General features: G+C 43.1%; 1 protein-coding gene across 1 annotated transcript; it reads right to left on the reverse strand.

Moving 5' to 3' along the window:
* Positions 1 to 27,674: 27,674 nt before the first annotated feature.
* Positions 27,675 to 111,636, reverse strand: LOC140694905 (trafficking protein particle complex subunit 9-like). The gene is made up of 14 exons (XM_072957921.1): positions 111,368 to 111,636; positions 109,824 to 109,993; positions 93,173 to 93,231; positions 92,823 to 92,975; positions 92,163 to 92,286; positions 87,533 to 87,592; positions 87,277 to 87,434; positions 86,878 to 86,998; positions 81,673 to 81,782; positions 80,209 to 80,332; positions 50,533 to 50,751; positions 45,198 to 45,343; positions 28,641 to 28,826; positions 27,675 to 27,880 (listed from the first exon to the last, which is right to left on the reverse strand). Exons 9-11 carry the CDS (start codon positions 81,726 to 81,728, stop codon positions 50,659 to 50,661), a joined length of 273 nt encoding a protein of 90 aa, XP_072814022.1. The 5' UTR covers positions 81,729 to 81,782; positions 86,878 to 86,998; positions 87,277 to 87,434; positions 87,533 to 87,592; positions 92,163 to 92,286; positions 92,823 to 92,975; positions 93,173 to 93,231; positions 109,824 to 109,993; positions 111,368 to 111,636; the 3' UTR covers positions 27,675 to 27,880; positions 28,641 to 28,826; positions 45,198 to 45,343; positions 50,533 to 50,658.
* Between the last annotated feature and the right edge of the window lie 32,543 nt (positions 111,637 to 144,179).

Raw genomic sequence — 144,179 nt, forward strand, 5'->3', positions numbered from 1 at the left:
AAAATTGGACACTGCTACACCTCGCAGCCACCCTACTCTGACTCATCACATCATCTCCTGCCAAGCCTTCTAAATGTTTCCAAACATTCTAGAAGACAAATATGAACTATGAGAGCACCCCACTCTCCTACTTAAAATCTGTCAATGATGGTTCACTCCCCTTAGGAGAAAGCCCAACCAGGCCTGAGCACAGCCTAAGGCCCCAGCATCCGCTTTCCCTGCACGGCCGCGCCGCCTCACCCACCACGCAGCTCTACACGTGCCGTGTCTAGGACAGGGATGCTGACTCCGCACAACCCAGGGCTTGTCTCACTCGAACAATGATCACCTTCTTCAGTGTTCATCTTCTTCATTGCTGACTCTCACAAAAATGTTTTCTCATGATGAATCAATATCTTTTTCCTTACAACTGCCCATCATTAATAATGAGCTCCTCCCAAAAGAGAGAAGACCTAATTCTCAGTCTCCTTATCTGTAAAGTGAGAATAACAAGGAAATATGTGAGGTTTCAAGAGAAATAATATTCATGTGAGGCTGAGGGACAATTCCATCATACAGTAAGCATTCAATATGTGCTTACTTAATATTAATAAGAATATATTGCATTCTAGCAACCTTCAATCAATGTTTTATGACTTTGTCCAACAGACTACTGACAAACTGTTGGACGAACCACTTTGAGCAGATCAGCACAAGCATACTGGGAGAGGTAAGTGCTGACTCCAGTTACAGCTGCAGCCACCCAGCACTACGGGGCGGGGGCAGTTTGCTCAAACTCTTACATGTTGCTTGAGCATTTAGTTCTCATTATAGAATAAAGACAGTTGTTCTTTAGTCAAAGCTCCTGAAACATAAATCTTCAAAGATTGATGCAAATTAGGTTTCAAGTACAACACTCTCACTAGAATTTATTTGAAAATTATAGTCTTAGCTACTCCGCACATCAAAAGGGCATAATCTTAATGTATCTGACTAAATACACTGAAAGGGTTGTTTAAAAGTAATTAAGAAGAAGCCATTCAGAATAAGCTCTCAGTATCATCTGCACAAAGACCCACCCAAGGGTCTCATTTCTCACTTCCACATAGGTGTTTTCAAGTAGCTTACCTTGGGTCTTGGTTTCTTATAACACGGGGCGGGGAATAGTTGTGGATAGATTTATGTAGCAAATATATACCAAGGGTATTTGTTGTGAAGGAATTCTACAAATAAGAAGATTGATACATAGTCCCACCCATAAGAAATTCAGCCTTTCCATTTACAACAGCATTAAAAATAAAGTGAGAGATACATTTAACAAAAATTTACAAGATTTGTACATTGAACTTTTTGAAGTATCACCAGAATAAATTTTAAAAGATCTACATATATGGAAGACATCCCATTTTCATGGAATGATTGACAATATTATTAAAAATGTTAAGAATCCTCAAAGTGAACTATATATTCAGTGGAATCCCTATCAAAATTCCAGCTGACTTCTATGCAAAATTGAAAAACTGATCCCAAAATTCACATGGACGTGCAAGGGGCCCAGGACAGCAAAAACAACCTTGAAAAAGAAGAGTAAAGTTGGAGGACTCACTTTAAAGTGTACTAAAATGCTATAGTACTAAGTCAGTATGATACTGGCATAAGTTTGGATAAATAAATCTAAAAGACACAATAAAAACCCACGGGGAAAAACTTACATTTACAGACACTTTTCCACTAGGGGGCCAAAAACACTCCATTGAAAGAATAGTCTATTCAACTAATGGTTCAGGGACAGCTGGTTATCTGCAGGCAAAACAATCAATCTGGAATCTGAACACCCATATTTTATATAACAAATAAAATTAATTGAAAATAGATCACAGACAGAAATGTAAGAATTAAACTTATAAACTTTCTAAAAGAAGACACAGTATAAATCTTTGAGGGCCTAGGATAGGCTTTGGTTTCCTAGATACAAAACCAAGAGCACAAGTGATAGAAGGAAAAAGCAGATAAACTGGACTTCATCAAAACTAAAACCTTTTTCTTACAAAGGACATCATCAAGAAAGTGAAATGACAGGGGAAAAGGGTATCTCAAGTCAGAGAGTGCGTGCTTTGCAAAAAAATAAAATAAATCTTTACATCTAACTACCTCCCTTGTAAAGAAATTGTTTTAATGTTTAAAAAAATATAGTCAAAGACAATGTGCAGAATAGAAGAAAAATTTTGCAAAGCATGTATCTAATAAGAGAGTAGTATCCAGGATATATAACGAATGCTTACAACTGAACAATACAAAAAAATACACCCAATTTTTACATTTACCACGAATTTAAATAGATATACAAATGGCCAATAATCATATGAAAAGATGCTCAGCATCACTAGGGAAGTCAAAAACAAAATGAGATCTCATTTTACACCCACTAGGATGGTTATAACCAAAACATGGACAATAACAAATGTCGTTCAGGAGGCAGAGAAACCTCATATGCGGCCAGGGGAAAGGAACAATGTTGCAGCTTCTTTGGAGAAGTCTGGTATTTCCTCAAAAGCTTAGAGTTATATGTCTCAGCAATTCCACTCCTACATATAGAGTCATCTCTCAATATCCTTGGGGGGTTGGTTTCAGGAACCCCACACCCTGGATACCATAATCCAAGGATGTTCGAGTCCCTTTACAATCAACCATCTGGATTCATGTAGTGGAAACTACAGATATGGCGGGGCAAATGTACAGCCAACAGAATGAAAACATATTCTCATAAAAAATTTCACATCAATATTCATAGCAGTATCATTCAGAGTAGCCAAAAGTTACTAACAATATCCATCCATCAATGAACGGATAAACAAAATTACCAAGAATAGGCCCACAAACTTTTGGTCATTGAAACTTTGACAAAGGAGGTGAGAAAATACAATGGAGTAAAGACAGCCTCTTCAGCAAATGGTGTAGGGAAAACTTAACAGCTGCATGTAAATCATTGAAGTTAGACTACTCCCTCACAGAATATACAAAAATGAATACAAAATGTGTTAAAGACTTAAACATGTAGACAAGACACTATAAACCTCTTAGAAGCAACCATAGGCAAAACATCTGACATACATCTCAGCAATGTTTTCCTAGAGCAGTCTACTCAAGCAATAGAAAAACAACCAAAAATATACAAGAGGGATCTAATTAAACTTACAAGCTTTTGCACAGCTATGGAAACAGTAAGCAAAACAAAAAGACAACCAACCTATGGAATGGGAGAAAATATTTACAATAAATGAAACTGCTAGGGGCTTAATTCCCAGAATATGTAAACAGTTTTTACACTTAATAAGAAAGAAAAACAAACAATTCAATTCAAAAATTGGCAGAAGTCCTAAAGAAACATTTCTCCAATGAAGACGTACAAATGGCCAGTAGCCACATGAAAAAATATTCAATATCATTATCAGAGAAATGCAAATCAAAACTGCAATCAAGTATCACCTCTCACCAGTCAGAATAGCCATCATTCAGAAGTTCACTGACAATAAATACTGGAAAGTCTGCGGAGAATTGGGAACACACCTACACTGTGGTGGGGATACAGTTTGGTGGAGCCATTGTGGAAAAGTGTATACATGTTCCTCTAAAGACATAAAATTGACCTCCCATATGAACCATCAATTCCACTCCTGGGCATATATCCAGAAGGAACCCTAATTGAAAAAGACACCTACACCCCAATGTACACAGCAGCACTATTTACAATATCAAGACATGGAAGCAACCGAAATGTCCACTGAGAGATGACTGGATAAAGAGGTTGTAGCATATTTGTCCAATAGACTACTATTCAGCCATAAAATAATAATAAAATAGTGACATTGGCAGCAACATCAATGGACCTGGAGAATGTCATTCTAAGTGAAGTAAGCCAGAAAGAGAAAGGAAAATACCATATGAGATTGCTCACATGTGGACTCTAAAAAAAAAAATAGAAAGAAACAAAAAAATAAACCTATCTACACAACAGAAACAGACACAGAGACATAGAAACCAAACTATGGTTACCAGTGGGGAGAAGGTGTGGGAAGGAATAAACTGGGAGTTCAAGATTTGCAGATACTGAGTATGTAAAGAATAAACAGCAAGTTTATACTGTATAGCACAGGAGAATATATTTAATATCTTATAGTAACTTATGTTTAAAAAGAGGATGAAAATGAATACAGGTAGGTTCCTATTTAGCTGAAGTGTTGTGCTGTACACAAGAAACTAACACAAAATTATAAACTAACAAGACTTCAATGAAAATATTTTTAAATAGACCAAAAACGAAAAAAAAAGGAAAAGGATATTATCAAGCAAAAAGAATAAAGTACTGATTCAGGCTACAATTATGGATGAACCTTGAAACTTTATGCTAAAATAAGCCAGACACAGAAAGCCAAATAGTGCCCTTTAAGGTGAACTGTATCTAAGCGTTTATTGTACTACTCCTGTAAATTTTCCGGAGGTTTGAAATCTATCAATATCAAAATAAAATGTATTATGCATTAAAAACTTAAAACGCTTCCTCACAGGAGGGCTTTAATTATTAAATGCAGAAACGCATATAAAGCTCTTGGAAAAACAATTTGCACGTCCACACACAGTCACTGCTGTCACTGCCACTCAGAGGGTGGTGACAGCGCTGATGAGAGCTGCCTCCACTCGCTCCCCTGCAGAAAGGAGTGAAGGCCTGAGCTCTGACAGGCAGGGTGAGCGTGAACCTGAGTCATACACAGCCACGTTCCAGACTCTGCGTTACCCAACTTTCTTATACAAACTGCAACATGTAATGTAAACACGCTAGAGAGATGTATCTTAAACACAGGGAATACAGACAATGTTTTACAGTAACTATAAATGGAGCATCTATTGTACACCTGAAACTAATATCATATTTTAAATCAGCTATATTTTTATGAAAAATTAAAAAATATTTTTAAAGTGTTATCACTTTAATATTCAATTCGGTTTTTAAGTTACTACTAAACAGCTCAGAATGTATAAAAGCATTTAATTGTGCTGTTTGCTTACATATTTATTTACATTCAGCCTCTTGCTAAAAGAGAATTTAAACAATTCTGTTAAACACAGCTTAACAACCATAACAACAAAAATGCAAAACGGAGAGTGAAGAGAAAATGGAGATTCAATACTTAAATGAAACCAGGGGGAGGTAAACTCATAAAAATGGATTCCATGAAGTCAGGGCAAGTGTTAAGGCTGACTAGAAATTCAGCTGTAGGATTCTTGGCAGCGAAACCAAAAAGAAAAGATGATGGGGCGGGTGGTAGAGCGTGTGCTTAGCGTGCACGGGGTCCTGGGTTGAAGCCCCAGGGCTTCCACTAACAGGTAAATACATCTAATTAACTGCCCCCCTAAAAGATCACCAAAGAAAAGAAAAAGAGAAATTTCTTTCCCAAAGAACCCTGATATTAAATTTGGATTAAATATTAAACAAAAGAAAAAAAGAAAAATTCAAAAGATAAGTGACACTGAAGGAAAACCACAGCTGGCCTAACAAGCTAAGTCACAAATCAAAGTGTGATAAGTGTCGGTTTCCTGATCTAAGTTTTGCTGGGCTACCTGGTAAATCTGAAGTTTAGTGTCAGTTTACTGGGCTAATAAGCTAACCCGAAAATCCAAGGTCAACAGTTGTCAGTAACGTGATCTGTTCCAAATTGATAAGCTTCAGTGTACTGATTCCTTGCTTTTTGTTGTTTGAGCCTTATTGGGTATTAGCCCCATACTTGTAATTAACCCTATAAAACCTCATGTGCACGTCTTGGAGGTGCTCAGAGCTTTGGAAAAGAAACCCCTCTGAGCCCGCCAGCGTAATAAATCTCAGTACTCCAACCCTCTGTGTGATTCTTATTTCTTGGCTGGCCTTTTGTTTCCATAACAACACAAGCGATAATGCCCGTGAGATAAATCTGGGGAGGCTGCTGGTAAGTCGCCATGTCTCACGTGGGAAAATCTGAAACATCCTTCTCACCACTCAGAGTCATCATAAGCCCACACCACACCTCCTGCCGTTAAATGCAGGAGCACGGTTAGGGCCCGGCCTTTGCTGTCTTTGTGTCATCACAGTGATACAGGATGGAAGGGGGAAGAGCACAGCCATTCAAGGAAGGCCGCAGCAATTGACATCAAAATGGTGAAGGATTCAACCCCCAATAGGCCTTGAGGCTCAGGATGAAGAGATTTAACTTCTAGCAGATCTTGAGATTCAGTAAACATCCATTGTAATAGTAACCTGGTGAATAACATGCCCCAGGCACCATGGCAGTCCCAATGATAGCCACAAAAGGTCAAAGGGTGGGAAATGGCCAACTCCCAGGGAATCCTAGCCCCTTGCCCTAAGGCTGGTCCTTCTACTTATTAGCATATGAAACCACCAAGCCCAAGAAAACAAGCAACACAGCGCCACCTCGCGGTCACCACTCTCTGTCCCTCTTTGGAGAAGACAGACCTTCTGTCTGTGGGGTGTGTACCTACTTCTAATCTGTGCATGAAGCCCCCACACCTCGTGACGTTTCTCTTGCATTTCAATGTATCTGTCTGAATATATATACCTTTACTCAACACTGGCTTGCTCTTGAATTCTTTACTGCATGAAGTCAAAGAACAAAATCTGGTGGGGCACATCCCAGGGGCTCAACGAAAGCCTGGGACACAGCCCTTCTCATGCCCAACGTTTTTTATTCTTGTATCAACAGGACTGGGCTGTGAAGTGACGTCTGAGGTCCCAGCTAAGGGACAGAACCAGCTTCCAGGGTTCCAATTTGCGGGCAGCCTCTCCCCCAGCTTGGGCCTTGGGGTCTGCCAGGTTCTCTGTGTTTCTCTGTTGTGCTGACTCCCCAGCCATACAGCGTACTCCTAGGCCTGTCCCCACAAAACCCTTCTCTCCAAAATACAAGCACGTCATGTCACAATCCTCTTGTTCAACCAGGAAATGTTCAGCCCACTTTTTTCCTCCCCAATAAATTACCCAACTGTCCTCCCTCCCATCACATCACTTCTTTCTTTGTGAGAACTCTGCACTCGCCACACCCCATCATGAACACAGGTGTCTTGCTGGCTGTGACCGAGATGTTTCTTTCTCACACAGCAAGCGTCCTTTCACTTTCCCCTTGTTACCTTAAAAAAGCCTTTCCTGAGTCACCCACCCCTCTGATTATGAACTCACAATGTGCTGAAGTTGCAGTCACTATGTGCATACATCCCAGTTTTGGCTAGGTTTCCATCACAAGATCTTCACTAAGGAGCTGCATCAAGAAGTTATACAGGGTATTCTAACATCAGAGTGGAGGAACCTGCAAAAAATTTAAACGGCTTTGAAGAGAGTGTTAACCAGGGACAGAGATGTCGCGGGTTCTAGTCAAAAGTGTCATGAGGAAAAATGTTCTCCCAAGGCTCAGAGTGGCTTCTGAACACAGGATCCTCAGGGAGGAGGTGACAGGCAGTGATTAGGGTGGGTGATACAGGTGACGCTCCCCCAGCTGGGGAAGAATAGGTTTTTTTCTTGTTTTCCAAACAATTTCTTACTACCTTTTTCTCTTATTGCCACATACCATTTCCTACGAATTAAGCATATCAATGTCAGTCATTTGGGCCACTTGGGAGAAGCTACACGATGCCATTCACAGGGATGGGGCATGACAGCCACACCAGTCTAGGTTGAAAGACCAGTGGGGGTATTTGCAAGGTAATCACGGGCATGCAGCAAACTCCCCAGCTTCAATGACCTCATCTCAAAGCTGGGGTCAATAAAACTACCAAGCAAATTGCGTGAAGATTATGGCCAATGTTTACTAGGTAAGTACCCGTGAAAACTGCCGCTTAATGGGGAATGAGTACGATCAATGAGGCCCTGTCTACCTGCCCACACGCGCCCTGCCTTCCTGCCTTGCTGCAACAGCAGAACTTGTTTAGCTGAGATGAACACCCCCAGAGCAGCCCAGACGGGAAAGCTCCCAGCTCTGCACGGCGAGACGTGTTCCTTTCCTTCTCAGAGCTGATCACAGTTTGCTGTCGTCTGTTTTTATGTTTATCCCTTTTGTAACTCCCTCTCCTCCGGAGTTTTTGCTCAAGCAGCACAGGGCCAGGTGTGTCTTGGGTCCTGCCGGATATTCTGGGCAGGGAAACAGCCAACTCCATATCTGGCTCTGGTGCTGAACGGAGAGAGCAGAAGGCCCAGGGGCCCATGCTGAACTGAGGCCCCTGCACCCAAAATTATGGTCTGACCTTGGGCAAATTACACAGTCTTCTTTACCCTGAGATACCTCATCTGTCCATGAAAATAACTGCCCATGTCACACAGAGTTACAAGTACTAAAGGAAATCAACAAATTCACAACCTAGCCAAGGGGCTACAAGTGCATCCTCAACAGACAAATGCTGCCTTTACGGCTCTGACGCACGCTAAGCGGGGCGGCCCCACACAGTGAACACTGCTACGTGCCAGGGTGTTAAATGCTTCATGTGTGCTATAATACTCTTTAGATCTTACAACAATCCCAGGAAGAAATGAATATTATCATGCCCATTTCACAGATTCACCAACAGGTTGAGAGTATGCATTCTATTCCAAGGCCCTATGGTGAAGAAATGGCAATTTAAACCGGAATCTGGGCCCAGGCCTTGGCTCCATCTCTCTCCCATCCACCTGACCACTTGCCTATGAATTCCACCTGTCCAATATAAAAGTTTGCAGCCGGCCATCTCTTAAAAGCAATGTGTGCCACCGTTTGTCAATGTTGTTTAATTACCATAAACTGTTCTCAGAAACCACTACAGTAAAGAAAGTTGGACTTAAGGAATTCTGCATTGCGTTCTCCTGCAATGTGCAGGATCCCTTTCCTACACCTCCAAATCCAAGTGTATGCTTCCTCCATGTTTATGTTTGCACACGGCTTATTAAAGCAGAAGGTACCTGCAGTAATTCCATCTCGGTTGCTTTCCAAGTTTGCAGATTATCCATATTCGGTCTGTGAACGAAAATACTACAATGTGAATGAGAATACTGCAACCATATCAGTAAACAAAGAATACTGATACCAATTCATTAAAGGCTTCCGCCACTCCCCGGCGAGGACAGGCCTGCAGCCCAGCCACTGCAGCAACTCACAATGGTGCCCTCTGAGCAGACTCAGAATAAGAAAGGACGGGCTACTGGCCCGAGATAGCTAGGTGCTTGTCTAAAAAATGAATTCAGTGAGTCCTAATATTTGTTTCCTCCCATTCATACAAAATCACTAAATTCTTGAACTTGAGATACCTGGCTTTCTTTAGATAACAAGTAATCTTTTATTGTTCCAACAACCTGGTCTTTGTTGTAAATCTCCTATATATCCTAGCTATTCCTCAACCTCTTGGGAGCAGTCCCTCAGAGAGTTCTGAGAGACGGTCATCCTGGCTCGAGTCCTCCCGCCAAATAAAACATAACTCTTAACTTTTAGGCTGCACGTTTATTTCAGTCAACAGTTTTGGACACCATGAAGCACCACAGCAGATTTCTCTCCACCTGAACTCTCCAAGTAACCAGAGCCTTGGTACCAGCAGTGGCCCTTTGTGCTCATCCGCCTCCTCGGGGGGTCCAGATGAATTTGGCTGAGTCTCTCCTGGTTCTCAGATCTCACATATTGGTTGATGATCCTAAGTTTTATCTGGCGGTGTATCCAGGTACGTGGCCCTCCAGTTGAAAGAAACTGAGGTGAATTACCCACCCAGTGGAGACATCCCGAGTGGGTCCAAGTTGAAAGACACTGGGTTCAGGACTGAGTGGTTAGGTAAGAGGCTGGTCTAATGTTTTCCTCAATTTGGTTACCTCCATTGAATTTTTCAGGATAAAAGTAAAACTCTTATGAGGAAACTTTCAACTCCAAATGTTGGACCATCCTCCTGGCTGGTAACAGCATTCTCGGGTGACAGGGAATCTTCCAGGAGTGGTAGACACAAAGACTTCATGCCACAGAGTTGTCCCTGTGGGAAATCTTACTAGCAAATTTATTCTGAGAACCCGACCTTACAATGGGGAATAGAACTTTCAAAAAAAAAAAAATAAAGAACAGAAAAGAAAAGAAAAAGAAATGACAGATTGCCAGTCTCCAAGTAAAACCCCAGCCAGAATTATGTACATACAAAACTTACAACATTAATCGGGAATAAGAAAAAAAAAACAAACTCACTCTGGAAATAACCAGGCCTAATAAAAACATTTTTTGGCATTCTGAACTTATAAAAACAAAATCCCCTTTAGTGGGAACTTGGATTTCTCTTCCTGTGTCCTTGAAATGTAAACGTTTTATCTTTCTCTGGATGTTTTAAGTGTGTGCATGTAAGTATATATATGTTTAGTTTAGTTTTTAAAGGAAACCTTGGACTCTGCCATACAAAAGGTTCAAGTATTGTGTACATACGGTGGCCACGCAAATAAATTGGGATTCCAAGCAATTCTTTGATTGTACCAATTTTCAGATATTTTGCCATCTTAAACTTTGTTGCATCAGCCTGGACCACGAAGGCTTTAAGCTTTTGGAGAGTAAACCTTTGAATTTTATTTAGGCAACACCCCGACTCTCATGTGGAAGGGCCTCTTCATCTTATTGGTTTAAAATCACTATATATATATATATATATATTTATATATATATAAATTGATGGCCATATGATGGATTTTTTAATTTGGAAAAACTTTTTAATTGGTGAAAGTTTAAAGAGATCTCATTATAAACGGCTGTTTTATTGGTACCTATTAAAATAAAGTTTAAATGCAGAAAAATATATCTAATGTTTAACCTAAGAACTCAGATATAAAAATATAACTGGTTTGAAAAGCTACATTTTTGTTTTTCCTTTCTGATAAATGTTTCTAGAGATGCTAATAAAAACTTAGTATAATTAATGTTAATTAGGTTGAATAACTGGAAAAAGGATTGTAAAAATGTCAAAAAAACAGATAAGTGGCTTATCCCAAAAGGATAAATATTTTTATATGGTTATTTTGAAAGAGATCAATAAAATGGACATTTTTGGAATTACATACAGGGTTTTGATACTACACTACGTAAAGTTAAAAAAAAAGGGCCAAAGAGTTCACCTACTCCCTCCCAACATTAAAGTTCAAACAAGTCCGTTTTATTTACCACAGTTTAAAATATATTTATATGTAGACTGAAATACTTGATCAAGGATTGGGACAACAGACCAATTAATGAAATTAAAAATCGAGAAGGGCCTAAGCTCTTTGGCTGAAACTTGGGCATCCTAGAGACTTCTATAAAATTATATACAATGTACACCCACAAAAAAAAGGTTTCTGTCACTCCTTCTAGAAATAAGAATTATTGATTAAACTTAATAAATATAAAAATTAAAGGTATAAGATTTAATAAAATTGAGATAAAAGTTTGTGAAATTGGTATATTTAGATGGTCTTTATATAAACCTTTTGCTTATGTTGTGGGATAGATATGTTTCAGTGGAAAAACGCTTCCCCTTCTTGGTATTATAAGGCTGGGCACATGTCTGTCCCTCTGAAAATATTAATTGAACAAATTAAAGGAAACCAATATAGTTACTTGAGACGTCCAATATAACGTAAATCTAAAAAGTAATTTGAGTAGCTAAAAAAAAAATACAGGTTTACCCTGGGTTTAACTTATAACTCAAGGAAAAGAGACCTTAATAAATGTCTTATGCAAGCTTTGGAAGACAAAATAAAGAAAACCTTAGTTTTAAAACATGGAATTCTTTGTTTACAGCTCTTCTCACTGATACAAAAATGCCAATTAAGGAGATAAAATTGGGTCTGGGTGACAGAGCAGTTATCTGGGGACCTGGAAGAGAGTGTCTTTGTCTTGCAGATCAGAAATATAAATACAACAAACAGTGACCTAGGACTGAGCCTAATTAGCTCAACGAAATAAAACTTGAGGCCATGAAATTTTTGGCATTTTAGAACTCAGAACTCTGACGGGTCCTTCAGACTTTGTGAGGAAATCTTAATTATCTGTTTCATAAATAGTAAGCCTTAGTGATTTGAGCAAGCAAATTCAGCTTACTCCAACTATTATTATAAATATAAGTAAGTTTTAAAGTGAAGCTATGAGATCTCTAGCTTTTGTCTGTTTATAAGCCTGCATACAGATTATAGAAGTGAGATATTTCTACTGCTAAAAAAAAAAAATTTCGAAGTCAAAGAGCTCTGCTTAATTGATGTAAAAATATAAGAGCTTAAAAATTAAGTATTTTTAAAATAAAAACTTAACAAATTGACTTTCAGTGTCATGTGAATTGGAAAATATTCAATATTAAGGTAATATTTGATATTGTTTAGTTTAAGTATGTTCTAATAAATATAGACATCTTTAAAGTCATCCATCTTAACTATAATACCTTTACTGTACCTAGGTTTAATGAAAGTCAAATAAGATCCTGTTATATCTGTTGCAGATTTGTCAAAAAAAAAATAACAGTAATGTGCTGTGGTAAAATTTTAAGTAAATTAAATGCAAATGAGATGAGAGCTTTGGGTAAATATTTAAAATATATTTTTAAAATGTATGCTTAAAATAATCTCTAAATGTTTGATATCTTTAAATTCTAGAGTTGTGCTAAATTAAGTTAAATGACAAGATTTTATTAAATATCTATGCCATTTTCAGATAAAATAAGATTGAAATATGAATTACTTAACATTTAACTTCCTCTTACAGTGAAACTAAAGGTGTTTAGAAATATTAATAAATGGTTGGTATCACACAGAAATAGTCTCTATTAGTAAGGGAATGATCTCAGTATCCTAGGAAAGTAATATAAATGCGTAAAGGAAGATGTAAGAATGGAATAATACTTTGTTAATGAAAAATAGTGACTTTCTCCTGAAGCTGGTTACCTCTGAATGGAAGACAAAATAAGGGACACACTAATATAAGTATAGAAAGCTGTGGAAGGCTTGTGGAAAAGGAACCCTGAGGAAAGTTTTGTACGTGGTCAGAATTGGCTAAGTTAAGAATCAAATTGGGCAACGTAAATGAATCTTAGAAGTTAGCTGGAACAAGATTAGATTTGGTTTTCTCTCTGTTAAGAGGAAAAAATTTTCTTAAAATATTAATCCACCTTCAGTAACAGATTGTAAAACTTCTTATACCACTTAGCTGATCTGTTCTGCCTTTACATTTGACATATTTTCTTGTTAATGAATTAGTACTACATTACAGTGATCTATATGTTTATCTGATCAAGTGTTCTGAAATCTTTCAAAAAGCTCCCCAAATATAAAATTCTAATTAATTAAATAAAAATTAATTTAATTAATTAAAATTCTTTTAATCTCCAGTTAAGTTTGGGATGCTACAGAAGGCCCCTGAAACATCCCAAAGAGAGATTTTTAACTATAAAGTTTCATTTGGCATTTTAAATAACATGGAATTGTCAAATGAATCATAAAACTTCTAAGGTTATATTGAATGAGAAATATTATTAATATAGGTATTGTAGAAATTATATGGACTCCCTAAAATTCTGGTTTATCTGAAATGTTACCAGTGATAATTATGGGTATAGTGAACAGGTTTCTTTATTGATTATAGTGTAATGGTGTTTAACCATGCTTTTAAATCTTTTGTCATTTATAGACAGTTAATTGTTTTCTTCTGATGGTTTTGCAAAATGCTTTCTCTTCAAGGAGATTTACTGATTTCTAATAAATTTCAAACTACAGCACTGAACTAAACTGGGTAAGAAATTTTAAAGTTCTAATGAAAACTCTCATTAAAAGAATTAGTTACATGGGACTGATTAACCAGCTGAATATGGTTATAATTTTTGATATTGTTTGAAATACTACTGCCTTTTAACCTGTTTCCCAGACATAAAGAATCTCTTCTCCTTAAGCTAGTTATGGTTCACAGCAATTTGATAAATTATAACTATGTATACAGACTTGGAACAGTTATCTTTTCTCTCTATCTGATCCCTCAAAAGACTAAAAATACTTAGGTCCCCAGTGGCTCTATCAGACAAATTATGGAGAGCATCTCCTAAGAGATATAGGAGTATAAAGGTATTTTAAGGATTTTAAAGAGAAAAGAATTTACCTAAATCTGTAAGGCAAAAATCCATGAAAAGCCTTGACGTGGCTTTCTTGGCCTTAGAAAAGCTTATTAACATTCTACCCTGAGACTCCGTATTAAAACTTCCAACACAGTCAATTTAAAAAGCCTATATGATCAAATAATCAGATTTAATTTGTAAAGAAATTAATCTTGATTTGGCTATATTTGAGAAAACTGAGGGTAACTTTAGAGAGAAAAAAATTATATTTTAGTCGATATTAAATTCTAGTTTTGTTAATTGAGGTCCATATTTACTAAGACACTTCCCAGATCATTCCTTGCTGTTATGTCACACTGCTGTACAGTTTAATTGAATTATGAAAAGAATACTCTAGGTTTGATTCTGAAGCTCAGTAATCTATCCTTGGGTAAAATTCCAATGCCCCATGACCTGCAGCCAGGGGATTATACATACTGCAACAGGCATGACTTAAAGAACTGTCTCCAACCTGAATGGAAAGACCCTTTTTCAGATACTCTTAACTAGACCATACACACCAAAGCTGAAGGAAACGGAGTCTCGGATTCATTTCCTATCTGAAACAGCCCCTGCAGTGCACTGGCCTATAGAGCGCTGCTCACCTTAAAACAATGCCCAAATGGAGAAAAAGCTTCCATACCAGGATGAGAAGAAGACGACATCTGAGCTAGACTGCTGACCCAAGACACCGGACCAGGACTGTATACCAATTACTTTGATAATTTCTCCAACCTTTGATTATGAACTACTCCAATTGTTAAGTTTATGATAAATTACCTATGTCTAGTACTTCTGTGTTACCTTGGTGGGTTTCCCTACTCCAAGGCTCTAACTAGATAGCCCTCAGAAACGTTATTCTAAAAAGAATTTATAGTTCTGTTTAGGCCACTGTTGATCTTACAAGGTGGGAGATTTCAACTGGCCAATTAATACCTGCTCTGACCCTGACCATAAATATGAACTTTCTCATAGGATCAAACTCAGAAACACAAGCAAAATTTTAACCCAAAAATACAACTTCTCGACTATTAAATTCTTACTCGTGACTTTATTAACGTTACTAGCTGTATTACTTATATCCTGTCTATTTTATAAAATTGTTGTCTGTTACATTTCCCAATGTGTAACTAGGCCCACAAGATTGATGATGGCTAAACAACTTGAAGAAACAGATAAAATTTATAACCCTGAATAAAATAAATATAATAGTGTGATTCTAGGTATGGGAATGAGCAAAGAAGGTTAAACACTTCCTGGATCATAATAGAGTAGTAAGACAGGTGATCCAGAGAACTTTTAGTATCAACAGGGCCTGATAAAAAAAAACTAACACCTTGAATGGCAACTCAGAAGATTCTTCACCTGAACTAGGAATGAGCCATCCTAGAAATGTGGGACAAAATTGGTCATGAAATGTCTCTCAAAATATTGGTCGAATTTAGGACCAAGGGGGAACACTGTGAATGAAAATACTACAATGTGCATGAAAATACTGCAACCATGACAGTAAACAAAGAATGCTGAATCCGAGTCATCAGTGGCTGCTGCCAACCCCCAGCGAGTACATGCCTACAGCCCGGCCTCTCAGCCACTCACAGTGGTGCCCTCTGAGCAAACTCAGTGCAAGAAAGGACAGAATACTGGCCCTAGATAGCCAGGGGCTTGCCAAAGGAATGAATTCAATGACCCAAATGTTTGCTTCCCACCATACATAGAAAACCACTAAATACTTGAACTTGAGATATCTGGTTTTCTTTAGATAACAAGCAATATTTTATTGTTCCAATTACCTGATCTTTGTTGTAAAGATTCTATTTATCCTAGCTCCTCCCCTACCTCTTGGGAGCAGTCCCTCAGAGTGATCTGAGAGGCTGTCATCCCGGCTTGAGTCCTCCAGCCAAATAAACCAAATCCCTTAACATTTAGGCTGAACGTTTATTTCAATGAAGTCCCAGAATAGACACAACTCATCAATTCTGTAATGGAACACACTGAATCAGGAACCAAAAGCGTGTTTTAGTCCAGAAAATCTCCAGGTTCCTATTTCTTCCTGTCATTATACAATCCCTCCAGAACTCATTACTTTGCTGTCTGCTCCTCTGGCAACCAAACTCAGAGAAGAGTCAACTCAGCAGACCACCATGCTGGGGAGAACACCCCGCAGAAGCACTGCAGGCTGCCTCCCTCCCGCACGCTCTGCTGACCCTTGGTGTCCTCCGTGGAGACCAGGCCAACAAAGCTCTTCCCAACAGCTGCAAAGTCGCTCACGTTAAATAAATCATTTTATTTTATATGATATTTTACGTATATACCCATCTCTGAAAACAGCTTTGCCAGAAGCCCAAATCTTCAACATTAATCTGCAAAGGCAAATCAGGTCCCCAAGGGAAAACAAGTCTTAAGACGACGCTAAGGCCTCCAAAGTCCTCTCCACGACCATGAACCAAACTGCCTGCAGGTCTGCAGCTGCAGGAGGCTACATGTCTGCTTTTAAAGCAACCCCTTTCTGCCCTCGGGTGCTACAATGCCCTTTTATGCCCTCCCATCACACGGCAAGAGCAGCCGCTGCAGAACCTTGCAGGGCAGCACTGACAGGACTGGACAAAGGGGATCAGAGCTAAACAAAGCATTCTGATGACACGAGCTTGTCACTGTGTCTCTTTACAGATGTAGATATATATAGAGAGAAGTGGGGTGATATTGCTCAAAGTCACACAGCTAATAAGTGGCAAAGTATATAACTCTGCTCCTCCCTCCTGTGTGACGCCCAACTGGGACAACCACAGGGTTCTCTCGTGGCTGCCTGAACAGTCTTTTCCTATCACTCATGACACACAATAGTGTCTGAACTTAGCCTGCATTTGCAGCATCTTTTCCCTCCAGTTTCTCAGGAACAAGGCTGTTCGGGCCTGTATGAATTCCGGCTTCCTGAAATCTCCGTGCTCAGGCTGGTCTTGCCTGTGCATCCGGCCCGCTGCTCAGAGGCTCTTCCTCCCCTGCAGGAGGACGTTTCTAATCTTCACAGGGACACAACCTCAGGGGAGCTCTCCTCTCGCCCTCAGCATGGCAGGTGTCCCAGGCCTCATCCCGAGCAGCCCCGTTAGGACGGTGTCTGCCCAGCTCTGCTAGTCAGATCAGCAGCCTCACTGCCAGGGATTATACCCAGGTCACACTGCAAACCTACTGCCCGCCTCACAGCCCCCAGCCAGCAGGTCACCTGGAAGTCACAGCAAGTGCCCCACCCAATCCAGCAGTCTCTTCTTTTGCCAGCACCACTGATGAATGGTTTCCAACCTTCGGTCAGTTTCGCACAAAACAGCACCTTCAACTGTGAAACGGGCGGTTTTTCTTCTGCACCTCATCCTTACTGGAAACGTAAAGGGAAACCAAAAGGCCTTTTCTCAACCCTTTTCTGATGAAACCCTCCCACCCACAATACTCATATGCTCAAGAGCTTTGGATCCACATGATTTTCTTTCTCTTAGGCTTAGTGGCTCAAAAAACTAAGGGATTCTTTCTCCTTTGAGGGTATTAGCACTCAGTTTCTCGGCTTTAATCTGTTTTTGTCTCTCTCTTCAGTGACCCTAGCAGTTGCCACCTCTTACTCCCTTCAGCAGCCTCCCTCCCAACATCTAGTCTAGGAAATCAGCTGTGATGAGGGGCACGGGGGCAGTCACAGAAGATGCAACTAAGGCACAGAGAGGCTACATAATTTGCCCAAGAAATCACCTTGAACCACCAACAGAGTGTGTCACGTCCCTCTGTTTAACTCTAATGCTAAGCAAGTTAACTTTTTGTAGATTATGTTTATAAACAGATGAGGTATGAAAATACATACAAGGACACACATCAACTCTAAGATATTCATTAACTCCACTATTTTGTTTCTATTTATTTTATTTCTATTAAAAAATTAAGAACCCCTGCAGTCAATATAGCAAAATGTTACTGGGTTTTAAATCCAGAATATACAGGGGTTGTGTCATTCCTCATTCTTGTATGTATTTTCACAAGACAAAATGATTTGAAAGTCTCTCTCCCCGCCCCCTACTCACTACTGGCTCTCACCAGAGCTCCCAGACCACACATCTAACAGCCTTTCACTTTACCCACAGCTGAACTCATCAGTTTTCCCCCAGAACTCCCTCTGCTGCTTTCCCTCCTCAGAACACAGCAGGACCATTATTTAACTCATTAATCCACCCAGAAACCTGGGCCTTACTCCATGCTACCTTCACAGAAATCATTGATCCTTTCCTCTTTACCATCTAAACATGCCTTCAATCTGTTCGCTTTTACCCACTGACCGTCCCACCGCTCAAGTGGAAGCCAACAACACTGCCCACCTGGACTCATGAGTCTCCCAAGTGGCCCCACAGCCACTCTCCCCTACTTGAGACAAATGTGATTGTGTCTCTCCCACGCTTTTGGACTCATTTCAGACCCACTGTTCTTAGAAGAAACTTCAATTTCTTCACCTGGTGGAGGTCTTTGCCATGAAACTGTCAGCTCAGGAAGGGCAGGACACACCCTCGTCCCTCGGCTCCACCATCTGGCAGAGCATCAGCTTGGGAGGATTGAGTTCTTAGCAAACTACTTCACTTATCCATACAAATCCATGGTAGATTAGAAAGATTTTAGATGTTGAGCTCGAATATTAATTTGGGGATTTTGCACTGGCAACCTGCAACTATATATTCTAATTATTGTGTCTTCTTAAAACCATACCCAGATTAAAGGAGTATTTGTGGAATGTCTTCGGAGTAAAAGGGACTGTACTTTTACAGATTTTATGTTTTAAAATATGAACAACCCGGACAGGGTCAAAAATAGTACCGCCTCACAAGTGACAGAAGACAGGTGAGACGCATATAGCAACAGGTCACAAAGATGGTAAGAGCAAAGTTGTTTCTCCAACCCCCGAAAAAATTCCTCCAAGAACTGAAAACTCAGAAATTTGAAAGTAAAATACTATCATATAAAGAAAGAAAATAAATAATCCTCTTCATCAGGGTTTCTAGATCTGACTGCAGAGTTATTAGCAGGCCATACTGAATCCTAGCACAGAAAAATCAGATGGACTAGTGGTGAGTAAGTTCCAGGAAAATGGCAGTAACTCCTCCACTTGAAAGAGGACACACACTCACTTGTTCAAGGTGATTGTAAACCACATTCTGCAGAAATTCAGAAGATTCAGGCACCGCTTCTAGATGGTGATGACACGGAAGGACGGCTTGGATGCATGCTTCTAACTGAGTCACCGGCATTCTTACACTGCAGGGGGAAATGGAGGCCCTCAGCCAAGAGCACAGTTGTTCCTGTCATGTATCCCAGGCCGTGCCTCGGGGACTCAGTGTACTGTAGCAGTCCGGCCCCAGGTGAGGACCCGCAGCGTGGCCCAAGCAAGCAGGAGGGGCACTGTGCTTGAGAAATCCCATCCCCCATGGGGGCAAGAGGGGCTGGTGGGGTTGTGTGAACCTATAAATGCTCATAGAAATACACCTGCATACATTGAAGTGATAAAATTAAAAGTAGCAGGCTATTTAACAAAATTTCAATTGTCAGTGTTAATTTTACCATTCCATTCCGCTTGTCCCCTGCACTCTGAGACAGGCTTAGGCTCTCTCACAACTGCAGCTCTGATGCAATAGTTGTGAGGTTATTTTACTTTGCTGCAAGTGTCTTCGCTCCCAGTGTCACTGTGACTGTCGTCTCTTAACACAGTCAGATATCTTCCTGGATCTCTCCCTGAGTTCCTTGCTCCTGCTTCTCAGATCCTGAGATAAAGAACAGGTGAAGGCACATGACTGGAAAAGTCAATGTGGACTTGACCAAAGTCCTCAGTGACCCCCTAGGTGAGTGCTGCCCACCCCTTACCTTCGATTCTCAAGGTTCTGCCCAGGGTGACATCCAGCCAGGAGAGAGTCCTGGGCCCTATTAAAAGCTGTGTGGCTTGGGTGCAGGGAAAGCTGCAGGAGCTGGTTCCGTAGCCGGTCCCATCCACACCTCTGCTCCTCTCTCTCCCGAGGCAGCGCTGCCAAGCCCCCAGGCTCCCTGAGCTTCTGTCTTTCTCTTCTACTCTACTTCAAGCCCTTTTCCTCTTCCTTTATTCCCTGATTATCCCTAGCTGGAGTGATTTTTCTATCATAGAATCTGAAAAAATTTCCTGCAGCTGAAAAAGAGGTGCCAGAGGTCAACGCGCATATGGTGGTTCCTGAATAGAGCCCCTGGTTAGGGGGACCCTCACCAACACTCACGGGGCATCAGGCATGTTGCAGGGTCGACCACCACCAACAAGAGTTTGCTGTGACACCAAGGCACGCACAGCATCCCTGCTCACTAAATTGTAGTTGTAGTCCTTTATTAAGAAGCAAAAATAAAAAAAATTGCTCATGTTTCTTACTAAAATTATTTATGAGGGAGAAAAAGAAATTGTAATAGAAAGAACAAATTTCACTCCATGTTAGATGTGTTCATTTGGCTTTAATCCTGTACCTTGTTTTCTAGGCTCAGACTTGCTATCTCTGCACCTTTTGTAAAAGAAAGTTGCCTTTAGCCTGAAATATCCAGGAGGGCCTATTCTCCGGGCTCTGATCTTTAAGGATATTTGCTCTTCTACACTTATGTATAGATGGCAAGTTGTAAAATAGTGAATAACCTTTCTTTTTTTTTTGGAGGTTTTACAGGGGCACCATAATTTGACCCACATGGACAGCTGCAGGAACAAAGGATTTCAAGGACAAACAATTCATACAGCAAGAAGTTTGCAACAACCAGCCACATCCCCGCCGCTTTTTAGTATAAAAGGAGACTGAATTCTGCCCTGGGGAAGAGAGTTCTACTGGATAACAATATGCCATTTTCTGGGTCTGCCAGCTTTACAAATAAAGTCTCTTTTCCTTACTCCAACATCTCATCTCCCGATTAATCGGCCTGTCATGCAGCAAGCAGAGCGAGTTTGGACTTGGTAACAAATTGACTGCCTTAGAGGTAGTATGTCTCCACTGTTTCCTCATTTCCAGTATTTCACCACCTATCAATTTTATATGCTTTTTAACAACATGAACAAAAAACCTATTACAAGGAATTGATTCCACAGAAATAAAATTATTTCTACTCCTTCAAAACTTTTTTCTTTTCTATTTTATTTTGTTTTGCTTATTGAAAAGAAAATAAATTCAAATCTTTTTATTTCACGTATTTTTATAACTAGATATTGTAAATACTACAAAGATATTTAAATTGCAATAAAAATTGTTCATATATTAGTATAAAGATATATACACAATCAATGCAGATTAGGAAAGGAGTAGATATTTACTAAAAATCCACTGCACATCCAGTCTTTTACAAGCATATCCTGGAATATAAGCTCTATTATCCAGGGTCCCCCACCCCCAATCTCACTGCGGAGTCCCTTAGTAATCAACTACCAAGGCACCAGCATAGAACCATGAGATCACTATTTTAGGTATAAATGAGAGTATTAGCTCATTCAATTCTAAAACAGAAACCTTAAAATAAATACTGAACTTACTTACAGATAAACAAATTTGGACACAAAAAAGTACAGTTTCTCCCCAAATTCACAAAGATAATAACTGGTAAAGGCAAGATTTGAACTCATCTGCCTTGAATATAAAGCTAAGTTGGAAATCCCCTTCAACTGTGGAGGACCAGCAGCACAGCCTGTCACCCTATCTTTGTTCAGATCTGGCTTTAGACAGCCTGAGACAGCACCCCTTCCTATGGAACTCGAGGGCAAACAATAACAATAAGGATTTTATATTCAGTAGTTTCTTAGGTCTCAATTATATAAAGTGTCAGCAGGTCAGCAGAAAACTCTGGGAAATATGAGTGGGTCCAGAGCTTTTTGCTGATAAGAAACTCAATCTATCAGGACAGAGTGACCTTCCCATGAGAGGCCTCATGGACATAAACTAAAGGCAACTGAGCAATGAAAACTAGCAAGAACATGGAACTCAAGCAAGAAGGATCCCTACCATCCCCTGCCCAGTTGCCTCTTCACCTTTGTGGACAAGACGGCAGAAGGTCCATGTTCTTGTCCAAGTTACAACATCATGGATTCTCACCCATATAATATTACGACTCTATGCTGTCTTAAGTCCTTTCCAACTAAAATATGATGACACCAATATCTCAGCGGAATGTCTATGTCTCCACTTTCTCTCTTCTATTAGGAGACTATATCTATGGCCACCAAGCCGAAATTCAATTAAAAACACCATGCACGAAGCCTGGTGAAAGTCTGTGTAAGAGACATTGTTCTCAAGCTCAGTGAGTGAAAACTCAGAAAAAGTGGTCCTTATCCCTCTGCAAGTGGAAGGTAGCCTGATTGTGTGTGTGTATGTGTGCACACGTGTGTGTGTAAATCAAATACAATGTATTGTGGGATGTGCACAGATTTTTTTTATGTTACTATCATTTCATGAGGATGAGCCAACCTTTAAAGTAATTTGAATCTACTATTCTGAGAGAGTCTCAGGATCTTTTGGTGGAGGATGGGAAAGGGGAAAGGAAAGGAGGAAAGAAGTAAATGAAGCAAAGCTGTAAGTATACTGCTAGGGAAAGGCAAGACATTAATTTTGTTCCTACTTGCATCACACACAAATTAGGGACTGGCTTTCCCACATGTCTTGTCAAGCACTGAGTTGCAGAAGAACAGGTGACAGCCCATTTCTCACTGAGCTTGTGACTGTACGTGGCATCTTATAGACACTAATTATTTAACCTGATCAAACAATCTGGCAGCAGGCTGTAATTCTCCTATTTTGAGAGATAAGAAAACAGGAAGTGAAAGAGGGTATATAGCTTGACAAAAGTCAGAGGACAAGTAAACTAAAGAGGATGAATTCAAACTCAGATCTGAATGCAGAGTCTGATCTTCCCACTCCGAGGGCTGGAAATTCCTTAACACACAGGGTCCCCAGCTCCTCTGCTTTGTTCCTGGCACCAAGCATTTCCCATGGCGATATTCTCCAGTTCTCAGACACAGCGCTCTGTGCAGCCAATAACCTCCATTCGACCTTGATCATCTACCTGTCACGCCCACCAGGCTTCACCAGGCAAGAAAGCTGGCTTTCAACTGCATACAAAGCCACCCCTGTTTTATCCTGGACTCTTCAGCGGCTTTTCCAGCGTAAACGCAGCCATGAAAGTGCTCACAGTTTGTACATGAGCCACACTACCTCTCTCCATCTCTGTCCCCACCTATACTACTTTGCTATGACCATTTTGAGAATCTTGGAAACAAATTTTTAAAAACAGAAAAGAAAGGATTCTGTAACAAGTACTTAATACTTACAATTTTAAATGAGAAGTTACAAAGTGAGTATTTACAAACCGAATCTGCCTTCCTAGGTGTCAGTTGTAACAGTTAAAATATACAATAGCAAAAAATTCTGACTTAAATAATTAACAAAAACATCAACAATAATCTGGAATAAACTCAAAAACAATGCCCATGTTGTACATGGAGGAAGTACAGGACTGTACTGTGGGGTAAAGTAAGAGGTGTGAAAGTAGAGACATCAACATTTTGTATGCAGGAAAGCAGTTTTGTAAAAATGTACGTTCTCCTAAAGATAATTCAAAAGTACTAAAAAATCCCACGAGAGCACTTCTTTTTTTTTTTAACTTGAAAAATTATATTAGAATTCTTCAGGAATAATAAAGTCATAATACTAACCAAGAAAATTTGGGATCGAAAAGAGAATCAAAAAATCGCACTGTCAGATATTAAATAAATGTTTACAATATGTAAGATATAGTGCTAGTGTAAGAAAGTAAGATTGATAAAAATAAACCATGAGCTCAAAAAGAGACTCTAGTGTACATAAGTATTCTTTACAGGTGGGATTTCAAGTTAAAAAGCAAAGTAGGAATTCAATAATTGTCTTGGGACAATCAGAGAATCCCCTGGAAAAAACAAATTCTATTCCAGTCATAATGACCGCAAGAAAAATTACAGAATGTGATGTGAATATTAGAAAGTACTAATAACAGCGAATATAATTCTTTGCTCATATTAATTCAACTTCTCTTCACTATAACAAGTACCATCATCATCTCCATCTTAGAGATTAAAAAAACCTACAGAAGAAATTTATACCATTATAAGAAAGTATTTCTAAGAATAATATCAGGAATAAAACCCAAAAAGAAGACATTTACAATCTTAAGATTATTTTGGGCCACAACAAAAATGAACCTACTGAACAAAATGAAAGGCAAAAAATGACAAGGAAAAGCTCTCTGATACATGTTGATGAAGACAAGGGGTTAATGTTCATAATATACATAGAGCTGTCACAAAGCAACAAGAAGCTGCCTCACTTAAATGTGTGCAAAGGACAAAAGAGATCATTCACTTTTTAAAAGTCAGATGGCTAATGAGTGAAAAATGCTCAATACCTCACTGGTCATCAAGTGCAAATTAAAACAATGAAAAAGTACTTTTGCTCATCATATTGGCACATATTTTTAAAAGATATTCTAGCTAGTGTCCATCTTTGAGAGAACAAACTGTGAGCGATCTTTTGGAGGATGACATGTCAATGGATATGTAAACTCTGAAAAACGTGTGTACACACAGGCTGAACTCCACATTTTGGAATCGTTTCATTTAGAAAAATTCAGTTCAAAAAGATGTACTTATCAGAGCATTTACACAGCACTGTTTACAATGGTGAGAAGAAAAGCTGAAGTGAAATCATATCCAGCGATAGAGAATTGGTTACATAAGTTATTCTACATCTTTTCATGCCCCACAGGAGAAGGAATTTCTTGATTCACTTGAAAGGAGCCTGTGATTTATGTAGTTGTCACATCCAAGGACTAAATTTCCAGAAAACTTAACGAAAATAATACTCATACAAGATCACAGGAATGTTTGTATAAGAAGTATGCCAGTCAAACACCCTTTCTGACAGTGGAAAATGGAGAAAACTTAAGTGTCCACCATCAAGACAATGATGCGGTAAATCACGGTGAGCTGTGGGCACTAAAGTTCCGGTGTTTCGGCGTGGTCCAAGGCCTTGTCCACAGTACGCTCCCACGAAAGGTGTCCTTACACAAGAGACCAAACCTGCATATCAGGAAAACCCTCTACTCTATCTGAAAGGACCGGGTGAGTCTGGAGAGAGAGGACGTCTGTGATATATACCTGAGTGAATAAACCGAGCTGCAGAAAACATATAGTATGGCCTTATTTTTCAATAAAGCATATATACACACACATAGACATAGATTTCTCATATACGTGTATGTATGTGTTTATTTATATGACATAGGCATAAAGGTCATGAAATATATACTCCACATTGTCAGCAGTTTTTACTCTCAGGAAAAAAGGGGAAGGGATGTAGGGGACTTTCGGTACCACAACAGATCTCTTTTCAGAATTTCAGTTAAGTATACTTGGAATTTAAAAGTTTATTTAAGTCCAAAGTAAAATGGACGAGGACTCCACAAGACAGAATGCTATACTAGTCATTAAAAATCATGCCAGGGGAGATAGAATATTGTAGAAAAATGTGTAATAAGCCGAATGGAAAATGGAGGTCTCCACACAGTATACAGGCACACATTGCTCGCTGGTTTTTATGACAGAGGTAATACACACTGATGAAAAGAACAGAAAATAGATGTTAATGTGTTAATTATTATCTCTGAGTACTGGCACCAGGATAGATCCATTTGACCCTTTTTTCATACATTTATATTAAATACACACTATTTTTCATCTGAAAAATGCATTTTTAGATGTCTAGTACCACACATTGGAAAATTACACGAGTACTTACAGAAACAAATAACTAGGAGACACCGCAGCAGCGTCACAAAGTGTAGAAAGGGCGATCCTGAATAACACCGCGCAGTTACATAAGGACCCACAAAGTGAGAGCACCTGCTGTAACAGGGCGCGGCCCCCTTCCATTTGTCAGATGTGTCTTCAGGGCTGAGGCAGTTCTGAGCACGGCCAGTGTCAGTGCTGGTGTCTGGATGGATGCCACTGGACGTGAGGGCACCTGCAAGCCGAGAGGAAGAACAGAAATCATCCTCTGCTTTTTCTGTCTTGTTTCTTTGTTACTTTTAAAGAGAGGCGGAAATAAGATAAACTGGATCTTTCCTACTGAAATTTCAGTAATGAAACCATTTTTAAAGTGATCACAACTTATATTCTGCCTATGACTGTCTTTTCAACAAAGCATCATATTTATAAAATGTTAATTAACTCAGTTAATTAACTCCCTGTTGAAACATTCTAGTAAAGAGCATGAACTGCAGTATGTAAAAGAACCACACCTGCAGTGACTAGCTCAGCTGTCTTGACGGCAGTGCAGTCAGCCCCCACCATCCCGTGGCCCTGAGCTCCTGATGCTGGTAAGAGAGCGCGCTGCTGCCTCAGATGGAAAGAAAAGGTGAAAGCATTTTCTGAAATCTACAGCACTGACAAAACATAACTGATAAATCCCAGGCTCCTTTGAGGCTGTCATTTTCCGTTTCTGGCCAACACCCGTCAATGAGCAGAACCACCCCATTCCCGAGTCATGGGACTCACGTGGGCAGAAGTTTTGGAGAAATTTCCAGGTATAGAATGTAAACCAACTATACATAAAACTCTGAAAAAGAAAAGATGCAATAATCTGATTTTGGAAGACACTAAAATATTCTCCTAAGCCTTAGTACTTGGAAAGGCTGGGCTTCTACTAAGCCACTTATTTATTTCACAGCCAATGAGCATCTCCCACAAACCCTGTTTCCCTGTGTCTGCTGGGAGCTTCAGGCACATTGATGTTGTCTATCTTATAAGTCACAAGGCAGAGGCGTGTGTCTCACGCTGGCAACTCTCACACAGGCTCAACTCCTAGCCTCACTGTATGAACTTGGCCCCATTTTCTCACCTGTTTATTTGGTACCTGTTCTTCTGTAAGCTGCCTGAAATGCTTATTGAAACAAGTCAGAAGAATGAGTGGGTAGAGAAATGGACAGATGGACAGGTGAGAGATGGGCAGAAAAACAGAGAGTCTCCAAGAGAAGGGGAGCAATCAAAATTACCTATGCAAAACCCTCTTCTAGTCAGGGAAGGAAACCACCACGGAGAAGTGTGAAGAGGCAGGTTGCTTAGGACTGTTTCCTGGATTCCATGAAAAGTCACACCAAGAGATGAGAGGGTAGAACTATAAATAATAAAAGAAAAAATCATGCATGTTTGAAAAATATATCTACATTATGTACTTTCTAAAGAATAGAGTCAAATTAGCAAGGCCCAATAACACAATCCTTGGGTATATACAGAAGTGAGAATCCCATCTCCAATCTGCAAGGCATCCCTTTGGAGCACTGAGAGTCTACACGGTGCAGTCATAAAGCCATCACCGCAAAAGCGATGCTATCCTGCACTTACGAGGAAAGAGCAGCTGTGCTCGGTCTGCCTACACGTGTCTTTTACACCCCTCAGCACCTCTACGGGGGAGGGACGCCTAGCGAGCCCCATCTCTGCAGGACAGAAAACAAGTCCAAGAGAGGCTAAGCCGACCTACCAATTCTCCATCTCACAGGACTTGTCACTCCAGACCAGGACTCGAACTCGGACCCACGTTTGTAACCACAGTACTACCGTATTTTATGTGCTTTTTGTGTGTATAATACATTTGTTTCTGGCATGAAAGGGTATTTAATAAATGATCGGTTGTCTTGTCTATCTCATTAGTTCACAATCTTTATATTTTTGAATTGTACTCTTCCCCTGGAGAAAGGAACGGAAAGAGCGGGGGTCAGAATGAGGTGGGGCTCCATTCTTTATCTGTTGCCACATCTCATCCAAGTCCCCAAACAGGGAGAAAGAGCAAATGTTCTCTTCATCATTTAAAGAGAGGGCTCCAGTGACGGTGACTTACTCAACCCCAAAACCAAGTCTGGGGGAAGGGCACATGCAGCAACGAGAGCAGTATCACCTGTAGGAAGGCAAAAAGAGCTCAGGGGATGGCTCAATGGGTCAGCCTGATTTCATTTCAATCGATAATACAATAGCACACTCTAAAAAAACTAGAATGCAATGGATTTCCTCTTTCTTGACATCTAGCAAGTTTCCACATCTCACATGTAACATTATCACGAACTAGTGAAAGGAAGAGTCCACAGACAAGGAAAATCAATGCCACAGGCAGGCTGAAACACAGGCTGGAGGAAAGGAAGGGAAAGGGCATAGTAAAGAAGAGGGGAAATTCTGGGAAAAAGACATCATCACAAGGACTCTCAAGCATCATCCAGCAATCATATAATCATTCTTTCAAGAGAGAGTTACTTAGGTCCTATTTTGTGCAACATTGTACAGTGGGCGAAGCAAGAGCACAGCGTCCATGGTGGCAGCAAGCTGCGGAGCTCCAATACACTTCTGATCCCGGTACCTTGCACACTTGTCCTCAGTATAAAGGCAAAATATATAGTAAAATAATCCAATGTAAACTCTATGCAATGCTGAAAAAAATTAAAGAATACCTAAATACCTGGACAGACACACCACGCACATTCCTGAATCAAATGACAGCATTCTTGGGATGGCAGTGCTCCCCAGAGCGATCCATATATTCAACGTGGACTCGATCACAATCCCAGTGGGTTCCTCTGCAGAAACTGACTATCTGCTGCTACAATTCATATGGGAATTCGAGGATCTCAGTAACCAAACCGTACTTGAAATAGAAGAACAGTTTGAGAGGACTTGTAATTCTCAATTTCAAACCTTACAACTGTATCTCCAGGTGAGATTAGAGGCCATTTTTAAGTTATAATTGTGTTTATCCTTATTTTCTAAATTCTGTACAACGAATATACCTGTTAGAATAAGAAATTTAAAAAGTAAGGTATCTTTTAAAACATGCAAACCTATTCATTCATTGGGAAAAAAATATTTTGACTATAAAGAAGTAAACAAATATCTAGTGAAAAAGGACTATTTAAAAACAAGAGTGCATTTACATTTTTTGTAAATTGGAAACTGAAAAGCACAAACACATCAAGTTTCTAGGGAGAGTGTTGCAACATATTAATTGTTATTTCCAAAATTCTAATTGAACAATGAAAACTCAAGAAAGAGAAAATCTTGATTGACAGCCAACTGCAAACACATGGAGAGCAAAGGCCTAGAAATCACAGTTCCTTTAACTCTGCTACTAACTCAATAGGAGAGGAAATTCCTCAGTGAGGGGACAGTGGAATCCCATGCATAAGACAGGATACACAGTACAAACTGCACTAGAATTGGGGGTGATTTCCATAGAAGAATTCTAAAGTTACAACATTGATGAAAAACTATAAAAACACTGACAGACAGATTAAAACACACAGTCATATATATTATATAAAAACATATGAAGTCTGCCCCCATGTTGCATAGAAATACAAACATATTTGTTCATTTATGGGCACTGATTACTTTATCCCAGGTAGAATATTTCAACTAAAATAGATAATCAATAATACACTCCTCTTGTCAAAACTAGTTGATAAGTTACTCTGCTATGTATGCATAATGTGTCTAAGATAGATTTAAAATTAGTGAAAAAGATTTTTGTATGGTTTCTTGAACCCTTCTCAAAACACCAAGCTTAATTTTAAAATAAATCTGAGCAGTATTTCTATATGATCTTTTCCCTTGTGAAATGAACAACACAGTCTGTTGTCAAAATTCTTTCCTTACAATGATTCACGAGCACCGTATACTCACAAAACTGCTGGACAGCAAGGCACTATCCAGACACTGTGACAAATCAAATGAAACACAAGGAAGACAGTGACCCTATTCTGCAGGGCTTATAATCTGTTCCAACACCGGGTTTTTATTTGATTTGTTTGATTGGTTAGAAAAATAAAATCACTCAAGTACATTCTTCTTTGAGCATTATGTAAATCATGACTCTCTTTTTAGTGTCATGAGCAGGAAAGACTTGAGTATGAATTGATTAGATCAACTAGGCACAATCATCGCTGGAGCCTGTGTAATAAATAAGTACATGAGATCTAAAATAAACCTACACAGATCTCTGCAAGGAAAATGAAGAGGTGAGTTCCCCAATGAGAAAACAAACAATCAAGAAATCAAAAAAGGAAAACTTTTTCATTAATGATTCCAGGCAGTAGTGGAGCATGGTGGTGAAGATCACAAATGCTGGGGACAAACATGAGGGTCTGAAATCCCACAGCACTGGGTAGCTGTGACACTGATATTTCAGTGAAATTTTCTGCACCTCAGTCTCCTATCCATAGACTGGGGACAGCCACAGCACCCATCTCCTAGAACAGTCTTAAGAATTAAGTTATTTTTTATATAAAAGTTTAAATAAAATACCTCAGATTTTAAATATTACCCCAAAAGCTCAAGGAACAAAGAAAACAGTGATAAATTGGAGTTCATCAAATGTTAAAAATTTGCTTCAAAGGACACCATCCAGAAGGTGAAAAAACATCAGAGAGGAGAAAATTTTTTCAAATTATTTATCTGATTAAGTATTTGTATCTTCAAATAAAAGAAAAAACTCCTACAACTCAACAAGAAAAAGAGAACTCAATTAAAATGTGTATAAAGTATCTGAAAATGTATTTTTCAAAGAAAATATACAAATGGCCAATAAGCACAATCAAACGATGTTCAATATCATTAGCTGTAAAAGAAATCAAGTCAAAACCACTAGGAGAAACCGCTTCACACTTACTACAATAGGTTATAATAAAAAAAATGTGTAACAAGCACTAATGAAGACACAGAGGAAGCGGAGCGCGCAGCCCTTGCTTTTGAGGATGTAACACAGGGTGGCCACTTTAGAAAACAGCCTGGCAGGTCCTCAGAGAGTTGAACATTTGGTTTATGAATGACCCAGCATTTCTGCTCTCTGGTCACACAAGTAAGAGAACTGAAAACAAATGTCCACATAAAAATTCCTACAGGAGTATTCACGGCGCCATTACTCTTCACAAACAAAAAGCAGACACAACACAAACGACTATCACCTGATGAATGGGTAAACAGTAGGGCCCAGATATACAGTAGAATATAATTCAGCAATAGCAAAGCATAGAGTACTGACCCAGGCCACAACCTGGAAATACATTGAAAAAGTTACTCAGTGTGAAAGAAGTCAGTCACAATAGACAGTTCCATTTACATGAAATAACTTGTTTTACATGAAATGTCCAGCACAGGCAAATCCATAGAGAGAGAACAATGGCTGCCTGGGGCTGGGGGAGGATGAGGAAGATGGGAATGACTGCTTGTGCATACAGGGCTTCCTGTTGGGGGATGAAAATATTCTAAGATTGACTGCGATGCACAATTCTGGGCTTTGAGTAAAAACCGCTGCACATTTTAATGGGTGAATTGTATTAAAACTGTTAAGGACAAAAGCACCTAGGGCCAGAACCTTCAAATAGTAAATGCAAATTGCTAACTTTTATTACAGGAAGAAGAAACTGCCCTCAGCATGAAAGCAGGAGATCGGCAAATATGGGTTAACAGAATTGGACAAGAGCATTTCACTTGAAAGAGTTGCTGAGTGTACACGAAATATTCAGAAATAGGAAAATCAGCTTGACATCACGAAGAAGCATTCTGCTTCAAATGCAGATCAAGGATTCGGCAAGCCCAGCTGCTAGAAATAACCAGAGAAGAAACCTGGTTCTTACAACAAGCACCAGAGCCAACAAGGAAATGGTGGTGAGGAAAGCAGGCAGCCAAAAATCTGGAACAGTTTGCTACAAATAATTTCTCCACTGAAAATTCAAAAATAAAATGAAAGTGATGCAATGCTGAGCTGGCCTCACGTTAAAGGGCTTCCTCTGCTGCTCGACAGTTCTGTAACCCCGAATGAGAGACTCAGGAGAATCAGCATGGCTCCTGGCAGTCCCCAAGTGACTGCCCTCCAGCACGTTTACCACCATCACATCTGCCAGGGTTGTATTGCAGAGAAGAGACCAACTTCTAAAAGGCACAGAAAATGTTTACCAGGGAAGAAAAGGCTGCTGTCAGTCCTGGGACAGAGGCAGTGTGAGCAGAGGCCAGAAGGCTGCAGGTGAACTGGAGCAGACCTGGGGCAGGAAGGGACCACGGAAGAGCAGATCTCAATTTTCTACTCTCTCTCCCTCGGGTAGGAGAGATAAAGCCTGCATCCTTCTCACCTGGAACTGTGGGTTCTGGCTGGCAGAAGTCTTACGTACAGGGAATGAATACTCAAGACTCTGTGGAAAAAGTCACGAAAGAGAGAGGGCGTAGGGACCCAACTCCACGAGCCTCTCAAATGATCCCATATTTATTGTGTATAATCAAAGGAAAACGTCATTAACAGTTGTGTGATAGTAAGCAGGAACTTGGGGAAAGAAGGATGAGACAGAGATTGTAGAATCCACCATGAGTACAAAGGCTTAGTGTATCTTTAGGTAAGTCATGGGGTGAGGGGAATAAGATACATTCTTTAGACATGTGAATTACAAAGCAGACCACCAGACCAGCTAGGTCCTTGCTTGGGGGATAATAGAGTATCTAACTGCACACAAGCCCAGCCTTTATAGCTGTGGGCCTGGGTCATTGCTTTGCGATGAGCAGAGTGCTATCTAAAACATCATCTACGCAAGCAAAGCATTATCTCTGCTTTTTAAGGCAAGGAGACAGGAGTGAGGATGCACAGGCACTTGCTTGCAAAGGAGTTACTAAGCATACGTTTTCTTCTTAAATTTGACAGGCGGCTGGGGTCTGTTACAATTTGTTAACCCAATCATGGGCTCCCACATGGAACCATTATGGAGGACACCCTAAGGTGACAAATCCTGGCTCTGGGTCTTTTCCTGCCAGCTTCAGCCACTCTAGCAGAGTCTAGGCACATTCCTGAATAATGATCATACAGAACCACCCACACTGTTAACTCCTGGTGCTTGAAACTTAATTTTAGCTCTACACAACTTAACGTAGAAAAGTTTCAGAAATAAAAGATATTATATTTACTTTATATCTCATCATAGGACTGATTTTTCTGATTGCTCTAAGCTGCTTCTTCTTGGTAAAGCACCTAATTCTGCAGGTGAATTCAGTACTTTCTTTGGGCATAACTAGCCAGTTTGGGCTCGCTAACTTCTATTGGTCAAATACCGATACACTTAATTGATTTCATTGTTCATCAATTTCAGCTGGGAGCAGAGGGAGTGTCACTCTGTTCCTCAGCCCACCCTCAACCCTTATCATCAGCAACTCAGGCCTCCGGAAACCAAAAAAAGCTTTTGTTTCCCTTCTACAGTTTCAACAAACCCAACAGGATACATAAGCCTGGAGAAAGAATTCAACACAAATGTTAAAACAAAAATCAATAAACCTGAAGCAACTCCATCTCCGAATCATGATACACAATGACATGAGATTAAGTGTGTCAGGCCCAAAGCATGGGTGAGCCTGACCACCTGATTTCTATTCTTCAAAGGAAGGAAAGTTTTCCTATTTTTTATTATCACTCTGTCATTGTTTCTGATTAAGCCAAAAACTAGTGTATGAAATAATTAAGCATTGAAATAACAGATTTTTGTTGTATCAATTACAGAAGGCATTCAGAGGTGTTAGGAAAAACCACCTCTGTAAAAAATGCAAAATTTCTTCCACTGTGAAGAACACGTATACAAAATGCAACAGAGAATTCAAGCTCTTGTGGAGAGGAGCAAAAGCCACAGAATCAAAGCAAAGTCATTACTATGAGTCAACTCAAAATTCACTGGACAATCATGTTCAATGCATTCAATGAAATTTAAAGGCATACTGCAAACCATACACTTAATGATCTGCAGGCTAGAGGAAGAATTTCTCTCTTTAACAGACAAGAGTAATCAATAGGGTGCCCCACCAAACAAGGACCAAAGAACAATCAGGTTTTTAACAGTTCTGATATATCAGCATTTTCTAAAGATCAAAATCCAGAAATTTTAAACATTGATTCACACCACAATGAAACAAGCACTTAAAAAAAAAGAAAAGAAAATAAGCACATAGAACATGTACATAGATCAATGAGAATTTCTTGAGATGCTGGAAGAAACAGGCTATAGTCTTTTACTTGAGAAATAAAACTACTTTTAAAGATAAATGCTAAAACACATTTCATCATTCATGTTGCCTTGAAAAATCTGAGGCACTTGTATCTGATTAGAAAAGCAATTCTGAGTAATAGTGTGTTACAATTCAGAGCCAGTTTGCTTTAGAAGAAAAGAGAAAAGAAAAGCTACCGTTTCTCATATACTGCACAAAGTGTGAAGTGTCTCCCTGCCTCTTTCTCCTCCCGTTTTCTAAGCTCATGCTTCCCAACCCTTCTGAAACAAGTATGAGAACCTCTTATTCCCGCCAATATGCCAAATGACAAAAGAAAATCAATTTATTTGTGTAAGTATATGCTTAAACCTTGAACTGGAAGAGAAAGATATCAGAAGTCTATATGGAACTTATTTCTACATTCCTGAAATCACACACACAAACGTTCACACAGACACAGACACAGACACATACCCCCTGGATTACTGGGAAATTCACAAACTTAGGATTTCCATCTTCTAGAAGATAACTTTGTAGTTAGTTTAAAATACAAAACTGTCAGCTTTGGAAAGCCTTGATCACCTGCTAAACCATCCAAATATCAAAGAGACCCAATTAGCCTTCTCGGTAGAATGTAATTTCCCATGATGGCAAAACATACCCTAAAAAGTCCTTGATCTAAGTCTCGTGTTTATCACTAGCTATGATCGTTTTTAAGCACATTAACAGATTCAGAAACTTATGTCTCAACAGCATTTATTCTTATTGAAATAGTATACGTGTTCATTTGCCTATACAGAGACCAGGTCCCATGATGGAGTTTAAGAGCTATTTTGTGTATTGCAATATTTATTTTTAAGTGCAGAAAAGGAGGGTGGGTATTACTCAGTTGTAGAGCACCTGCATAGCATGCACAATGTCCTGGCTTCAGTCCCCAGTACCTCAAAAAAAAAATAAATAAAATAAGGGCATATTTAAAAATGAGTAAAGTTATAAAAAAATGCAGACTAAAAACCACTGCAATCTAGGAGACACAATTACAATAAAAAAAAACAAGAGTTTCTATCAATTATTGGCTATTTGCCAATCGCAGAGACAACCAGAAATCACACCTGATAACCATCACGTGTGATTCTCAGCAACCCTACTAAGTAGACACGGATGGGAAACCAGGCTCTGCAGATGAGGAGACAGAGCTCAGAGGAGCCGGGGACGCTGACCGTCCTGCTTCCCGTGACACCACATCAGCCCAGGGCAAGCGCTGACGGAGCTGCAATGAGGGGACACCCAGCTGCATGGAACCTTGGGGCACTGGGGAGTCCCAGAAAACACTAAAAACTGTTCAGTGAAAAACCAGCTCAAATATAATACACTGTGCCACATTCTTTAAACAGGGAACATGAGTGAGACCTTTTTGATGCCTCCGTGTCCTTTCTGCCATCGTCAGTCACTTGCCCTCACAGTGTGACCAGTGATGAACTGGACCCCATATGAAGCGCACTCAGATGGCAGAGCATTTGAAGCTGTTTTATGAAGTTTGTAAGACTCTGTCTGTGCCTCACACAGGCGGTCATCCATCACTTCTCACCGGTGTGGATGTACCACCTGAAATCACTCCTTTCTGCTTTTTAAAATCCCTTCATCTACTCCAGACTTTTCAATAGCAAAGAAGCAGCTAAACCACAGACAGTGGACAGCTTTTCACCAAATTTCTTGAACAGCCCATCGGACTACCTGGAAGCCCTTTACTTTTATTAAACCCACTTCCAGGTACTACATCATTTTCGGATTGGTGGACTTGGCCTCTGACTGAGCTACTCAGAGAGCTCCCAGCCTCACATCCGTGAGAGGACCCTGCTGTTGGGAGAAATCAGTGAGAAAGGCGTACATCCCCCAGTCATGTCTGCATGGCTAGAAGTGCCACAACGTGCTAAAAATTTATACCATCATAACCCCTGGGCTCCCATGGACTGGTTTCACATTAACCAAACTCATGAGACACTGATGCAAGAAAACCAGAAATTTAACTTATTAATGTAACAGAAGATGTGAAACTATGAACCAGACTGCAATATCAGAGTTCAACCATGAGTATATGTTCTCCTCCACGGCCCAAACACGGGCAGGCAGTCACATGGCAAGTGTGGACAGAAGCAGAGCAGGAAGGATTTCTAGATGAATTCAATGGACTAAATTTCTGTTATACCAACAGATCTGCTGCCTGGAAAACAATTAATTCTAATCACGGTGCACTCTTCGTGGACAATTGCCGAGACACGACTGTGAGCACCTGTGTAACTCTCCTTTCCCTGTCCTTTCTGGGCTAATTGATGCACAGACGTACAGAAATCGAGGGATGCAGATACATCTAAACACCCAAAGCCCATTCTGGGAGCCACAATACCATACAGCCAGGGTTAAAATACTTGCTCTGCCACTTACTAGTTCTGTGACCTTGGTCAACTTACCCTCTGTGTGCCTCAATTTCCACACTGTGAAACTGGGATAACAATCAAACCTTCCTTACTCGCTTGTTGAGAAGATTGAAGGATTCATTTCTGTAAAACGCTCAGAAAAGAATGTAGCACATTTTGGGTGCTCAACAAATGTCAAATTAATATTACAGTGGTTTACAAGTCTCCTTCCTAATCATCTTCTGTGTTTCCTGGCTAGACTAATACCCAAAGGAAATTCTTATTTCTCCTTTTATAAACTCATGGGATGAACCCTTCTGTTCCATCCCACCACCTGTTTAAACTGATGGAAGGGATACCTCCTCCCCACTCCTCTGGGCCATGCAGAGTGCTACTCCCTTCACAGCCCTGACCCCTGGCCCACAGCTAGCCCTCCTCACATTAACAGATTGAGTTGTGATTCCGGGGAGACAAGCAGGGCATGTGAAACCCTTCCTTTCCCTCCAGTGTTGACTACCCTAGGGAAGCACCCTGGATGCTCAGCTCCATTGCAGAACAGCCCTGTGCATGATGGGGCTCATTCTCTCAAGGGAAGGCTTGCTGTGGCCCAGAGATACCTGGGACAGGGTGAGTCTCTACTTCTGGGACACAGTATCATGACACTCATTTATCCACAGCCCTGAAGTTCATGGAGAACGTGGCTTCATCAGTAACAAAGAAGACATTTATCGCCTGCCTACTCTTTTGTGTCATCTCTCAGTTGGCTGCTGGAGACAACATGTGTATAAGTATTGGTTCCCCTTAGGCCCCAACATATATGAAGTAACAAAAATTTCTGTGGCTTAACGTTGGTCCAGGGCGACTGTGTAACAGTTCTGACTCTGCTGATGCTAAATTATGGGTGTAGGAATTATGGAACGTCCTCAAATATCTTTCATCATAAAATCAGCTTTTCTTATTTTCTTGTTTCTTTGTAATTACCAAAGACTATAAAACGATGGCTGCACACAAAACAGCAGCTAAAGTTTATGAGCTCTCTTGACATACCCACTGTGGTAAACATGTTACATAATTACTAATTCTCACAATTCTACAAAGCAGATATGAGTGTCCCCTTCTCACAGACGAGGGGAAAACTCAGAACGAGCTGACTCAGGATCACATGGTTCAGTGTCAGCACGTGCAGGCAAACCCAAGTCAAGAAACTACACCCCATCATATATGTACCAAATCAACTCCCACCAATTAACACACAGCGGCGGGGTCAATACTCAGGGAACTCAACACACCTTTCAGCTTTATGGTGCTCCAGAGGCAGCTTCTAGCTGTTTTATAATATCCCGGCTCACTGGTTTCTAACACTAGAAGAAAAGCCCGATTTTGCCATTGTTTGCACAGCAAGTCTGAAATGTTCACAGCGAGATAAAAGAATAAAACTATGATATAAGCAGAAAAAATTTTCCAGGTAGAAAGACATAATGGACGTTGTGCTATTCTGAAGCATTAAGCAAAGGAATCAAAATAAAATCACATTGTTTAAGCCTTATTTTACAAACAGAAAAATTAAGACTGTAAAAAGTTGCAACAGCGCCACCTATGGCTAAAAAGACCTTCCAGGTTGCCGGGAAACATGCAACACAAAAATTGACTGTAAGATGAGAAACGAGAATCAGATAACTAGAAGCTTATGTAGCATATACTGCACTTTGCTTCGGGGGGATGGAGGGGTATTCAGTATTTAATCTGATATTGCTAATACTCCTAAATATAAACAAAAGACATAGGCTCATGGAAGCTCATCTTAGAAGAGGAAAGAATCCAGTCCAGCCACTTCATTTTACACGAGGGGAGACTGAGACCTGAGATCTGTCCTCCTGGCAATCAGCAGCAAAGCTCTCCTAGGTCTCATGTCTTGCACTGTAGTAAAAACCAACAGAACTGTACTACGCCTATATTCATAAAAGTCACGTCTGTATTTTTCCAACAGTAGGTAATCTAAGTATCTTGCAAAATACTTCTCAAAGAGCCAGGAAATCATAGAAGGGTATTGAAATACAAAAACATTTATTTACATATTAAAACAGCATGAGCTTTATTCTCTCTATTAAAAAAGTGACATGTCAAATCAAAATTTTGAAATTTTAAAACCTGAAAAGAGTGCAGAAAAAAATCAAAATTTTCTTTAGTCACAAAAGAGAGAAGCTTATTCCCTGATAATAATCAATGTGGATTTTTCTAAACTTAATGGTTCTGGTCAGAATCCCGAGAAATTAAATGTCTGATGGATGGTTACACGGCAACATGAATTCTGAGCTTACATTCTGTGTAAATAATCTTCAAGGTCGTCTGCTTAAGGCAATTTAAGTAGTCCCTGTCTCACTAGAATGACACAGATTTCATTAAAGCTTCATACTGCACTTAAAAAAAACAATCCTAGTTACTTTAAGCCATATTAATGTATATCATATATACACATATTGAATATGCATCAGAAATAAGCTACCCTTTTTAGTATTCAGAGTTGATACTTCTAAACTATCAGTCACTGTGAAAGCACATTTTTATTAAGCACCTCTACGGTGCTTTGTATACAAGGCGTCCAGCTCTCACAGTCAGACAAGGTAAACCATATTACTCAAATTTCACAAATGACGAAATATACTTAAGCCATGTAAACAACTAAGATATTCATCATCAGGAAAGTAAAGAGTAAGGATTTTACTTGCAATACTCACTGACAAAGTTTTCTTTCATACTAAGACTACATAAAACAAATTCAGTGTTTGGAAATTTTTCAGTAAATAAGCACCACTAGAAAAAACAAGTAACATCATTAGCAACAGTTAGACTTTCAAAGACCACTTCTCTCTTGCACAATAGTTATTTTAAATGTTTTGTTTTTAGTTCTCACAAAGCACTAAATTAAAAAACTATTTCCTTTACAGTCATTACCTGAGAATAAAACATTTGTGAAAATGTACAATTTTAATTTATGCCACTCTGCCTCTCATTCTCACTGGTGTCTCTCCTTTGAAGACCTCATCAGGCTGAGATAGCTAAAATCGGTCATTTATGGGCTCACAGGAGTTCGGGAAAACACTCAACGGGAAGCTGATTAGAGGAGCAATTGAGAATTCATCCTGTGCAGCCTGGATTCCAGCATCGAGCTAGCCACCGCCAGCTGCGTGTCATTTGGGGCAAGCTGACCCATCTCTCAATCCCTCAGCTACAAAAAAGGAGACACTGATACCTACAATCAAACACTTGCTATGAAGTAAAATATGAGCAAAGCATTTTAGCCTCAGTTAGGCGTCCACTCACAGCGAGTTTGGTCATTATGATGATGAGGATGGCTGTTAACAAATTAAGCTCGACCAAACAGGAGAAATCACCTTAAAGGAGAAACATTTTAAGTCCATGAGTATTTCCTTTTGGGTGGACTGTAGAATATTCTATAGATTTTTTTTAATAAACCAAATTTTGTCCATTAATTGTAGATTTACAGGTTCATGGACAAGTCTCCAGAAAAATAATTAGAGGCCTCTAACCTCTGAAAATTAAGATGTAAATTTAAAAAAAAATCAGGGAAGAGATTATACCTCATTTGGGAGAGTATGTGCTTAGCATGCATGAGGCCCTCAATTCAGTCCCCAGTAACTCCATCTAAAAACTTTGTTTTTTAAGAAATAGAGAATTAAAGCAAAAGGATGGAGGAATACGGAAATTTTTAGAGACTCATCTCAGATTTAAGATAGGGAAGAAACCATCCAATTCTCAGAAGAAATCTTGAGGACTATGTAAACTGGATCTGAGATGTCTAGTCTTTTAACATTATTCATGAAATCATATTACCAAGTCTTAAAACTACCTGATAACCCACAGTGGTGATACTGATCATAACAGCTACCATCACGTATCGAGCTCCGGCTAGGACTGCTCTGTTCTGACATCTCTACCCCTAAGGCCTCACCAGGCGGAGAGCACTAAATTCGGTCATTTATGAGCATCTCGTGTAAGTCCTCCATTTGTGCTTCTCACTCTCCCCTCACCAGCTCCTCTGAGGGAAGCACTGTTATCATCTTCCCCACCCGCAGATAAGGCCACTGAGGCACAGACACTAAACCCGTTCCAGGCCACATTGGAATTAAAGGACGTCTGTATTTCTGCTGTTTTGCTTTTGACAAAGGAATCTGAGATATCAATTCAAAGCAGACTGTTAAATAATCAAGTCTGTCAGGTCTTCACCTCAAAGAGCAGATACTATAAATTCCTGATGTAGGATGAGGCTGCCGTCACAAACTGACTCAGCTTGAAATTAATATCCAAGATGAAGCAGCGGATACACGTAAATATTCACGATTGTCAAGTCTGCCCACGGGTCTGGGCCCTTCACTGCCTGAAAGGGGGTGAAATCCCCACCCGTGTCTGGGAGGGAAGCGCGGCTCTTCCCGGGCTCACCCAGGCTTCATAGGCTATTTACCCCCACAGACTAGCCTCAACGGTTAAAAGCTCTCAAGATTTTTACACCAGGCAAAACTGAAAGACATTTCTGTAGATGGAGCACTTTCTCAGGCTTAAATTTTTTTGCCTACACTCAGCCAGAGGGAGAAAAGAAACAGGACTCTACAAATTCCTGACCCTCACCACTCACAGGAGTAGAATGACCACAGCAGAAGATGGCCCTTCACATTGCAGGATGTGAACAAAATAAAGATGCCCCAACAACAGGCACTCCCAGACACAGCGCTCAGCAGTCTTCTGCACAATCACAGTTGTGCAGCCCTCAACACCTTCTATTTCCAGAACACTTCATCAGCCCAAAAGAATCCCCCTATCACTAGCATTCACTCCGTAATCCCCCTCCACCCAGCCCCTTCCAACCATCACCTGCTCTCTGCCTCTGCATGTGCCTTTTCTGGGCTTTTCAGATCAATGAAATCAACAATATCTGGCCGTTTGTGTCTGCTTCCTTTCAATTAACATGCTGTTAGCAAGGCTTGTATATTTTGAAGTGGCATCAGCATCTCTTTATTTTTTATTTTTTTTGGAAACGTTAAAGATTATTAGAAGGTGGTAAGTACTATCAAAAAGAGTAGAGTGGAGCATAAGTGATTGTGTTTCAAAGGGAAAAGTGTGGGTTGAACAGTCAGGGTGGACTTCCCAAAACAGGTGGCATTTTTCATTTTCCTCTTTTTTTTTTTCTTTTTTATTCACTCTTACGTGTGAATAATGTTCCACTACATGGAGATACTACATTCTGTTCATCCATTCAGCAGCTATGTATGGACGAGGTCCAGAAGAATGAGTGTAAGGGGTGACTAGCATGGATGGCATTTAAGCAAAGGGCAAAATGTGTTTTCAAAAAAAAGCCAACAAACAGAGGCGCAAGGAAATTCAGTGCGTTTCTGAGCAAAGTGCTTGCTTGCTTCGGCAGGACTACCGTGCAGGGCTGGGGCGGATATTGGCAGGAATCACGGTGAGGGAGTCACCTGAGAAGACATCCCACTGCAAGCAGCTCAGCCAATCCTCCTCCCTCATCCTGTATTGTTAGAGCAATGTTTCTAGGTTACTCTTATTTCAATTAATAGCATTTAACTGCACGTCTGATCATCACCATCAGACCACATTACCTCCAAGTCACAGAAAATCATTCACTGACCGGAGCAGCACCAGGACATAATGGTGATGGATTAGGGAGTCCTGCAGCATTCCAGCCTGCAGGCACAAACCCCACATGTGCCCTGGTGATGTCCAGAAAATAAAATGCATGGAAATATCTCACTGCTGGAACACGACATCTGCCCTCAAATTGCCCGAAAATCATGCTGGCAAAGCACTACTCAGCCTTCTCAGTACAAAAAAAAAAAAAAGCTAAGAAGGCAAATTTAGGCTCTTCCATTGAAAACCAGCAGCCACCACTGCCAGTATTTGAGCTGGAATGCTCCTGACTTTGAAAACCACTGCGCAGTTACTTTTCAAACGTGAAACTCATATATATATACCACGTAGATGATATTGCAGTAGGATTTTTCTTTTCAAAATTTCCAGTTGCAAAATTAGCACAAGAAAGTTTATGTTTAGGCTTTAAAAAAATCAATTATCCTCCATTTTCTTAATTTTGAACTTATTATTATTTTATAAATGGAGCTATGGTGCGTATTTAAAACCTTTTGATTTCTGAAAACAAGACGTTTATGACCTCACTATTTCAGAGCAAACTTTAACGATTCTTTGAGAGGTGGGGCCTGGGGTGCTCACTAACAGCTCTTTAAATACTGACAAGGATGTGCTATTAAGTAATACAAAGGCTCTAAGTCCACATTAGCTCAGAAAGCAAAGAAACCACACCAAAGACTTCCTTAAATATTTTATATATTCCTATTCTTTTGAATATTAAAGCTCTTAAAACATATGATTTTTTTTGAAAAAGACAACAGCTGTAATAATTTTCCTCTCACCAAGAAAGCAATCTTTATCAGGAATAAAAACCCCTATGGAAATCGAAATGACAGGACGTTTCTAGCTAAGTGAACATCCAGATCTGAACACAAACCTAAATCCTATCAGATCTCACTCGAAGGAGCTCTACAAAGGCCTGGGCAACCCTGGAGATTAGCTCTTTTGTTCCAAATGTTGGCTGAGCTAAGATAATCACACTAGGCATGGAAAGAGAGAAGAGGAATGTCCCCCTGGCAGCCTCCATCAGTTTTCTTCCAGCCACAAGGTGCCTCTAGGGCAGCCCCGCTAACAAGTCCCCCATAAGAAAAGCCGGCATCCACACTGCCCCTGCCGTCCCCAAGTAGCCCCGAAGCCCATATCCCAGCCTGTGAATGGTCTTCAAATGATCCCCCAGTTGGTGGCACCCTCCACCTCTTCCCCGCTACACACACACACAAAGCCACGACAGCCTTCCCAAAGCACAAATTTGATTACATCAACCCCACTTCAAACAGTTCAGAGGCTCCCTGGTAGAGTTCTAGCCCCACCCCAGACCCTGCTCGCCCAGCCTCATCTCAGTACATAGGTCCCCAGTGACCTCAGGAGCCCCCTGACCTGCTCCTACTTCCCACTTGCCTCCAGGTTCATTTTGACTGTTTCCCAAGGAAGCCTTCCCTCCCTCCAACCTCCACAATTTGTTCCTCTCTTCCTAGAACATTCTAGGCTAACTGACAACGCTAAGCTCTCAAGAAGCAAATACATTTTGCTTATTTATGTGGCTACACTCTCTCTCCCCTAGACTCACTGAAGTGCACGTGTTATGAATAAATGAATGACGGGTTGGATCTCAAAGGGACAGACATACCTGCTCTCACCCGTCCCGACCCTTTTGTCTGTAGTATATCAGAAGCAAAACCAGAAGTACCTTCCCTGAGGGTCACTTCTGTTGACACCCTTCACTGCCTACTGTGTCAGTTCTAGTAAAACTCAACTTCTTCCAAAGCCCTACACCCCGGACTCTCTCCAGTGTCCTCCCCAGCAGGGGCTCCCTCCACCCTGGACCGCACAGGGCACTCTCCCCGGGTCCCCACGCCAAAAGCCTCCAGGCCTCTGCCCGGGCTGCACCTGCGACCTGAGCCACATTCTTGACTCCTTCTCTTGGCTGACTCTTACTCTGTCCTCACAACTGAATGTACAGCCCATTTCTTCCAGGAAGTCCTCTCTGATAATGTCCTTTAGGTCTTGTCTGGGCTCTATCTATAGCAGCAGTACATGGTGACCAACTGGGTGTTTGCCCGCTCCTTTGAGACCACGAACACTTGGGAACCACGTGGGAAGGAGTGAGAGATTACAAGACAGGTGGGGGAATCAAAAAGCAGAAATCACAGCCCAAGTCCCAAATTCAAGGATACTTTCTCAGAAAAAAGTATAAACTATTTCACACGTGTGCCATTTGGCTACTATTTTTGTGGCTTGTGGACAGCAAGAACTTGGTGTTCTAGCCCAAAACCCAGGTTACATGCAAAGAAATGTATATATTCTTATCCAAAGGAAACCAGAGCTGCTCAACAACAGTTTGCAGTTAGAACTGAAAGGAAATTTGATAAAGGCAATCTCTCTCTCTTCTTTCTTTTCTGGAATCATATAATTTTAGAAGTATTTGCGTGACTAACAGACGTCTACAGCCCGTGATTCTGCACTGAAGTGTTTGGGGCTGAGGAAGCCCAGATTACATTCACTCTGTAAATGCAATCACACCAACACACTGATAGGTGCCGTGAGTGGTGGAGCTGATGTTCCAAAGCAGGCAACATTATTCTGTAAGAGAACTCTAAATAGAAAGTAAGAAATGCAATGTCCTGTACTCAATTTCATTTTCTATATGGGCCATTAACTGATAGTATATCTTGACTAATGAAACCCAAAAATAAATTGTCAACTTTGATTTTCTTCATCTGACCGTTTTATGCTAACATCGGATATTAAACTCTCACTCCATATGGAAAGCTCAGGCCTACGCTGCAGCACAGTTACATCCCGTGGAAGAAAGCCGACCAAGGGAGAACTGGAGAGTTTCCCTTCAGAAGCTGCAAAGTCTGGTTTTGCACCTGTACACCATTTGCAACCACGTCATCATCAAAGGAGTTAGACGTTACCTCTCTGGGACGAAAATCACTGCGTGCTTCAGAACCATCAAAGAATGCTGAGCTTTGTGAAACAGTCCAGAGGCGCTTAAATCATACTTTTTCTGAAAGGCTCCAAAACTGACCCACTTCACCATTCCAGGTATAACAGGGAAGTACTGGAAACAGTAGAGAGAACATGCCCTTGAATTCTGACAAGGCCCTGCTTGAATCCTGCTACAGCATTTACTAGTCGCTAAATGGACCAATTCTTTAACCCCTCTGAGAAGGCTTCCCAATCCCCAAAAGGGGGCTGCCACCGCCCACCTGGGAGGCATGGATGTGAATGAAACACGCAAGTAGGGCGGCCGACTGGTACCTGACACGGGGCCTGGCTAGTTTCCCTCCGCTGCCCTTCTCCCCCTTTAAACTTGCACTGTTCCCCCGGTAACGATCAAGCCCCCGGAACAGACTGCCCGTATCTTCTGTGTATCCCTGGATACATGCCTTACCCTTAGGAGGCCAGAAAAACAACTGCCTCCTCCCAAGTCACTAACAATGTTCTTAAGAGTCTGGGTATTTTTAACTCTATTTTTCAGGGAGACTATTCCAGAATTTTGCAAGCACCATTCTCCAGGTTGGCTCCCCTCCCAGTGCCCATCCCTTCTCACCTCAGATCCTCTGTCTGACTGCCTTCTGTTCATGGGAAAGCGAGTCCGGTAAGGTGGGGCTCCCTAGGCCTCCCTCCCTCCCTCACAGGTGATTGTGACTAACTTCTCCCCACTCCTCACTGCAACTCTAGCTTCTGAGGAGTCTACCCTCCCGTACCCTGCAGCCTCTGCACCTTCCCAAGACGCACACGTGGCCACGACCCTCCCTTCAGATTTCTTCCTGGCTGGCCCTGCCCAGCCCCTGGCCCCTTAAGGATAACTGGCATTGCTTTGAAAATGGCAAATGCCACTGACTGACACACCAGAGCTGTATGGTCTGGGCTTTCCTCCAACCAAGACACAGCCCTGCCCCCCTCAGTCTCAGTCTGCAGCTCTCGAGATGATCTAATTCACATGCAAGGCTGTGAACACCAGCTAAGAATGACGACTCCCAACGTGTATCTCTAGTCCGGCTCCTTCACCTGAGCCCCAGGCTCATCGACCCGAGTGCCTCTTTGAAGTCCTAATTTGGATGACAAATGGCATCTTAAAAATGCCTCATGTCCACCATTTACTCTGGAATTCCATTCCTGTCAGGTATCTCCCAGACTCCCCATTTTAGTAACAGCCCCAGCACCCACCGAGGTGTCTGAGGTCACATTCAATTTCCACTGTTCCCTCCCCCAGGCCCTGCCCTGGAATCAGTCCTGTTATCTCCATCAATAAGCCCATCTCAAGTGTAGTTCTGTAGGGACCATGGCCGGAAACACACAAGCTCACAGCATGGTGCACTAACAGTCCTCCGTAGGGTGCTCCCTGGATGGGGAGGCATCTCCTGCCGCTGTTCACCTCAGAAGGCAGTGGATTCTCACACAGGAGGCCCAGGAGAAGGGACTCAAGGTTCTCCCATGGTCTGAGCTTTGAAGGGCCCGAGGTCTGGGGGAGCTCCTAATTAGCAGACACACTTGCCAATGAGCAGATGAGGATGGGGGAACCCACGCAAGGCTGTTATCACTTCAACTCATGGGCTCTCAGGAGCCATGGGAAAGGCCTGTGTCCAGTGTACAGCCCAGCCATCACAGATCCCAGCCTGCATTTGCCAACCCGGACAGCCTAGACTCCATCTACTTGCGACACTTACTTCTGTTCTGTTCCCCACCCAGAATGTGATGGACTCATTCAGATATTCTGGCCTGTCTCAAGCGAGACAAATTCAGTGAAAAATGAAGTGTCCACATTTGGACCAGAGCATGAAAGGAGAAACAAGGCCTCATGGTCAGCATGATGGTGGTGGCCAAACAATTCCACCAGGTGAGATGAACCAGGGTAGGGTTGAGAATCCAAGGTCCTGGGTTGGACAAATCATCTTCCTTCATTGTTGACTGGGGTGTTGGGGACTGACTACCACAAACTAACGACACGTTAGGGGGCCCACGTGGTGGGCGTCAGCTGCAACAGAAACGGATTCAGCTCTTTACTGCCAACATGGGTTAAAAGTAAAGGCCGAGGCAGGAAGGTCTGCACGGCTGCTGAGGCAAACCACAGACCCAGCTCTGAATGCCCACTGGCTGGAGCAGAGAGGAAGCTACTGCCCTTTTAGCAGTCCCTTTGCCCAACAGATCCAGGTAAGCCAGCTACTTAGGAGAAGGCCATGTTGTCCTGATACTCAGAAAAACCAGCCTCGTAAAGGGAAAAAATAGTGGCATGGATTTTAGACCCAATTCTGCCCCTTTATGAAGGCAAAGTAAAGTAAATGGCACGGGGAAGTTGAATGCAAAAAAAAAAAAATTAAAGAACCAAACGGTGACCGCTTCCTCCAACAGCGTCCCCTGCAGCTGTCACCTCCGTGGCGGCCACATCCTCACCAGTGACCGTCGGCCAGGAAGCGACGTCACGCACGTCACACAGCGACAGCCAGGAACCGCGTGCTGAGCACGTTTGTGTAAAAGCAGGAATCGAGCAAAATGCTGCAGAGTTTGACCTTACAAGTTTAAATACTCCATGAAAAGAATCCCTGAGCAGCCGACTAAATCAATTCACATCTTACTTCTTCAAAACAATGAAACAAATTTAATAAGGGCGCATTTGTCACCAAATAAAAGGAGGACCAAACATGTTCCTCAAAAGCAAGGATTTCAACAGGTATCAAACACCAGTGGGTGATGAGCTAACAAAGCAAATATTCCAAAAAATTAGAAAATAAAAAATGACTAAGATAATAGATGGATCAAAACAGCTGTTAAGTTGTTGCTTTTTAAAGCGATGGAGACTGTACGGAGGGCAATCTGGCTATTTCAAATGCAGGGTGTGCACAGCCCACATTTTCAGAAGCAACAACATGCTCACTGGGCAGTACAAGTGAAAAAGGAGTAAAGAAAAAGGAAAAGAGGAACAAGAGAAAATTAGAATCACACAAGAACAAAAATAATTTTGACTGCATGTACAAGAATTTATGTGAGTGTGTGAGGCCAGGGACGCGGGGATGGTGAGGCCCAACCTCACCTCCTGCTCAAGGGAAAGCAGGGGCCTGAGGGGAGCGGCGCTGCCGGGGGACCACAACGTGTTCAGCTCCCCTAACCAAAATTCGACCTACAAGCGACTAGGCAGCTTTTGAGCTACAAATTATTGTCGCATTTCAGTCTGGACCGTTTTACTCACTTCCACCAAGAGTAGCAGGAGAGAATGAGGCTCTGCTCCTGCACCAAAGCATTGTTTAAAAAATTAATGACTGTGGAATAGTAAAAGAAACAATGGAGTAAAAGTGACTGGAGGAGAATGTGCTTGACCCGAGCTCACTGGCCGCGTTATCTCAATGACGTTCAGATGCTGGCTGAGCCCTTATGGTACCAGAATAGACAGACCCACAAGGAGGCAGGTTTAATGCGCTGAACCACTGTGGGCTAAGTACACATCCGGCTACTCCGCCAAGTCCCAAGGGCAGACTTCAAAAGGCAAAAACAAGCTGGCATTCTCTGGTGGGTCTGCAGACTCAGAGACAAGCATTTGTTGAGCAAAAATGTCACCAGTGCCTCCTATGACAAAAGAAGTGGCACTGGCGTGGGGGCTGGGGCAGGGCTCCAGGCTTCCACTGCTCACTCACCAGTCTGTCCAGGGGGAGAAGGTGGTCCCTGCTTAGGTTTCGCTGATGCACCTACTTGACTAATGTCTGGGGCCTCAGCAGGAGTTGACAGATGAGGTGAACGGAGCGAGACTCTGTGTAGCACGGTGCTGGGAGCTATGCCCTCAGCAGTGCCCAGGCTCCTAAACATGCCAGCTCATCTCCAAGAAGCAGATGGGGAGTGCGGGCATGTAGATCACAGGGCCCTGTGAGGACAAGTACAGATCATGGCCACGACATGCCTCTCCTCTTCCTTAAGCCATAGAGGTATTTCTGGGGAGGAACAGAAAATTCATCCAGAGCCTGCTAGGTGGGCTCTCGCAGGTGGGACTAGTGTCCCCTGTGCTTCTCACTCACAGGGCTGGTCTAGACATTCTTTTTATTAATTCCCTAGCATCTTCTCCTCCAACTTACCAACAACCAGAAAGTAGGATCTGATCTTAGGTAAGTTCAAGAATCACAGAGCACCACCTCCAAAGCGGGCCCGGTAGCACATGCCAGGTCTTCTGACCGCCACCTGTGGGACCACCATGAGCCCTCTCCAGACTCAAGGACCGAGGCCGTAGGCCGGGGGGACACAGCTTCCCTCACTCACCCCAGCAAAGGGGGACCACGTCTCGGCAAAGGCATCTCACCCTCTTCAGCCCGAGGGAAAACATGATAGATATACGGGGAAACAGAGCAGAAGGTGGGGGGTAGGCAGCCCAGAAGAGCTCATCTGTACTTCCGAGGCAAAGTGGGGCCATTGACTTAATCACAGGGACAAAGTGGGAATGAACATTTCCCTGCTCTGTCCCATACACCGTGATACGCCTTTCCCTGCATAAGGAGTTCATTAGGAAGTCCCTGGCGGTGTTTCTGATGTCCTAACTTGGCATGGTGGCTGTCGGGCAGGAAGAGACGGCCTGAGCTGAAAAGGTGCTGGGCCTGGGAGGCAGGTGACAGCGGCTCCAGCCGCAGCTCAACCAGCGCCTCGTTCTGCCTCTCGGGGCTCAGCATCTCATCTATAAGCAAAGGGATGAGCATGTACCAGGACAGGCTGCGCAACAGAAATGAAATGAGAGCCATGTAAAGAAAGTTTCCCAGTTGCCACGTTTAAAATTTGAAACAAAGAAACAAACCAACAAACAAAAAACAAATACTAGAATGTGATTTTAAGAACAGATCTTACTTAATCTACTGTATGTAAAATACTATTATTTTGACATGTAATCAATATAGGAAGTAGAGAGATAGTTTATGTACTTTTACTAGACAAGCCTCAGCGTCTGATGTGCATTTGACCTACAGTACATCTCAGCTGAGTCCAGCCTCTTCCCCAGTGCTCCTAGCATCAGTGGCTTTGGCTACTTTATTGGACAGCAACTCCAGGGGTCCCACCATGTTCCTGGCTGTAAAGCGGGAGTAAGTGTCCACACTAACCCTAAAAGGATCTCTCTGAAATAAAGGCGGATTCACTTTGAAATGTCTGGAAACCGGCGGGCTGCACCTCCCTCCCCCCTTGGCTACAAGATTGACTTCTTCCTTGCTGATCCCTTTCTGGATGTAGGGAAGCAATCCAGCACACAGCCAAGGTGGACTGGCTTCCAGGTTAACTTACCTGCTGTCTGTGTCCAGTCCCATGAAGTCCTCCTTCTCAAACGGGATGCAGGGGAGGGGGATCTTGTCCCCAGAATTCTTGGGGCCACCATCCAGCCACTTGGACTTGAGCAAGATGAAGAGTGACTCAGTGAAGTCCTCGATCCTCTTCTCCACCACCCTGCAGTACTCTTAGATTGAAGGCAACGTCGGTGCGCGTCTGCTCGGCTACCTCCCCATGCTGCACAAAGACAAAAAGCTGAGAGTCATTAAGCGATGTGCCATACAGCTCCTCTGCATGTGGAGCTTCTCGAAGGCCTTGGCAGAGAGACATTCGGTAATGGTGACAAGGCCCACGACCTTGGGGTGTTTCTGGAAGACGCTCCACCGATTCTCGGGCACATAGCGGTGCCTGTAGTGGATACAGAGTGTCCACTGGGAGCCACAAGGGCTGATATGGCTAACCGAGGTGAGTAGCTGATAGCTGCAAAAGAAATTCTCCTCTGAGATGATCTCTATGGATTGGACCACAACGGGACGAGTCTGGTGGTCCTCAGCACACTGCACGTAGTCAGGGATGCTCATGTTGCAGGCCCTGCCGAGAGGGGAGAGGAGATCGAGGTACATTCTCTGCTGTGTGCTACGGGCCCATCTGGGTTGCGGTGACCTGGTGTGTACCAGCCAGAAGACAAGGGAAGCCAAAGCAAATCCAAGGGTACAGTTTGTCCTCAGAGTCTGCATATGGCTACTGTAGCTCGGATCACATTACCCAGCTTTTGGTCTAGGCTTCCTGCCTCTGCAGAGAAAGGTCATTTCTTATTTTCTATTTCCAAGCACCTAGCAAGGCCCTGATGCAAAGTCACTGCTCAAAAATGCTGAATAAAGAAATGAACAAAGGAAATGCTTCCCCAACCCCCTTCAGCAGAATATAAAGAGAAGGACCACAGTAGGATCAAAAGATCTGGATTCCTATTCAATTTATTTGAACTCCTAAGCTTCATAATAATGGATAAGAAAACTTGCCTTGGGGTAGAGGGTACTGTTCATTGGTGGAGCACATGCTTAGCATGTACGAGGTCCTGGGTTCAAACCCCAGTACCTCATTTTAAAAAATCAAACAAATAAATACACCTAATTTCCCTCCTGAAAAAGTATTTTTTAATTCAAAAGTCAAAAAACACCTTGCAATTGACACAACATTGTAAACTTGACTATACTTCAATTGAAAAAAAAGCCTTGCCTTACAAGAATATATCTGGATTACGGATGTTTGAAAATGTAAAATGCATAGGGTACCACCTGCATAAAAGGAGGTGACTGTACACACGTTCTATCCCTCCTTTATGAGTTATACTTCCTTTGGGGGGGTTATAACCTCTCAGAGCTAATTTTCTCAGATTAAAAAATATAAACATTACTTGATTCTCAGTACTGCTGAAGAATCAGATAACTCTATGAAAGCATCTGACCCACAGAGTTTACTCAATAAATGTTTGTTGAATGAATGAATAAACAAGCAAAGTGAATGCTGCTCCCTGCCACAAACCATCATAATGGTACTGCCTGGAAATCCCAAGTCCACGTTCACCCGACTCTGCATTAACAATGTGGGTGACCTGGACAGGCCTGCGTGCTTCACGAAGCCCCAGTTTAATCGTGAATAGAAATAAGGGCAATAACACAAACCTCAAATTGTTAGTGAGTCAGTAATGAATTGTACCCCAACACTGCATGATGGAACCATTAAGAAAACTGGGCAAAGGGTCCATAGGCCCTCTCCATATAATCTCTTACTACCACATGGGAATCTACATTACATCTCAAAATTAAAAGTCTAATATTTTAAAGAGGTTATCGAGGTTAGGTGAGCTCACTGTCTCAAATAAGGAACACACAGTACAAATAGGACAATGCCCAGCCCATGAGATACACTCAGTTAACATTCCCACTGAGCCCACTAGTCCCTCCAACTTCAGAGCAAGAGGATGGGTCCTCGTGGCAACAGGCCACAGCACCTGAAGCTAACAAAGCTAATGGTGTCCACTTAAAAGAGCCCCTGTCACCACCCTTGTTCTAATTTTCTATTTGTAATTTTTTTCTTTTCATTAAATTGGAACTCCAAATTGCATAGAATTCTTACCAGATATCATGATGGCAGCCCTTCAAAACCTGACCACAGAGATCATGATGGCAGCCCTTCTTGGTGAAACAATAAAATGAAAAGCCATTTCCACAAGACCTCTGTGTAAATCTACTAGGGAACTTCATCCTGGACTGAGGAAGAGGACTGGGGAGTAGGGGGTAAACTGGGACACGGAGAAATATGGGCCACCTGTCCCACAATGGACTTTAGACTCACCCTCACCCTCCAGGAACTTCTAAATACACACAGACAGAGTGCTATGGACAAGAATTTTTTTTAAACAAATCCCTGAATCCCTAGCAGATCTTGTTTCTACCGAGACACAAATGTCTTATTTGTATAATGTTTCACAGAAGCCTTAAAATATTATCACCCCAACTTGACACATCAAGAAACTGAGGTAGAGAAGTTTATCACATTCTACAAGATTAGAGAGAGGCCACGTCAGACACCGTATTTAAATCCAAGTCCCTGCTCCGTTGCTCACACTAGAAAGTGTCACATACTGCCTCTTTCCTGCCCTCTCCCTGCAATAAATCTCTGAAGAGTCTTTTCTGTGTCACCTGCAATCAAAATCACATCAATTTTTCACAAAGAGCTATGTCACTCCTTGGAGGACATACCAAAATCTAAAGGGTTGGGTTGAGAGGAGATATTTGCATTTTCTGTTTCTCAAAGGAAACATGGCTTTAAAAGAAACTGAAAAGTATTTATCTAGTCTAAGCGCTCATTGTGCACAGAAAGAAACGGAGGCTCAGAGGAGAAGAGGAAAGGGCGTTATTAACAAATATTGCCTCAGCGCAGCACTAAGCCAGCCCTGGGCACTTCTGGGGGAGGATCTGGAAGGCCCAGGAAAATGAGTGTTAGAAAATAGAAAGAGAAGAAGAATATAAGGTCCCGTCTCTACACCACCATACCATGAATTTCCACCAAATTACCCAGTATGGGTGCAGCCAATAGTAAGGTTGTCTAAACAGGTTATTGAAACCTGGAATTCTCAACCATAGTGGAAATTCCAGCATTTACTGTGCTTTTTTCCCAGTTCAATCATCAATTCAGTGGGCATTCTGTACCAGGGACTACACGAGACCTGGAGTTCTCCCAAATAAAGATCTCTATTACCACGTGTGCAAACCACATAAAGGCAACCAGAAGAAAAGCGCCCACAGATAAGATGGAATTACTGAAACTGAAAGCAGCCAAAGAGCATATATTACTAGGAAAAATGGTGCTCCTATAAATGGACTCATGGACATAGAAAGCAAACTGTATTTAGCAGGCAGGAAAGGAGGGATTAACAGATACAAATTAGTAAATATAAAATAAATGACAAGGACCTGCTATATAACACAGGGAACTATATTCAATTTCTTGTATTGAGTTATACTAAAAACAATCTAAAACATATGTATATACATATGCATATGTTTATAACTGAATCTCTGCTGTACACCTGAAACTAACATTGTAAATTGACTACACTTAAATAAAAAATAATTTAAAAAATAAGTAAAAATAAAAGCAACGCCATTAAGAAAAAATAAAAGAACTCTCTAATCCCCTTAGCTGTAGGTGGTGGAGAATTCTGGTTGTAAACACCAAGTCCACTGGATCACTCCAGCAATGGCTGTCACTCTTTCTGACCATCAGAGAGTCACTTGCTTCACTGAGGTTTCTTTTCTCTTCTGTGAAAGGCTACAGCTGCAACTAACGATGTATAGAATCTCATCATTCACAAGCCCAACAAGTAGTGAGGACTTCCCATGGGCCAGGCTCTGGACAAAGGAAAATATAGGGTCCGAAATATATTCATGGGTAGAAGAAGTTTGTGCCATAAAGACGTTAATTCTTCCTGTTTTGATAGACAGATTCATTGCAATTCTGATTAGAATTCCTACCAGATTTTTCTTGGAATGTAACAAGTGAATTTATGGTCAAGATTAGCCAAGAAATTTCTTTAGAACCACCACTGGGGAGGGGTGGATAGGTCATTAATTTCCACTGCTCTTTCTGAAGTGATAAAAACGTTCTGGAATAATAATGGTTGCACAACTGTGAATATGCTAAAAGCTGCTGAATTTTACCATTTAAATGGATGTACTTCATGGTGTGTGAACTATATCACAATAACGCTGTTATATGAAAAAATATTTCTTGACAAATATTTTTCTTTTTATACCACTAGTCTGTCCCACAATTTAAGAAAAACAAAAAACCAATACAAACAAAACTGTGCCAGGAGTTCTTTAGGACTGCAATATCCCTGGGTCTCCAAGGCCTCTGGTGATGCTGTTCCTGTTAACACACACTAGCTGGGCTGGGCTAGCTAGGGACTGTAACTATCTTTTTAAAATTGACTGTCACACGTTTCACCCTTGGAGAGGGAAGGAAGGAGGATATCACAGCTTCATGCCTTCAGCTCATTTTTAACAGAACCAAGCCCTGCTTTCACCACTGTTAATCCCTCTCACTATAAAAACACGTGACATCAACAAGCACCGCCATCATAACACCTGAAAGTGTTCAAGATACTTACCTGCGGCAGAAACACTGAGGGAGGAGACAGAAGCTTGCTCAGCACTGATGCTCCCTTTTCCCGACTCCACCAGGTGAAGCTGGGCGCTACAGCCAGAGGCTCTCAGTCCGGGGAGCAGCACACACGCCACTGAGCTGGTCCTGAGGGAGGGTGAAAGGGAAAGGAGGGCAGCCCTAGGGGGGAGGGAAAGGGGGGGTGCGGGCTGCAGCCCCGCTCGGAGGCCAGCCCCAGCACCAGCATAAGCCGCCCGCTCCCGTCCAGGTCCGCAGACCACGCCCGCCCGGGAAACAGCCCGCCCATTGGTGGGGACAGGCAGGCGGCCGAGGAGAGGAAGCCCGGGAGGAGAGGACTCGCGGGCGGGAGAGGGGAAGGGGACGCCAGCCGTGGACTGAGGGGATCCCGGCTGCGTGAGAGGTGGCAGGCGCACACCTGGACCTGGACAGCTGTGGCCGGGGCGCCGGGGCAGGTGGTGCTGTCAGAAGGGTCTGGCCAGAGAAATTCAGCTGAACACGGGCTGACTGGCGCCCTTGGGGGCTGTGAAAGGCGGATCACCCTCCCGAAGCCGCCTGAACCCTTTCCCTGGAGCCCCCCACCTTGCACTTCCACAGCCAGAAGCCCCGGCCCCAGGCAGGAACCAAAGGCCTAACGGGCGACAGAGTTGAGAAGCATTTGGGGCCAATCCCCGGCTCGGACATGGAGCTTCGAACCAGGGGACCACCAGGCACCGACAGCGCATGCGCAGGAGGGACATGGATCCTCTCTGGATTCTGCGAGAGAAGGTGGGACAGCGAGGGAGGGAGAAGATGGGAGCGGGTGGAGAAGAGGGGAAAAGTGGAGGGATACAGATGGACAGGAAGAGCAGAGAAGGGATGGGTCTGGATAGGGGAGTGTCGTAGCGGAGTTGGAGAGAAAAAGCTTTACCTCTAGGGCACCCTGAGATGGCAGACCTACCTCTGTACCCTTCTGTAACCGTTCAAGTCTCGCAGCTCATGTTTTACCTCCCTGATCCAGCCCTCCATCAGATGCTTCTGCAGAAACACTACGGGGATCACACCCGTTGCCCCCATGCGGAGCTGGGTTTTCTGTTGCTCTGAGAACCAAGCACCCGCAGGTGTTGTCGCTCAGAACTTCCTTGGGAAGAGTACATATTCCCCTTTTACACGCTGGGAAACAGGCAGGAAGGATCACTGCCTTAGCTCCACTGTCCCAGGTGTTGGGCTGGCGGGGAGTGGTGTGGTACAAGATCAGAGCCCCAGACAGAGCAGACTGCCTGAGTGTTGGTGCATAGTCCCCATCCCTCCTGGGTAAACCATACCCCAACCTAGTGGAAACATCAAGGGCTCACAGTGGTTTCCTGGGGGTGGGAGAGCTGTCCTCATGTGAAGGAAAAGTCCAGCTGGGCTAACAAGCTAAGTCACAAATCTAAGTGTGATAAGTGTCGGTTTACTGATCTAAGTTCTGCTGGGCTATCTCGTAAATCTGAAGTTTAGTGTCAGTTTATTGGGCTAACAACCTAACTCGTAATTCCAAGCTCAACAAGTGTCAGTAATGTGAACTATTACAAATTGATAAGTTCCAGTGTACTGATTCCTTGCATTTTGTTCTTTGAGTCTTATTGGCTAATATCCCCTTACTTGTATTGAAGTCTTTAAAACCTCATGTGCACGTCTTGGAGGTGCTCAGAAATTCGGAGCAGAAGCCCCTCTGAGCCCGCCGGCATAATAATTCTGAGTACTCCAGCACTCCGATTGGTGCTTGTTTCTTGGCTGGCCTGTTTCCATAACACTCAGCTCCAGTGCCCTGCTTTCTAGGTAGATAGGAGTGTTACCAAGTCCAAATTCATACTCCTCAGTGCAGGACAGGCCAATAAGTTTGGAAACCAGATGTTGGGGCTTGGAATAGCAAGTTTCTGTAGACCTAGTTGGCAAACTAATGTTCTGGAAAACCATCTCCCCAAGTCACAATTCAGGCTCCTTTCCTACGCGCTTGGTTGTTGCAAACTTCTTAGTGTAGGAATTCCTTCTTGTTAGAATCCTTTGTTCTTACAGCTATCTGCGTGGGTCAGATCCCTGTAAATCTCCAACAAAACAAACGTTATTTTCTATTCTGCAATTTGCTATCTTTTAATGAATGAAAAAATTTTAAATATCCTTAAAGGTCAGAGCTTAAGAATAAGCTCTCCTGTGTATTTCAGGCTCTAGGCAACAATTTTTTACAAGCAAGATGAAGCCTAGGAGACAGAGCATAGGGTTAAATTCAAAGGAACAGATCTAATATGGAGTCAGATTTGTTCTGTTCTATTACCCGGGCAGAAGCCACTTGAGGATTTAAATCTCTTTAAGTTAAAAATAACTAAAATTTTAAAGGAATTTACATACATAGGTGGGAATGTGCAAAGCATATCTGGAAAAGCACACAAAAGATAGTAAACAGTGGCATCTCCAGACAGGGCTGAAAGAACAGAGGATGAGGGAAAACTTCTTTCACTTGTGTATTTTTGTGCTCTGTTTGAGTTTTTTTTTTTAACCTTTTGCTTGCATTTCTTTTTCAGTTAAAATAATGTGTAATGGAGCAAAGGAGTAACTAGCTTAGCAAATACAGCAGCCATGGAATCACTAAGTCATCACTTTTGATTTAAGCCAGAAACATTTATTGACTCTCTCCAATGTGCTCAGTCCTGTTTTAAGACTTCTTTTATTATAATAATAAAATAATAATTTTATTTTATTATAATAATAAAATAATAATAATAATTATTATTATTATTATACTATTATTATTTCTAGTACTATTACTATTACTATTATTACTATTATTTTATGAAATAATAACATGGTATACCTCACCCCTGCCCATGACTGGTGGAAAACCAACTGAGTTTTTCTTGTGTTGTTTTCCAAGGAGTAGAGATGAGTTTATAAACAGAACACATCTTCAGGGCAAAACAGGCAGTGTGCATTACCAGCAGGCCAGACAGCAATGAAGGGTTTTCAATTGAGGCGCAAAGAAGCTGAGAGAGAAAGCCTCAAGGACACTACAAAAAGCTGCCCAAACTGCCATCTCCATGGTACTACTGAAATAGGAAAGAACAAATCTGACTCCACATTTGATCTGTTTCTTTGACTTTAACAAAGCCAAGTTAATATGCTCCGGTCTTTTCATGGGTTATGATGTCACAGAGGAAACGGACAGGTCAACAAGGAACCACTCTGTCGTGATCACGGAGCCGGGGAAAGGGATGGGTTGCAAGATGTATGAAGCAGCCGCAACTGTGCCCGTGCTTCTAGGCAGGTATCCAAAATCGCCTCGACAAGGTGTCAAACATTTGTGCCCACATCCTCATCAACAGACATGTATTAAAGACAAATGGAAACATATAAAAGGCCAATACCCTTGCTGGGTACACCGTCCAAAGAACAAAGTCTCAGTTTGACAACTGGCCATCTCGGTTCCATGGGATTCATTCTTGGAGAACCTTAAAAACCACTCTTCTGTCCTCAAGAATTGCTGCATATTTGTCCTATCTTTGGCTAAGGGATGCAGCACGTTCAAGTGAACTTTAATGTCTGCACAGATTTGACTGTCTTTCTCCAGGTTCATTTGTCCATTCCAATGAGGCCTGAGCTATGTCCATCCTCCGTAAGATCTATTCCCTCCAGTGACAGTTCATTGAGCCTGCAATTAAAAGCCAAGTGAACAAGACTGTCCTCAGCTAAAAATTTCACCCACCCTTCACTGTTTTCTTAATCTCCTCTCCTGGCTAATTGCAACAGACTAACACCTCCCTCCACCAAGATTACCAACTATGTCATTTTGTCTCCCCAAAGAGAAAGTAAGGTCCATAATAGAGGAGACAACTACATAGTCACCTCTGAATTCGTAGCATATAGAACTGTTAATAAATAGATCTATGATTATGGCTTCTTTCCTTTAAAACCTTTCTGGTTATTTGAATGAGACCTTGGAAGGGAGGTGTTTGCTGTCCAGTATCTTGATCCACAAGACTCTGGAGGCCTTTTTCAGAATGGCTGTTCACTGATTCATTCAAAACACAACTTATCAATCAAGGAGTATCTGTGCTTTTCTGCCAGGTGTTTGTGGTCACTCTAATGCCAGAACAACTTTAAATTATATCCTTACTTTGGATTTGTTATTTTTCCCCTCTTCCAACAAAATTGACTTTCCTTAATTTCTTGCCTTGAGGAATTTTTTTTTTTTCCTATTTCACCCTTTAGTAAACCAAGATCCTCAGGATGGGCTTGGCCCATAATATGATCCCCCATCCAACTCCTAGTGTCAGAGGCCTGGGGCTCACATCCTGCCCTCCTGTCAAGGCAACTGAAAATCAGTTCAGGATCAAACCAGCACCCCAGGGATTCTAAGGCTCGCATATCTCCCAGAAACCCTGCTTTCTCATTTGTCTTGCATTCTGAGAATTTTCCCTCACTTTCTTGACAATTAGTTGTGCAGCTTGAAAGATGAGGAAGGAAGGTTTTATTTCTTAATCAGCATTTTAAGGAACTTGTGTAATGAAAGTTTTCACGAGTTTCTAGAACCCTCCATTGCTGAGAAAGAAAACACACTAGACATTTTCTAAATTTAGCTCCCATGTGCATTTTTTCTTTGTTTTTGTTTTCTTAACTGCTAACAGACATTTTTTAATTAAAAAAAAATAAGGCCCCAAAAAGGATAGAACACTGAAGGGGCAATCAAAATTAAAGGGCAAAGACAGAAAAATGATAACTACTCTACAAAGTTAATATAATACATACACTATGTATCAGATCAGCAATTCTCAGTAACAGCTAATTGAAACATGACCATGAGGTAAAATTTCTCTCCTGTCAGGACATGGCCAACAGAAAATACAATTTAACCAACAAACTAATATCCTAAGTCTGGCGAGGTACAGAAGTCTACAAGCTAAATGTGTCTTCTTCTGGAAAAGAGGAAGACACACCAGCTCTTTTCTGTGGAGCCTGAGCCCACGGGAGGACGGTGAAGTGAGCTCTGTAAGTACCCAATTAGCAAACTGAGTGATGAATAAATAGACGTGAGCTTTGATGACAGAGGTGATACTACTATTCATTTGTCCTGTAAAGTATGACTTCCGTTCAGTGATCAATACTTCGGTGTCCTCAGGAGTTGACATTATTCGAAAATGCACAGCCTGGGCGCAGACCTCCACTTTCAGCTCGTGACACTGCACTTAGATGTCACAAGGGCACCTCCAACTCCACCTGCAAAGAGCTGACTTCACGGTGCTCCTCCAATAGCCGTCCTGCCCAGGGCCTCTGGTCGGGGGCTAAGTTCTCCGTGCCTCTCCCAACTCAGACCCATCACTCACAGATGTGAATGGACCCCTCCTTCAGGGCCCAGATATCCTCAGACACCGAGTCCCACCACCCACACCTGACCTACCAGATACTCACTGGCACTCACTCAGCACTGACTCTGTGCTGGGACCATGCTGCACACTGCAAACGTTATCTTACTGGATCTCCACAACAGTCCTGGGAATTGGGTACATCGCTGCTTCAATTGATTAGATAAATTGTTTCACTTCCTTGAGTGCGTCATTCAAACTGACACGGCTACTGAGCCACAAGCCTGGGCCTGAAAACCACTTGAAAATTGAACACTGCTACACCTCGCAGCCACCCTACTCTGACTCATCACATCACCTCCTGCCAAGCCTTCTAAATGTTTCCAAGCATTCTACAAGACAAAAGTGAACTACGAGAGCACCCCACTCTCCAACATAAAATCTGTCAATGAAGGTCTGCTGCCCTTAGGAGAAAGCCCCACCAGGCCTGAGCACAGCCCAACGGCCCAGCATCCGCGTTCCCTGCGCGGCCACGCCGCCTCACCCAGTACGCAGCTCTACACGTGCCTTCTCTAGGACAGGGATGCAGACTCCGCACAACCCAGGGCTTGTCTCACTTGAACAATGATCACCTTCTTCAGTGTTCATCTTCTTCTTTGCTGACCCTCAGAAAAATGTTTTCTCATGATGAATAAATATCTTTTTCCTTATAACTTCCCATCATTGATAATGAGCTCCCCCGAAAGAGAGAAGACCTAATTGTCAGTCTCCTTATCTGTAAAGTGAGATTAACAAGGAAATATGTGAGGTTTTATGAGAAATAATATTCATGTGAGGCTGAGGGACAATTCCATCATACAATAAGCACTCAATATGTGCTTAATTAATATTAATAAGAATATATTGCATTCCAGCAACCTTCAATCAATTTTTAATGACTTTGTCCAACAGACTACTGACAAACTGTTGGACGAACCACTTTGAGCAGATCAGCACAAGCGTACTGGGATAGGTAAGCGCTGACTCCAGTTGCAGCTGCAGCCACCCAGCACTACGGGGTGGGGGCAGTTTGCTCAAGCTCTTACATGTTGCTTGAGCATTTAGTTGTCGTTATTGATTAAAGACAGGTGAGGGTTCTTTAGTCAAAGCACCTGAAACATAAATCTTCAAAGATTGATGCAAATTAGGTTTCAAGAACAACACTCTCACTAGAAATTATTTGAAAATCATAGTCTTAGCTACTCCGCACATCAAAAGGGCATGTTCTTAATGTATCTGACTAAATACACCGGAAGGGTTGTTTAAAAGAAATTACGATGAAGCCATCCTGAATAAGCTCCAGTATCATCTGCACAAAGCCCCACCCAAGGGTCTCATTTCACATTTCCACATAGGTGTTCAGGTAGCTTAACTTGGGTCTTGGTTTCTTATAACACGGGGCGGGGAATAGTTGTGGATAGATTTAAGTAGCAAATATATAACTAGGGTAATTGCTGTTAAGGAATTCTAGAAATAAGAAGATTGATATATAGTCCCACCCATAAGAAACACAGCATGTCCAATTACAGCAGCATTAAAAATAAAATGAGGGATACATTTAACAAAAGTTTACAAGATTTGTACATTGAACTTTTTGAAGTATCACCAAAATAAATTTTAAAAGATCTACATATATGGAAGACATCCCATTTCCATGGAATGATAGACAGTATTATTAAAAATATTAAGACTCCTCAAAATGATCTACATATACAGTGGAATCCCTATCAAAATTCCAGCTGACTTCTTTGCAAAAATTGAAAAACTGATCCCAAAATTAATATGGACGTGCAAGGGGCCCAGGATAGGCAAAACAACCTTGCAAAAGAAGAGTAAAGTTGGAGGACTCACTTTAAAAGGTACTAAAATGCTATAGTAATAAGTCAGTATGATGCTGGCATAAGTTTGGATAAATAAATCTATGAGACACAATAAAAACCCACGGGGAAAAACTTACATTTACAGACAGTTTTCCACTACGGGGCCAAAAACACCCCATTGAAAGAATAGTCTATTCAACAAATTGTGCAGGGACAGCTGGGTATCTGCAGGCAAAAGAATCAATCTGGAATCTGAACACCCATATTTTATATAACAAATAAAAATTAAAACAAAGTAGATCACAGACAGAAATGTAAAAATTAAACCTATAAACTTTCTAAAAGAAGACACAGTATAAATCTTTGTGGTCCTAGGATAGGCTTTGGTTTCCTGGATACAATACCAAGAGCACAAGTTATAGAAGAAAAAAGCAGATAAACTGGACTTCATCAAAATTAAAACCCTTTTCTTACAAAAGACATCATCAAGAAAGTCAAATGACAGGGGAAATGGGTATCTCAAGTCAGAGAGTGCGTGCTTAGCAAGAAAAATAAAATAAATCATTACATCTAACTACCTCCCCTGTAAAGAAATTGTTTTAATGTTTAAAAAAAATAAAGTGAAAGACAATGTGCAGAATAGAAGAACAATTTTGCAAAACATTTAATAAGAGAGTAGCATCCAGGATATATAACGAATTCTTACAACTGAACAATACAATAAAACAGACCCAATTTTTAAATTTACCACGAATTTAGATACATATACAAATGGCCAATAAGCATATGAAAAGATGCTCAACATCACTAGACAAATCAAAATCAAAATGAGATCTCATTTTACACCCACTAGGATGGTTATTACCAAATCATGGACAATAACAAATGTCATTCAGGAGGCAGAGAAACCTCATATGCGGCCAGGGGAAAGGGACAATTGTGCAACTTCTTTGGAGAAGTCTGGTATTTCCTCAAAAGCTTAGAGATATATGGCTCAGCAATTCCACTCCTATATGTAGAGTCATCCCTCAATACCCTTGGGTGGTTGGTTTCAGGAACCCCACACCCTGGATACCATAATCCAAGGATGTTCGAGTCCCTTTACAATCAGCCATCTGGATCCATGTAGTGGAAACTACAGATATGGAGGGCCAACTGTACAGCCAACAGAATGAAAACATATTCTCATAAAAATTTCACATCAATATTCATAGCAGTATCATTCAGAGTAGCCAAAAGTTACTAACAATATCCATCCATCAATGAACGGATAAACACATTTACCAAGAATAGGCCCACAAACTTTTGGTCATTGAAACTTTGACAAAGGAGGTGAGAACATACAATGGAGTAAAGACAGCCTCTTCAGCAAATGGTGCAGGGAAAACTGCACAGCTGCATGTAAATCAATGAAGTTAGACTACTCCCTCACAGCATACACAAAAATGAATTCAAAATGTGTTAAAGAATTAAACATGTAGACAAGACACTATAAACCTCTTAGAAGCAACCATAGGCAAAACATGTGACATACATCTCAGCAATGTTTTCCTAGAGCAGTCTACTCAAGCAATAGAAAAACAACCAAAAATATACAAGAGGACTCTAATTAAACTTACAAACATTTGCACAGCTATGGAAACAGTAAGCAAAACAAAAAGACAACCAACCTATGGAATGGGAGAAAATATTTGCAATAAATGAAACTGCTAGGGGCTTAATTCCCAGAATATGTAAACAGCTTTTACACTTAATAAGAAAGAAAAACAAACAATTCAATTCAAAAATTGGCAGAAGTCCTAAAGAAACATTTCTCCAATGAAGACGCACAAATGACCAGTAGGCACATGAAAAAATGTTCAATATCATTATCAGAGAAATGCAAATCAAAACTGCAATCAAATATCACCTCTCACCAGTCAGAATAGCCATCATTCAGAAGTTCACAGACAATAAATACTGGAGAGGCTGCGGAGAATTGGGAACCCTCCTACACTGTGGTGGGAATGCAGTTTGGTGGAGCCATTGTGGAAAAATTATACAGGTTCATCAAAGACAAAACCTTGACCTCCCAGATGACCCAGCAATCCCACACCTGGGCATATATCCAGAAGGAACCCTAATTGAAAAAGACACCTACACCCCAATGTTCACAGCAGCACTATTTACAATAGCAAGACATGGAAACAACCGAAATGTCCACTGACAGATGGCTGGATAAAGAGGTTGTAGCATATTTGTCCAATAGACTACTATTCAGCCATAAAATAATAATAAAATAATGCCATTTGCAGCAACATCAATGGACCTGGATAATGTCATTCTAAGTGAAGTAAGCCAGAAAGAGAAAGGAAAATACCACATGAGATTGCTGACATGTGGAATCTAAAAAAAAAAAAAAAAAGAAAGAAACAAAAAGATAAATTTCTCTACAGAACAGAAACAGACAGAGTCACAGGAACCAAACTGTGGTTACCAGAGGGGGGAGGGTGTGGGAAGGAATAAATTGGGAGTTCAAGATTTGCAGTTACTGAGTATGTAAAGAATAAACAGCAAGTTTATACTGTATAGCACAGGAGAATATATTTAATATCTTATAGTAACTTATGTTTAAAAACAGTATGAAAATGAATGCCGGTATGTTCCTTTTTAACTGAAGTCTTGTGCTGTAGACAAGAAACTGACACAACATTATAAACTTACTAGACTTCAATGAAAATATTTTTAAATAGACTAAAACCAAAAAAAATGGAAAAGGATATTATCAAACAAAAAGAATAAAGTACTGATTCAGGCTACAATATGGATGAACCTTGAAATTTTATGCTAAAATAAGCCAGACACAGAAAGCCAAATAGTGCCCTTTAAGGTGAACTGTATCTAAGCGTTTATTGTACTACTCCTGTAAATTTTCCAGAGGTTTGAAATCTATCAATATCAAAATAAAATGTATTATGCATTAAAAACTTAAAACGCTTCCTCACAGGAGGGCTTTGATTATTAAATGCAGAAACGCATATAAAGCTCTTGGAAAAACAATTTGCACGTCCACACACAGTCACTGCTGTCACTGCCACTCAGAGGGTGGTGCCAGCGCTGATGAGAGCTGCCTCCACTCGCTCCCCTGCAGAAAGGAGTGAAGGCCTGAGCTCTGCCATGCAGGGTGAGCGTGAACCTGAGTCATACACAGCCACGTTCCAGACTCTGCGTTACCCAACTTTCTTATACAAACTGCAACATGTAATGTAAACACGCTAGAGGGATGTATCTTACAACACAGGGAATACAGACAATGTTTTACAGTAACTATAAATGGAGCATCTATTGTACACCTGAAACTAATATCATATTTTAAATCAGCTATATCTCTATAAAAAATTAAAAAATATTTTTAAAATGTTATCACTTTAATATTCAAATCGGTTTTTAAGTAAATACTAAACAGCTTAGAATATATAAAAGCATTTAATTGTGCTGTTTGTTTGCATATTTACATTCAGCCTCTTGCTAAAAGAGAATTTAAACAATTTTTTTAAACACAGCTTAACAACCATAACAACAAAAAGGCAAAACGGAGAGTGAAGAGAAAATGGAGATTCAATACTTAAATGAAACCAGGGGGAGATAAACTCATAAAAATGGATTCCATGAAGTCAGGGCAAGTGTTAAAGGCCGACTACAAATTCAGCTGTAAGATTCTTGGCAGCTAAAGCAAAAAGAAAATGATGAAGGGGCGGGTGGTAGAGCATGTGCTTAGCGTGCACGGGGTCCTGGGTTCAAGCCCCAGGGCCTCCACTAACAGATAAATACATCTAATTACCTTCCCACCAAAAGAACCCCAAAGAAAAGAAAAAGAGAAATTTCTTTCCCAAAAAACCCTGATATTAAATTTGGGTTAAATACTTAAAAACAGATAAAAAGAAAAATAAAAAAGATAAGTGACACTGTGAAGGAAAACCCCAGCTGGGCTAACAAGCTAAGTCACAAATCTAAGTGTGATAATGTCGGTTTACTGATCTAAGTTTTGCTGAGCTACTTGGTAAACCTGAAGTTTAGTGTCAGTTTAATGGGCTAATAAGCTAACACGTAAATCCAAGGACAACAATTGTCAGTAACGGGATCTGTTCCAAATTGATAAGCTTCAGTGTACTGATTCCTTGCTTTTTGTTGTTTGAGCCTTATTGGCTAATAGCCCCATACTTGTAATTAACCCTATAAAACCTCATGTGCACGTCTTGGAGGTGCTCAGAGCTTTGGAAAAGAAGCCCCTCTGAGCGTGTCAGCATAATAAATCTCAGTACTACAACCCTGTGAGTTATACTTGTTTCTTGGCTTGCCTGTTGTTTCTATAACAACACAAGCGATAATGCCCGTGAGATAAATCTGCGGAGGTTGCTGTCAGGTCCCCATGTCTCACGTAGGAAAATCTGAAACATTTTTCTCACCATTCAGGGTCATCATAAGCCCACCTCACACCTCCCGCAGTTAAATGCAAGAGCACAGGTAGGGCCAGACCTTTGCTGTCTCTGTGTCATCACAGTGAGACAGGATGGAAGGGGGAAGAGCACAGCCATTCAAGGAAGGCCACAGCAATTAACATCAAAATGTTAAAGGATTCAACCCCCAATAGGCCTTGAGGCTCAGGATGAAGAGATTTAACTTCTAGCAGATCTTGAGCTTCAGTAAACATCCATTGTATTAGTAACTTGGTCAATAACATGCCCCAGGCAACATGGCAGTCCCAATGATAGCCACAAAAGGTCAAAGGGTGGGAAATGGCCAACTCCCTGGGAATCCCAGCGCCTTACCCTAAGGCTGGTCCTTCTACTTATTAGCATATGAAACCACCAAGCCCAAGAAAACAAGCAACACAGCGCCACCTCGCGGTCACCACTCTCTCTCCCTCTTTGGGGAAGGCCCTCAATCTGTGGAGTGTGTACCTACTTCTAATATGAGCATCAAACCCCCACACCTCGTGACGTTTCTCTTGCATTTCAATGTATCTCTCTGAATAAATCTACCTTTACTCAACACTGGCTTGCTCTTGAATTCTTTACTGCATGAAGTTAAGGAACAAAATCTGGTGGGGCACATCCCAGGGGCTCAATGAAAGCCTGGGACACAGCCCTTCTCATGCCCAACGTTTTTTATTCTTGTATCAACAGGACTGGGCTGTGAAGGGAGGTCTGAGGCCACAGCTAAGGGACAGAAGCAGCCTCCAGGGCTCCAATTGGTGGGCAGTCTCTCCCCCAGCATGGGTCTTGGGGTCTGCCCGGTTCTCTGTGTTTCTCTGTTGTGCTGACTCCCCAGACATACAGCGTACTCCTAGGCTTGTCCCCACAAAACCCTTCTCTCCAAAATACAAGCACATCATGTCACAATCCTCTTGTTCAACAAGGAAATGTTCAGCCCACTTTTTTCCTCCCCAATAAAGTACCCAACTGTCCTCGCTCCCATCACACCACTATTTTTTGTGAGAACTCTGCACTCGCCACACCCCATCCTGAACACAGGTGCCTTACTGGCTGTGATTGAGATGTTTCTTTCTCACACAGCCTGCGTCCTTTCACTTTCCCCTTGTTACCTTAAAAAAGCATTTCCTGAGTCACTCACCCCTCTGATTCTGAACTAACAAAGTGCTGAGGTTGCAGTCACTATATGCATACATCCCAGTTTTGGCTAGGTTTCCATCACAAGATCTTCATTAAGGAGCTGCATCAAGAAGTTTAAAGAGGCTATTCTTACATCTGAGTGGAGGAGCCTGCAAAAAGTTGAATGGCTTTGAAGAGAGAGTTAACTAGGGACAAAGAAGTTGCAGGTCCTAGTCAAAAGTGTCATGAGGCAAAATGTTCTCCCAAGGCTCAGTGTGGCTTATGAACACGGAGTCGGCGGGAAGGAGGTGACAGGCAGTGAGTAGGGTGAGTGATACGGGTTACGCTCCCCCAGCTGGGGAAGAAAAGGTTTTTTCCAGTTTTCCAAACAATTTCTTACTACCTTTTTCTATTATTGTCACATACTATTTCCAACGAATTAAGCATATCAATGTCAGTCATTTGGGCCACTTGGGAGAAGCTACACGATGCCATTCACAGGGCTGGGACATGACAGCCACACCAGTCTAGATTGAAAGAACAGTCGGGGTATTTGCAAGGTAATCACGGGCATGCAGCAAACTCCCCAGCTTCAATGACCTCATCTCAATGCTGGGGCCAAGAAAACTACCAAGCAAAGTGCGTGATGATTATGGCCAACATCTGTTTACTAGGTAAGTGCCCGTGAAAGCTGCCGCTTAATGGGGAATGAGTACGATCAACGAGGCCCTGTCTACCTGGCCACACGCGCCCTGCCTTCCTGCCTTGGTGCAGCAGCAGAAATTGTTTAGCTGAGATGAACACCCCCAGAGCAGCCTCGACGGGAAAGCTCCCAGCTCTGCACGGCGAGACGTGTTCCTTTCCTTCTCAGAGCTGATCACAATTTGCTGTCGTCTGTTTTTATGTTTATCCCTTTTGTAACTGTCTCTCCTTCGGAGTTTTTGCTCAAGCAGCACAGGGCCAGATGTGTCTTGCGGCCTGCCGGATATTCTGGGCAGGGAAACAGCCGACTCCATATCTGGCTCTGGTGCTGAACAGAGAGGGCAGAAGGCCCAGGGGGCCATGCTGAACCGAGGCCTCTGCACCCAAAATTATGGTCTGATTTTGGGCAAATTATACAGTCTTTTTACCATGAGATTCCTCATCTGTCCATGAAAATAACTGTCCATGGCACATAGAATTACAAGGATTATAGGAAATCACCAAATTCATAACCTAGCCAAGGGGCTGCAAGTGCATCCTCAACAGACAAATGCTGCCTTTACGGCTCTGACACATGCTAAGCGGGGCGGCCCCACACAGTGAACACTGCTAAGTGCCAGTGGGTTAAGTGCTTCATGTGTGCTATAATACTCTTTAGATCTTACAACAATCCCAGGGTGAAACGAATGTTATGCCCATTTCACAGATTCACCAACAGGTTAAGAGATTTTGAATTCTATTTCAAGGCCCTATGGTGAAGAAATGGCAATTTAAACCGGAATCTGGGCCCAGGCCTTGGCTCCATCTCTCTCCAATCCACCTGACCACTTGCCTTTGAATTCCACCTCTCCAATACACAAGTTTCAGCCGGCCAGCTCTTAAATGCAATTTGTGCAGTTTGTCAATGTTGGTTAATTACCATGAACTGTTCTCAGAAACCACTACAGTAAAGAAAGGTGGACTTAAGGAATTCTGCATTGCGTTCTCCTGCAATGTGCAGGATCCCTTTCCTACACCTCCAAATCCAAGTGTATGCTTCCTCCCTGTTTATGTTTGCACACGGCTTATTAAAGCAGAAGGTACCTGCAGTAATTCCATCTCGGTTGCTTTCCAAGGTTGCAGATTATCCATAATCAGTCTGTGAACGAAAATACTACAATGTGAATGAGAATACTGCAACCATGACAGTAAACAAAGAATACTGAAACCAAGTCATTAAAGGCTGCCGCCACCCCCCAGCTAGGACAGGCCTGCAGCCCAGCTGCTACAGCAACTCACAATGGTGTCGTCTGAGCAGACTCAGAATAAGAAAGGACAGGCTACTGGCCCGAGATAGCTAGGTGCTTGTCTAAAAAATGAATTCAGTGAGTCCAAATATTTGCTTCCTCTCACAAATACAAAAGTACTAAATTCTTGAACTTGAGAACCTGGCTTTCTTTAGATAACAAGCAATCTTTTATTGTTCCAACAACCTGGTCTTTGTTGTAAAGCTCCTATATATCCTAGCTCTGCCTCAACCTCTTGGGAGCAGTCCCTCAGAGAGTTCTGACAGGCTGTCATCCCGGCTCGAGTCCTCCCGCCAAATGAAAAATAACTCTTAACTTTTAGGCTGCACATGTATTTCAGTCAACAGTTTTGGACACCATGAAGCACCACAGCAGATTTCTCTCCACCTGAACTCTCCAAGTAACCGGAGCCTTGGTACCAGCAGTGGCCCTTTGTGCCCATCCACCTCCTCGGGGAGTCCAGATGAATTTGGGTGAGTCTCTCTAGGTTCTCGGATCTCACATATTGGTTGATGATCCTAAGTTTATCTGGCGGTGTATCCAGGTACGTGGCCCTCCAGTTGAAAGAACCTGAGGTGAATTACCCACCCAGTGGAGACATATTGGGTGGGGCCTGGTTGAAAGATAACAGGAAATATCCACCTTGAGGATATGTCCAAAGTGGGGCTGGTGGAAACATATGAGGAAAATACTCACCCAGTGGAGACATCCTGAGTGAGTCCAAGTTGAAAGACACTGGGTTCAGGACTGAGTGGTTAGGTAAGAGTCTGGTCTAATATTTTCCTCAATTTGGTTACCTCCATTGAATTTTTCAGGATAAAAGTAAAACTCTTATGAGGAAACTTTCAACTCCAAAATTCGGACCATCCTCCTGGCTGGTAACAGCTTTCTCGGGTGACAGAGAATCTTCCAGGAGTGGTAGACACAAAGACTTCATGACACAGAGTTGTCCCTGTGGGAAATCTTACTAGCAAATTTATTCTGAGAACCCGACCTTACAATGGGGAATAGAACTTTCAAAAAAAAAATAAAGAACAGAAAAGAAAAGAAAAAGAAATGACAGATTGCCAGTCTCCAACTATTACCCCAGCCAGGTTTATGTACATACAAAATTTACAACATTAATTGGGAATAAGAAAAAAAAAACTCACTCTGAAAATAACTAACCAGGCCTGATAAAAACATTTTTTGGCATTCTGAACTTATAAAAACAAAATCCCCTTTAGGGGTAACTTGGATTTCTCTTCCTGTGTCCTTGAAATGTAAATGTTTTATCTTTCTCTGGGTGTTTTAAGTGTGTGTATGTATGTATATGTATGTTTAGTTTATTTTTTAAAGGAAACCTTGGACTCCACCATACAAAAGTTACAAGTATTGTGTACATATGGTGGCCACGCAAATAAATTGGGATTCTAAGCAATTCTTTGATAGTACCAATTTTCAGATATTATGCCATCTTAAACTTTGTTGCATCAGCCTGGACCACAAAGGCTTTTAGCTTTTGGAGAGTAAACCTTTGAATTTTATTTAGGCAACACCCCGACTCTCATGTGGAAGGGCCTCTTCATCTTATTGGTTTAAAATCACTATATATATATTATATTTGTATATAAATTGACGGCCATATGATGGATTTTTTAATTTGGAAAACTTTTTAATTGGTGAAAGTTTAAAGAGATCTCATTATAAACAGTTGTTTTATGGTTTCTATTAAAATCAAGTTTAAATGTAGAAAAATATATCTAATGGTTAACCTAAGAACTTAGTTAAAAAAATAAAACTGGTTTGAAAAGCTACGTTTGTGTTTTTCCTTTCTAATAAATGTTTCTAGATATGCTAATAAAAACTTAGAATTATTAATGTTAATTAGGTTGAATAACTGGAAAAATGATTGTAAAAATGTCGAAAAAAAAATTAAGTGGCTTATCCCAAAAGGATAAATATTTTTATATGGTTATTTTGAATCAAATACATAAAATGGACATTTTTGGATTTACATACAGGGTTTTGATACTACACAACGTAAAGTTAAAAAAAAAAGGGCCAAAGAGTTCACCTACTCCCCCCCAAGACTAAAGTTCAAACAAGCCCATTTTACTTACCACAGTTTGAAATATATGTATATATAGACTGAAATACTTGATCAATAATTGGGATAACAGACCAATTAATGAAATTAAAAACTGAGAAGTGCCTAACCTCTTTGGCTGAAACTTGGGCATCCTAGAGACTTCTATAAAATTATATACAATGCACACACACACAAAAAAAGGTTTCTGGCACTCCTTCTAGAAATAAGAATTATTGATTAAACTTAATAAATATAAAAATTAAAGGTATAAGATTTAATAAAATTGAGATAAAATTTGTGAAATTGGTATATTTAAATGGTCTTTATACAAAACTTTTGCTTATGTTGTGGGATACATATGTTTAAGAGGAAAAACACTTCCCCTTCTTGGTATTATAAGGCTAGGCACATATCTGTCCCTCTGAAAATATTAATTGAACAAATTAAAATAAACCAATATAGTTACATAAGCCGTCCAATATAATGTAAAACTAAAAACTAATTTGAGTGGCTAATAAAAAAATACAGGTTTACCCTGGGTTTAACTTATAACACAAGGAAAAGAGATCTTACTAAATGCCTTATGCAAGTTTTGGAAGACATATTTAAGTAAGCCTTAATGTTTTAAAACATGGAATTCTTTGTTTACAGCTCTTCTCACTGATACAAAAATGCCATTTAAGGAGATAAAATACGGCATGGGTGAGAGAGCAGTTCTCTGGGGACCTGGAAGACAGTGTCTTTGTCTTGCACATCAGAAATATAAATACAACAAACAGTGACCTAGGACTGAGTCTAATTAGCTCAACGAAATAAACCTTAAGGCCAAGAAATTTTTGGCATATTAGAACTCAGAACTCTGAAGGGTCCTTCAGCCTTTGTGAAGAAATTTTAACTGTCTGTTTCATAAATAGTAAGCCTTAGTGATTTGAGCAAGCAAATTCAGCTTACTCCAACTATTATTATACCTATCTTATAAGTAAGTTTTAAAGTGAAGCTATGAGATCTCTAGCTTTTTTCTGATTATAAGCCTGTGTACACATTATACAAGTGAGATATTTCTACTGCTAAAGAAAAAAAATTCAAAGTCATAGAGCTCTGCTTAATTGACGTAAAATTATAAGAGCTTAAACATTAAGTATTTTTAAAATAACAACTGAACAAATTGACTTTCAGTGTCATGTGAATTGGAAAATATTCAATATTAAGGTAATATTTGATATTGTTTAGTTTAAGTATGTTCTAATAAATATAGACATCTTTAAAATCATCCATCTTAACTATAATACCTTTACTGTACCTAGGTTTAATGAAAGTCAAATAAGATCCTGTTATATCTGTTGCAGATTTGTCAAAAAAAAAAATAAAAGTAATGTGCTGTGGTAAAATTTTAAGTAAATTAAATGCAAATGAGATGAGAGCTTTGGGTAAATATTTAAAATATATTTTTAAAATGTATGTTTAAGATAATCTCTAAGTGTTTGGTATCTTTAAATTCTAGTGGTGTGCTAAATTAAGTTAAATGACAAGATTTTATTAAATAGCTATGCCATTTTCAGATAAAATAACATTGAAATACGAATTACTTAACATTTGACTTCCTCTTACAGTGAAACTAAAGGTATATAGAAATATTAATAAATGGTTGGTGCCACACTGAAATAGTCTCTATTAGTAAGGGAATGATCTCAGTATCCTAGGAAAGTAATATAAATGCGTAAAGGAAGATGTAAGAATGGAATAATACTTTGTTAATGAAAAATAGTGACTTTCTCCTGAAGCTGGTTACCTCTGAATGGAAGACAAAATAAGGGACACACTAATATAAGTATAGAAAGCTGTGGAAGGCTTGTGGAAAAGGAACCCTGAGGGAAGAGTTTTGTACATGGTCAGAATTGGCTAAGTTTAGAAACAAATTGGGCAACGTAAATGAATCTTAGAAGTTAGCTGGAACAAGATTAGATTTGGTTTTCTCTCTGTTAAGAGGAAAAAATTTTCTTAAAATATTAATCCACCTTCAGTAACAGATTGTAAAACTTCTTATACCACTTAGCTGATCTGTTCTGCCTTTACATTTGACATATTTTCTTGTTAATGAATTAGTACTACTTTACAGTGATCTATATGTTTATCTGATCAAGTGTTCTGAAATCTTTCACAAAGCTCCCCAAATATAAAATTCTAATTAATTAAATAAAAATTAATTTAATTAATTAAAATTCTTTTAATCTCCAGTTAAGTTTGGGATGCTACAGAAGGCCCCTGAAACATCCCAAAGAGAGATTTTTAACTATAAAGTTTCATTTGGCACTTTAAATAACATGGAATTGTCAAATGAATCATAAAACTTCTAAGGTTATATTGAATGAGAAATATTATTAATATAGGTATTGTAGAAATTACATGGACTCCCTAAAATTCTGGCATATCTGAAATGTTACCAGTGATAATTATGGGTATAGTGAACAGGTTTCTTTATTGATTATAGTGTAACGGTGTTTAACCATGCTTTTAAATTTTTGTCATTTATAGACAGTTAATTGTTTTCTTCTGATGGTTTTGCAAAATGCTTTCTCTTCAAGGAGATTTACTGATTTCTAATAAATTTCAAACTACAGCACTGAACTAAACTGGGTAAGAAATTTTAAAGTTCTAATGAAAACTCTCATTAAAAGAATTAGTTACATGGGACTGGTTAACCTGCTGAATATGGTTATAATTTTTGATATTGTTTGAAATACTACTGGCTTTTAACCTGTTTCCCAGACGTAAAGAATCTCTTCTCCTTAAGCTAGTTATGGTTCACAGCAATTTGATAAATTATACCTATGTAATCACACTTGGAACACTTATCTTTTCTCTCTATCTGATCCCTCAATAGACTAAAAACACTTAGGTCCCCAGTGGCTCTATCAAACAAATTAGGGAGATCATCTCCTAACAGATATAGGAGTATAAAGATATTTTAAGGATTTTAAAGAGAAAAGAATTTACCTAAATCTGTAAGGCAGAAACCCATGAAAAGCCTTGACGTGGCTTTCTTGGCCTTAGCAAACCTTAACATTCTACCCTGAGACTCCGTATTAAAACTTCCAACACAGCCAATTTAAAAAAGCCTATATGATCAAATAATCAGACTTAAGTTGTAAAAATTTAATCTTGATTTGGCTATATTTGAGAAAACTGAGGGTAACTTAAGAGAGAAAATAAATTATATTTTAGTGGATATTAAATTCTAGTTTTGTTAATTGAGGTCCACATTTACTAAGACACTTCCCAGATCATTCCTTGCTGTTATGTCACATTACTGTACGGTTTAATTGAATTATGAAAAAGATACTCTAGGTTTGTTTCTGAAGCTCAGAAATCTATCCTTGGGTAAAGTTCCAATGCCCCATGACCTGCAGCCAGGGGTTATACATACTGCAACAGGCATGACTTAAAGAACTGTCTCCAACCTGAATGGAAGGACCCTTTTTCAGGTACTCTTTACCAGACCATACACACCAAAGCTGAAGGAAACGGAGTCTCCGATTCATTTCCTATCTGAAACATCCCCTGCACTGCACTGGCCTATCGAGTGCTGCTCCCCTGAAAACAATGCCCAAATGGAGAAAAAGCTACCAGACCAGGATGAGAAGAAGATGACATCTGAGCTAGACAGCTGACCCAAGACACCGGACCAGGACTGTATACCAATTACTTTGATAATTTCTCCAACCTTTGATTATGAACTACTCCAATTGTTAAGTTTATGATAAATTACCTATGTCTAGTACTTCTGTGTTACCTTGGTGGGTTTCCCTACTCCAAGGCTCTAACTAGATAGCCCTCAGAAACGTTATTCTAAAAAGAATTTATAGTTCTGTTTAGGCCACTGTTGATCTTACAAGGTGGGAGATTTCAACTGGCCAATTAATACCTGCTCTGACCCTGACCATAAATATGAACTTTCTCATAGGATCAAACTCAGAAACACAAGCAAAATTTTAACCCAAAAATACAACTTCTCGACTATTAAATTCTTACTCGTGACTTTATTAACGTTACTAGCTGTATTACTTATATCCTGTCTATTTTATAAAATTGTTGTCTGTTACATTTCCCAATGTGTAACTAGGCCCACAAGATGGATGATGGCTAAACATCTTGAAGAAACAGATAAAATTTATAACCCTGAATAAAATAAATATAATAGTGTGATTCTAGGTATGGGAATGAGCAAAGATGGGTAAACACTTTCTGTATCATAATAGACTAGTAAGACAGGTGATCCAGAGAACTTTTAGTATCAACAGGGCCTGACAAAAAAAACTAACACCTTGAATGGCAACTTAGAAGATTCTTCACCTGAACTAGGAATGAGCCATCCTAGCACCGTGGGACAAAATTGGTCATGAAATTTCTCTCAAAATATTGGTCGAATTTAGGACCAAGTGGGAGCACTGTGAATGAAAATACTACAATGTGCATGAAAATACTGCAACCATGACAGTAAACAAAGAATGCTGAATCCGAGTCATCAGCAGCTGCTGCCAACCCCCAGCGAGTACATGCCTACAGCCCGGCCTCTCTGCCACTCACAGTGGTGCCCTCTGAGCAGACTCAGAGTAAGAAAGGACAGGATACTGGCCCTAGATAGCCAGGGGATTGCCAAAGGAATGAATTCAATGACCCAAATGTTTGCTTCTCACCATACATAGAAAAGCAGTAAATACTTGAACTTGAGATATCTGGTTTTCTTTAGATAACAAGCAATGTTTTATTGTTCCAATTACCTGGTCTTTGTTGTAAGCTTCTATATATCCTAGCTCCTCCCCTACCTCTTGGGAGCAGTCCCTCAGAGTGATCTGAGAGGCTGTCATCCCGGCTCGAGTCCTCCAGCCAAATAAAACAAAGCCCTTAACATATAGGCTGAACGTTTATTTCAATGACGTTCCAGAATAGACACAACTCATCAATTCTGTAATGGAACACACTGAATCAGGAACCAAAGCGTGTTTTAGTCCGGAAAATCTCCGGGTTCCTATTTCTTCCTGTCATTATACAATCCCTCTAGAACTCATTAATTTGCTGTCTGCTCCTCTGGCAACAAAACTCGTAGAAGACTCAACTCAGCAGAGCGCCCTGCTGGGGAGAACACCCCGCAGAAGCACTGCAGGCTGCCTGCCCTCCTGCACGCTCTGCTGACCCTTGGTGTCCCCCGTGGAGACCAGGCCAACAGAGCTGTTCCTAACAGCTACAAATTCGCACTCGTTAAATAAATCATTTTATTTTATATGATATTTTACGTATATACCCATCTCTGAAAACAGCTTTGCAGAAGCTCAAATCTTCAACATCAATCCCCAAAGGCAAATCCGGTCCCCAAGGGGAAACAAGACTTAAGACGACGCTAAGGCCTCCAAAGTCCTCTCAAGGACCGTCAACCAAACTGCCTGCAGGTCTGCAGCTGCAGGCTGTTACATGTCTGCTTTTAAAGCAACCCCTTCCTGCCCTCGGGTATTACAGTGTCCCTCTACGCCCTCCTGTCTCAGAGTAAAAGCAGCCATTGCAGAACCTTGCAGGGAAGCACTGACAGGAGTCGACAAAGAGGATCAGAGCTAAGCTAATACTTCTGATGACACGACCTTGTCACTGTGTCACTTTACAGATGAAGATATATATAGAGAGAGGTGGGGTGATATTGCTTAAAGTCACACAGCTAATAAGTGGCAAAGTCTATAACTCTGCTCTTCCCTTCGGCGTGACGCCCCAGCTGGGACGCCCACAGGGTTGTCTCATGCCTGCCTGAACAATCCTCTCCTGTCACTCATAACCCACCACAGGGTCTGACCCTAGCCTGCCTTTTCAGCATCTATTCCCTCCAGTCTCTCAGGAACAAGGCCGTTTGGGCCACTGTATGACTTCCGGCTCCCGGAAACATCAGTGCTCATGCTGGTCTTGCCTGTGCATCCGGCCCGCTGCTCAGAGGCTCTTCCTCCCCTGCAGGAGTACATTTCCACTCTCCGCAGGGACACCTCCTCAGGGGAGCCCTCTTCTCGCTCTCAGCACGGCAGGGCCACATCCCGAGCTGCCCCATTAGGACAGTGTGCGCCCAGGTCTGTTAATCAGACCAGCAGCATCAGAGCCAGGGATTATGCCCGGGCTACCCTGCAAAACTACTGCCCGCCACACAGTCCCCAGCCAGCAGGTCACCTGGAAGTCACAGCAAGTGCCCCACCCAATCCAGAAGCCTCTTCATTTGCCAGCATCGCTGATGACTGGTTTCCAAACTTTGGTCAGTTTCACACAAAACAGCACCTTCAACTGTGAAGCAGAGGGTTTCGCTTCTGCTCCCCATCCTTACTGGTAATGTCAAGGAAAACAAAGAGGCCTTTTCTCAACACTTTTATAATGACACCCTCCCACCCACAATATTCATATGCTCAAGAGCTTTGGATCCACGTGATTTTCTTTCCCTTATGATAAGCGGCTCAAAACACTGCGGGATTCCTTCTATTTAGAGGGTATTTGTACTCAGTTTATCGGCTTTAATCTGTTTTTGTCTCTCTTCAATATCCCTAGCAGTTGCCACCTCTTACTCCCTTCAGCAGCCTCCCTCCCAACATCTACTCTAGGAAATCAGCTGTGATGAGGGGCCCTGGGGCAGTCACAGACGATGCAACTAAGGCAAAGAGAGGGTCCATAATTTGCCCGAGAAGATCAGCTTCAACCCCCAACAATGTGTGTCACGTCCCTGTGTTTAACTCTTATGCTAAGCAAGATAACTTTTTGTAGATTATGGTTATAAACAGATGAGGTATAAAAATACATACAAGGACACACATCTACTCTAAGATGCTCACTAACTCCACTATTTTGTTTCTACTTATTTCTATTAAAAAATATTAAGAACCTCTGCAGTCAGTATAGCAAAATGTTACTGGGCTTTAAATCCAGAATATAGAGGTGTTAAATGTGTCATTACTCATACTTATTTGTATGTTCACAATACAAAATTATTTGAAAGTCCCTCTCACCTCCCCCTACTCACTACTGGCTCTCACCTGAGCTCCCAGACCACACATCTAACAACCTTTCACTTTACCCACAGCTGAACTCATCAGATTTCCGCAGAACTCCCTCTGCAGCTTTCCCTCCTCAGAGCACAGAAGGACCATCATTTACCTCATAAATCCACCCAGAAACCTGGGCCTTACTCCATCCTACATTCACAGACAGCCTTCATCCTTTCCTTTTTACCATCTAAACATGCCTTCAATATGTTCGCTTTTAAACACTGACCGTCCCACCGCTCAAGTGGAAGCCACCAACACTGCCCACCTGGACACATGAGTCTCCTACGTGGCCCCACAGCCACTCTCCCCTACTTGAGACAAATGGGACTTTGTCACTCCCGCGCTTTTTGGACTCTTTTCAGACCCACTCTTCTTAGAAGAAACTCCAAGTTCTTCACCAGGTGAAAGTCTTTGCCATGAAATTGTCACCTCAGGGAGGGCAGGACCCGCCCTCTCCCCTCGGCCCCGCCCTCTCCCCTCGGCCCCGCCCTCTGGCAGGGCATCAGCTTGGGAGGACCTGCTGAGCTACACCAGCCTGTATTCTAAACCTGGTCTGAGTTCTTAGCAAACTGCTTCAATTATCCATACAATTCCAAGGTAAATTAGAAAGATTTTAGATGTTGAGCTAGACTATTGATTTTGGGATTTTGCACTAGCAACCTGCAAGGACATGTTCTAAAGATTCTGTCTTCTTAAAACCACACCCAGGTTAAAGGAGTATTTGTGGAATGTCTTCGGAGGAAAAGGGACTGTACTTTTACAGGCTTTATGTTTTATAACATGAACAACCCGGACAGGGTCACAAATGGAACCGCCTCACAAGTGACAGAAGACAGGTGAGAGGCACAAAGCAACAGGTTGCAAAGATGGTAAGAGCAAACATGATTCTCCAACCCCCCCAAAAATTTTTGAAACAACCAAAAATTCTGAATTTTAAAAGTAAAAGAGTATCATATAGAGAAATGAAATAAATAATGCTCTTCATCAGGGTTTCAAGATCTCACTCCAGAGTTTTTAGCAGGCCATACTGAATCCTAGCACAGAAAAATCAAATGGACTTGTAGTGAGAAAGTTCCAGGAAAACTGCAGTAATTCCTCCACTTGTGTAAGGACATACACTCACCTGCTGAAGGTGAATGTAAACCGCATTCTGGATAAATTCGAAAGCTTCCAGGCTCCGCTTCTGGATGCCAAGGACATGGACAGCTTGGAAGCATGCTTCTAACTCAGTCATCGGCATTTTTACACTGCAGGGGAAACGGAGGCACCCAGTCAAGAGCAGAGATGTTCCTGTCGTGTCTCACAGGCCGTGCCTCGGGGATTCAGTGCCCTGCAGCAGCCCGGCCCCAGGCAAGGACCAGCAGCGTTTTCCACCCAAGCAGGAGGGGCACTGTGCTTGAGAAAGCCCATCTCCGATGGGGGCAAGAGGGGCTGGTGGGGTTCAGTGAACCTATAAATGCCCACAGAAATATGCCTGCATTCATTCAAGTGATGCAAACAACTGTAGCAGGCTATTTAACAAAATTTCAATTGTCAGTGGAAATTTTGCCATTCCTTTCCGCTTGTCCCCTGCACTCTGAGACAGGCTTAGGCTCTCTTACACCTGCAGCTCTGTGCAATAGTTGTGAAGTCATTTTACTTTACAGATACCACGGTTCTGCCCAGGGTGATATCCAGCCCAGAGAGGTGGCCCAGGCCAATTTAAAGCTATGTGGCTTGCGTGCGGGGGCAATTACAGGAGCTGGTTCTGGAGCCAGGCCCCTCCCCACCTCTGCTCCCCTCTCTCCCGAGGCCCCGCTGCCAAGCACTCAGGCTCCGTGATCTTATGTCCTACTCTTCTACTCTACTCCAAACCCTTTTCCTTTTGTTTTTTTCCCTAATTATTCCCAGCTGGAGTGATTTTTCAATCTCAATATCTGAAAAAAATTCCTGCAGCCGAAAAAGAGGTCTCCAGAGGTCAATGCCCATATGCTGGTTCCTGAAGAGAGCCCCTGGCTACGGGGACCCTCACCAACACTCACGGGGCATCAGAGATGTTGCAGGGTCGGCCACCCCCTACAAGAGTTTGCTGTCACCCCAATGCCTGCACAGCATCCCTGCTCACAAAATATAGTTGGTACACTTATCGGTTATTAAGAAGCAAAAATACAAAATTGCTCGTATTTCTTACTAATATTATCTATGAAGCTGGAAACGGAATTGTAATAAAATGTACAGTTTTTACCCTATGTTAAATCTGTTCCTTTGAGTTTAAACCTGTGCCCTGTTTCCTAGGCTCAGACTTGGTAGCTCTGCACCATTTGAAAAAGAAAGTTGCCTTTAGCCTGAAATCTGCAGGAAAGCCTATTCTCCTGGCCCTGATCTTTAAAAATGTTAGCTCATCTGCACTTCTGTAGAGATGGCAAGTTGCATAATAGAGAATAGCCTTTGTTTTTTTGGAGGTTTTACAGGGGTACCATGATTTGATCCACATGGACAGCTGCAAGAACAGCGGATTCAAAGGACAAACAATTCATAAAGCAAGAAGTATGCAACAACCAACCACAACCCCGCCCCTTTTTAGTATAAAAGGAGACTGAATTCTTACTTGGGGAAGATAGTTCTCCAGGACATCAGTCTGCCGTCTTCTGGGTCTGCCAGCATTGCAAGTGAAGTCACTATTCCTTGCTCCAACACCTCATCTCCCGGTTTATTGGCCTGTCATGTGGCGAGCAGAACGAGTTTGGACTCAGTAACAAAATGACTGCATTGGAGGTAGTATGTCTCCAATGTTTCCTCATTTCCAATATGTAACATGCACATCATTTATGATCTAGTGCAAATAATTCATCAAAGACAACCACAAAAAGAAACTATACTCACCTAGCTATCAACACTGAAGTCACAACCTGTCAATTTTATATGATGTTGAACAACACAATGGAAAAACCTAACATAGGGAGTTGATTCCACGGAAATAAAATTATTTCTACTCCTTCAATACTTTTTCTTTTCTTTTCTATTTTATTTTGTTTTGCTTATTGAAAGGAAAATAAAAGTCAAGTCATTTTATTTCACGTATTTTTGTTATAGCTACATTCTTTAAATACTACAAAGAGATTTAAACTGCAAAAAATTGTTCATATATTAGTATAAAGATATATACACAATCAATGGGGATTAGGAAAGGAATGGACATTTACTAAAAATCCACTGCAATCTTGTCTTTTACAAGCATATCCTGGAATATAAGCTGTATGATCCAGGGGGCTCCACCCCCATTCTCACTGTTGAGTCCCTTAGCAATCAACTACTAAGGCACCAGCATAGAACCATGTGATCAGTATTTTAGGAATAAATTAGGGAATTAGCACATTCAATTCTAAAACAAAAACCCTAAAATAAATACTGAACTTATTTACAGATAAAGAAAATTGGAACCAAAAAAGTAGTTATTTCCCCAAGGTCACAAAGCTAATAACTGGTAAAGACAAGATTTGAACTCATCTGCCTGATTCTAAAAACTAAGGTGGAAATCCCATTCGACTGGGGAGGGTCCAGCAGCGGAGCCTATCACCCTATCTTTGTTCAGATCTAGCCTTAGACAGCCTGAGACAGCACCCCATTCCTATGGAACTCGAGGGCAAATGATAACAATAAGGATTTTATATCCAGTAGTTTGTTAGGTCTCATTTATATAAAGTGTCAGCAGGTCAGCAGAAAAACTCTGGAAAATATGAGTGGGTCCAGAGCTTTCTGCTGATTAGTAACTCAGTCTCTCAGGACATAGTGACCTTCCCATGAGAGGCCTCATGGACATAAACTAAAGGCAGCTGAGCAATGAAAACTAACAAGAACCTGGAACTCAAGCAAGAAGGTTCCCTGCCATCCCCCACCCAGTTGCCTCTTCACCCGCGTGGACACGATGGCAGGAGACCCAGATTCTTGTCTAAGTTACATCATCATGGATTCTCATCCATAATAATGTATGACTCTATGCCGCCTTATGTCCATTAAAACTCAAATATGATAACACCAATATCTCAGCAGAATATCTATGTCTCCACTTCCTGTCTTCTAATAGGAGAATATTTTTATGGACAAAAAGCAGAAATCCAATTTAAAAAACCATGCACGAAGCCAGGTGAAATTCTGCTTAAGAGACTGCTCTCACGCTGAGTAAATGAAAACTCAGAAAAAGTGGCCCTTCTCCCTCAGCAAATGGGAGGTAGCCTGATGTGTGTGTGTGTGTGTGTGCACGTGTGTGTGTGTGTAAATCAAATACAATGAATTCTGGGATGTGTACAGTTTTTTTAAGTCACTGTCATTTCATGGGAATGAGCCACCATTTAAATAATTTGAATCTAGTGTTCTGAGAGAGTCTCAGGCTCTTGGTGGAGGAGGTGAAAGGGGAGAGTGAAGGAGGAAAGAGGTACATGAAGCAAAGAACTAAGAATACTGCCAGGGAAAGGCAAGACGTTAGTTTTGTTCTTCCTTGCACCACATACAAATTAGGGCCTCGCTTTCTGCTGATGACTTATCGAGCACTGATTTGCAGGAGAAGAGGGGACAACTCATTGCTCACTGAGCTTGTGACTGAACGTGGCATCTTATAGACACAAATCATTTACCCTGATCAAACACTCTAGCAGCAGGCTGTAATTCTTCTGTTTTGAGAGACAACAAAGCAGGAGTTCAAACAGGATGCATAACTTGACAAAAGTCAGAGGTCCAGTAAACTAAAGAGGATTAATTCAAACTCAGATCTGAATGCAGAGTCTGATCTTCCCACTCCCAGGACTGGAAAATCCTTAACACAGGCTCCCCAGCTCCCCTGCATTGTTCCTGGCACCAAGCATTTGCCATGGCAATGGTCACCATTTCTCACAGACACAGCGCTCTGTGCAGCAAATGACCTTGATCAGACCTTGATCATCTACCTGCCACGCCCACCAGGCTTCACCATACAGGCAGGAAAGCTGGCTTTCAAGTGCATACAAAGCCATTCCTTGTCTAACCTGGGCTCTTCTGTGGTTTCTCCAGCCTAAAGGCAGCCATGAAACTGCTCACAGTTTGTACATGAGCCACACTACCTCTCTCCATCTGTCTCCCCACCTATACTACTTAGCTATGAACATTTTGAGAATCTTCGACACAAATTTTTAAAAACAAAAAAGAAAGGATTCTGGAACAACTACTTAATACTTACAATTTTAAATGACAAATTACAAAGTGAGTATTTACAAACCGAATCTTCCTTTCTAAATTTCAGTTTTAAGCGTTTAAAAATATAATAGCAAAAAATTTTCACTTACAAAATTGACAAAAACATAAACAATAATCTGGAATAAGTTAAAAAATAATGCCCATGTTCTAAATGGAGAAACTTCAGGGCTGTACTGAGGGGTAAAGTAAGAGGTGAGGATGTAGAGACATCAACAAATTGCATGGAGGAAAGCAGTTTTGTAAAGATGTAAGTTCTCATCAGAATAATTCAAAACTTACTGAAAACTCCCATGACAACTCCAATCTGATTTTTTTTAACTTGAACAAAATATTTTGGAATTCTTCAGGAATAATAAAATCATAATACTAGACAAGAAAATTTGGGATGGAAGAAAAGAATGAAAAAAATTCAGACTGCCAATTATTAAATAAATTTTTACAATATGTAAGTTATGGTGCTGGAGTAAGAAAGGCAGATTGACAGAAGGGAACCATGAGCTCAAAAAGAGACTCTAGTGTACACAAGTATTTTGTAAAGGTGGGATTTCAAATCAAAGAGAAAAGTATGACTTCAGTAATTGTCCTGAGACAATCAGACAATCACCTAGAAAGAATAAATACTATTCCTCTCATAAGGACCACAAGATAATTTACAGACAGTGATGTAAATATAAAAAAGTACTAATAACAGCAAATACAACACTTTGCTCTTATTAACTCAACTTACCCTTACATTAACAAGTACTATTATCATCTCCATCTTAGAGATTAAAAAAAACCTACAGAGGAGATTTATTCCAGTATAAGAAATTATTTTTAAGAATAATTTCAAAGATAAAACACATAAGGAATACATTTATTATCATAAGAATATTTTGAGACACTACCAAAATTAAAATCCTCCTAACAAAATGAAAGGAAAGAAATGACAAGAAAAAGCTCTGTGATACATGTTGTTGAAGACAAGAAGTTAATGTTCATAACATACAAAGAGCTGTCACAAACCAACAAGAAGCTCCCCCACTTAAATGTGTGCAAAGGATAAAAGGAATCATTCATTTTAAAAAAGTCAAATGGCTAATGAGTGAAAAATGCTCAATACCTCACTGGTCATCAAATGCAAACTAAAACAATGAAAAAGCACTTTTGCTCATCATATTGGCAAATATTTTTAAAAGATATTCTATCTAGTGTCCATCTGTGGGAGAAGAAACCATGAGCGACATTTTCAGAGGACGACATGTCAATGGATATGTAAACTCTGAAAAACGTACATACACAATGACTCAACACCACTTCTAGGAATCGTTTCCTTTAGGAAAAAACAAATTAGGTCCAAAAAGATGTACCCATCAGGGCATTTACACAGCACTGTTTACAATGGTGGGAAGAAAAACTGAAGTGAAATCATATCCAGCAATAGAGAATTGGTTACATAAGTAATTGTGCATCTTTTCATTCCCCTATGGAAGGAATTTCTAGAGTTACTTGAATGGAGTCTGTGATGAATGTAAATGTCACATCCAGGGACTAAATTTCCAGAAGCCTTAACTAAGGGAATACTCATAAAAGATCACAGGAATATCTGTACAAGAAGGATGCCAGTCAAATATCCTTTCTGACAGTGGAAAATGGAGAAAATTTAACTGTCCACCATCAAAACAATGATGCGGTAAATCACGACGAGCTGCGAGCAATGAGGGAGCCAGCGTTTCGCCGTGGTCCAGGGCCTTGTCCACAGCATTCTCTCACCAAAGGTGTGCGTGGGAAAGAGACCACACCCGCAAATCAGGAGACCCCTCCACTCTATCTGAAAGGACCGGGTGAGTCTGGAGTGGGAGGACGTCTATGATATACACCTGAGTGATTAAAGCGAGCTGCAGAAAAACATATAGTATGGTCTCATTTTTAAATAAAGCATATATACACACACGTATACATGGAATTCTCATATGTGTGTATATATGTATGTCATAGGCATAAAGGTCATGAAATATATATATCAAATTTTCAACAGTTTTTACTCTTCGGAAATAAGGGGAAGGGAGGTAGGGCCTTCCTGTACCACCACAGTTCTCTTTTCAGTATTTCAGTTAAGTATACTTGGAATTTAAAAGTTTATTTAAGTCCGAAGTAAAATTGACAATGCCTCCACAAGACAGAATGCTATACTGGTCATCAAAAATCATGCCAGAGGAGATAGAATATTGTAGAAAAACATATAAAAAGCCGAATGGAAAATGGAGGTGTCCACACAGTAAACAGTCACAGAGTGCTCTCTGGTTTTTTATGACAGAGGTGATCCACACTGATGAAAATATACGTTAACGTGTTAATTATTATCTTTGAATAGCGGGACAAGGATAGCCTTTTTTGCCCACTTTTTCAGAGTTATTATTTTAAATGCACATTCTTTTTCATCTGAAAAAAGCATTTTTGGGTGTGTAGTACTATGCGTTGGAGAATAATACAAGAATACTTAGAGAAACAAGTAACTAGGAGACAAAGCAGCAGCATCACACAATGTAGGACGGGCGATCCTGATTAACACCACGCAGTTACATAAGGACCCACAAAGTGAGAGCACCTGCTGTAACAGGGCGTGGCCCCCTTCTATTTGTCAGCAGTGTCTTCAGGGCTGAGGCAGTTCTGAGCACGGCCAGTGTCAGTGCTGGTGTCTTGATTGATGCTACTGGGGGTGAGGGCACCTGCAAGCCGAGAGGAAGAACAGAAATCATCCTCTGCCTTTTCTGTCTTGTTTCTTTGTTACTTTAAAAGAGAGCCATATATAAGATAAACCGTGTATCTCCCCAAATGAAATTTCAGTAATGAAACCGTTTTTAAAGACTTCACAGCTTATATTCTGCCTTTAACTGTCTTTTCAACAAAGATCATATTTATTAAATGTTAATTAACTCAGTTAATTAACTCCCTGTTGAAACATTCTAGTAAAGAACATGAAATGCAGTATGTAAAAGAACCACACCTGCAGTGACTAGCTCAGCTGTCTTGACGGCAGTGCAGTCAGCCCCCACCATCCCGTGGCCCTGAGCTCCTGATGCTGGTAAGAGATTACGCTGCCGCCTCAGATGGAGAGAAACGGTGAAAGCATTTCTTGAACCCTACAGCACTGACAAAACATAACTGACAAATCCCAGGCCCCTTTGAGGCTCTCATTTTCTGTTTCTGGCCAACCCCCATCAATGAGCAGAACCACCCAATCCCCGAGCCATGGGACTCACGTGGGAAGCAGTTTTGGAGAAATTTCCAGGTATAGAATGTAACCAACTATACATAGAACTCTGAAAAAGAAAAGATGCCATACTCTGATTTTGGAAGACACTCAAAATATTCTCCTAAGCCTTAGTAGCTGGAAAGGCTGGGCTTCTCCTAAGTCACTTATTTATTTCACAGCCAGTAAGCATCTCCCTCAAATCCTGCTTCCCTGTGTCTGCTGGGAGCTTGAAGCACACTGCTGCTGTCGATCTTATAAGTCACATGGCAGAGACATGTGTCTCACGCCTGCAATCCTCACACAGGCTCGCCTCCTAGCCTCACTGTCTGAACTGGGCCCCATTTTCTCACCTGTTTATTTGGTATCTGTTCTTCTGTAAGCTACCTGAAATGCGTTTTGGAACATGTCAGAAGAAGCAGTGGGTTGAGAAATGGACAGATTGAGAGGTGAGAGATGGGCAGACAGAGAGAGAGACTCCAAGAAAAGGGGAACAAATAAAATTTCCTATGCAAAACCCTCTTCTAATCAGGGAAGGAAACCACCACGGAAAAGTGTGAAGAGGCAGGTAGCTTAGGACTGTTTCCTGGATTCCATGAAAAGTAATACCAAGAGATGAGAGGGTAGAACTTTAAATAGTAAAAGAAAAAAAGCACGCATGCTTGAAAAATATATCTACAATATGTACTTTCTAAAGAATAGACTGAAATCAGCAGGGCCCAATAACACTACACTTGGGTATTTACAGAAGTGAGAATCCCATCTCCAAACCACAAGGCATCCCTTCAGAGCACTGACAGTCTACATGGGGCGGTCATAAAGCCATCACCGCAAAAGCTATGCTACCCTGCACTTACGAGGAATGAGCAGCTGTGCTCAGGCTGCCCATGCGCATCATTTACACCCCACAGCACCTCTACGGGGGGGACGCCTAGCGAGCCCCGTCTCTGCAGGACAGAAAACCAGTTCTGGAGAGGCTAAGCCGACTTACCAGTTCTCCATCTCACAGGACTGGTCTCTCCAGAGCAGGACACGAACTCGGACCCACGATTGTAACCATGGTACTACAGTGCTTTGTGTGCTGTTTGTGTGTATAATACATTTGTTTCTATCATGAAAGGTTATTTAATAAATGATCGGTTGTCTTGTCTATCTCATTAGCTCACAATCAATCTTTATACTGTTGAATTGTACTCTTTTCCCCTGAAGAAAGGAACGGAAACAGCGGGGGTCAGAAAGAGGTGGGGCTCCATTCTTTATCTGGGATCTCATCTCATCGAAGTCTCCAAACAGGGAAAAGGAGCAAATGTTCTCTTTATCTTTTAAAGAGAGGGCTCCAGTGATGGTGACTTATTCAATTACAAAATCAAGGCTGGGGAAAGGGCACATGCAGCAACTAGAGCAGTATCAGCTGTAGGAAGGTCAAAAGTGCTCACGGGAGGGCTCAGGGGGCAGCCTCATTTAATTTCAATCAATAAAACAATAACAAACTCTAAAAATACTGGCCTACAATGGATTAGCTCTTTCTTGACATCTAGCAAGTTTCCACAGCCCACATGTAACATTATCGGGAACCAGTGAAAGGAAGAGTCCACAGACAAGGAAAATCAATGCCACAGGCAGGCTGAAACCCAGGCTGGAGTTTAGGAAGAGAAAGGGCATAGTTAAGAACTGGGGAAAGGCTGGGGAAAAAAATCATCACAAGGACTCTCAAGCATCATCCAACAATCATATAATCATTCATTCAAGAGAGAGTTACTGAGGTCGTATTCTGTGCAAGATTGTACAGCGGGTGAAGCAAGAGCGCAGCGTCCATGGTGGCAGCAAGTTGCGGGGCTCAAATACACTTCTGATCCCGGTACCTTGCACACTTGTCCTCAATATAAGGGCAAAGATAATTAAAGTAAAATAATACTCTGTAAACTCAAAGCATTGTTGAAAAAAAAAGTTAAAGAAGACCTAAATACCAGGACAGACACTCCACACACATTCCCCTATCAAAAGAAAGTGCTCTTGGAATGGCAGTGCTCCCCAGAGCGATCCGTATATTCAACGTGGTCTCGATCACAATCCCAGCGGGCTCCTCTGCAGAAACTGACTATCTGCTGCTACAATTCATATGGGAATTCGAGGATCTCAGTAACCAATACGTACTTGAAAAAGAAAAATTTGAGAGGACTTATAATTCTCAATTTCAAACCTTACAACTGTATCTCCAGGTGAGATTAGAGGCCATTGTGAAGTTATTACTGTGTTAATCCTTATTTACTAAATTCTCTACAATGAATATTACTGTTACAATAAGAAAAATAAAAAGTAAGTTATCCTTTAAAACATGCACACCGATTCATTCATTGGGAAAAAATTATTCTATCAATTAAGAGATAAATATCTATTGAAAAAGGACAACTTAAAAACAAGAGTGCATTTGCATTTTTCATAAATTGAAAACTGAAAAGCACAAAGACGTCAAGTTTCTAGGGAGACCAATGCAACATATTAATAGTTATTTTCAGAAATTCTAATTTAACAATAAAAACTCTGGAAAGGGAAAATCGTGACTGAGAGCCAACTGCAAACACATGGAGAGCAAAGGCCTAGAAATCACAGTTCCTTTAACTCTGCTCCTAACACAATAGGAGAGGAAATTCCTCACTGAGGGGACAGTGGAATCCCATGCATAAGACAGGATACACAGTACAAACTGCACTAGAATTGGGGGTGATTTCCATAGAAGAATTCTAAAGTTACAAAATTGCTGAAAAACTTTTAAAACACTGACAGAAAGATTAAAACACACAGTCATATATATTATATAGAAACATATGTAGTCTGCTCCCATGTTGCATTTAAATACAAATATATTTGTTCATTTATGGGCACTTATGACTTTATCCCTGGTAGAATATTTCAACTAAAACAAATAATCAATATAACACTCCTTTTGTCAAATCTACTTGATAAGTTACTCTGCTATGTAAACATAATTTGTCTAAGATAGATCTAAAATTAGTGAAAAAGAGCTTTGTATGGCTTCTTGAACTATTCTCAAAATTCAAAGCTTAATTTTAAAACAGATCTGAACAGTAATTCTATATTACCTTTCCCGTCGTGAAATGAACAACACAGTCTGTTGTCAAAATTCTGTCCTTACAATGATTCACGAGCACCGTATCCTCACAAAACTGCTGGACAGCAAGGCACTATCCAGACACTGTGACCCAACAAATGAAACACAATGAAGACAGTGACCCTATTCTGGAGGGTTTATAGTCTGTGTCAACACCAGGGTTTTATCTGATTGGTTTGATTTGTTGGCAAAATAAAATCAATCAAGTACTTTCTTCTTTGAGCATTCTATAAGTCATGACTCTGCTGTTAGTGTCATGAGCAGGAAAGACTTAAGCATGACTTGATTAGATCAACTAGCAACAATCATCACTGGAGAGTGAGTAATAAAGAAGTTAACTGATAGCAATGCTTCTCCCTACATGAGACCTAAAATAAATCGACACTGATATCCGAAAAGAAAATGAGAATTTGAGGTCCCCAATAAGAAAAAAATCTAACAAGAAATCAAAAAAGTAAAGATTTTTTCATTAACGTTTCCTGGAAAGATTGGAGCATGGTGGTGTTGAGCTCAGATGCTAGGGAAAAACATGAGGGTCTGAATTCCCACAGCACTGGGTAGCTTTGACACTAATATGTCAGTCAAATTCTCTGCATCTCAGTCTCCGATGCATAGACTGGGGACAACAACCGCACCCATCTCCTAGAACGGTCCTAAGAATTAAGTTATTTTATATATACAAGTTTTAATAAAATACATCAGATATTAAATATTACCCCAAAAGCACAAGGAAAAATGAAAACAGAGATAAATTGGAGTTCATTAAACTTTAAAACTTTGCTTCAAAAGACACCATCCAGAAAGTGAAAAAACAACACTCAGGAGAAAATTTTTTCAAATCATTTATCTGATAAGGAATTTGTGTATCAAAAAAAAATTCCACAGCTCAACAATAAAAAGGCAACTCAATTAAAAAATGAAAAAAGAATCTGAAAAGATATTTTTCAAGGAAAATATACAAATGGCCAATAAGCACAATGAAACGGTGTTCAATAACATTAGCTCTAAAGGAAATCAAGTCAAAACAACTAGGAGAAACCGCTTCACATTCACTACAATAGGTTAAAATCAAAAAAAGATTAACAAGCACTAATGAGGACACAGAGGAAGCAGAGCCCGCAGCCATTGCTGGTGAGGATGTAACACAGCGTGACCACTTTGGAAAACATCCTGGCACGTCCTCAGAGAGTTGAACATTTGGCTTCTGAATGATCCAGCAATTCTGCTTCCTGGGCACACAAGTAAGAGAACTGAAAACAAATGTTAACATAAAAACTCCTACAGGAATATTCACCATTACTTTTCGCCATTAATTTTCAGAGCCAAAAAACAGAAACAACCCAAATGACTATCACGTGATGAATGGGTAAATAAAGGGGCCCAGCCATACAGTGAAATATTATTCAGCAATAGCAAAGCATAGAGTACTGACTCAGGCCACAACATGGACAAACATTGAAAACGTTACTCAGTGTGAAAGAAGTCAGTCAAAATAGACGGTTCCACTTACATGAAGTGACTCGATTTGCATGAAATGTTCAGCACAGGCAAATCCACAGAGACAGAAGAGTGGCTCCCTGGGGCTTGGGGAGGATGGGGAAGTTGATAATGTCTGCTTATGCGTACTGGGTTTCCTGTTGGGGGGAAGAAAATATTCTAAGATTGACTGGGATGCACATTTCTGGGCATAGAGTAAAATCCGCTGTACATTTTAATGGGTGATTTGTATTAAAACTGTTAAGAACAAAAGCACCTCGGATTAGTACCTTCCATAGTAAATGCAAATTGCTAACATTTATTACAGGAAGAAGAAACTGCCCTCAGCATGAAAGCAGGAGATCAGCAAATATTAGTTAACCGAAATTGGACAAGAGCATTTCACTTGAAACTGTTGCTGAGTGTACAAGAAATATTCAGACATGACAAGGAAAATCAGTTTGACATCACGAAGAAGCATTCTGCTTCAAATGCAAATCAAGGATTCGGCAAGCCCAGCTGCTACAAATGACCAGAGAAGAAACCTGGTTCTTAAAACAAGCACCAGAGCCAACAAGGAAATGGTGGTGAGGAAAGCAGGCGGCCTAAAATCTGGAACAGTGTGCTACAAATAATTTCTCCACTGAAAATTCAAAAATAAAATGAAAGTGATGTAATGCTGTGTTGAACTCACGTGAATGGGCTTCCTGCAGTGCTTGACAGTTCTGTAACCCCGAATGACTCAGGAGAATCAGCATGGCTCCTGGGAGTCCCCAAGTAACTGCCCATCAGCACGCTGACCACCATCACATCTGCCAGGGTTGAATTGCAGAGAAGAGAGCAACCTCTGAAAGGCACAGGGAATGTTGACAAGGGAATAAAAGGCTGCGGTCAATCCTGGGACAGAGGCCCTGTGAGCAGAGGCCAGAAGGCTGCAGGTGAACTGGAGTGGCCCTGGGGCAGGAAGGGACCACAGGGGAGCATATCTCAATTATCTCCTCTCTCTCCCTCGGGTAGGAGGGATAAAGCCTGCATCCTTCTCACCTGGAACTGTGGGTTCTGGCTGGCGGAAGTCTTACCGACACGGAATGAATTTCTCAAGACTGCGGAAAAAGGAAAGAAAGCGAGAGGGATTAGGGAGCCAAATCCACGAGTCTCTCAAATGCTCCCATATTTATTGTGTATAATCAAAGTAAAAAGTCAATAACAGTTGTGAGATAGTAGGCAGGAACTTGGGGAAAGAAGGGATGAGACAGAGATTGTAGACTCCACCATGAGTACTAAGGCTTAGTTTACCTTTAGGGAAGTCATGGGCTGAGGGGAACAAGATACATTTTTTAGACATGTTCATTACAAAGCAGACCACCAGACCAGCCTGGTCCCTGTTTTGGGGATAATAGACTATCTAACACCACGCAGGCCTGGCGTTTATAGCTGAGGGCCTGGGTCATTGCTCTGCAATAAGCAGTGTGCTATCTATAACCTCAAATATGCAAGCAAGGCATTGTCTCTGCTTTTTATGGCAAGGAGACAGGAGTGAGGATGCACAGGTGTTTGCTTTAAAGCAGTTAATAAGCACATTTTTTTTCTTAAAGTTGACAGGCGGCTGTGATGTGTTACAACTTGTTAACTCAATCATGGGCTCCCACATGGAACCATTATGGAGGACATCCTAGGATGAAAAATCCTGGCTCTGGATCTTTTCCTGCCAGCTTCGGCCACTCCAGCAGGGTCTAGACACATCCCTGAATAACGATCCCACAGAACCACCTAAACTCTTAACTCCTGGTGCTTGAAACTTAATTTTAGCTCTACACAACTTAATGTAGAAAAGTTTCAGAAATAAAAGATATTATATTCTTTTTATATCTCATCATAAGACTGCTTTTTCTGATTGCTCTAAGCTGCTTCTACATGGTAAAGCACCTAATTCTGCAGGTGAATTCAGTACTTTCCTTTGGGCATAACTAGACAGTCTGGGCTGTCTGACTTCTATTAGTCAAATACCAATACACTTAATTGATTTCTTTGTTCATCAATTTCAGCCTGGAGGTGAGGGTCTATCACTATTTTCCTCAGCCCACCCTCTACTCTTTTCTCATCAGCATCTCAGGCCTCCTGAAAACAAAACAAAGCATTTGTTTCCCTTCATCTACACTTTCCACAAAGGCAACAGGAATCATCATGCCTAGAGAATGAATTCAACACAAATGTTAAAACAAAAATCTATAAACCTGAAGCAACTCCATCTCCGACTCATGATACACAATGACATGAGAGTAAGTGTGTCAGGTACAAAGCATGCGTGAGCCTGACCACCTCATTTCTATTCTTCAAAGGAAGGAAGGTTTTCGTATTTTTTATTATCATTCTTTGTCATTGTTTCTGATTAAGCCAAAAAATTTTTTATGAAATAATTAAGCACTGCAATAACAGATTTTCGCTGTATCAATTACAGAAGGAATTCAGAGGGGATAGGAAAACCCACCTCTGTAAAAAATGCAAAATTCCTTCCCCTGTTAAGAACACGAATACAAAATGCAACAGAATTCAAATTCTTGTGGAGAGGACAAAAGCCACAGAATCAAAGCAAAGTCATTATTATGACTCAATCCAAAATTCACTGGACAAACATGCTCAATGCATTCAAATAATTTTTAAGGCACACTGCAAACCATTCACTTAATTATCTACAGGCTAGAGGAAGAATTTCCCTCTATAACAGACAACATAAATCAATAGGTTGCCCCACCAAACAAGGAACAAACATCAGGTTTTTTGCAGTTCTGATAAATCAGCAAGTTTTAAAGATCAAAATCCAGAAATTTTAAACATTCATTCACACCAGAATGAATCAAGCACTTAAAAAAAATAAATAACCCAAAGAAACTAAACACATTGATCACGTACCTGGATCAATGAGAAATTCTTGTACAGCTGGAAAAAAAGAACAGTCTATAGACTTATACTTGAAAAATAAAACTACTTTTAAAGATAACTGCTAAAACACATTTCATCATTCATGTTGCCTTGAAAAATCTGAGGCACTTGTCTCTGATCAGAAAAGCAATTCTGAGTATTAGTATGTTACAATTCAGTGCCAGTTTGCTTTAGAAGAAAAAAGAAAAGCTGCTGTTTCTCATCTTGCACAAAGTTTAAAGAACCTCCCTGCCTCTATCTCCTCCCATTTTCTAAGCTCATGCTCCCCAACCCTTCTGAAACAATTATGAGAACCTCTTATTCCCACCAATATGCCAAATCACAAAAGAGTATCAATTTATTTGTGTAAATATATACCTACACCTTGAACTGGAGGAGAAAGATTTCAGAAGGCTATATGGAACTTATTGCTACATTCCTGAAATCACACACATACACGTTCACAGAGACACAGACATATACAAACTGAATTACTGGGCACTTCACAAGCTAAGGGCTTACAACTTCTAGAAGATAACTTTGTAGTTAGTTTAAAATACAAAACGGTCAGCTTTTGAAAGCCTTGAACATTGCAAAATCATCCAAATATCAATGAGATCCAATTAGCCTTCTCTGTAGAATGTAATTCCCCATGATGGCAAAGCAGACCCTAAGAAGTAGTGGATCCAAGACTCGTGTTTTTCACTAGCTATGATCGTTTTAAAACATGTAAACAGATTTAGAAAGGTATGTCCCTATGACATTTATTCTTATTGAGATGGCATATGTATTCAATTGTCTATGCAGAAAATAGGACCCATGATGGTGTTTAAGAAATATTTTGTGTATTGAAATATTTATTTTTAAGTGCAGACAAGGAGGGTGGGTATTACTCCATTGTAGAGCACCTGTTGTGCACGCACATGTTCCTGGCTTCAATCCCCAGTACCTTCATGAAAATAAATAAATACAAGTGCTTACTTAAAAATAAGAATAAATTTATATAAAAAAATAAATGCAGACTAAAAACCACTGCAATCTAGGAGCCACAATTATAATAAAAAACAAGTGTTTCTATCAAATATTGACTATACGCCAATCACAGAGACAACCACAAATCACACCTGACAACCATCACGTGTGATTCTCAGCAATCCTACTAAGTAGACACGGATGAGAAACCCGGCTCTGCGGATGAGGAGACGGAGCTCGGAGGAGCCGGGGACACTGACCGTCCTGCTCCCCGTGACACCGCGTCAGCCCAGGGCAAGCGCTGACAGAGCTGCACTGAGGGGACACCCAGCTGCATGGAACCATGGGGGATTGGGGAGTCCTAGAAAATACTCAAAAGTGTTCAATGAAAAACCATCTCAAATATATTACTCTGTGCCCCATCCTCTAAACACAGAACATGTCTGGGACCTTTTTGATGCCTCCGTGTCCTTTCTGCCATCATCAGTTACGTGCCCTCTCAGCGCGACCAGTCATGAACTGGACCCCATACGAAGTGCACTCAGATGGAAGAGCTTTAAAAGCTGTTTTATGAAGTTTGTAAGACTCTGTCTATTCCTCACACAGGCGGTCATCCAGCACTACTCACCGGTGCGGATGTACCACCTGAAATCACACCTTTCTGCTTTTTAAAATCCCTTCATGTAATACAGACTTTTAAACAGCAAAGAAGCAGCTCAACCACAGACAGTGGACAGCTTTTCACCAAATGGACTCGAACAGCACATCTGACAACCTGGAAGCCCTTGTCTTCTATTAAACCCACTTCCAGGTACTTCATCATTTTCGGATTGGTGGACTCGGCCTCTGAATGGCCTACTCAGAGAGATCCCATCCTCACATCCGGGGGTGGGAGAGGACCCTGCTGCTGGGAGAAATCAGTGAGGAAGGTGGACATCCTCCAGCCATTTCTGCACGGGTAGAAATGCCACATGCTCAGAAATTATACCGTCAGCACCCCTGGGCTCCCATGGACTGGTTTCACATTAAGCAAACTTATGACACACTGATGCAAGAAAACCAGAAATTTAATTTATTAATGTAACAGGAGATGTGAAACTACAAACCAGATTGAAATATCAGAGTTCAACCATGAGTACAGATTCTCCTCCACGGCCCAATCTCGGGCAGGCAGTCACATGGCAAGCATGGACAGAAGCAGAGCAGGAAGGGTTTCTAGATTAACTCAATGGACTAAATTTCTGTTATAAGAACAGATCTACTGCCTGGAAAACAATTAATGCCAATCACGGGGCACACTCCATGGACAGTGGCTGAGACACGACTGTGAGCACCTGTATAACTCCACTTTCCCTGTCCTTTCTGGTCTAACTGATGCAGAGGTACAGAGATCCAGGGATGCAGATACCTGTAAACACCCAAAGCCCATCCCTGGGAGCCTGGAAACCAGATAGCCAGGATTTAAATCCCAGCTCTGCCACTTACTAGCTCTGTTACCTTGGCCAAATTACTTACCCTCTGTGTGCCTCAATTTCCACACTGTAAACCTGGGATAACAATCAAATCTTTCCTACTCACTTGTTGTGAAAATTGGAGGATTCATTTCTGTAAAACTCTCAGAAAAGAATGTAGCACATTTTTGGTGCCCAACAAATTTCAATTTAATAAGAAAGTGATTTACAAGTCTCCCATCTAATCATCTTCTGTGTTTCATGACTATTCTGAGTCCCAAAGGAAATCCTTATTTCCCCTCTTATAAACTCTTGAGGAGCACCCTTCTGTTTCAAGCCACCACCTGTTTAAACTGAGGGGGGATTCCCTCCTCCCCACTCCTCTGGTCCATGGGAGACTGCTTCTCCCTTCACACTCCTGACCACTGGCCCACGGCTAGCCCTCCTCACACTAACAGATTGAGGTGTGAGTCCGGGGAGACAAGCAGGGCATATGAGAGCTTTCCTTCCCCTCCAGTGTTGGCCACCCTTAGGAAGCAGCCGGGATGCTCAGTTCCATGGCAAGACAGTCCTGTGCATTATGGGTCAGAATCTCTCAAGGGAATGCTCGCTGTGGACCAGAGTTACCTGGGACTGCGTAAGTCTCTAATTCTGGGACATAGTGTCATGACACTCACTCTCCCACAGCCCTGAATTTCATGGAGAACGTGGCTTCATCAGTAATAAAGGAGACATTTATCGCCTGCCTGTTCTTCTTTGTCATCTCTCAGTTGGCTGCTGGACACAACATGTGTATAAGTATTGGGTCCCCTTAAGCCCCAACATATATGAAGTAACAAAAATTCTGTGGCTTAACATTGGTTCAGGGCGACTGTGTAACTGTCCTGACTCTGCTGATGCTAAATTATGTGTATAGGAACTATGGAACCTCCTCAAATATCTTTCATCATAAAACCAGCTTTTCTTATTTTCCTGTTTCTCAGTAATTGCCAAAGACTATCAAATGATGGCTTCACACCAAATAGCAGTTAAGATTATGAGCCCTCTTGTCATACACACTGTGCTAAACACTTTACATAATTTCTAATTCTCACAATTCTACAAAGCAGAAATGAGTGTCCCCATCTCACAGACGAGGGAAAAACTCAGAACGAACTGACTCAGGATCACGTAGCTCAGTGGCAGCACGTGCACACAAACCCAAGTCAAAACACCACACCCCTTTGTATATGTACCAAATCTCCTACCACCCATTGACACACAGCGGTGGGGATAATACTTAGGGAACTCAGTACACTTTTCAGCTTTAAGGTGCTCCAGAGGCCGCTTCTAGCTCTTTTATAAAATCCCGGCTCACTGGTTTCTAACACTGCAAGAAAAGTCCGATGTTGCAACTGTTTGCACAGGAAGTCTGAAATGTTCACAGCGAGATGATAGAATAAAACTAAGACATAAGCAGAATAATAGTTCCAGGTAGTCAGACATAATGGACATTGTGCTACCCTGAAGCATTAAGCAAAGGAATCAAAAAAAAAAAAAAAAACGTTTAAGACTTCCTTTACAAACAGGAAAGTTAAGACTGTAAGAAGGTGCAACAGCGCCACCTATGGCTTAAAAGGCCTTCCTGGTTGCCTGGAAAGGTGCAACACAAAAATTGCCTGTGGATCAGAAACAAGAATCAGATAACTAAAAGCTTATGTAGTACATACTGCTCTCCTAGTCTTCATGTCTTGCACTGTAGCAAAAACCAACAGACCTGTACTAGGCCTATATTCATAAAAGTCATGTCTGTATTTTTCCAACAGGAGGTAATCTAAGTATCTTGCAAAATACTTCTCAAAGAGCCAGGAAATCATAGAAGTGTATTGAAATACAAAAACATTTATTTACATATTAAAACAGCATGAGCTTTTTTCTATTAAAAAAGCTGACATGTCAAATCAATGTTTTGATATTTTAAAACCTATTAAGAGTGCAGAAAAATAAATCAAAATTTTCTTTAATCACAAAAGAGAGAAGCTTATTCCCTGAAAATGATCAATGTGGATTTTTCTAAACTTAATGCTTCTGGTCAGAGTCCTACGAATTTAAATGTCTGAGTGTATAGTTACACGGCAGCATGAACACTGAGTTGTAACAATACACATTCTGTGTAAATAATCTTCAAGGTCGTCTGCTTAAGTCAATTTAACTAGTCCCTGTCTCAATAGAATGATACAGATTTCATTAAAACTTCATACTGCACGCACACACACACACAAAACCCTGAATCCTTGTTACTTTAAGCCATATTCATATATATCCATATTGAATATGCATCAGAAACAAGCCACCCTCTTTAGTATTCACAGTTGATCCTTCTAAACTATCTGTCATTGTGACAGCACATTTTTACTAAGCAGCTCTTGGATGCTTTGTATACAAGGCGTCTACCTCTCACAGTCAGACATGGTAAACGGCATCACTCAAATTTCACAAATGAGGAAATATACTTAAGCCATGGAAACAACGTACATATTTATCATCAGGAAAGAAAAGAGTAAAGATTTTACTTTCAATATGCACTGACAAACTTTTCCTCCATACTAAGACTACATACATAAAACAAATTCAGTCATTGTAAATTATTCTGTCAATAAACACCACTAGAGAAAAACAAGCAACATCATTAGCAATGATTGGACTTTCAAAGCCCACTCCTATTTTGCACTATAATCATTTTTAATGTTTTGTTTTTAGTGCTTACATAGCACTAATATAAAGAAAACATAAACTATTTAAGTCATTACCTGAGAATGCAACATTTGTGAAAATGTACAATTTTAATTTATGCCGCTCTGTCTCACATTCTCACTGGTGTCTCTCCTTTGAAGGCCTCATCAGGCTGAGATCGCCAAAATCGGTCATTTATGGACTCACAGGAGTTCGGGAAACCACTCAACGGGAGGCTGATCAGAGGAGAAATTGAGAATGCATCCTGTGCAGCCTGGGTTCCAGCACCGAGCTAGGCACCGCCAGCTGCGTTTGATTTGGGACAAGCTGCCCACCTCTCAATCCCTCAGCTGCAAAAAGGAGACATTGATACCTACCGTCAAACACCTGCTTTGAAGTAAAACATGAGAAAAACAGTTTAGCCTTTGGTAGGTGTCCACTCACAGCAAGCTTGGTCATTATGATGATGAGGATTACTTTTAATAAGTTAAGCTAGACCAAAAATTAGAAATCACCATAAAGGAGAAACATTTTAACTCAATAAGCATTTCCTTTTGAATGGATTGATAAAAGTTCTAATGATTTTTTTAATAAACCAAATTTTGTCCATTAATTTTAGATTTACCGGTTTATGGACAAGTCTCCAAAAAAAGAATTAGAGGCCTCTAACCTCTGAATACTAAGAAAGTAAAGTTTAAAAAAATTATGGGGGAGAGTATACCTCAGTTGAGAGAGTATGTGCTCAGCACGCATGAGGCCCTCAGTTCAGTCCCCAGTAACTCCATTTAAAAACTTTTATTTAAAAAAAAGGAGAATTAAAGGAAAAAGATGGAGGACTACAGAATTTTTTTAGAGAATCCACTCAGATTTAAGATGGGGAAAAAATATCCATTTCTCACAGGAAATCTTGAGAACTATGTAAACCGGATCTGAGTTGTCTAGTCTTTAACATTATTCATGAATTCATATTACCAAGTCTTAAAACTACCTGATAACCCACAGTGGTGATAGTGATCATAAAACCTGCCAATGCGGATCGAACTCTGGCTAGGACTGCTCTGTTCTGACATCTCTGCCCCTGAGGCCTCACCAGGCTGAGAGCACTAAATTTTGTCATTCATGAGCATCTCGTCTAAGTCTTCCATTTATGCTTCTCAGTCTCCTCTCACCAGCCCCTCTGAGGGAAGCACTGTTATCATCTTCCCCACACGCAGATAAGGTCACTGAGGTACAGAAACTAAACCTGCTCCAGGTCACATCGGCATTAAAGGACGTCTGTATTTCTGCTGTTTTGCGATTGACAAAGGAATCTGAGATATCAATACAAGATAGACTGTTAAATAATCAAGTCTGTCAGCTCTTCACCTCAAAGAGCAGATACTATAAATTCCTGATGTAGGATGAGGCTGCCGCCACAAAATGACTCAGCTAGAAATTAATATCCAAGATGAAGCAGCGGATACACATAAATATTCATGACTGTCAACTCCTCTCACGGGTCTTGGCCCTTCACTGCCTGAATGGGGGTGAAATCCCCACCCGTGTCTGGGAGGGTAGCGCGGCTCTTCCAAGTCTCACCCAGGCTTCACAGGCTGTTTCCCCCTACAGACTGTCCTAAATGATTAAAAAGCTCACAAGATTTTTACACCAGCCAAAACTGAAAGACATTTCTGCATATGGAGCACTTTCTCAGGCTTAAACCATTTTTGCCTACACTCAGCAAGGGGGAAGAAAGAAACATGACTCTGCAAAGTCTCTTAGCCTTACCACTCACAGGAGTTGAATGGTCTCAGCACAAGATGACCCTTCACATTACAGGATGAGAACAAAATAAAGCCGCCCCAACAACAAGCACTCCCAGAGACAGCGCTCAGCAGTCTTCTGCACACTCACGGTTGTGCAGCCCTCACCACCATCTATTTCCAGAACACTTCATCACCCCAATAGAACACCCCTGTCACTAGCAGTCACTCCACAACCCCCCTCCACCCAGCCCCTTGCAACCATCATCTGCTCTCTGCCACTGCATGAGCCAATTCTGGGCATTTCTAAGATCACTGAAATCAACAATATGTGGCTGTTTGTGTCTGGTTCCTTTCAGTTAACGTGCTGTTATCAAGGCTTTCCCATGTTGAAGTGGTATCAGCATGTCTCTTTTTTTTTGAAAATGTTAAACTTTATTAGAAGGTGGTAAATACTATCAAAAATAGTAGAGTGGGGTATAAGGGATGGGGTTTCAAAGGGAAAAGGCCGGGTTGAGCAGTCAGGGTGGACTACCCAGAGCAGATGGCTTTTTTCATATTCCCCTATATTTATTTTTTCTTTTTTATTCACTCTTATGTCTGAATAATATTCCACTAAATGGAGATACTACATTTTGTTCTTTCATTCAGCAGCTATATATGGATGAGGTCCAGAAGAATGAGTGTAAGTGGTGGCTAGCAGGGATGGCATTTAAGCAAAGGGCAAGATGTGCTTTCAAAAAAAAAAGTGAACAATCAGAGGCACAAGGAAATTCAGCGCGTTTCTGAGAAAGTGCATGGTTGCTTCAGTAGGACTGCCATGCAGGGCTGTGGGGGATAGTGACAGGAGACACAGTGAGGGAGTCACCTAAGAATATCCCCACTGCAAGCAGCTCAGCCAATTCTCCTCCCTCATCCTGTATTTTAGAGACATTTTTGCTAGCTTTTCTCTTATTTCAAGTAACAGTACTTTAGTTACACATCTGATCATCTGCATCAGACCACATTAGCTCCAAGCCACAGAAAATCATTCACTGACCGGAGCAGCTCCAAGACATAACATTGATGGACCAGGGAGTCCTGCAGCATCCAATCCTGCAGGCACAAACCACACATGTTCCCTGGTGATGTCCGGAAAGTAAAATGCATGGAAATATCTCACTGCTGCTGCACGACATCTGCCCACAAATTGCCCCCAAATCATGCTGGCACAGCACTACTCAACCCTCGCACTACCCCCCAAAAAAAAAAAAAAAAGAGAGAGAGAGAAAAGAAAAGAAAAGAGAAGAAAAGAAAAGAAAAGAAAATATAAGAAAAGAAAAGAATAAAGCTAAGAAAGCAAATTTAGGCTCTTCCATTGAAAACCAGCAACCATCACTTCCAGTATCTGAGCTGGAATGATCCTGACTTCAAAAACCACTGTGCAGTTACTATTCAAATGTGACAGACATATATGCATTTCACTTAGATGATATTACAATAGGATTTTTCTTTTCAAAATTTCCAGTTGCAACAATAGCACAAGAAAGTTTATGTTTCATTTTTTAAAAAAAATCAATTATTTTCCACTTTGTTAATTTTGAATCTATTATTATTTTATAAAGGGAGCTATGCTGCAGATTCTAAACCAAATATCTGGCTTCTGCAAACAAGACCTATATGACTTCACTATTTCAGAGCAAGCTTTAATGATGCTTTCAAATTGGGGGCGCTCACTAACAGCTCTTTAAATACTGTCAAAGATGTGCTATTATGTAATGCAAAGGGTCTACCTACACATCAACTCAGAAACCAAAGAAACTACACGAAAGCCTTAGTTTATCATTTTAAAATATTCCTATTATTTTGAATATTAAATTTCTTAAAAGATAAGATATTATTTGAGAAAGACATCAGTTGTATTAAATTTCCTCTCACCAAGAAAGCAATCTTTATCAAGAATTACTACCCCTATGAAAATCCAAAAGACAGGACGTTTCTAGCTAAGTTAACTTACAGATCTCAACACAAGCCTAAATCCTATCTGCTCTCACTTGAACGAGCCCAGCAAAGTCCTGGGCTACTCTGGAACTTAGCTCTTCTGTTCCATATGTTGGCAGAGCTAAGATCATCACACAAGGCAGGGAAGGAGAGAAGAGGTAAGTCCACCTGGCGGCCTCCATCTGTTTACTTCCAGCCACAAGGTGTCGCTAGAGCGACCCCGCTAACAAGCCCTCCACACAAGGAAACCCGGCATCCACTCTGCCCCTGCGGTCCCCAAGCAGTCCCGACGCCCCTCTCCCACTGGTGGCCTCCGAGCCTGTGAATGGTCTTCTAATGACCCTCCCAGTTGGTGACACCCTCCCCCTCTTCCCCGCTACACACACACACACACACACACACACACACACACAGCCAAGGCAGCCTTCCCAAAGCACAAATTTGATTACATCTCCCCCACTTCAAACCCATCAGAGGCTCCCTGGTAGAGTTCTAGCCCCACCCCCGACCCTGCTTGTCCATCCTCACCTCAGTACCAGGTCCCCAGTGACCTCAGGGGCCCCGTGACCTGCTGCTACTTCCCACTAGCCTCCAGGCTCATTTTAACTGTTTGTCAAGGAAGTCTTCCTTCCCTCCAACCTCCGCACTTTGGATTAGGTGCCCTGCTGTGTTAATAAAACATTTTAATCTAAGTCAACTTCTGACACTGCTAAGCTCTCAAGAAGCAAGTACATTTTGCTTACTACTGTAGGTCCACCCCCTCTCCCCTAGACACTCAGAATTGCGTGTGTTGTGAATAAAAGAATGAAGGGGTGGGACTCAAAAGGACAGGCAGAGCTGCTCTCCTAAGGGTCACTTCCTGCTGACACCCTTCACTGCCTCTTCTGTGTCAGTTCTAGTAAAAACCAAGCTCCTCCAAAGCCCTCCACCCCTAGGCCCTCTCCAGTGTCCTTCAAAGCAGGGTCACCCACCACCCTGGACCACACAGGGCAGTCTCCCCGAGTCCTCACCCCACAAGCCTCCAGGCCTCTACCCAGGCTGCTCCTGCCACCTGAGTCACCCTCTTGATTCCTTCCCCTGGCTGACTCTTACTCTGTCCTCAGAACTGAATGTAGAGCCAATTACTTCCAGGAAGTCCTCCCTGATGATGTCCTTTAGCTCTTGGCTGGCTCCATCTACAGCAGCACTGCTTGGCGACCAACTGGTATTTGTCCACCTGCTCTTATGAGACCATGACCTCTTGGAGGCCACGTGGGAAAAAGGAGTGAGGTGACAAGAGGGGTGGGAAGAGCAAACAGGAAAGTCGCAGCTCAAGTCCCAAATTCAAGGATTCTGTCTCAGATAAAAAGAATAAACTGTTTCATACGTGTGTCATTTGGCTATGATTTTTGTGGCTCATGGAAAACAAGAGCTTGGTGTTCAAGCCTGAAATCCAAGTTACATGCAAAGAAATGTATATATTCATATCCAAAGGAAACCAGAGCTGCTCAACAACACTTTGCAGTTAAAATCCAAAGGAACTTTGATAAAGGCAATCTCCCTCTCTCTCTTTATTTTTATTTATTTATTTTTTTTGGTATCATATAGTTTTAGAAGTATTTGTATAACTAAGTGATGGCTACAGCCTATGATTCTGCACTGGAGTGTTTGGGGCTAAGGAAGCCCAGATTACATGCACTGTGTAAATGCAATCACACCAACAAAATGACAGGCGCCCTAGTGGCTGAGCTGAAGTTCCAAAGCAGAGAACCTTATGTTGGAAGACAGCTCTCAGTAGAAAGTAAGAAATGAAATGTTCTGTACTCAATCTCATTAGCTTTATGAGCCATTAACAGATAGTATGTCTTGTCTAATGAAACCCCAAAATATATTGTCATCTTCGATTTTCTCCATCTGACTGTTTTATGCTAAATTTGGATATCAAACCCTCACTCCATACGGAAAGCTCAGGCCTTAGCTGCAGCACAGTTACATCCCGTGGAAGAAAGCCGATCAAGGGAGAACAGGAGAGTTTCCCTTCAGAAGCTGCTAAGTGTGGTTTTGCACCTGTATGTCATTTACAACCACGCCATCGTCAAAGGAGTAAGACCTTACATCTGTGGGGCAAAAAGCACTGCGGTGGTTCCGAACCATGAAAGAACACTGAGCTTTGTGCAACAGTCCTGAGGCACTTAAAGCGTACTTTCTCTGAAAGGCTCCGAAACTGACTCACTTCACCATTTCAGGTACAACCGGAATTAGTAGAGAGAACATGCCCTTGAAGTCTGACAAGGCCCTGCTGGAATCCTGCTACAGCATTTACTAGCTGCTAAATGAACCAATTCCTTAAACCTCTGAGGAGGCTTCCCAATCTTCAAAACGGGGCTGCCACCGCCCACTTGGGAGGCATGGATGTGAATGCAACACGCAAGTAGGGCGGCCGACTGGTACGTGACACGGGGCCTGGCTAGTTTCCCTCCGCTGCCCTTCTCCCCCTTTAAACTTGCACTGTTCCCCCTGGTAAGGGTGAAGCCCCAGGAACAGACTGCCCGATTCTTCTGTATATCCCCGGATACATACCTTACCCTTAGGAGGTCAGAAAAACAACTGCCTCCTCCCCAGTCACTATCAATATTCTTAAGAGTCTGGGTTTTTTTAACTCTATGTTTCAGGGAGACTATTCAAGAATTGTTCAACCACCGTTCTCCAGGTTGGCTCCTCTCCCAACGCCCATCCCTTCTTACCTCAAATCTTCTGTCTGATTGCCTTTTGTTCGTGGGAAAGAGAGTCCGCTAGGGTGCGGACTCCCTAGGACTCCCTCCCTTCATCACAGGAGAGTGTGACTACATTCTCCCAACTCCCCACTCCGACTTCAGCTTCTGAGGAGTTTCCCCTTCTGGACCCTGCAGCCTCTGGATCGTCCCAAGACGCGCACAGGTGGCCAAAACCCTCTCTTCAGATTTCTTCCTGGGTGGGCCTGCCCACCCCCCAGAACCTTAAGGATAAATGCCATTGCTCTGAAAATCACAAACGCCGCTGTCTGACACACCAAAGCTGCATGGTCCGGGCTTTCCTCCAAACCAGACACAGCCCTGCCCCCCCTCAGACACAGTCTGCACCTCTTGAGATGAGCTGATCCACTTGCACGGCTGTGAACACCAGCTAAGAATGACGAATCCCAATGTGTATCTCTAGTCCAGCTCCTTCACCTGAGCCCCAGGCTCATAGACACGAGTGCCTCTTGGAAGTCCTAACTTGGATGACAAATGGCATCTTAAAAATGCCATATGTCAAAAAAAAAAGGCCTTATGTCCACCATTTACTCTAGACTTCGATTCCTGGCAGGTACCTCCCAGGCTCCCCATTTTAGTAACAGCCCCAGCACCCACCTAGGTGTTTGAGGTCACATTCAATTTCCACTGTTCCCTCCACCTGGCCCTGCCCTGGAATCAGTCTTGTTATTTCTGTCGCTAAGCCAGTCTCAAGTCTGGTTCTGCAGGGAGCACGATGGAAACCCACAAGCTCACAGCAAGGTGCACTGAGTCACAGTCCTCCGAAGGGAGTTCCCTGGAGGGGGAGGCATCTCCTGCTGCCAGTCACCTCAGAAGGCACTGGATTCTCACAAAGAAGGACCAGAAGAAGGGACTCAAGGATCTCCCGTGATCTGAGGTTTGAAGGGCCCGAGGTCTGGGGGAGCTCCTAGTTAGCTGACACTCCTGTCAGTGAGCAGATGAGGATGGTAGGAACCCAGGCAAGTCTGTTCTCGCTCCGACCCCTTTTCTCTCGGGAGCCACGGGAAAGGCCAGTTTCCAGGGCACAGACCGGCCATCACAGATCCCAGCCTGCATTTGCCAACCCAGACAGCCTAGATTCCTACTTGCGACCCTTACTTCTGTTCTGTTCCCCCCCAGAATGTGATGGACTCTTTCAGAAAGTCTGGACTGTCTCAAGCGAGACCAAGTCAGTGAAGGATGAAGTGTCCACATTTGGACCAGAGCATGAAAGGAGAAACAAGGCCTCATGTCCAGCATGACGGTGGTGGCCAAGCCCTTTCCCTGGGTGAGATGAACCAGGGTCGGGGTGAGAATGCAAGGTCCCTTCACGGCTGACAGGGGTGTTGGAGACTCACTACCGCAAAATAACCACACGGCCGTCAGTGGTGGACATCAGCTGCAACAGACACAGAGTCAGCTATTTACTGCCAAAAAGGGGTAAAAGTAAAGGCCGGTGCAGGGAGGCCTGCACGGCTGCTGAGGCAAACCACAGACCCGGCTCTGAATGCCCACTGGCTGAAGCAGAGAGGAAGCTATGGTCCCATTTAGGGGTCCCTGTGTCCACCAGATCCAAGTGAACCAGCTCCTTAGGACAAGGCAATGTTTTCCTGATACTTAGAAAAACCAGCCTCATAAAGGGAACAAAAGAGTGGCATGGTTTTAGGCCCGCTCCTGCCCCTCTATGAATGCAAAGTAAAGTAAATGGCACTGGGAAGGTGAATGCAAAAAAAAAAACCAAAAAACAAAAAACCGGTGACTGCTTCCTCCAACAGCGTCCCCTGCAGCTGCTCACCCCCGAGCCGGCCACTTCCTCACCAGTGACCGCCGGCCAGGAAGCGCCGTCACGCACGTCACACAGCGACAGCCAGGAACCGTGTGCCGAGCACGTTTGTGTAAAAGCCAGAATCAAGCAAGGTGCTGCAGATTTTGACTTTCCAAGTTTAAATACTCCATGAAAAAAATCCCTCAGCAGCCGCCTAAATCAATTCGCATCTCACTTCTTCAAAACAAATAAACAAAATTAGTAAGAGAGCATTTGTTACCAAATATAAGGACGAACTAATAGGTTCCTCAAAGCAAGGACTTTAACATATATCAAACTCCAGTGGGTGATGTGCTAACATAGCAAAAATTCCAAAAAAGTAGAAAATAAGATGACTAGGATAATATACGAATCATGGCAACTGTTAAGTTTTTGCTTTTTATAGCAATGGAGACGGCACAGAGGGCGATCTGGCTATTCCAATGCAGGGTGTGCACAGCCCACATTTTCAGACCGAACAACATGCTCACGGGGTGGTATAAGGGATAAAGGAAAATAGAAAAAGGAATAGAGGAACAGCCAAAATTAGAAACACACGAGAACAAAAATGACTTTGACAGCATTTACAAGAAATTACGTGAGTGTGATGAGGACAGGGACGCGGGGACGGTGAGACCCACCCTCACCTCCTGATCCAGGGAAGGCAGGGGCCTGAGGGGAGCGATGCTGCCGGGGGACCCCAACGTGGTCAGCGCCCCAAACCAAAACTTCACCTAGATGCGTGTAGACAGCTTTTGAGCTAGAAAATGTGGTCGCATTTCAAGCTGGACAACTTTACTCACTCCCACCAAGAGGAACAGGGGAGAATTAGGTTCTGCTCCTGAACCAAAGCATTGTTTAAAAAATTAATGACTGTGTAATAGTAAAAGCAACAATGGAGTAAAAGTCACTGGAGGAGAACGTGCTTGACCCGAGCTCACTGGCCACGTTATCTCACTGACGTTCAGATGCTGGCTGAGCCCTTATGGTACCAGAACAGACAGACCCACCAGGAGGGAGGTTTAATGTGCTGCTGTATTTTGATGCCGGCAGCCATGCCTGGTACACAAGGTTCTGGGTAAACAATGGTGACAGTGTCAACCACTATGGGCTAAGCACACATCCAGCTACTCCGCCAAATCCCAAGGGCAGACTTCAAAAGGCAAAAACAAGCTGGCATTCTCTGTTGGCTCTGCAGAATCAGAGCCAAGCTGTTGCTGAGCAAAAATGTCACCAGTGCCTCCTATGACAAAATAGGAGGCACTGGCGTGGGGCTGGGGCAGGGCTCCAGGCTTCCACTGATCACCCACCAGTCTGTCCAGGGGGTGAAGGAGGTCCCTGCTTTCATTGCACCGATGCACCTACCTTGAATGACGCCTTAGGACTCAACAGGAGGTGACAGGTGAGGTGAACGGAGCCAGCCTTGGTGTAGCACGGTTCTGGCAGCTATGCCCTCAGCAGTGCCCAGTTTCCTAAACCTGACACCTCATCTCCAAGGAGCAGAAGTGTAGTGTGGGCATGTAGATCACAGGGCCCTGTGAGGACAAGTACAGATCATGGCCACGACATGCCTCTCCCCTTCCTTAAGCCATAGAGGAATGTCCGGGGAGGAAGTGAAAATTATTCCAGAGCCTGCCAGGCACCACACGCAGGTGGGACACGGATCCCCTGTGTCTGTCATTCACAGGACTGGTGTGGATTTTCTTTTTATCAATTCTCTGGCATCTTCTCCTCCATCTTACCAACAACAAGAAAGGAGAATCTGACCTTAGAATCACAGAGAATCACAGAGCCCCTCCTGCACAGCGGGCCCGGCAGCACGTGCCATGTCCTCCGACCGTCACCTGTGGGACCGCCATGAGCGCTCTCCAGACTCAAGGCCCGAGGCCGTAGGCCGGGGGGACACAGCTCACCTCACTCTCCCCAGTAAAGGGGGACCACCTCTCGGCAAAGACGTCTCACTCTCTTCTGCCCGAGGGACAGCTTGAAAGATACACAGGGAAACATAGTAGAGGGTGAGGGGTTAGGCAGCCCAGAAGAGATCATCTGCACTTCCAAGGCAGAGTGGGGTCTTTGACCTAATCACAGGGACAAAGTGAGGACGAATTTTTCCCTGCTGTGTCCCATACACCGTGACATGCCTTTCCCTGCTTAAGGAGCTAATTCGGAAGCCCCTGGCAGTGTTTCTGATGCCCTAACTTGGCATGGTGGCTGTCAGGCAGGGGAGAGGGCCTGAGCCGTGCTGGTGCTGGGCCTGGGAGGCAGGAGACATCGGCTCCACCCTGAGCTCAACCAGCACCTCGTTCTGCGTCTCGGGATTCAGAGTCTCATTTATAAGCAAAGGGATGAAACTGTCCCAGGACAGGCTGTCCAACAGGAATGAAATGAGAGTCATGTAAATAATGTTTCTCAGTTGCCACGTTTAAAATGTAACAACAAAAAAAAAACCAAGTAACTGATTTTAAGAACAGACCTTACTTATTCTACTGTATGTAAAATACTATCATTTTGACGTGTAATCAATATAGAAAGTAACAAGATAGTTTATATTCTTTTTACTAGACAAGTTTCAGCGTCTGATGTGCATTTGACCTACAGCACATCTCAGCTCAGACCGGCCTCCTCCCCAGCACTACTAACAACAGTAGCTGTGGCTACTCTATTGGACAGCAACTCCAGGGGTCCCCCCAAGTGTCCTGGCTGAAAGAGGGGAGTAAGTGTCCACACTAACCCTAAAAGGATCTCTCTGAAACAAAGGCGGATTTAGTTTTAAACGTCTGAAAACCGGCGGGCTACACCTCCTTCCCGCCTTGGCTACAAGAAAGCCCTCCTCCTTGATGATCCCATTCTGGATGTAGGGAAGCAATCTGTCACACAGCCAGGGTGGCCCGGCCTTCAGGTTGACTTGCCTGCTGTCTGTGTCCAGTCCCACGAAGTCCTCCTTCTCAAATAGGATGTAGAGGAGGGGGGTCTTCTCCCCAGAATTTTCGGGGTCCCCATCCAGCCACTTGGACTTGGGCAAGATGAAGAGTGACTCAGTGAAGTCGTCGATCCTCTTCTCCACCACCCTGCAGTCCTCGTAGATTGAAGGCCACGTCGGTGTGCGGCTGCTCGGCCACCTCCCCATACAGCACAAAGACAAAGAGCTGAGAGTCGTAGAGCGTGGTGCCATACAGCTCCTCTGTGCGTGGAGCTTCTAGAAGGTCTTGGCCAAGAGGCAGTCAGTAATGGTGACAAGGCCCATGACATTGCGGTGGGTCTGGAAGTCACTCCATCCATTCTCGGGCGCATAGAGATACCTATAGTAGATACAGAGTGCCCACTGGGAGCCGCACGGTCTGATCTGGCTCACCAAGGAGATTCCATTATAGATGCAAAAGAAATTCTCTAAGATGATCCCCACGGGTTGGACCACAATCGGGAGAGTCTGGTGGTCCTCAGCGCACTGCATGTAGTCAGGGGCGTTCATGCTGCAGGCGCTGCCGAGAAGGGAGGGTAAATCGATGTACATACTGTGCTGTGGGCTGCGGGCCTCACTGGGATGCGGCGACCTGGTGTGCACCAGCCAGAAGGCAAGGGAAGTCCAAGCAAATCGGGGATAAGTTTGTCCTCAGCGTCTGCACATGGCTACTGAAGCTCAGATCACATTACCCAGCTTTTGGTCTAGGCTTCCATCCCCTGCAGAAAAGGATCATTTCTTGTTTTCTGTTTCCAAGCACCTAGGCAGGCCCTGATGCAAAGTCGGTGCTCAAAACTGCTGAATAAATGAATGAATAAAGGAACTGCTTCCCCACCCCTCAGCAGGATATAATGCAAAGAACCATAGTAGGATCAAAATATCTGGATTTCAACGCCAATTTATTTGAACTCCTAAGGTGCAGAATAATGGGTAAGAAAACTTGCTTTGGGGAGGAGGGTACAGTTCAGTGGTAGAGCACGTGCTTAGCATGTTCAAGGACCTAGGCTCAATCCTCAGTACCTCATTTTAGAAAAATGAAACAAATAAATAAACTTAATTAACCCCCTCAAAAAATATTTTCTCCATTCAAAATTCAAAAAAAACCACCTTGCAATTGACACAACATTGTAAACTTGACTATACTTCAATTAAAAAAAATACTTCTTGCCTTACAAGAATATATCTGGATTATGGAAGTTTGCAAATGTAAAATGCCTAGGGTACCACCTGCATAAGAAGAAGGAACTGTACAAATGTACTATCCCTCATTTATGAGCTATTTTTCCCTTGGGGAGATTATAACCTCTCAGAGATATTTTTCTCATATTAAAAAAAAAAAAGAAAAAGAAAACATTACCTGATTCTCCATACTGCTGAAGAATCAGATAACCCTATGAAAGCATCTGACCCACAGAGTTTATTCAATAAATGTTTGTTGAATGAATGAATAAACAAGCAAAGTGAATGCTGCTCCCTGCCACAGACCATCATAATGGTACTGCTTGGAAATGCCAAGCCCACGTTCCACCCAAATCTTCACTAACCACGTGGGTGACCTGGGCAGACCTGTGTGCTTCTCTCAACACCAGTTTATTCATAAATAGAAATGAGGGCAATAACACAAACCTAAAAGGGTTAGTGAGTCACGAATGAATAGTACCCCAACTTTGCAAGATGGAACTATTAAAGAAAATTGGGCAAAGAGTCCATAGGCCCTCTCCATATTATCTCTTACAACTACATGGGAATCTACATTACATCTAAAAATAAAAAGTCTATTATTTTAAAGAGGCTATTGAGTTTAAATCAGCTCACCGTCTCAAATAAGGAACACACAGTACAAATAAGAGAATGCGCAGCCCATGAGATGCACTCAGTAAATATTCCCACTGAACCCACTGGTCCCTCCAAATTCAGAGCATGAGGATGTGTCCTCGTGGCCAGAGGCCACTGCACCTGAAGCTAAAAAAGCTAATGGTCCCCACTTTCAAAAGCCCCTGCCACCAACCTAGGTCTAATTTTGTATTTGTAATTTTTTTTCTTTTTATAAAATAGAAATCCCCAATTGCATAGCCTTCAGGTCACCAAAACCTGACCACAGAGATCATGATGGCAACCCTCCTTGGTGAAACAATAAAATGAAGAGCCATTTCCACAAGACCTCTGTGTAAATCTACTAGGGAACTTCATCCTGGACTGAGAGGAAGAGGACTGGGGAGGAGCGGGCAATCTGAGGCACACAGACCCATGGGCCACCTGTCCCACGATGGACATTACACTCAACCCTCACCCTCCAGGAACTTCAAAATACACACAGACAGAGTGATGTGGACAATATATATGTATTTTTAAAGAAATTCCGACTCTCTAGCAGGTCTTGTATCTACCGAGACACAAATGGCTTATGTGTATAATGTTTCACAAAAGCCTTAAAACATTACCACCCCAACTTGACACATTAAGAAACTAGGGATAGAGGTTTATCACATTGTGCAAGATTAGAGAGATGCCACATCAGACACTGTATTTAAACCCAAGCCTTTGCTCCAGTGCTCACACAAGAAAGTGTGACATACTGCCCCTTTCCTGCCCTCTCCCTGCAATAAATCTCTGAAGAGTCTTTTCTGTGCCACGTGGAATCACAATCACGTCAATTTACCACAAAGAGCTATGTGACTCCTTGGAGGACGTGTCAAAATCTAAAGGGTTGTGATGGGAGGAGAGATTTGAATTTTCTGTTTCTCAAAGGAAACATGGCTTTAAAAGAAACTGAAAAGCACTTATCTAGTCTAAGCCCTCATTGTGCAGAGAAGGAAATGGAGGCTCAGAAGAGATGAGGAAAGGGACTTATTAACAAATATTGCCTCAGTGCAACACCAAGCCAGCCCTGGGCCCTTCTGGGGGAGTACCTGGAAGGCCCAGGAAAATGATTGTTAGAAAAAGGAAAGAGAAGAAGCATACAAGGCCCTGTCTCTACACCACCATACCATGAAGTTCCACCAAATTATCCAGTATTGGGTGCAGCCAAAATTTAGGTGGGCTAAAGAGGTTATAGAAACCTGGAAGTCTCAACCATAGTGGAAATTCCAACATTTACTGTTTTTTTCCAAGTTCAAGCATCAGTTCAGTGGGCGCTCCATACGAGGGAACTCCATACGAGGCCTGGAGTTCTCCCAAATACAGATCTCTATTATCACGTGTGCAAACCACACACAGGCCCACCAGAAGAAAAACGCCCACACATAAGATGGAACTACTGAAACAGAAAAGAGCCAACCAGCATATATTGCTAGCAAAAACGGTGCTGCTAGAAATAGACTCATGGACATAGAAAGCAAACTGTTGTTAGCAGGCAGGAAACGGAGGATTAACAGATACACATTAATAAATATAAACTAAATGACAAGGACCTACTATATAGCACAGGGTACTATTTTCAATTTCTTGTAATGAGTTGTACTAAAAACAATCTGAAAAACATTTATATACATATGCATAAGCTTATAACTGAATCTCTGCTGTACATCTGAAGCTAACATGGTAAATTTACAACACTTCAATAAAAAATAATTTTATATAATAAGTAAAAATAAAAGCAACGCCATAAAAAAAAAAGTAAAAGAACACGGTAATCCCCTTAGCTGTAGGTGGTGGAGAACTCTGCAAGCACCAAGTCCACTCGAATACTCCAGCACTGGCGGTCACTCATTCTAACCATCAGAGAATCACTTGGCTTCTACGAGGTTACTTTTCTCTTCAGTGAAAGGCTACAGTTGCATCTAATGATGTATTGAATCTCATCATTCACAAACCCAAGATTTCCCATAGGCCTGGCTCTGGACAGATGAAAAGATAGGGTCCCAGATATATTCATGTGTAGAAGAAGTTTATGCCATAAAGACATTAATTCTTCCTGCTTTGATAGACAGATTCATTGCAATTCTGATTAGAATTCCTCCCAGATATTTCATGGAATGTAACAAGTTAATTTATGGTCAGGAACAGCCAAGAAACTTCTTTAGAATCACCACTGGGAAGGGGTGGATAGGTCATGCATTTCAACTGGTCTTTCTGATGTGATGAAAACGTTCTGGAATAATAATGGTTGCACAAATGTGAATATGCTAAAAGCTGCTGAATTGTAACATTCAAGTGGGTGGACTTCATGGTGTGTGAACAATATCACAATAAAGCTGTTATATGAAAAAATCCTTCTTGCCAATTATTTTTCCCTCTATACTACTAGTCTGTCCCACAATTTAAGTAAAACAAACAAACAAAAAAAAACAAAACAAACCAGATTTTGCCAGGAGCTCTTTAGGAGTGCAATGTCCCTGGGTCTCCAACGCCTCAGGTTGTGCTGTTCCTGTTAACACACAGTAGCTGGGCTGGACTAGTTAGGGACTATAAGTATCTTTTTAAGATCGACGGTCTCACGTTTCACCCTGGGAGAGTGAATGATGGAGGATGAGACAGCCTCATGCCTTCAGCTCATTTTTAACTGAACCAAGCCCTGCTTTCACCACTGTAATCCCTCTCAGTATAAAAACATGTGACATCAACAAGCACCGCCATCATAACACCTGAAAGTGTTCAAGGTACTTATCTGGGGCAGAAATCCTGATCAAGGAGACAGAAGCTCCCTCAGCACTGCCGCTCCCTTTTCCCGACTCCACCAGGAGAAGCTGGGAGTTACAGCCGCGGGCTCTCAGCCTGGGGAGCAGCGCCCACGCCGCTAATCTGGACCTCAGGGATCGGGAAAGGGAGAGGAAGGCAGCCCCGGGGTCGCGGGGCAGGGAGAGCGGGGTGGGGGACGCGGGCTGCAGCCCCGCTCGGAGGCCAGCCCCAGCCCCAGCCCAAGCCGCCCGCCCCGTCCGGGTGTGCAGACCCCGCCCGCCCGGGACACAGCCCGCCCAGTGGTGGGGACGGGTCGGCGGCCAAGGAGAGGAAGACCGGGAGGGGAGGACTCGCCGGCGGGAGAGGGGAAGCGGATGCCAGCCGCGGACTGAGGGGAGCCCGGCTGGGTCAAGAGGCGGCAGGGGCACACCTGGCCCTGGGCAGCTGTGGCCGGTGCGCCGGGGCAGGTGGCGCGGGCAGAGGGGTCTGGCCCGAGCAATCCAGCTGAACACACGCTGACTGGCGCCCTGGGGGGCTGTGACACGCCGACCGCCCTCCCGCAGCCGCCTCACCCCTTTCCCGATATCCCCTCACCTTGCACTTCCACAGCCAGAGGCCCCGGCCCCAGGCAGTAGCCAAAGGACTACAGGGCGACAGAGCTGAGAAGCCATTGGGGCCGATCCCCGGCTCGGAGCTGGAGCTTCCAACCCGCGGTCCAGCTGGCAGCAACTGCGCATGCGCAGGAGGGCCAGCGATCCGCTCTGGGTCCTGAGAGAGAAGGGGAATCGAGGGAGGGAGAATAGGGGAGGAGGAGGGGAGGCGGGGAAAAGTGGAGGGAGACACATGGACAGGAGGAGCAGAGGGAAGGCAGTTATCTGGAATTGGGAGGGGAGCAACAGAGATGGGGAGAAAGCGTTTTACCTCTTGTGGCACCCCGAAGGAGGCAGCAGTCCTGCCTATACACCCTTCTCTTACCCGTCATTGCCCACAGCTCATATTTTACGTCCCTGGCCCAGCCCTCCAGCTAAGGTCTCTGCAGAAACCCTACGGGTATCATACCCGTTGCCCCCACAAGGAGCTAGGTTTACTGTTGCTCAGGGAACCAAGCACCCGCAGGTGTTGTTTCTCAGAACTACCTTGGGAAGAGTACATATTCCCCTTTTACACGCTGGGAAACAGGCAGGCACGATCTCTGCCTTAGCTCCACTGTCCCAAATGTTGGGCTGGCAGGGAGCGGGAGGTAAAATGTCAGAGCCCCAGAAGGAGCAGACTGCCTGAGTGTTGGTGTATAGTCCCCATCCCTCCTGGGTAAACCACACCCCAACCTCGGGGAATAATCAAGGGCTCACCGTAGGCCCCTGTGTGTGGGAGAGCTGCCCTCAGTCCCAGTGTCCAACTTGCTAGGTAGGTAGAAGTGTTATTGAGTCCAAATTCATTCTCCTCAGTGCAGGACAGGCCAGTAAGTTGGGAGACCAAGTGTTGGGGCATGGAATAGCAAGTTTCTGTAGACCTAGATGGCAAACTAATGTCCTGGAAAACCATCTCCCCAAGTCAGAATTCAGGCTGCTTTCCTATGTGCTTGGTTTTTGCAAACTTCTTGGTGTAGGAATTCCTTCTTGTTAGAATCCTTTGTTCTTGCAGCTATCTCCCTGGGTCAGATCCCTGTAAACCTCCAACAAAACAAACGTTATTTTCTATTCTGCAACGTGTTATCTTTATATGATTGGAAAAGTGTTAAATACCCTTAAAGGTCAGAGCCTTCAGAATAGGCTCTCCTGTATATTTTAGGCTCTAGGCAACATTGTTTTACAAGCAAGAAGAAGCCTAGGAGACAGAGCACAGGGTTAAAGTCAAAGGAACAGATCTAATATGGAGTCAGATTTCTTCTTTTCTATTACTGTGGCAGAAGCCACTTGAGGATTTAAATCCCTTAAAGTTAAAAATAAGTAAAACTTTAAAGGAATTTACATACATTGGTGGGAACTTGCATAGCATATCTGGAAAAGCACACAAAGGATTGTAAACATTGGCATCTCCAGGGAGGCATGTAAGAACAGAGGATGAGGGAAAACTTCTTTCACTTGAGTATTTTTTGCTCTGTTTGAATTTTTTTAACCATATGCATATATTTCTTTTTCAGTTAAAATAAATGTGTAATGGAGCAAAGGAGTAACTAGCTCAGCAAATACAGCAGCCATAGACTCACTGAGTCATCATTTTCGATTTAAGCCAGGAAGCATTGATTGTCTCTCTCCTATGTGCCCAGTGCTGTTTTAAAACTCTTTTATATATTTTTTTAATAAAATAATAACATGCTATCCCTCACCCCTGCTCAGGGCTGGTGGGAAACCAACTGAGTTTTTATTGAGTTGTTTTCCAAGGAGTAGAGATGAGTTATAAACAGAACACAACTTCAGGGCAAAACAGGCGGACTGGTTTTCCAGCAGGCCAGATAGCGATGACGGGTTTTCAATAGAGGCGCACAGAGGCTGAGAGAGAAAGCCTCCAGGACCCTACAGAAAGCTGCCCACAGTGCCTTCTCCATGGCACTACTGAAATAGGAAAGAACAAATCTGACTCCATATTAGATCTGTTCCTTTGACTTTAAACCTGTGCCCTGTTTCCTAGGCTTAGTCTTGCTGTTTCTGCACCTTTTGTGAAACAATGTTGCCTAGATCCTGAAATATACAGGAGACCCTATTCTCAAGGCTCTGACTTTGAAGGATATTATCACTTTTCCATTCGTATAAAGATAACAAGATACAGAATAGAAAATAACATTTGCTTGTTGGAGGTTTACACGGATCTGACCCAGGTGAAGAGCTGCAAGAACAAAGGATTCTAACAACAAAGAATTCATACACCAAGTTTGCAACAACCAAGCATTCCCGCTTCCCCTTTTTAATATAAGAAGAGCCTGAATTCTGACTTGGGATGATGGTTCTCCAGGACATTGGTCTACCATCTTCTCCGCTGGCTTTACAAATTAAAGCCGCTATTTCTTGCCCCAAATCCTTGTCTCCTGATGTGTTGGCCTATAATGCACGAGTAGAACAAGCGTGGACTCGGAAACACAAACATACATTGAAAGTACGCATTTGGTATATTAAATGACCTGCTTCCACTCGTATTCCTGAGGTTTTCTTCTCTTGACCACTCCTACTATATTTATGAAAAACCTGTCATGTGGACACATTTCCTTCTCTAGCCACTACCCTTCCATGTAAAAACTGATGCCAAGAAGGCAATGGAAGTTGCTAGAAGGTATTACCTGGCCAAAAAAGAGCAGAAGTGGGTTCTGGCTGATGTTCAGGAGCAGGCCGGGGCACCTGACAAGATGTCATAAGTACGGATAGACAGCTGGGCACCAAAGGAGAAGCTTCTAAACTTCCATGAGGGACTTGGATAGGAAGGAACAGTCCCAGACTATAGCTCTGATCCCACCACGAGCTTCCTGGGCAAGGCTGGGCAAGTCATTTAAATTCTCTAGACCCGTGCTGTCCAACACGGGAGCCACCAGCCACATGCAGGATTATGATGTTATTCTGTAGCCAGACAGAATTATAAATAAACACTTTATTGCAAAGGGTCAGCAGGTATAATATTTAAAAACATTATTGGTTATCTTGCCCTAACAAGTTATTTTTGTATGTCTAGCTTTCTGTGGGTTGTAATGCCTGCAACTAATGTTTCCCTTACAGTGAGGTATTTTGAAATTATAAGTTACTGGACACAGTACACTCATATCACAGTTGAAAAAAAACTGATCTAAATAAGCAAGGTGATCTGACTTAGTAGTTATGAGCAGGGGCTCTGGGGCCAGCCTGCATAAGTATTAATTCTCACTCTCCCTCCAGGGAGTTCTGTGTGAATCTTGGACAAATTATTGTTGCTGTTGTTGTTGTTGTTGTCATTGTCATTGTTATTATTTGTGCCTCTTTTTCCTTACCTTTTAAATAGCGAGGAAAATGTAGACTCTATCCCCTACAGTGTTGGCAGGATTAAATGAGTAAACGTCTGTGCTGCCCACTTCCCTGGGTTTCAGCATTCTCCAGGCAATCAGTGCCAAACGCAGTGGCATTCTCCACTGTCTTCGTCAGTCTGGGATTCTGTAACAAATTACCGTGTGTCGGGTGGCTTAAACAACCAGCATATTCCTTATGGTTTGGAGGCTGAGGCTTTCAAGGTCAATGTATCTGGGAGAGGATTGCCAGCTCGAAGATGGCTGTCTTCCCACTATCTTCATGGCCCAGAGAGGAGAGAGAAGCAAGCACTTTGGGGCCCTGTATAAGAACACTAATACCATTCATGAGGGCAATACTCTCATGACCTCATTTTATCCTACTAATCACCTCCCAAAGGCCCCGCATCCTTATATCGTCAACCTGGGAGATGAGGTTTCGACATATGGATTTTGAGGGGATGCATTCAGTCCACACATCGGCTAACTCTCCCAAACATGCAGTCATCAAACCTGTAGCTAATTTCAAAATAATGTTTATATCTCTCTGCCCATTTCCATTCCTACATCTACTAACACTGAAGCCCTGCTACATTTTATTTCTTATTTTCCTTGTAGAGGTTTAACTGATTCCTCTAACTCCAAGGATTCGCTCACTCCAGTCTGCTTGACAGCCCTGCCAGGTAGGACTTCCTTAAAACACCTTCCCACTTCACCTGGTTGTTTTTTAGGTGTAAATGTCAGAATTCTCTCCACACCCCATCCTAGACCTTTAATCCCTTACACTACCGCTCACTATGTTATTTTCCTATTACCACTGTAACAAATTCCATTAAGCTTAATAGCTTAAACCAGCACAGACTTATCAGCTTATGGCTGTGGATATCAGAGATCCAACACAGTTCTCATTGGGATAAATTCAAGATACCAGCAGGGTTCCTTCCTTCTAGAGGGTCTAGAAGAGAATGTTTCCTTTTTTTTTTTTCCAGTTTACAGAGGTCACCCACCTTCCTTAGCTTGTGCCCCTCAACTTCCTCCATTTTCATGGTCAGCAGCCTTTCTGAACATTGCTCCATCGCTACACCTCCCTCTGATTTTAAACTCAGCTGGGAAATATCCTCCATTTTAAGGACCCCTGTGATTACATTCAGCCCACCTGGACAATCCAGACTACTCACCCTATTGTCTCATCTCAGGATCCCCTTGTCCCATCCCACTCAGGCAGTATGTATGTGGCTGTGACATTCACCTTGTGTAACATTTCCTCATGAGCAATTTATGGTTCAAGGCACTTATAAGTGACTTTTTGTTTTTCTTCCTTATCCTTTCTACATTCAGTTTGTCTGGTGAAATTATATGAATCCTTTTTATTTGTGCCCCTGCACTAATCTATAATAATGTATCATGGGTTTAAAGGCTAACTAATAGACAATTTAGGAGACAGAAATCCTCTAAGATTTTTAATCCTAAAATATCTGTCATCCCTTTTGCCATGTACAGTAACATGTCACAGGTGGCTACCCTGTGGCCGGGGAGGGACATGATTCTGCCATCACACTCCCCTCATTCTTACCAATGTGCTGATCAACTAACCAAGGATCTATGCTCTCCAACTCACTCACTTCCTCCTCCTTTGCATTGACTATCCTGTTCCCACCGCTTCCTTCATTCACCACATCAGGATTTCATGACCACATTCTCCCCTAAATGAAATGGGTATCTTGCATCTAATGCCTGACAGCTGTTCTTATTGTACATGCACACACTGACCTACACATAATCCCGTCCATCTCTATATTTTCCTAGAATCTTCCAGAAGAATCAGTTCCATGATGATGATGATGATACTGACAATGATGACAGGGGCCTCTCAAGGATTCTGATAAAGAGGGAATCGATAAAGGGAGGGAATCATTGCAAAATTGCCCCAGAAACAGGCTTAAAGGTAAATAACTCTTATAGTGTTTAATGAAATTGACTAATATTTAACTATTTTTAAGACTTTATATCACTGAATTTAAAATTTTAACGGGAATTTTCATTCACCACTAACCAAGATTCAACTCTGGGACCAAAATCTAAGGATTTCTGTCTTCTAAAAAATTGTCCACTAGCCTTTTAAACACGTGATCCTTTTAAAAAGTTTAGTGCTGGGCTGAAAATAAGCAGGATTCATATAATCTCACGAGACACAGTGAATGTGGAAAGACTAAGAAATAAAAATAAAAAGCCATTCATAACGTCTTGAACTTTACGTTGCTCACAGGGGAAAATGTTTGCCAATGTTTGTGTCACATCAACATGACGACTGAGTGGGATGGGGAAGCTGATCTTCCTCATCAGTCATTTATGCTGATTTGTTAGATGCCAAAACAGTTTCCTCATTGAAATTGCTTCTAACAAGTATGGAAGAATTTAGGTTCTACCAAAAGCAGGCTGAACATTTTCCCCTGCTTTCAGGTCTCTGGACTGAATGTCCCCACAAGAAGGACATGATTATGTTTCATAGGGAAGTCTTCCTGAGAAGCAACAGGCTTTTCTAGGGCAGAACTGCAGGGCCCCCCATGGAGGGCTGGAGGAGGTCTAGAGGGGACACTGGAAAAATAGCAGGAGTGAATTCAGATACTGCTGCTCAGGTCGCCAAAGACAGCATTGCTATCTCTAAGGATATGACATTCTCCCAAATTTTCCATGAGTGAAGGAGCCTGTGAACACTAAGCAGGTTGTTAAGACACAGCAGCACATAATTTGCGTGACAACACAATTAGAGTATGATTTGATATTTGCAAAATAACTAGCCCATTGTTCTTTGAAACTGCAGCAGTAGCAATAGAAATAAAAAAGACTGAGCCGTCTTGGAGACAACAATCAATAAACAATTCTAAATCTGCAGAATTCCTTGACAATATTCAAGCAATGAGCTAGATGTGTGCTGCAGATACCTCTTACTGCAGGGCTCACTCCTGCAAAGCATAGAACTAGTTTCTCAGCACACAGAGGGAACCAAGTCAAGATTCCTAATCTTTTGAGATTTACTAAATGGCTGGAAAGATCAGACAAGTACATACAGGCAAATATGATTAAATGGAATCAAATAATATCAAATGTGATTTGAGCACAGACGAAAGAGAAATTCCTTTCACCTGGGATCTAGAGAGACTTCTTCAGAAAATGTGGCTCTGGAGACGGCCAAAGACATGGGTGGAATTTTGGCAGAACAGGATGTAAGGAATTTAAAAACTTATTCTATAATTCATATAAAAATTCAAAGGATCCCAAAAATCCAAAACAACTTTGAACAAGAAAAACAATGTTGGAAGACTTGCACTATCTGATTTTCAAACTTTTTTTTTATAAAGCTACAGTAATCAGAAATTATGGTGTTGGTGTAAAACAGGAAAATAGAATAATGGAACACAATAGAATGTTCAGAACTAAACCAAGACTTATACAGACAATTGATTCTCAAAAAGGATGCTGTGGAGAAAGGATCTTTTCAGCATGTAGTGCTGGAACAATTAGATAGTGATACGCAAAAAAAAAAAATGAACTTTGATTCACACCTCACAAAATATACAAAATTTACCTCAAAATGGATCATAGATCTTAATAGGAAATCTAAAACTATAAAACAGCTAGGAGAACAAGCATAGGCTTAAGCTTTATGGCCTTGGGTTTGGCAAATTTTTCTTTGCTATGACACCAAAAGTATCATCTATTTTAAAAAGAAACTGATAGAGTGAACTTTATGAACATGAAGACTCTTCAATGCTCTTCTAAACACTGCTAAGCAAATGAAAAGACAAGCCATAGACAGAAGCTATTTGCAGATCATATATCTGATAATGGTCTCTCTTTGTATCTGATCCAGAATAAAGAGGTCTCAAAATTCAATAATAATTCAAACACCTGAATGAATGAGGCCAGAAAACACACTTCAGTAAAGATATCCAGATGGATAATAAGCATATGAAAAGATGCTGATTAAAGGTGTCATTAATGATTAGAGAAATACTTTTAAAAACCACAGTGAGATACTAGTTCACATACATACTAGAATGAATACAGTTAGAAAGACTGACCTTACAAGGTGCTGGCAAGGAAGTAGAGCAACCAGAACTGATACACACCACGAGGAATTTACAATAGTACAACCATTTTGGAAAAGTCTTTAACAGATTCTTTTAAAAAGGTAAACACCTATGTACCATATAATCCAGACATTCCTCATCTGGTGCTTTAGAAAGGAAAAGCATATGTCCATACAAAGACTTATAACCAAATATTCACTGCTATTTTATTTATAATAGCACAAGTTGTAAATAACCCATGCATCCATCAAGAAGTAAATGCAGAAAGAAATGATGGTCTATACAAACACTGCTCACAATAAACTCTTCAGTAAAAACTCAGCACTAAACAATACTCTACTATAAGACAAATAAGCTATTAATACAGCAACACAGATGATTCTCAAAATAATTACACTGAATGAAAGAAGTCAGACAACATAGAGTAGATACTGCATGAATCCATTCATATAAGGATCTTGAAAATGCAAACCAATATGTTGTGATAGAAAGCAGATCAATGGTTCCCAGGGGAAGAGACGGGGAGGGAGGGAGGGACAAAAAAAGTCAGGAGAGAAGCTTTGTGGGTGATGGGTATGTTCACTGTCTTGAGTGTGGTCATGGTTCCTTGGGGATATTCTTACGTCAAAACATATTAAGCTGTACAATTTAAACGTGTGAAAATTATTTTGCCAAGTATACCTCAAAGCTGTTTTAAGAAAAAAGGCACTTTAGTCCTGATCCACCTCAGCGCCTGATTGGAGTGACATGATCAGTCCCTCACACTGTCTGCCTAACGGGAAGGTAGAAAAGCTCTCACAGAAGATAACATGGATTTTTCATTTGCAATGTCTGCCATGTAATAAAGAATTTCTAGACATGCAACATGTCCAGACTATATGACAGATAACATGAGAATAAGGAGCATTAGACAAAGGATGCAAACCCCAGGTGATGTAGGCATCAGAGTTACCAATAAAGGCTATAAAATACTTTTAATATATTCAAGAAAATAAGGAAATGATGGGACAATAGATAACAGGGTAGAGACTTTCACCAGAGAAATATACTGGAATGTATTTTTAGGAAAAATCAAACTGATACTCTAGAACTGAAGCTTTCAGCTCTGGAAACAGGTAAACAGAGCTAATTAGGATCCCTTTTAAGTAAAACTTTCAGTAATTCTGGGTAAAATATAACAACAAAGTAACACAGAGCTAACTATGGAAAGAGAAGTTCCCTGATGACAATACAAAGAGGACACTTAAAGCCCAGAGTGGTCATCTTGTGAGCTGATGCCACCGCACCCTGGAGGGAAGGGGTTTTCATCTGCACATAAATAAGGATACAATGTCCATGTAGGAAAAAGGGTCCATACCAGATGTAGAAGACTCTTCCTCTATATCTATATAGTCAGAGACAGAGATGTAAAGTGGCAGCAGAGGTCACAGTGACACAGGGCCCTGGGCCAAGGAGTGTGAGCACCTCTGCAAGCTGGGAAAGGTAGGATGATGAATCCCTCCCAAGAGCCTAGGTGTGGAACTTAGCCTTGGCCACTCCTTGGTTTTAGCCCACTGACATTGACTTTGCACTACTGCACCCTAGAACAGTGAGAAGATGAATGTGTATTGCTTTAAGCCACTGAGTCTGTGGTCCTTTGTTACAACAGCAATAGGAAAGGAACTCAGGAACCAATATGAACTTGAACCACAGGCTGCCTTCTGTGCTGGCAGGGAGTCCTTTGTCTCTGATCCTGGGGGAGTGTCCTGTCCTCTGGCAGCATCCACAAACTACCTCATGCTAACTTGGCAGTTTGCAGAGGGTTAAATCTTATCCCTGCACAGTTCTTGATATTTAGTTAATAAAAATGATGGTGTCATCATGGGTATTTTTCCATCTTTTAAATACCCTTCAGTCTTCTAATAAAGCTACTTCTAATTAAGAGACCATGTAAATAGTTTTCAATCTTCATAATAAATAACTGTGGTTTTATCTGGTTACTTAAATTATGAATAATAATGTTCACATTTGTAAAAGTTATTAAAATCAACATTGTTTAATGAAAATATCATTTCTTTTCGCATGAACATGTATTAACTACAAGAAATGTTCCATGCTTTCTTCTACGATTTACTGTTAGAGCCTTAAAGAATAATATTTTCCTCAAAAGATATTACGGCAAAGGGATTTCTTTTGGTGGAACTGTTCCAGCATCAAATCTGGTGCATGTCTCAGGCCACTGGCAACATAGAGATGATAGAAATTAGGAGGCATTATAAACACAGAATCATTTTTAAAGGAATTAAAAAAACTGGATGTGTGTAAACAAAGAATCAGAGAATATTCTGGTGAAATAAATGTATTTTTCAGCTTAAGCAAGACATGGGGTGAATAAATCTGAAATGAAAAAACCACCCAGAGATTAGCAGCGAGTCATGCATGCAGTGTGAATGATCAAAACCAAGTTGTTTCCAAACCAGTGTGCAGGCTTGATGCCTTCATGAATCAAATCTGTGTGGCACCAGGCCACCTCGAATACATGTTGATGAGGTATTTATAAGCCCTTCACCATCCCAAATCAAAGCCCACGCACGAGCCACAAGACCATCACCTACACATTTGGAAAACACACAACATGGTGAATAGCACTTTTCTTGTTCAGTAGCCGGTGGCAGCGAACTGTCAGCAGACAGAGATACAGGGACACAGAGGCACCTCCCCTCACTCAGCTGATAAACTTCCGTGCATCCCTGGGGACAGGATTGTCATAAAATGCACCATGGATTGATCCTCCTCCTAGGAAAGGAACCGTAGTGCTGTCATTAGGTTTGAGCAGGGGTGGGTGGAGGATCTCAGAAGAGTTGTTTCAGCACACCAATAGAATTCTTGGCCACCGTGACCACGAAAGACAAGTCCCCTGCCATCCCGGTAGGCACTTGGGCTCCTGACAAAAGCTGGGCTCAGTAAAGGGTTGAGTAGAAGGCACAGACCTGAGGGATGCCCCAGCAATAGGCAGGAGGTAGGGCCTGGTTTATACTGCTCTGGGTGTATCCCAGACTCATCCGAATACGAAATCAGAAATTTGCAAAACAGCAGAGCTGGGGTGGATCATCTACTCCAGACTCCTCACCTTACAGTTAAAAGGGTGGCAACCCTGACAGGCAAAGCAACGTGCTAAAGGCAGAGCGTGGAAGTGGCAGTGCCAGATGAAACGCAGCGTGCAACCCCCGTTCAAGGCCGCTGACTCTGACGACGGGGCCAAGGTTTCCAATGAGGAGAATAAGACAGTGTAAATACTTTGTTCCCCCTAAAACCCCAAATGTTTTTTAAAGGCACAAAAACTCACCTTAACTAGATCTCTTCTGAGGGGGCTCTCTTCTGCTTCTTCATCTTTCTGTCTCCATTTCCCTCTCTCAGACACAAACACATTCAGTTTTGTGAAAGGGGACTTCCTTCCATACAAAGACAGACTTCACATCTTCAGAAAGATACCTGAGAAAGCACGTTTCTCAATTCAAGTCTTTGTGTGAGTTCTGGGCAACTGGCTTATTTTCTAGAACAATCGGTAGTTACAAAATCAGGAAATCATCTTCCACAAAGGCAGAGTTCTGGTCCGTGTTGATAAAGTTGGGGATGTCACATTTCATGAGTCTGTTCGGCTCCTCCTCTGGCCACCTGCTGCATCTGATGGCTTCCTGGAGCCGAATAACACTGTAAAGGGCTATGGTAGGGATACCAGCTTTGGCCTTGTCCAAGTGGTCCACTTCATTGATGTAGCAGTGAAAGAGGGACCTAGATTCATCATTGCACTGCCAGAGAACACCTTGGGCAGCAGCGGTCTTCCAAAGTCTGACACAAAGCTGTTGAGTCTAAATCTCTTCTCGGGAGACTCTGCATTGCTACAAAGAAAACCAAAATAAAATATCGTTCACAGTGTAGCTCGGTGACCTGAAGAATCATAGTTTTTGCCATCTACTGAGAGTAAATCCCTGCACAGAGCATGCTGACATGCACTGGAATTGAAAGACATCACTTCTGAACACATAAAATTAAACTCAAGGCAAAAGTCTAAAGTGAGGGCCCATGGACCATCCTAAAAAGACATCGTTCCCTGAGAATCCTCAATATTGGTGCCTCGCACACCAGTGTTTCTCCGTGGGACACTCAGATCTCTTCATCAGGATTCGTTAAAGTGCTTCTTAAAATGCAGAATCCTGGGGTGCACACCCTCAGAGTCTCCAGAGGTAGCGACTGGTAGTCTGTATTTTCATAGCCACCAGGATAACTAAACATGCTCAGGTTTAGCACCGCAGTCTACATCGGGTCACCTGAGCATCGACAATTCTGTCTCACGGGATGGGGGGTGCCATGTGTGTCAGGGTGCTGTCCTACCCATGTGTCTCCCCTGATTCTCAGAACTGACAGTGCTGCCCCATTGGGCACGAAATACCACCGTTTCACAATGCATACGCAGGGCGCCCGACTGAAAAACAATCAGTGATAGGAGAGGGGACAAAACTCAGCTTCCTGTTACCTTGTTTCACTTACTGTGGGACGAGTGATCAATTCAAGGGTAATAAATCAGTGAATGAGTGAATAACATGACTCGCGTTAGTCCCACGAGTGCCTGGAAGAGCAAGCCTGGGCACATTGAGAACCATAACAGCCCATCTACTTAAATGTCATCCTCCACAGATCTATGTAAAGGTTACTTCCACCCAGGCAGTGACTCCAGAAGGGCAAGAATCATGTATGAACACACTCTCAAATCCAGAACAGAACCTGACAACAATTAGGCTCTGGAGTCTGTGTTTAGCGAGTGTGGAATCTCAGTGATTCCAGCTCTTACACCTTGCCTTCCCATCCCACCACACACGATATGGCCCTTATGTCCAGTTCTCCCGGGGCTGGGGCCACGGAACCCATTTATAGGACTGGAAGAATCTGATCATTTAAACCATCCCCCAGATTATCATCAAGAGTCACCTGCATTTCAGGGATCAGTAATCCCAGAAGCTTTGCAGTTCAGGCAGCTGAGGGATTTTTATATCAGCTCTGTCTTCTACTGTGACTGCCTGGGTGACATCAGACAAGGAATTCTGAAAAGCCTGAACTTTTCCTTTCAGGAATAATCTAATTAACAAATCTCGTTGACCACTCAACAAATGTGATGTGAAGATCAATGATTTTACACAGGAGTACAACATTCACTAGGTCGTGGATTTAGAATCAGAGGAAAATCATTTTAGAAAGATTGACAGAATGTAGCTTTAATGCGAATTTAAGTATTCTTACCTTTCAGTAAATCATCTTCCCCTACTTATCACTTCACCCAAGTTTAAAAGATGTCTGAGAACAGGGATGAGTGTGCCAGCAATCTGAGACCCAATAACCTAAAATGTCACCTAGGAAAAAGAGGGGAGTAACACATTTTTAAAAAGCATGGCGAGGATGGCGGGGCCATCCCCAACCCCAGACTAAGAAGCTCTGAGTAATAGCTTTCCTGCCTGCCTGGGGCATCAGCTGATGTGAAAATCCACCCAGAAACCTCACTGTCCAGCAGCTCTTCCATAACACAGGCTACACTTTCTCAGAATTAAGAATTGCGTCCAGTAACCACTTCGCTGAAGAATAAAGACAAAGGAGAACAAGAGAGTTCTGCCCCTCCCAAGGGAGAGCCCAGACCTCGGGCTGCATGCACTGCGCCCACCTCCCTGGAGAAGAATAAACTGGAGAAGGGCGTTCTGCGAAACTGGGGCAGCAAAGGTTGAGATGGGAACAAATTGACCAGCTGGCCAGGGACAGCCCCCTCCGTCGCTGCCTTGGCAGCTGCCTCAGCCCTCTCAGCCCATCCTGCCCACCTCTGGTGGCTAAGCTGTCAGGGAAATTGCTTTGCGATCTGGAGCAACAGAGGCTGCCCACAGGCCAATCTGCGGAAAAGATGGGCGCTAAACCCCCAGCTCCCGAGTGACAGGCTCCATACCCCCGCCAACACCCCGACGCCCCCGCACCCTACCGCAACCCCGGGGAAATATGACCCGAAGAAGTGTGACCTGGGAACGAGGGGCAGCAGAGGCCGCCCCCACGTCAGGCCTGCAGAGAGATTGGAGCTTATCCTCCAGCTCTCCAGGGGCAGCCCCTGTCCTCTCCACCTCCTGATCTCACCGCGCCCACCTTCCAGGAGCAATCAGACCAGGTGTGGGGTGTCAGGCGAATCTTGCGCCAGAGAGGACGTCCCCAGGCCAGGTCAGGGGAGAGGAGAAGAAGTGGCCCCATTAGGCGGGGCAGCCGGCCGTCGCAACTGCCTCTGCCCCTTGACCGCATCGGGCCCGTCTCCCAGGAGCAAGCTGACCTGGAGACGGGCATCCGGCTTCTTGCGCAGCAGAGGACGCCCCCAGGATTGTTCGCGGGGAAAAGGAGAGCAAATTGACAGGCTCCGTGCTGCAGGTCTTCTACCCCCGCCATCGCCACCCCCGCACCTTAAAGGCACCGCCCAGGGCGCCCCTCCCCCAGCAGGCTGAGTAGGACACGTGAGTCTGGTGACCTGGGGCAGGAGAGGCCACTCCCACACCAGGCCATCGGGGAGACGGGAGCCAATCCACCAGCTCCCCAAGGCAGCCCCTACCCCCGCAGCAGCCACCACTCTTGCCCATGACCTCACAGTGGCCTTCTCTAGGGAGCAGGCTGACCTGGAGATGGACGTCCGACGAACTTGGGACAACAGGGACCGCCCCCAGGGCAAACCATGGGGGGAAGTGGGAGCAAATGGACAAGTTCCATGGGAAAACCTGCCGCTGCTGCCACCACCCCCAAAGTACCAAGTCCAACTCCCGGGGTCAGGCCGACTAGGATACACGCGTCTCGTAACACAGGGCAACAGCGACCGCCCCCAGGACAAGACGCGGGGAAGATGGGAGCAAATGGGCCGCTCCCCCGCTGCAGGCCCCCGACCACCGCCACCCCTGCACCCTGACTACCCTGCCTCCCGCCCCCAGCAGGCAAAGTGGGACAGGGGTGTCCCGGGACCTGGAGCAGCAGAGGCCGCCTTCAGGCCACGCGGTGCACACATGGAGCTAATCCACAATCTCCTCCGGGGCAGCCTCCCTATGCCTGCAGCCACCACCTTACCAGCCCCCTGACCGCACCGCACCCATCTCCCAGGAGCAAGCTCACCTGGAGTCGGACCTCAGGCAAATCTCCGGCGGCAGACGTCGCCCCCAAGCCAGGCCGTGGGGGAGAGAAGAAATGGAGCAACTCCCTGGAACACATCCCCTGCCCCTGCCGCCTCCGCCGCCGCCTCCCAGGAGCAAGCTCATCTGGAGACCCGCGTCCCGCCTCTAGGGCAGCAGAAGCCGCCCCTGGCTCCGCCTCTGGGGAGAGCGGAGCGAATTGATCGGCTCCCCCGCGGCAGCCTCCCTCCCCCCGTGGGTCCCGCACCTTAACGGCCCCGCCCCTACTCCGCACTCAGCAAGCTGAGTGGGACAGGAGTGTCCGGCGACCTGGGGAAGAAGAGGCCGCTCCCAGGCCCAGCAGCCGGGACAAGGCAGCTATTCCACCCGTTCGCCAGGGGTAGGCCCGCTCCGCCCCTCTGCCGCTGCCACCGCCCTCTGACCTAACCGCCCCACCTCCCAGGAGCAAGCTTACCTGGAGTGCAACATCTGGCGAATCTCCGGCGGCCAAGCCCCACCCCAGGCCAGGCTGCAGGGAAGAGAAGAAATCGATCGGCTTGCCCGGGCAGCCTCCGAACCGCCACCGCCGCCGCCGCAGCCCAAAAGCATTGCAATAGCCTACCGGGGTCAGGCTGACTGCAAGGATGTGCACTTGCCTTCTTATCCTGGCCAGGTCCCTGAGCACCTCCCTGCATCCCTACACTCCCTGCACCTCTGCACCCCTGCTACTCTCTGCAATTCTGCATCCCTCCACCCCCACATCCCCTGAAATGCCTGCGCCCTCCACAGCCCCTGCACCCCTGTCACCAGTTACACTTTTGCGCTGCTTACACTCCTGCACCCCTGCATGTCCCACACACCACCTCTTGGGCCTTTGGCAGAGTCTCTGCTGTTAGACCAATGCACAGTGACTCACTCTTTGCCAGTATATGATGCATCAGTGGACGTCAGGGGTTGCCTGCAGGAAGGTACATGTTCCCGGTCACTAGCCTGGGCCACTAGGGTGATCTCTGTGAGGTCACCCAGGACGGGTTCAGAGATGCTGTTCTCTGGGAAGAGAGGAGTTGAAACCGGTCTTGAGGGCAGAGCTGTGCTCACCAGGCCGTCCACGCTTCATGTTTTACACAGGGCTTCGGAGAAGTGAAATGGATCCGGCCAAGTAATACCGGCCTGCTGTGAGCCCAACTCAGTCCTGGGCTCTGAGTCAGACCGACTGGCTCCCTCAATCAGGGCCCAGTTTGGGCACCTGAATGGTCCCTTTGAGGCATCCCAACAGTTCTCAGGATGAAGTCTGGCTGCTTCCACCCCATGGCCCTCCCTCCTACTGTGCTGGCCTCAGGAAGGTTCCTTATATGGGGAAGAAGGCAGCCCACACCCTACCCCACCCCTCACCTTTCTCTAACCCAGGCTGGTGCTCTCTCTGCCCCTCAGAGTCTGGGAAGCCATCCCTCTTTAGTTATGTCCCTTCTGAGATGGACTTGCTTCCACTCAATTCTAGGCGAGGATGCACCATGGAATGCACTGGGTAAGAGAACCAAAATAAATAATTTCTTCTGTGAGGTTGTCTGTTTATCTACTGGGGCTGGGCTGTGTGTAGTTTGCTACAGCTATTGGTGTGAGAGGCTAAAACAGCCTGTGTGTCCTTGTTTTCATCTCCCCGCTGTCTTTGGGTTTTCCCTAGACACTCCTGAGACATTTACTTCTGTTAGTATTATTCCTGTTATTACACACGGGCCCTACTGACATGGAGGTAAGGTGTTGGGGGAGCGGGACAGAGCAGGGCATCTGCAGTCCTGTGATTAGTTCTCATTGAGCCTGTGCCCTGAGCTGTGACCTCCACAAGTGTGTCTCTTTCCCCCCACCCCAATTTGGGTGACACAGAAGGGATTTCCCTTCTCCCAGGTTGGTTAGGCTCTGGTAAAATAATTTCTCATTAAAAAAACAAACAAAAAACAACTTCCCCCAATGAAACAGAATGTTCTGGGTGTATTTCAATACAGTTATTTTCTCCTCTCCAGGCAGGAAGCATGAGGAGTTATCCTCTGACCTTCATTCTGAGAACAGGACATGGTCCTGGATGTAAAATACATGAAAAAGAGCATGGGGCCCCTCTGACTGGCCCCCTGGACTTGTCACACTCTGATTTCCCCACACTGAGCCTCCTGCTGGCCTCAGGGACCTGTTAAATCTGCCTGCCCCCAGGGTTCTTACAAAAGCAGGTTCTGCCTTGGGAGCTGTGACTCTCCAAGCCTGCCCGCTGTTCCCTTTGCAACCTGAGTTGGGAGCAGCTTTCCCTCTCAGTCTTCTGGGATCTAAGAAGAGCAGTGGGTTTGCAGCTCCCTCAGATCTGGTGTTATTTTCAGGACAGGAGGAAGAACTTCTGAGCTCCACACGAGCTGGACCAGAGGCTGGAATCCTCCCTTCCTCTGCCACCGTGCAATCAGTGGCTGTGGTTCTAGCCGAGTTTCTGAAGATGTGGACTTAAACACACATATCCCAGCCCCCACAGGAGCACACAGTCCCATAAATCCCCCTAGTTTCCACTGGTAACTATGGAGCGGATGGGGACCCGGGTTTCGGGACCACAGAGGCCTGACTGCACGACTTGCTCCATGGCCTATTTACGTGGTTGCTCCGGGCCTTGTCTGAAGTGGCTTGCTTACCACACCTGGTACGTGGGAAACACAAAATAAGTACTAGAACCTTCACTTTTTCTCCCTCCAGGGCCTTCAAACGTAGAAAGTAATAAGTGAACTCAGACAGCCTAGTCACCACAATGAGGTCCGTCCAGCCTGGCTCTCCTGAGTGATGGGCACTGACTTGCACCTTAACTCGGAACAGTAGGGGAACTGCCTTCCTCTAACTGGGCCTCTCCCCACACCAGGCACGCCCGCAGCTCAGACGGGGCCAGCTCCCCAACTGAGGTGTGTGCTGGTGGCTTCAGTGTGACCTGGCCCTGCCGGGACATGAACCTGCAGTGAGTGAGGTGGAGGGTCGGGTGGAGGGGGGTCCCTTCTGGGGTGGCAGGGGGCCCGGTAGCACCCCTCCCAGCCTGGTGCCTGGGGCTCCCTAACACCTCCTACAGCTCCTGGGTTGGCTCCGGTCCTGGCCACTCCACACACCCTCCCAGTATCTTTTCATTATGTCCCTTTTCTGCTTTTATCAGCGAGAAGTGGCTTCTGTTGCTTGTTCAGTGAAACAGTACATCGGGAAACCAGACTACTTCTAACATCAGTAAAATACCAACCTCGGTCAGCTCGCCGGGCAGACCGTGCAGCACAAAGGCCTGAACAGGGCTGTGCGAACGGCTTACGTGAAGGGTCCTCAGCATCTGTCTTCAGAGATACAGAAGCTGATGGTTCAGGTAAAACCTCAGGGTGGGATTGAGGAATCCAAAGCTGGTTGGTTTCAAAGGCTAACTGGTCAGACCAGACCCCTGAGCTGTGGTCAGAAGCCTGGCTCAACGTCACGCAGACTCAGCGCCCTAAGTGCCGGGTGGGGCTGGTGCTGTTCCCTTTGCAGGCTCTCGTTGGGGATTCACTGTAGCCCCTTAAATACTGCAGAAATTCCAACCCCATTAGCCCCCACCCTGAGTGTTCCATGACACAAATCCCGGGAGTGTTTAATTTTCATCTTTGTTTAGGAGGATGAAGGTGGTTCAAGAGAAGACATAAATTCACACTTAGTGACACAAGGTCACAGCCAGTACTTCCTCCACGGAGAGCTATGTGCTCCCACAGTGGTGGCTGGGGGCTCGGCAGAGACCCTCTGCTGGTCCCAGAGGGACTCGCTCATCTGGCCACAACTCATGGGTTGGACAGAAGATCCAGAGGGTGACAGAGCATCTTTCCTGGGAATTTGGAACTGACACATAGAAATCAAGTTCACTCATCTGGAGTTTGGCGGAGGGGAGGGGCGGTGGTTGGAAATCAAATGAAACCAGAGCATGAGAGACACTTAGAAGTGAAAGAGCGAGAGACAGAGAGACTGAGCTTGTGAGAGCAAATAGTCAGAAAGAAGGCAAACAATCAGGGGACAGAAGAATTCCAGCTCCTGACTGTGTAGTCTGTCCCAGCCCATCAATGACCCCGCGAGATGTTTAATAACATTCCAGTTTTGCAGATTAGGAAACAGGCTGAAAGAGGTGGGGGCTGGGTTTGGGTGCACAGTTAATTCAATTGCCACTGGACCCCACACTTCCCATTGCCTGAAGGCACCCTAATCCTCACTGGGACCCCTGTGGTCCCCTGACAGCCCAGCACCCTGATCAAAGGGACCCTGTGGGAGTGGGAACCCCTCTTGAGTGTGGAGAGTTCCCTGCCCCGAGATGCCATGCATCAGCAAGCTCCCGCTCACCCCAGGTTAACATCAGCCCAGCTGTACAGTCTCCCAACCCGCTTCCCTCCCTGCCAGGCACCCCCATCCTTACCACCGAGTGTACTGCAGGAATTCAGGCACAGGGATGCCCAAATCAACACGAGCCCATCGGCTATAGAAAAAGCAGACTCCCGGGCCCACCTGGGTTGCGAGGGGACAGAAGGTGTCCTCAACTTTCATGTGTCTAAGACAATCTTCTTCAGCTGGAGGTTCTAGAGAAAAATAAAAGGTCCAAAACATAGTTCGGTGAGGAATTCCTCCAAGGACCTGACTCCAGTGTCTACAACCATGTGTACCTACCCCCGGAATTGGGGTGAAGGTGGATTATTGATCAGCACAACCCCTGGTGGCCCAGCTCCTTGGCTTGGCTGCCCAGAGGGGGCTGGGGGAATGGGTAAGGCCAGGGCACTCAGGAAAAGCACAGAGGACCTGACCTCTCCCTTCTGCACTCGTAAACCCTTCCCCAAATCTCAAGGCATTGGACAGAGATCCGCCACAATAATGAGATGCTCCCATCTCTTCACTCACTCCTGTCGGTTCACTTACATGCTGAGCATCCACTGGGTCCCAGGACAAGACACAGGATGGCTGATGGGACAGGCTTGGTCCTTCCCCCTGGAACCTGTTCAATCTGATCAAAGAATGATCACTTATAAAGAGTTTCTCAAAATTATACAGAGACCAAAGACCAACTGCAGAGTGAACCAAATTTAAAAATATATATGAAGATCCCCCAGTCTCCCCGCCTAAGGTTAACAGCATAAAGCAAAAAGTTCTTGCCTTTAATCAGCAGGGAAGTTGTCACCCCCTCTCAGGTGGAAAGGAGAGTTATTCTTTGAACACGTCACAGAAGTGCTCCATCGGATTGGACCAGGGCATCTACATTCATTCAGCAAATGTGTATAAGCTCCTACTACATACGGGAATCTCCTAACTAGACCGTTCCCAAGGCTCTCGGGCTTTATCAGTCAACAAAATAGACATGACTCCCCATCACTGGGGGCTCAGAATTTTAGCAGAGGAAACAGGCAGCATGTTGGGGTAGCAAGAGTTTGGAAAAATTTTTAAAAAAGAGTGATATGAGCAAACTCGGGTGATGGCGGTGGGGTGGGAGGCAGGCAGGAGAGAATAAGGCAATCCTGGCAGATCTCACGGAGTAATGAACTTGAAGCAGAATAGATCCGGAGGAAGAAGGAAGAGCCGGAGCCAGAGGCCCCCAGAGTGAGGGGGAGAGTGTGGGCAGAGAGGCAGAGCACGCCGGGTCCTGAGGCCTTTGTGACGACTTTGGCTCCTAATGACATGGTGACCCGTTTAGTGAGTTTTGAGGGGAGGGGTGATGTAGTCCAACTTATGCTTTTGTGTTTGTGTTTTTTGGGGGGAAGTAATTTATTTATTTTAATGAATGTGCTGGTGATTGAACCCAGGATCTCAAGCATGCTAAGCATGCGCCCTACCACTGAGCAACACCCACCACCCCCAATGTATGTTTTTACAGGCTCCCTCTGACTCTGTGTGGATGAGAGATTGTAGGAAAGCAAAGATGGAAACAGAAGGCTATTGGTATCCAGGAAAGGCTGAAGGTGGCTCTTAGGAGGGCGGGGAGCAGAGAGCAGGTATTTAATTAAGACAGAATATCCAGAATTTTCTAACAAGCTGGATTTGCTGTCTGTGAGTGTAAAAGAAAGAGAGAGAAAGGACATGGTTCCAACATCTGGGCCTGGACAATGGGAGGGATGTCCTCTCCGGATGGGAAAGGGGATGGGAAAAGGTGGGGCTGAGCAGGTGGAAAGGGGCTGGTATCAGCTCAGTTCTTCAATGTCATGGTTAAGGGGTGTGTTACATATTGCCACAGAAGTGCCTAATAGGTAGAGGAATCTGTTTTCTTTTTCTTTTTAACATTTAAAAAATATAATTAAACATATTAATTGTATTATGTGAATGATTTGGGAATTTTGTTTCATGCCAAGTTATATGTTATATATAGCCAAATGGAGCATATATCAAAAAGGGGAGAAATGAGGGCTTTCACATAAACTGACTGTCCGTAACGTAGGTAAAATTTCAATAAAACCAGTCTTCAGGGCAAAAACCTCATCTCGGTGTTACATAAAAATAAATGAAAAACGACTATGTTGATGTACCATTATTTCATGTTACATAATAGCCCCAAACTAACAGTGTTTAACTATGAGGCTTGTAGAAATACTATTCGCTTTATTCACATAAATACAGAAGTGCAGAAATGTTCTAAGGTAGAATTAGCATCTTAGTGGAAATAATACATATTTGAGCATTTTACATGATATATATGTACTGATTCAAAATTTGGAAAAGTAATTTCATAGTAGAACATATGTATGAATGTGAAAGCAAGATGAATGAAAGGAAAAGAATGTGATGTGAGTCTCAGGGATAAAGGCTCAGATGGAAAGGGGAAATCAGGGAATTTTGGAGAAATCGAGAAATTGATGGCATGCCAATTTCCAAGGCTGGGTTGCTTCCACCAAAGGAATAGCAGAGAGAGAGAGGAGAGGCCCAGGAACCCACCCTGGGGAACACCCACAGTATATGTTTGGAAAAAACAGGAGACATTGGCAAAGGACCAGCCAGCAGGCCAAAAGCAGAAACAGACAGAGAGATGGGCTGGGGGTTGAGTGAAGCAGGAACACGGGGTAGGAAGGATGGAAGAGCTGGGTCAAATGCTGCCGAGGGGCCAAGCATGATGAGGAGTCAAAATTGACCACTATATTTAGCAACATGGGGTCACTGATGGCCTTGACAGGGCAGTTTCCATAGAGCGAGGGATCAGGCGAAAAGCCAGAATGGGTGTAAAAGGGGATGGCTCAAGAGAAGATGCAGACAGTGAGTTTAAACAACTCCTTAAAGATTTGCTGCAAAGACACAGGGTGGCAATTGGTGGGGGTGAATTAGGGTCAAGGAGTGCTGTTGGTTTAAGAGGATGGACGTTTATATACTGATGGTGCCAACTAGCAGGAGAACAAAATAGATGAGGCAGTGAAAGAGAGGATGGTTTTGGGAGTGACAACCCAGAGAAGATGGGAGGGATGGGGCCTCGGGGACTTTTGGAGGAACTGGCTTTCGATGCCACTTTTAATAAGCGGTGGGGCACCGAGAGTGAGGTCACAGACATCAGAAGGCGAGCGGATGTGCTGGGAGTTGCTTGTGAAATTTCTCTTCTGTTGGCTTGTTTGCTTGTTCAAAGTAGAAAACTAACCTTACCAGCTGAGGAACAAGGAGGAAGAAAGAGTTACTGGAGCCATGAGCAGAAGATAAGAAAGAGCCTTCCAGGGAGAATGGGACAGTAAAAAGGGCAGGGGGAGGCGGGGGAGTGCGCTCCCAGAAAGTTACATTTTCTCTTTGACGTCCCCAAATGTGTGACGTGTTATTACCCTTCCTGCTGTCTACAAAATAAAAATTAATTATGGTTCAGAGGAAATGCTATTTCATTCTAAGAGGCTGCCTGTTTCTCAGGAATGGTCATCTTAAACTGCAAATATTACAAACAATGTTGAAAAGATGAACCTGTGTACCTAAAATCCCCTATTTTCTATTAATCTGTTTACTACTTAGTTCCCCTATCAATAACACATAACAAATACTGCCATGATGGAGGTACACCGATGCTTAAAAGGAAATGAGATCTGTATCCTTTTGCTAAATTCCATGGCTTCCTTAATATGCAGTTCCACTTGGAATTTAGGAATGTCTGGTATAAGAAGTGAGAAACAGTTTGAGAAAATCCCGACTCAGAATTATACATCACAACCACATCTCACAAGTATATAGAGCCGTAAAAAAGTTTAAAAGCAAAACTCCGTAACTACTCTTAAAGACCTTTGCAAACCTGGGCCTGCCAAGATGTTTCCAAACTGGAAAGGAACTCCAATCTCTTGCCTGGTACCGGACCAGAGGCTGGCCAGCCTTTTCTGTAAAAGCGAGAGAGTAAATATTTTCAGTTTTGCAGATCATTTTGTTGTAACCATGCAGGTAGGCAATAAGAAAGCTAAGAGCACTGGGAGATAGGAAACAAACGGGCATGCCCACACTCTCCCTTCCACTCAGGGCAGCTTCTCTGTGGTGGGGAGCTTTGCCACAATCACTTGCTTCTTTTTTCCATTGGTTTCTTTGTTTCCACCTTACTGCTCGAGCTCAGAACTTCAGGTGGGCCTGGTCCTTCAGCATCCATGCAGAGAAGGCTGAGCGGGGTTGGGAACCCCACCTGATGGAGAAGAGAGATTACTGGGAGGGACATTGTGGAGGCCACCATGACACGAGACAATCACACCTTCCGGGGTGAAAGGGAACGAAGACAAGGGAAGGACACAGTAGTGGGACCCCTAGGTCGCCTGCCAGGCTTGTTCTCCCTCCACGGCAACCATGGGGGCCTGGGGGGTGTTGGGCTTCAGCTACGGTGATTAGGATGAAGGGACTCAATATAAAGGACCCTCCAACTCCTCACTAGGTTCCAAACGCAGCCCCTCTAAGTCCACCCTCTGAGTTTCTGGAACTCTGCTGGAAGAATACATGAGCAGGCCAGAACCAGAGCCCAAGCCAAACATGACAGGGGTCTCGTGGGGCTGTAACCCCATGCTCAGTGGTCGGGGACTCCTTGCAAATCTGCAGAAATCCCTGTTCCACCTCATTCCTGGGAGAAACCCCAGATCTCCTCCTGCTCTGTCTGTTCTTCTCTTGAGGCTATTGTCCTGGAGGGATGCTGAGTCCTTGAACCTGGTCCTCCAAACGTACATAAGCAGCCTGTTCAATAAAACAAATTATGCACTTTTTCACATTTGCCAGTTTTTTGATTCCAGAAAGGCTGTGGGACTCATTCTCACAGTCTCCTGTGCCCCCACCACATGGTGGCCCTCTGCTCATGTAAACACGATTTCCCACAACTGCACCCTGCCTCCCAGCTTGTCAGAGGGGAGTGTCCCACAAAGACACAGGTGTTTGTGAGGATCCTGTCCCCCAGCAGAAAGCCTGCTCCTGGAGCCACGGTCAGGGATCTGGCCTCCTAAGCCGCTCAGCTCTAATTCAAAGCCTAAAGTGGGGGCCCCGAACATTGCTGAATGACTTTCTGAATCACCTGGACTGGAGGGGACTGATTTTCTTTCCAGGAATGGAGGTAGCGCAGCCTCCATTTTCAGGGCTGACCTTGACGATGGATCTAGTTCCCCCGACTGCACCGCAGGAAGGAGTGGTCCTTCCATCCCACAGGTTGGAGACCCAACCCAAGGGAGTACTGAAGCAGTGCATTGCTGCCAGGTCCAGCATCCCTGCAGAGTGGCCTCTGCCCTTGAATGACCCCCTTCCCAGGGCCTTTCTTGCCCGGACACCACCACACCCCAGGCTGTGCCAGAGCTCTGGGGCTCTGCGTGTCCAGGGCACACAGGTGGCACCTGAGCCAGGTGTCCCCTGGGCCTCAAGGGAGAGAGGTCTGCTTCTGCATCAGGGGAAGGTGACCCCACAAGGCTGGCAGGACACTCTCAATATGGACCTCCAGGAGCCCTGGGAGCAGTTTCCCTGCAGGTGTTAAGAGCCATCATCAGGAGGGCAGGCCCCTCTTTGTGCAGACCATCCAGCAGTGCTGGGCCCACGTGCTGACCTCAGAAATCTACATGCCCCCACGATTCCCCAGGCAACCTCACAACTTCGTCACTTGGTGACCTGGGTACCACGAGCTCCTTGGCCATCCCATGAGGGTGGTCCTTGCAGGCATGGTCTCCAGGTTCTCCTGTTGAGAAATCCCCCTGGGTTTCTGTGGTCACAGAGCAGACACCAGAAGATTCTAGTCCTGCAGTGACCCCCACAGCAGTCAGCTCCCCTGTGCATGTCCAGGGACAAATGACAGCAATTTATTGCCAGGAACCGTGATTCCATACTAAGTTCAGGATCCTGGTAACTCACTCTGCACCCCAAAAAGCTTCCATGAGAAATGTGTGTATTGGGATGTCTGTGCCCCTAGAAGAGCTGTTCCTGAGGGTTCCTGGGACCCTCCAGCCCCTCTCAAGGTTCTCAGATCCTGGGTCTAAATTTCTATCTGCCTCTTTTGGTGTACGGCCACCTGTGTCTCGTGGTCACGGGTCACTTTATTGCATGACTTGGCATGTTCTTAGTGCTCGTCCTCCACCCCTGCACTAGACTCCCAAGATGTTCCCACTGACCCTTGGCTCCCTGGGTGGCTCAGGGGGCCCTAAGTCTGCACCCTTCACTCTCCTCCTCTACCCCCACCTCTGGGGCCACCCCTAGGTGGACTTGGAGGTGTTTGTAAATGAGTCTTACACAAGGACATATCTGGACAAAGCAGGACCCCACCCCCGGAAAACTCACCTGCTCCCTTCTCAGAAGAGGACCCCACAGCCCCACATTGCCTCCCAGGGGTCTACTCAGGACACAGTCCCCCAGTTCTGGGCAAGGTGTCTCCCTGGAATCCTTGCTTCCAGGAAGAGTCTCTCTGTCCTTCTTCAGAGTTTAGAGGTGTTCCCATGTCCCTGACCACCAAGATGCCCAGCACAGTCCCTTCAGTGACCTGGAGAGACAAGGAACTTATGTGGCCACAGGTCTCACAGGACACACCTGCTGGGACCCCAGGCTAAAGGGCTGTCCTTCTGCATTCTCAGGTGTGGCTCCCGTGGTATCTTTTTGCAGGGGGCCCAAACGGGGAGTGTGGCCCAAAGCAGTTCATGGGGCTCTCTGGGCAGGGAAGACTTGGGCCAGGTGGCCTTGCCTGGTTTCCCTGCTGGGCCACTCTGGAAACCCCCGCTCCTCTGGCTGTGGCTGGAGGCCCCTCAAACCTCAGGGCGGGGCTCTTTCTCTCAGCCTCCACTGACTCCAAAGCCACGCTGGTGCTGGCGAGGGGAAAGAGCTTTCTTGCCTTCTTTTGGCCAAGTTGCCACAGGTGGATGCTGCGGGGAGCTGGAGAGAGAGGTAGCACTTGCTCAGATGTGAGTGGTTAAGCAATTTGACACCCTGTCAACTAGCCTTAAACATTGGAATGAGGTCTTTCCCGGTAAAGCTGGAAGTTACTTTCAGTAACTTGTCTAAAGATTTCTTTTTTTTTTTCCACTTAAAGACTCATAAAACCTCTCCCAGGTCATTCCTGGTATGGACCATTATCCAGGGATCAATCAGGAAATGCAGGAGGAGAGGGGTGGGGGTGGGGGAGAGGGGAGGTTAGATCACAGCCCACGGAGAGGAGATGCCCCTCCCAGGAGCCTCACACTGGGCAGTAGCTTCTGGCATCCAGCTCTCCTGTTCTCAGGCCCATTCCATCTGCGGGGTTTTCCAAAAACATAATGGTGGAAGGGCCATGGAGGACACCTAGAACTTCCAGAATAGACAGGGGGAGCAGAGTTACCATGCTGGCCCTGGGTTTGGAGACAGACCTGCAGTGGAGACCACAGGCTTCTGAGAAGCCAGTTTCGAAATAAAGGCAGTATGCACTGGAATACCCGGCTCGAGAGAGTGCTTCATCATAGACATGTAATTTACATAGTTCTCACCACTAAATTCTGTGTTCCCAACACGCTACATGAATGACGGCTTCAACACACATTCATTTCTGAGATGTGAAAAAGTGCAGAGCCGCTCTTTCATCCTGCATAATGGGCATGGCTACACTTAAGAACACTTACCAAGATTTCTCAGCAAGAGCCAATTTCGAAATAAAGGCAGTTTGTGCAGGAAAACCCTGTTGGAGTGAGGGCTTCCCCATACACATGTAAGTTATAGAGTTCCCCTCACCATGAAACGCTGTTCCCAACATGCTACATGCATGAAGGCTTCGACACACATTCAGTTCTAAGCTGTTAGCATGTGGAGAGCCGCTCTTTCATTCAGCACAAAAGGCATGGTTACACCCAGGAAGATTTACCCAGATTTCTCAGCTGCTTCCTTCAGCCAGATTCAAAATAAAGGCAGTTTGTGCTGGGAAAGCCTGTTGGAGCGTGTTCAGAGCTGTTTCGGGCTCTGTCCCAGCTGGAGGGTGCAAAGCCCAACCTCCAGAAAGAGGGACCAGGACCCCACCCGCCAGGTGGTGTTGCCTTTGTAGGGGAACAGTGATCTTTGGGTAAGATATATTGCGGCTCTCTCTAAAAACTGCTTTGACTTAAGTTTGCATCCTAGTCACCAGTTCCAGGACAACAGAAAAGGCATACCCTACATCCCTTTGCACTCAACTCTTCCCAAAAGAGCAAATATTTGTCCATGAAAATACCAGCTGCTCTTCTAAGGCCCACTAAATACCCAGCAGTGTAGGCGGTGCACACTTGATCAGGGACAGGAGGAGAGGGAACAGCGGTCCTCCTGCAGGCTTGGCCTGGTGTGGCAGCTGCGCTGTGGGTGCGTGGTGGGGAGGGAATGCAGGGAATCCTGTTTGAGGGGCCTCTGTGCACGCCTGCATTATAGTCTGAGGTTTCATACAAAGGCTCCAGGCATCCTAACTGGTTAGATACAGCCCCCACCCTTGGGCTGGAACCACCAGGAGATAAGTACCTGTAACAGGGACGGTGCCTGGTGTGGGGAGAGGTCATGGGACCCTCCGGGGGC

Source organism: Vicugna pacos, unplaced genomic scaffold (genome assembly GCF_048564905.1).
Source record: "Vicugna pacos unplaced genomic scaffold, VicPac4 scaffold_110, whole genome shotgun sequence".
NCBI classification, from domain to species: domain Eukaryota; kingdom Metazoa; phylum Chordata; class Mammalia; order Artiodactyla; family Camelidae; genus Vicugna; species Vicugna pacos.

Excerpts from the sequence above, each read along its gene's own strand:
- LOC140694905 (XM_072957921.1), bottom strand. The coding sequence starts at position 81,728 with ATGCTGGCAGACCCAGAAGACGGCAGACTGATGTCCTGGAGAACTATC. Across the intron at positions 80,333-81,672 it reads TGGAGAACTATCTTCCCCAA|TGTAAAAATGCCGATGACTG; the intron begins GTAAGAATTCAG and ends TTTCCCCTGCAG. Across the intron at positions 50,752-80,208 it reads TTTACATTCACCTTCAGCAG|CATGGGGAGGTAGCCGAGCA; the intron begins GTGAGTGTATGT and ends GTCTTTGTGCAG.